Here is a 129,813-nt window from a genome sequence, read left to right on the forward strand (position 1 = left end):
CAAAACAATTTAGAGCAGGGGAACAATTGTTATCAGCCTCAAGCAAATGGTTATATTAGCCGGAATAGGTATTTCAGAGGAACGTCTAGGTCAACCCGTTCGAATTCAAGAGGACGCGGGGGTAACCGAAACGCAAATCCCCGTCCATTGTATCCAAACCCTTGTGAATACTGTGAATTAAGAAACCATGAATCAAATTCTTGTTTTTATAAACCAGAGGATTCTTTAAACTAAATAGGGGTACGAGTCAAGCGCCAACCCGATCTCGTACCGTTCAACATACAGAAACATTGGTAGAAAAAGACAGTTTACCTTATTTAAAGGCCACCCTTAACAATAAATCAATCGAGCTCATGATCGATACAGGTTCACAAATATCCATCTGTAGCAAGAGTATTGTACCGTCAGCTGCAAAAATAATTCATGCAAAACCGACAATAAAAGGTGTAACTGGATATCAGGTGAATTTATCTGAAATAGCGGTTTTACAACTGAGAATGGGTAAATTTAAATACTCTCACGCATTTAGAATAATTGAATCAAATAGCATGCCTTGCATTTTAGGAAATGATTTTTTAACAGCTCAGAAATGCAACATTTCATTAAAAGAAAAAACTATTTCCATCACAAATCTGGGACACATTCCACTTTGGAATATCAAAAAGAAATACTCGTCGCATACAGTGTCCAATGAAGTCATTAACAGAATTGCAATTAGATGTACAAAAGCCGTTATTTCAGAAAATATCACATTATGTCCGCGTACAAAGAACTACGTGCCAGTTTCGTTCCAACGAAACAATAAAAACGAGCCCGTATTACTGACCCCTTCTGTTGAAACACTGCCTACTCATGGTATTTGTGCACCTCACTGTACATTAAACCCCCAGTCAGGAATTTTACTTGTCATTAACCCAAGTGACGTGCCTGTTACTTTAAAAGCGGGTACACAGATAGGCGAAATCGCATCATGTAACATAGTAACAGATGTCACGGACATCATGAATTTTGACACTTTTCAGGCTAATCGTGACTTATTATTTACATGCACAAACAACGCAAATCCTTCACCGAGCCAGCTTAAGTTTGATCCCAAACTAATAGACGTAAATCCAGACCTATCACAGGAAGACAGGCAAAAAGTGTTAGACTTAGTGTACAATTATTCTGACATTATGTCATGGGAAGGTGACCCACCCAGTGTCACGAACGCTTACGAATATGACATCGAGTTAACGCACGACAAGCCCATTACAAGCAAACAGTATAGAATTCCTTTTAATTTGCAAGAAACAATGAAAGGTGAGATCGCGAAACTTGTCAAAGACGGTGTTCTGAGTGAGTCACAGGGTTCGAACTACAGACACCCCGTACTTTTAGTGAAAAAACGCGATAATTCTTACCGTTTTGTTTCCGATCTTCGTGCTTTTAATGTTGCGTTAAAACCCCTAGGCCTAACTCAGCCCACAACAGCGCAAATTTTAGCTGACATAGGCGGAAAAAAGTGGTATAGTGTGCTTGATTTACGTGCAACTTTCTTTCAGATACCACTCTCGCAACGTTCCAAGGAGTTAACAGCATTCTCTGTCGAAGGCATTGGTTCATTTCACTATAATCGGTTAATTATGGGAATGAAGACTTCATCTGCAGTAATGAATTTTCTCATGCACAAGGTACTATGTGAAATTCCAGCTTCAGAAGTATCATGTTACACATGATATTATTTGCAGTGCCGACACAATAACAGAAATGCTACACGTTCTGGAGAAGGTATTTCAGAAACTACGAGAAGCTAATCTCAAGTTAGGAACTAAGAAATGCAAATATTTGTATAACGAGGTCCCCATCTTGGGCCACCTTGTCTCTCAAAAGGGCACCCGAATATCGGACCACATTATCAAGGCTATCACAGACTTCCCCCAGCCGAAGTCGAAGAAGAATCTAAAAAGTTTCCTCGGGCTTATTAACTTCATACGGAAGTTCTTATCCGGTTTCCATGTCCCCGCGGAATGTTTATTTCGCTTGCTGAAAAAGAAGGTCAAGTTCCAATGGACCGAAACTCATCAAGAACCTTTTAATAAGTTAAAAACCATGATAACAACTGCGCCCGTTCTTAAAAGCTACGACTCACGGAAGAAAACGCTCGTATTCGTGGATGCTTCATACGTGGGCATCGCTGTGGCCCTCCTCCAGGAAGAAAAAGACGGTACGCGTTCTGTAATAGCATACTGTAGTCGCTGTCTTACAGACACCGAGAAGAAATATGATGTTTTCACACTCGAGATCACAGCAGCGCAATATGTACTAAAGACTTTTAGATATTTTCTCATAAACTCTAAATTCACGGTATTTACGGATAATCATGCCCTGTCTTATTTGAAAACAACCAAAGCTGAAAATTCGTTGCTAGCAAGGAAGGCCATTTTTTTTCAAGAGTTCGACTTCGATATTCAGCACATTTCGTCGGCTAATAATGCACTGGCCGACTGCTTAAGTCGCCAACCTGTAAATACGGCTAATCGCGACGATGAAGTTGATTCCGATAGCGAACACATGGCGCGCCAGGTATTTTCCATCCAAGCCCAGTCTTTTGACATGGCTACCGCACAAAGACAAGACCCCTACTTTGGCAACATAATTAAAATATTAGAAGACGACCCCTCAGCTAACCCTAAGTATGAAAAAATAGCGTATTCTTTCACTCTTGAGAACGGTCTGCTCCATAGGCTTACCAGATTTGCAAACGGTTACAAGAAACAGGTTTGCGTACCCAAAGCGAACCGTAAAGAAGTGTTCGAACTTGTGCACGCTAATCAGAACATGAACGCTCATCAGGGAGCAGATAAAACTTACGGGCACCTTGTATCTCGGTATTACATACCAGACATGAAACGCTTTGTGTATGACCAAGTGAGAAAGTGTGTGCCATGCCAAATAGCTAAGCGTCATCCTGGCGCTAGGCAACACACATTACAGCATTCCGAACCGGAAGAAGTTCCGTTCAAGAAGATTCATTTAGATGTTTGCGGCCCCCTTGCGTCAAATACTAAAGGTCACAAGTATTTTTTATCTGTAGTGGATAGTTGTACAAGATACGTCGTGGCGACCACCATTCCGAATCACGATGCCAAATCAATTGCTGACGCACTTTTTCATTGTGTTTTCCTCAGGTTTGGTCTCCCAGCTACGATCGTTCTTGATAAATCGTCTTCAAATACCTCAAATCTAATGCATGAGCTAGCTCAGTTAACTGGCATACAGCTAAAATACGTAAATACTGCGGCTCATTACACAAACGGCTTAGTGGAAGCATCCTTCAATTACCTTAAGAATATCATTAAGCCCTACGTTCTCACAACAAAAGGTAAATGGCAAGATTATTTGCAATCTGCCGTACAAGCTCACAACATAAGCTTCCACGACTCTGCCCGCCAAAGTGCATTTTATTTGTTACACGGGTTCGAACCACGTCTGCTGATAGACGCAGTCATCCCATCCCCCCCACAAGCAACGGCCCCTACAAATGAAAAACGGCTGGAACAGTTAAAAGACATTCGCAAGTTGGCTCACGACAATTTAAAGAAGCGCTTTCTACAGCAAAAGAAATATTCGGATAGTGTTACTCAACAAACCGAATATACGGTAGGACAAGATGTTTGGATCCTCGAATATACACCTGCCCGAAACACCCCCCGCGCTTTTGCCATCTACTATAAGTTTAGAGGTAAAATAGTAGAGAAAATGGACGCGAATTCTTACAAGGTTTCATTCAAAGATGGTCGAAATAGAGAAAAAGTCGATACGTTCTCAATAGCTAGACTAAAGCCTCGCTTTGAGGGCGATCTCTCTGACACAGACGAACAGACAGATCCCTCTCACAGTACTGCAGATTAAAAGAAAAGAAAAACTAATTTTTGTTGTGTACTCACCAGGCACATGCTCCAATGTCGCCCACCCCCCCCCCCCATACTCCTGCAAAACTCACTAAACACCCAATCACTGCACTAATTCTCCTTTCTCTTATCCATGGCTTTCCCATACGTTAACCACTGCATTTATTTTAATGTGAACAAATATTAGAAATAGCACAACAACTCCAGTGTTGCCAGATTGATTTTTTTTCTCACAAATCAGAATAACGAAACGGAAAGAATAGTAAACTTTTCCGAGCATAGCATGGCTACAAGAAACAGTAATTTTTACACGCGCACAAGACATAAAACCAACCACACAGAAAGCACGATGAATTGTTTCAAACTAGTGATTCACACGAATTAGTTGAAACAGCGTGCACGCGTATATGCTTACTCCACAGAATTCGTGTGTCCTTGGGAACCACGTATGGAAAATCATAGCATCAAGCAAACTCATCAATCCAATGAAAGTCAGCACTTCACTGTGTCAGTAGATTATGCTGACAGCCCAGAATTGCTGTGTGTATGACACAGTTTGGGCTGAAGAATACAACAAAGCTCACAAAGCATAAATAAAGAAGCGCATTCATGTTAGGAAGCCAGAATTGTTGGCTCAGGAATACTCGTTTCTTCTCGTTTCAAACTATTCTTTAGTAACAATAATAACAAATCAAAAGTGAGAAATAATAACATTAATATTAACAACACTAACATTTTGCACAAATGTCAATAATGCATAAACTTATGCTTTATTTTAATAAGTAAATCACTAATAAATAAATAAGAATGTAGCAGTGAACATTAATTATTCTGCAACGACACATCCCACTTTGCTAAACCTAATATTTCGTTCAATTACGTTACTTTTTATCCCAAAAAAGTTAATGCTCTCTCGCCCCATGTTCTCCTCCAATCCCCAAGTCATGTTGCGTCATATTTATCGATTGCCTTATTCGTTATTCTAACGCTCAGTATAATCCTCGTCTACTTGTATTACAAAATCAGAACTTGTAGAAAACCCATTCGAAAGGTTAACGACTACGAAATTCCAACTATAAGTGCTCCTTTGCCGTCGTTATCTCGCCCATTAGTACGACCTCCCCCTCCGCCCCAAACAATCTCTATGGCAGTCCCCACAAATCAAGCTTCCCCAATCCCATCAGTAGCTCCACAAATTCAAACCCTCAAAGTGAAACGCACCCCTCCCTCACAGTCTATCTACTCGCAAGAATATATTTCCCACACTCTCCTTCTATAATCACCCCAACTCTCGGCTAAGGGACAGACGTCATTCCATCCGGAAGCAGCCCAGAGGAGTACCAACATCTTCGACGCCAGGACTCTAACCTCCCCCGCCACGCTGTGTTTCAATCAGTGCATCGAAACAGAGCTACGTGTCGTCACCCTTGGCGACACACTTAAGTGCTCAAAACAAACTGTATAAAAGTGCTTCAAAACAAACAGTGTATTAGTGCTTCGATTCACAGTGTGCACACAACAAAAGAAAAGAGAAATCACAAGTCGTTATTTCTTGATGCAATTAAGCTCTAAACAATTATTTTAAGTTTAACGATTTCCACTTAAACAATTGACAGTATTCTAAACAAATAATACTGCAAAACTTATGTAAAAAATATTTTATTCATGGATTAGGGTATTAATAATAAGGTAAATACAACAAAAACAACAACACAAGTATTATCAGTGCCACAAGGTCAGGAACACTACTAGTACATGGACACTGCAATAACAAAAAAAAAACGAATTTCTTGGGTGTATGTCTATTTTCTTGCTTATGTACAAAAGAATGCATGGACACTGCAACGTAAGCAAGAATTTCTTGTGTGCATATCAACAGGTGAAGGTATAATCAATTATGTAATCCATCGGTCAACGGGAACCTTACCTCACAATATTATGTAACTTTTTTTTGGGGGGTCAAATAAACTAACCTCATATAATCTTTCTCAAGGTGATGGGTAACCACAAGCCTGTGGATACTCTACGAGCAGGGGAATGTGGAACGATTCAAGGGAGACTCTGTAAAAAAGGTAAAATCTCTCGCCAGACATCAGTGCTCGGTCAAGCGACAATTTACAACACAACATAGCATTCCACAAATAGCGGAAACACATGACGTCAGGAGACACGGCATTCTTCGATACTACCGGGTTCAAGCCCGCCATCGGCTGGCAAATACGGAAGTGCTGTCCAAGCAGCTAGGAAGTATTTGCCAGCAGCTTAAAAGACCTAAGCACCAGAATTCGACTCTCAGTCGTCTCAGTCGCGTCAGTCATCTCAGTCGTCTCAGTCGTGTCAGTCATCTCAGTCGGCTCAGAAGGCTCAGTCAAGTCTCAGAATTCAAGGACCTCCAGAAGAAACCCAGGCGAAGACCAGGTCTCAGCCCGGCTCGGGAAACCGAGACGAAGCTTTCCCCTAAGGCAACCGCAGTACATTCGCGAGTTGACTATCTTCGGCACCATGGCCTGCAATTTGTAGCCGTCGGTCAGACCATCGTCCCGGCGCCTTTGCTAGGGCCGATACTCCAAGACCAGCGTGTGCTTCGTCGCCAGCCACGGGCAAGAAGACCGTGGGCCGCCGAACTCAGGACTCCGTGCTCTGTCGCCTGACGTCCTCACTCAACCGCTTGGCCGAGAGGTAAGATGTACGTCGTCTACATCCCTTGACATCATTCCACTCCCTGCCAGAAGCCTGTCAGTGAGATTGTATGGGGACCATAAACGTAACCTAGCTCTACCATCTGACCCCTAAAGCGTTCACAGTAATGATCCCCGTAGTTTTAGTAATTGAAACCAGTGAACGCAACATGGTGGAGGTGCGGGGCAATGCGTATCTCTAACCATTGCCGTATTGACTTACCCAGGCGTCTTAAATGTATAGATTGTAGAGGATCCCCTCCCCACCAAAACAATTTAGAGCAGGGGAACAATTGTTATCAGCCTCAAGCAAATGGTTATATTAGCCGGAATAGGTATTTCAGAGGAACGTCTAGGTCAACCCGTTCGAATTCAAGAGGACGCGGGGGTAACCGAAACGCAAATCCCCGTCCATTGTATCCAAACCCTTGTGAATACTGTGAATTAAGAAACCATGAATCAAATTCTTGTTTTTATAAACCAGAGGATTCTTTAAACTAAATAGGGGTACGAGTCAAGCGCCAACCCGATCTCGTACCGTTCAACATACAGAAACATTGGTAGAAAAAGACAGTTTACCTTATTTAAAGGCCACCCTTAACAATAAATCAATCGAGCTCATGATCGATACAGGTTCACAAATATCCATCTGTAGCAAGAGTATTGTACCGTCAGCTGCAAAAATAATTCATGCAAAACCGACAATAAAAGGTGTAACTGGATATCAGGTGAATTTATCTGAAATAGCGGTTTTACAACTGAGAATGGGTAAATTTAAATACTCTCACGCATTTAGAATAATTGAATCAAATAGCATGCCTTGCATTTTAGGAAATGATTTTTTAACAGCTCAGAAATGCAACATTTCATTAAAAGAAAAAACTATTTCCATCACAAATCTGGGACACATTCCACTTTGGAATATCAAAAAGAAATACTCGTCGCATACAGTGTCCAATGAAGTCATTAACAGAATTGCAATTAGATGTACAAAAGCCGTTATTTCAGAAAATATCACATTATGTCCGCGTACAAAGAACTACGTGCCAGTTTCGTTCCAACGAAACAATAAAAACGAGCCCGTATTACTGACCCCTTCTGTTGAAACACTGCCTACTCATGGTATTTGTGCACCTCACTGTACATTAAACCCCCAGTCAGGAATTTTACTTGTCATTAACCCAAGTGACGTGCCTGTTACTTTAAAAGCGGGTACACAGATAGGCGAAATCGCATCATGTAACATAGTAACAGATGTCACGGACATCATGAATTTTGACACTTTTCAGGCTAATCGTGACTTATTATTTACATGCACAAACAACGCAAATCCTTCACCGAGCCAGCTTAAGTTTGATCCCAAACTAATAGACGTAAATCCAGACCTATCACAGGAAGACAGGCAAAAAGTGTTAGACTTAGTGTACAATTATTCTGACATTATGTCATGGGAAGGTGACCCACCCAGTGTCACGAACGCTTACGAATATGACATCGAGTTAACGCACGACAAGCCCATTACAAGCAAACAGTATAGAATTCCTTTTAATTTGCAAGAAACAATGAAAGGTGAGATCGCGAAACTTGTCAAAGACGGTGTTCTGAGTGAGTCACAGGGTTCGAACTACAGACACCCCGTACTTTTAGTGAAAAAACGCGATAATTCTTACCGTTTTGTTTCCGATCTTCGTGCTTTTAATGTTGCGTTAAAACCCCTAGGCCTAACTCAGCCCACAACAGCGCAAATTTTAGCTGACATAGGCGGAAAAAAGTGGTATAGTGTGCTTGATTTACGTGCAACTTTCTTTCAGATACCACTCTCGCAACGTTCCAAGGAGTTAACAGCATTCTCTGTCGAAGGCATTGGTTCATTTCACTATAATCGGTTAATTATGGGAATGAAGACTTCATCTGCAGTAATGAATTTTCTCATGCACAAGGTACTATGTGAAATTCCAGCTTCAGAAGTATCATGTTACACATGATATTATTTGCAGTGCCGACACAATAACAGAAATGCTACACGTTCTGGAGAAGGTATTTCAGAAACTACGAGAAGCTAATCTCAAGTTAGGAACTAAGAAATGCAAATATTTGTATAACGAGGTCCCCATCTTGGGCCACCTTGTCTCTCAAAAGGGCACCCGAATATCGGACCACATTATCAAGGCTATCACAGACTTCCCCCAGCCGAAGTCGAAGAAGAATCTAAAAAGTTTCCTCGGGCTTATTAACTTCATACGGAAGTTCTTATCCGGTTTCCATGTCCCCGCGGAATGTTTATTTCGCTTGCTGAAAAAGAAGGTCAAGTTCCAATGGACCGAAACTCATCAAGAACCTTTTAATAAGTTAAAAACCATGATAACAACTGCGCCCGTTCTTAAAAGCTACGACTCACGGAAGAAAACGCTCGTATTCGTGGATGCTTCATACGTGGGCATCGCTGTGGCCCTCCTCCAGGAAGAAAAAGACGGTACGCGTTCTGTAATAGCATACTGTAGTCGCTGTCTTACAGACACCGAGAAGAAATATGATGTTTTCACACTCGAGATCACAGCAGCGCAATATGTACTAAAGACTTTTAGATATTTTCTCATAAACTCTAAATTCACGGTATTTACGGATAATCATGCCCTGTCTTATTTGAAAACAACCAAAGCTGAAAATTCGTTGCTAGCAAGGAAGGCCATTTTTTTTCAAGAGTTCGACTTCGATATTCAGCACATTTCGTCGGCTAATAATGCACTGGCCGACTGCTTAAGTCGCCAACCTGTAAATACGGCTAATCGCGACGATGAAGTTGATTCCGATAGCGAACACATGGCGCGCCAGGTATTTTCCATCCAAGCCCAGTCTTTTGACATGGCTACCGCACAAAGACAAGACCCCTACTTTGGCAACATAATTAAAATATTAGAAGACGACCCCTCAGCTAACCCTAAGTATGAAAAAATAGCGTATTCTTTCACTCTTGAGAACGGTCTGCTCCATAGGCTTACCAGATTTGCAAACGGTTACAAGAAACAGGTTTGCGTACCCAAAGCGAACCGTAAAGAAGTGTTCGAACTTGTGCACGCTAATCAGAACATGAACGCTCATCAGGGAGCAGATAAAACTTACGGGCACCTTGTATCTCGGTATTACATACCAGACATGAAACGCTTTGTGTATGACCAAGTGAGAAAGTGTGTGCCATGCCAAATAGCTAAGCGTCATCCTGGCGCTAGGCAACACACATTACAGCATTCCGAACCGGAAGAAGTTCCGTTCAAGAAGATTCATTTAGATGTTTGCGGCCCCCTTGCGTCAAATACTAAAGGTCACAAGTATTTTTTATCTGTAGTGGATAGTTGTACAAGATACGTCGTGGCGACCACCATTCCGAATCACGATGCCAAATCAATTGCTGACGCACTTTTTCATTGTGTTTTCCTCAGGTTTGGTCTCCCAGCTACGATCGTTCTTGATAAATCGTCTTCAAATACCTCAAATCTAATGCATGAGCTAGCTCAGTTAACTGGCATACAGCTAAAATACGTAAATACTGCGGCTCATTACACAAACGGCTTAGTGGAAGCATCCTTCAATTACCTTAAGAATATCATTAAGCCCTACGTTCTCACAACAAAAGGTAAATGGCAAGATTATTTGCAATCTGCCGTACAAGCTCACAACATAAGCTTCCACGACTCTGCCCGCCAAAGTGCATTTTATTTGTTACACGGGTTCGAACCACGTCTGCTGATAGACGCAGTCATCCCATCCCCCCCACAAGCAACGGCCCCTACAAATGAAAAACGGCTGGAACAGTTAAAAGACATTCGCAAGTTGGCTCACGACAATTTAAAGAAGCGCTTTCTACAGCAAAAGAAATATTCGGATAGTGTTACTCAACAAACCGAATATACGGTAGGACAAGATGTTTGGATCCTCGAATATACACCTGCCCGAAACACCCCCCGCGCTTTTGCCATCTACTATAAGTTTAGAGGTAAAATAGTAGAGAAAATGGACGCGAATTCTTACAAGGTTTCATTCAAAGATGGTCGAAATAGAGAAAAAGTCGATACGTTCTCAATAGCTAGACTAAAGCCTCGCTTTGAGGGCGATCTCTCTGACACAGACGAACAGACAGATCCCTCTCACAGTACTGCAGATTAAAAGAAAAGAAAAACTAATTTTTGTTGTGTACTCACCAGGCACATGCTCCAATGTCGCCCACCCCCCCCCCCCCATACTCCTGCAAAACTCACTAAACACCCAATCACTGCACTAATTCTCCTTTCTCTTATCCATGGCTTTCCCATACGTTAACCACTGCATTTATTTTAATGTGAACAAATATTAGAAATAGCACAACAACTCCAGTGTTGCCAGATTGATTTTTTTTCTCACAAATCAGAATAACGAAACGGAAAGAATAGTAAACTTTTCCGAGCATAGCATGGCTACAAGAAACAGTAATTTTTACACGCGCACAAGACATAAAACCAACCACACAGAAAGCACGATGAATTGTTTCAAACTAGTGATTCACACGAATTAGTTGAAACAGCGTGCACGCGTATATGCTTACTCCACAGAATTCGTGTGTCCTTGGGAACCACGTATGGAAAATCATAGCATCAAGCAAACTCATCAATCCAATGAAAGTCAGCACTTCACTGTGTCAGTAGATTATGCTGACAGCCCAGAATTGCTGTGTGTATGACACAGTTTGGGCTGAAGAATACAACAAAGCTCACAAAGCATAAATAAAGAAGCGCATTCATGTTAGGAAGCCAGAATTGTTGGCTCAGGAATACTCGTTTCTTCTCGTTTCAAACTATTCTTTAGTAACAATAATAACAAATCAAAAGTGAGAAATAATAACATTAATATTAACAACACTAACATTTTGCACAAATGTCAATAATGCATAAACTTATGCTTTATTTTAATAAGTAAATCACTAATAAATAAATAAGAATGTAGCAGTGAACATTAATTATTCTGCAACGACACATCCCACTTTGCTAAACCTAATATTTCGTTCAATTACGTTACTTTTTATCCCAAAAAAGTTAATGCTCTCTCGCCCCATGTTCTCCTCCAATCCCCAAGTCATGTTGCGTCATATTTATCGATTGCCTTATTCGTTATTCTAACGCTCAGTATAATCCTCGTCTACTTGTATTACAAAATCAGAACTTGTAGAAAACCCATTCGAAAGGTTAACGACTACGAAATTCCAACTATAAGTGCTCCTTTGCCGTCGTTATCTCGCCCATTAGTACGACCTCCCCCTCCGCCCCAAACAATCTCTATGGCAGTCCCCACAAATCAAGCTTCCCCAATCCCATCAGTAGCTCCACAAATTCAAACCCTCAAAGTGAAACGCACCCCTCCCTCACAGTCTATCTACTCGCAAGAATATATTTCCCACACTCTCCTTCTATAATCACCCCAACTCTCGGCTAAGGGACAGACGTCATTCCATCCGGAAGCAGCCCAGAGGAGTACCAACATCTTCGACGCCAGGACTCTAACCTCCCCCGCCACGCTGTGTTTCAATCAGTGCATCGAAACAGAGCTACGTGTCGTCACCCTTGGCGACACACTTAAGTGCTCAAAACAAACTGTATAAAAGTGCTTCAAAACAAACAGTGTATTAGTGCTTCGATTCACAGTGTGCACACAACAAAAGAAAAGAGAAATCACAAGTCGTTATTTCTTGATGCAATTAAGCTCTAAACAATTATTTTAAGTTTAACGATTTCCACTTAAACAATTGACAGTATTCTAAACAAATAATACTGCAAAACTTATGTAAAAAATATTTTATTCATGGATTAGGGTATTAATAATAAGGTAAATACAACAAAAACAACAACACAAGTATTATCAGTGCCACAAGGTCAGGAACACTACTAGTACATGGACACTGCAATAACAAAAAAAAAAACGAATTTCTTGGGTGTATGTCTATTTTCTTGCTTATGTACAAAAGAATGCATGGACACTGCAACGTAAGCAAGAATTTCTTGTGTGCATATCAACAGGTGAAGGTATAATCAATTATGTAATCCATCGGTCAACGGGAACCTTACCTCACAATATTATGTAACTTTTTTTTGGGGGGTCAAATAAACTAACCTCATATAATCTTTCTCAAGGTGATGGGTAACCACAAGCCTGTGGATACTCTACGAGCAGGGGAATGTGGAACGATTCAAGGGAGACTCTGTAAAAAAGGTAAAATCTCTCGCCAGACATCAGTGCTCGGTCAAGCGACAATTTACAACACAACATAGCATTCCACAAATAGCGGAAACACATGACGTCAGGAGACACGGCATTCTTCGATACTACCGGGTTCAAGCCCGCCATCGGCTGGCAAATACGGAAGTGCTGTCCAAGCAGATAGGAAGTATTTGCCAGCAGCTTAAAAGACCTAAGCACCAGAATTCGACTCTCAGTCGTCTCAGTCGCGTCAGTCGTCTCAGTCAAGTCTCAGAATTCAAGGACCTCCAGAAGAAACCCAGGCGAAGACCAGGTCTCAGCCCGGCTCGGGAAACCGAGACGAAGCTTTCCCCTAAGGCAACCGCAGTACATTCGCGAGTTGACTATCTTCGGCACCATGGCCTGCAATTTGTAGCCGTCGGTCAGACCATCGTCCGGGCGCCTTTGCTAGGGCCGATACTCCAAGACCAGCGTGTGCTTCGTCGCCAGCCACGGGCAAGAAGACCGTGGGCCGCCGAACTCAGGACTCCGTGCTCTGTCGCCTGACGTCCTCACTCAACCGCTTGGCCGAGAGGTAAGATGTACGTCGTCTACATCCCTTGACATCATTCCACTCCCTGCCAGAAGCCTGTCAGTGAGATTGTATGGGGACCATAAACGTAACCTAGCTCTACCATCTGACCCCTAAAGCGTTCACAGTAACGATCCCCGTAGTTTTAGTAATTGAAACCAGTGAACGCAACAATATATATATATATATATATATATATATATATATCTTGCGTAAGCTAAGTCTGCTAGGGAAAGGGGTTATAATCCTCAACCGCCTCGATCACCACCACTTTCAGCACTAACTTGCCTGGTGGTAACCTATCCATTCTGATTCACTTGAAGACCACAACCAAGAGAAATGCAAACGCTATCACCAGATACAACATATCGAAAATACTACGTTTGGTCCAAAATAATATCCCCACCCAAAAGTTTTATTGAAAGCACATGAGAATAAAAACTAACCTAATTTAACCAATAATTTTGAAGTTTACTAATAGAGAACTACCTATACTGTGTCTTGGCAATCCGTGGAGCAAGACCATGTGGTAGTGAAGGGGAGAAAGCGAGTGGGCAGAGCAAAGCAGTGCGCGCTGATGCAAACGGATGGTAGCTGCAGCCGCATTTTCCCCTCCATGCCCTCGCTTCCACTCCCATGCGTTAATTGGTTGAGTCAGTACTTGTTCAGATGCATGTACACATGCAAGAACTTTACTCTGGGTTGTTGAAATAAAATTGTTTAGCAGAAATAAAAGGAAGCACAACCATCTATAACATTGTCATCAAACATATACGTAATTACAATTCAATTCTTGTGTATGTATGATGTAATTCACGTCGATTATCTGTGTGAAAGGATGTCAATAATAGGCATTCTTATCTACACTCACCAGTTAATTGATACTTGTTTCTAAAATAAATAATATTGGCGTTCCTATGACACTGAAACAGATTTAAGTTGAAATATATGAAGAAATAAATAAATATTGCAAGTGGGGATATTTGTTTTGGACCAAACTGTATAAGAACATACAAGATAAATAGAAACAAAAGACACTCAAGTAGATGACAGCAGAGACGTCACGTGGCAAACATCTGCAACAAGATAACAGGATCATTCTCCTCGAGTCAAAAAAACAGGGTACAATGGTTGCCGATCAATGTTGTGTTGTTTCAAAATGCTTTTCGCTCCGAGAAAAATGGTTTCGAAAGTTTTGGAGCCATGTTGAGGATAAAGAAGAATTATGGAAAGCACTCTGACCTATTTTTTTGGCGGAGGAAGTAGGCATAACGCACATGTATTAGTCTTCCTGAAATATGACTCTCTACCCTTCCTAAACCCGAAGGTTTATGGTTGCAGCAACACAAGCCTTCCATCTGTCCCTATCCTGAGCAAGATCAATCCAATCTTTTCCATCCTGACCCATTTCCTTTAAGTCCATCTCAACGTTATCCATCCATCTTCGTCTTGGCCTTCCTACAGGTCTCTTACCATCAAGTTTCCCAACAAGAATCCTGTAAACTCTTACTTTATGTTCCTCTTTTACTGAACGCGTTGTAGTAGTAGCAGTTTTCAATTAGCTACTGTTATTAGTAGGAAGTCCTCCTCCGTAGCTGAGCGGGTTAAGGCGTTCACTCGTCTTGAGATCGTTCGCTGCGGGACGGCGTAGGTCGGAATTTATTCGGCCTACGTATAGGGCCGGTGGCAACCCACCATCGTGAGGAAATTGGGAAGCTCCGAGTGAGTGAGCGTAATCCGGTCACGGAGACCTACTATAACGGCTGGGGATACGTCGGGCTGACCCCCCGACTATTCCAATACTGGTTGAAGATCTCCACGCTTAGAGGTGACGAAGGAAAGAGTGGGAGGGAGACCGGCAGTCGGTAGGTATGCCCAGGCCCTTCATGGGCTGTTGCGCGACGGATTATTATTATTAGTAGGAAAATGCACTATTAAGGAGGCCCGTATGACTCGTAGATTTTTTTTTTTTATGCACCGGTCTCGAGTAGTGGATCACGAATACCGGGTGTCTACAAAAGGACTTCGGGATTTCACAAGAAATTTGACAGTGCTTGGAAGTAACTACTTACAAGTAAACAGTTACTTTTTGAGGAATTCTTACTGTAACTATAGAGCCTTAAAAGTCAGCATGGGTTAAATGGAGCGCGGCGTTGCCAGATCAACAAACGGAGTCGCATCGAATCGATGTTAATCGCTAATGATTCCGACAAATTTACTTCCTTAATATCGTATAGGAAATCATCAAAATCTATGTATTTGATGCATTTTGGAAAAAAAAAAAACTTCCTACGAACCGGGGCACCTGTCTGCAACTGAATTGTAACCTTGGTGGCGCGCAATGCATTTGAAACGCGAGACAGCCCGCATAAACAAACTACGATTGCGGAATAAATAACGGTGCTGTGGCGTAACAATGCATTCTAAAAATAACTTCAAACAATGGTCAACACTTTTCTCGCTAGGTCTGCACCTGTATAGCGACAAACCGAAAAGTTTCTCGCTAACCAACATTTTCGTGTTACGTTCTGATGATTTATACAAAATATCCAATATATACATATACATATATATATATATATATATATATATATATATATATATATATATATATATATATATATATATATATATATACACAGGGTGTCATTTTAATGGCCCCCACGGACCACAGATTTGTATAGAGGACATCAAAACAAACAACTTTTCTCGGTAACATTTCTCTCGTTGGTGCGTCGATTCGACGATACAACCATTCAAAAAAGACCGTTTTGCCGCCTGGATGCTAGCAACCCAACACAACATTTGATCATATCTGTGACGTCATTTCCTGCGGCGAAAAAACGCACGGCAGGATTGCAAGGAACACACAAATTTTTGTGAAAATTGACAAACTACCAACCACACGATTAGGTGTAATACGAATCGAGAAACGCGTCCATTAGACCGAACATCATAACCTTCCAGCCAGCAGTCATCTCAGGGGAAGGAGGAAGTGAACCAACGATATGAGAAATGGTAAAAACGTATTCAGAATTAAGTGTCAATATTGGATTTTGTCTCAGCCTACATGTCAAATATCGTTGCAAGGTTGATATCTACTGCTTTGGGTCGAGATGCCTTGTGGTATTTATGTGCTGATAACGGAAGTATCCGAGGTTCACTTTGTTACATTTCGGCTAAAACACGTACAACCACAGTAACAATCTAATTATGAATCAGTAGCGAATATACTGCCCTGTTCACAGTTGCAAACTATTACATGTGTATCCGGTGCATAGATAAACAATGTCGTCGAAGAGCTTGTATTACTGCTACTTATATCCCTGTATTATTAACCATTCTTGCCACTTGCCTCATAATGCCCTGAATATACATTATATTATTTGTTGCTTACCTTTGGAATTTTAAGTTCTTTCATTTCTGTTTTGTCATTTGTTCAGTGTGTCACACACAACTAGTATCAGATGGACGAAGTGGATAGACTAAATTGTAGAAGCCAACTTGGTAACTAGAATTGCAAATATTTGACATGTAAGCTGAGACAAAAATTCGATATGACCACTTCCACTTGAATTCTATTTTCTTTCTACCATTTTTCGTATCGTTTGTTTAGTTCCTGTTAGGCTAAATAACATGTTTTCTCGTTTTCTTTTACGGTACATAATGGGTCTGATTGTAGCTATGTCATTTTTCACAGAATATGAGTGTTCCTGGCAACCTTGGAACGCATCGCTTCATGACGGGATATGACGTCACAAATGCAATCAAATGTTGTGTGTGTTTGCCAGCATTCAGGCGGCAAAACGGGCTTTTTTGAACGACTGTAGCGCCGAAATGATGCACCAACGAAAAAAATGTTACTGAGAAATGTTGTTTGTTTTGATGCCCTCTATACGTTTCCGTGATCCGTGGGCGGCATTAAAATGACACCCTGTATATATATATATATACACACACACACACAGCGTGATTCTAAAGGTAGGGTACAAACGAAAACCACAGATACCTCCCATGAAATAGAGACGAAAGTGCCCCTTCCACTTTGCCGAGAGATGCCTCCGTGAGGAGCTAGACAACGCCGAAAACGTGTGAAAATGAACTTCACACCGCTGTACAGCCAGTACCAGTGAAGATAGAAAGGCGGAACAAAAGAAGTCAAAAGGAACACCAAAGTCGCCCATCCGAAAAACACCAGGCGGCAGCTGCGCAACGCATGCGCATGGGGTTCCACAAAGGAAATGGGAGTGTCCCGCAAGACAAGTGAAGTGAAAGGGTAGCGATCGACAACGGTAGGGACAAAAGAAGCAATGAAGCATGAAAGAGCAATTGCACAGCGGGAAACAAACACCATGACTGAAACAGTGCAGTCGAGAAAAGTAGTGCGGGGTTGCAGAACCACGGGAGAACGACGTAGGGCGAAGAAACACACCGAGAATGCAAGCAAAGTGGTCCGTGACACTCGACAGGCAACAGACGCGTACATGGTTCGGGGCAGAAATGGCGGAGCTGGCGGTGCAGCGCATGGGGAGTCCCCAAATACAGTGGGGAGACAGCGCAGCAAGAACAAAGCACGGTGCAACAAAAGAGAAAGAGGACCGGACGGGGAATGGTACCTGCCAAGGAGACAACAAATGCGGGACGAGGGATTCCCCGTAACAGCACCGAGAGGATGTCACACAGAGGTCGTGCGCCAGTAGGACAAACACAGCAACTACGGGCACAGGAGGTTATTGTCAATGAAAGGTGCACGTACAGATAGGACCACGTACCCCGTACAGACGTTGTTACAAACGTCGTGATGGGGCCCAATCAGCCTCTTAGAAATGAAGCCGGAGGCACATCGCTGCTTGGGAGGGGGCGAAAGGCTGCTGGAGTGTCGTACGGATCTCACCACTCCGTACGGTGGACGACACTAATGGACGTGGTCGGAAAGTGTCCAGCCCGATCACCTGGTCCACCGTCCCCAGACCTGACGCGGCTGCTTGCTTCCGAGCCCAACCCCAGCCGAACAACTCGAGTCCCTCCTCGGCCGCAGCCTTCCGTGACCTCACACCACCACAGCCGCACACTGTCGCGTGGGTGTGAGACCGGGCCGAGCGAGGCTGGACAGACAAACTGCATGGGACAGCCGTGGAATGAAGCTACGTGGGGGTATGCACGGCTGTTCAATTGCTGGGTCACCCCACATTGGTGTACACAAACACCACACGATCGTACGTAGTGCTCTCCGTCGACTCGAGCAAGACGAACGAGGTACGTGTTGTGGGTGAATGGGGCAAGAATGAAGGACGCCACATGTGTTCCACGATGACAAGCTCCCAGAGAACATAGCCCCATCTGACGGAAGTGGTCAGGTAGTGAAGAGCATAGGCATGGGTGGCTCGGGAACGTCAGCTGATTGTACCACAGCGCCGTGCGGACGTATGGGCTGATTGGAAGTGCAGCGTCAGGGAGCGCGTCAGTGAAAGAGCCGGTGCGGTGGTGGTGTGCTTGATGTACGACAGTTGAGTACGTTGTTTCGAAGCCGTTGTGACCAGTGTGTGTGTGTGTGTGCCACCTGTGCACTGGAGTACAGTATTCCATAATTGACACTGTCCTCACCGTACCATGGAACGCTACACATTTGTAGAACTGAGGGACATGTATTTTGTCTACGGCCTTGCAGATGGCAATGTTCGAGCAACTCCACGCCTGTATCGCGAACGGTATCCGGACAGGCGACACCCCGACAGCAGGTTGTTTTCGAACGTGCAGCGTACCCTTGGTGAATCGGTTGTGTTACGTGCAGGCCATTAAGTCGTCACCCAAGACATGTGCGCACCGCGGCGGTCGAGGAGGACGTATTTGATCGCGTGGACGACACACCGTCTACTAGCACCCGTAGCGTTGCACGTGCAGTGGGAGTATTACAGTGTGGCGTGTCCTTCATGATGATCTGCTGTATCCCTATCATCCACAGCGAGTCCACGCGTTGCTGGCTGGGGATTACCCACAACGTGTGGAATTCTGTCAACGACTGTTGCAGTTTTGTACCGACGATCCCCGTTTTTTGCGCCATGTGCTTTTCACGGACGAGGCATCATTCACCCGTGAGGGCATCTTCAATTGCCAAAACAGCCATGGGTGGGATTATGAAAATCCACATGCAGCAGTCGAGGTGCACCATCAGACCCAGTTTGCAGTAACTATCTGGGCAGGTATCATCGATGAACAGATTATCGGTCCATACCTGCTGCCACCACGTTTAAATGGCCGCCTCTATCGCACCTTTCTTGCATCAGTCCTTCCAGAGCTGCTAGAAGATGTACCCCTCAACGTGCGACATCGCATGTGGTTTCAATTGGATGGAGCGCCTGCACATTTTGATGGCACAGTGCGAACCCTTTTGCACCGTACCTACCCACAGCGCTGGATCGGCAGAGCGGGCACCGTCCCCTGGCCCGCCCGTTCGCCTGACCTCACACCAATGGATTTCTTCTTGTGGGGCCATGTGAAAACACTCGTCTACGAGACCCCGGTGCCTGACCAGGAAACATTGGTAGCGCGGATACTTGCAAAATCGGTCGAGGTGTGTACCATGCCAGGGATTTTTGACAGGGTTCGCCAGAATTTCCTGCGATGCTGCAATGCGGTGGTCGTCAATTTGAGCAACTTTTGTAACAACGTCAGTCCGGGGCACGACTACGAACTACGTACTATTCCTACCTGTAAGTGCACCTTTGCGTGGCAATAAACCTCCTGTGGCCGTAGTTGCTGTGTTTGTCCTGCTGGCGCACGACCTCTGTGTGACATCCCCTCGGTGCTGCTACGGGGAATCCCTCGTCCCGCATTTGTTGTCTCCTTGGCAGGTACCATTCCCCGTCCGGTCCTCTTTCTCTTTTGTTGCACCGTGCTTTGTTCTTGCTGCGGTGTCTCCCCACTGTGTTTGGGGACTCCCCATGCGCTGCACCGCCAGCGCCGCCATTTCTGCCCCGAACCATGTACGCGTCTGTTGCCTGTCGAGTGTCACGGACCACTTTTGTCACGTACACAAACTGCGTTGCTTTTCTTTGAAATAAGAATGCGTGCTTTTTGTGAATGTCCCTTTATCAATTACATCATATCATAACTCATCGTCGCGTTCAGCCAAATGCGACGCTAAATAACAAAACTAAAATCAAACGAAGTCAGCATACACTTGTAGATAACATGAAGAAACATACGTTGGTAGATTTTCTTCAGTTAGTAAATGTCGAAATGCAGCTCTCCATACATACAAGCCATACCATATCTCTTCCCACGTGGGCACCAATTTGTCGGCAGTAGTGGTCGCTATGGTTACAGCTATACTTTCTTGTAGTAGACGACGTTACTTACGAATCTTCTCAGGGTACAGTCACCTGCAATAAAAGTGGGACAACTAGATCCTGAAATATCCGCTTCTCTATGAGGCGTTATGCGTGTTGCCTAACTACGGCGATAAGTGGACTTTAATAGCAAATTTTCAATGGAAACTTTATTTTTATTGCCTGTAACTGTACACCAAGCTCTTAATGTATCCCACGTAAAAACCAAGGGGGTGTTATGTTAAGTCTTCGTGGTGGCCATTAGACGACCCTTCTCTTCAAATGAGAAGAAACTTTGGAAAAGAAACAAATTAGGAAATTGTTTAGGATATTGAAAAATAAACCAAACCAATGAATAATATTCCTAACTCTGGAACAAGGCCGCACATAGCGTCACAGAAGAGGATGGAATCGAGTGGGCAGTGCGAAGAACACTCTGCTTCGAAGGCTGGTAACTGCTGTCGTTTCCCCCTCCACGCAATCACGTTCCCCCTTGTGTTTTCATTGGTGGAGCCGTCTCACGTCACTTCTTGCGCAGACTCTTTTTCGTTTGCCTGCACCAGAGACAGTTGGGAAGGGGTGTAATATCATTTCTGCAATAGCAATGCTTGGTGCACACAAAATTCATCCATGTCTCGCCAGGAGCGCTAGTATCTGTTGGTTGAGCTTGGTGGAATGCTCTCGTAGTTCACGAAATCGTCACTAGAGGCGCTGGCGGTGCTGATCTAAACCGAAGATCGGGTATGATTCATCGCACGTAACTCAAACATCTTTCCGATCAAGCGCCGTATTTCGTCTTCTGACTCAAGGGCGGAATGATTTCGTGTCATATGTCCTCCCAGTCATGCCATAACGCCCATAAAGTATTTAATTGCGACAGCTGTCTACTGAAAGTTACTTTTTTTAAGCTTTAATTGACACTTTATCTGCCTCCCCACACTAAACAGGGGTGTCCATCACACCCAAGGCCGTGGACACCCTCAATAAATCATAATCCCCCCTTTCAAAATTGTTTGGATGAAAACGTAATAATTACTTTTTATTTGACTTTTAAAATGTCGACTTTTTTTATTTGTTCAAATGTTAGAAATAGTTTATATCAAGGTCAATGTCTTATCATGTCGGGTTTTGTATATTATAAGAACCTTCAGAGTATTCAACCACGTTATCCACTGTTCGATAGGGCATGGCATGCATACCCAGTGCTTCCTGTAGCTCTGGATTGCATGAGAACTGCTGTTTTAACGTACGAACGTTGCTCCTGCTTCATGACCTCCATTTTCGAACTCTGTCACTCACCGACTGAACTTGGGTGCGTGCTTATTACCCCACCTTTGTTCACATACAACATCTGGTGGCTTCTTTCCAAAGTACATTCCATACACTTTCAAAATTAGATCTTAAGATTTTTAGTGTTGGGTAATTAATTCCATGTCAAATCATCCAGAATTTTGTAAAAATGTCACCAACCAACCCCGATTTTCATTAAATTCGGTATACTTATAGAACTTTTGATGCTGATTACAAAAATGATAACGTTTTTGAGATTGGTCAAGGGGTTCAGAAGTTACGCGCTTTTTAAAATTTCCGCCTCCACTTTGAATGACACGCATTAGGTTATAAATGATCGTATCTTCCCTCAGGGTTGACGCAGAACCTTCAAGTTTGTTTTCTTTTGTTCAGAAGAATGTAAGCTTTCATTTCAATAAGGCCTCAGATGAGTGTATCAATAATCATGTATTTTTATGTATAGTTTCATGTATTTTTTTAGAAAAAGAAATGACTAACTTCAAGAGCAAATTTCGTGCAATGCCCCCCCTTCAATTTCTCCCCAATTTTATATGTAGGTAGCTCAGAGTGTGTACTAATGCCTGATGGAAAAATTGGGATGGGGGCGGTTCAGAGACAGGGTTTTACATTTTTCTGCATTTTACATTCAAACTTGGTGGTCCAACATAGCAAATTTCTAACAAATTTTCCTCGGTTTTATTTTTTCCTGCATTTTATTTTTTTTAGCTTGGTCCCCTGAATATCGTAAAATCGAAGTTCCACTGTATCTAAGTTGGTTTCAACCGTCTTCATTTTTCTAAAATTTAGTCATCAGTATAGTGTACCAAATTTTAGCAAATTTATCTTCGAGAACATTCTTTTTGTGCATTTTATCTCAATATGAAACTTCCTTTTTTGGCTACTCTTCACGAGGATACATAATTTGAAGTAAGAAGTAATAATACCCATTTGTGCTGATTGAAGTTTTTCCAAATGGAGCTTTTTTGCTAGATACCACAGAAAATCTCCTTGTGAAGGGGTGAGTAGAGAGGCAGCACTTTGTTCCTACGCGTCAGCAAAAATGTGATGCGACTGGTGTTTTGTTACATCTGGTCGTAGCGGGCCACGAGTGGTTTTATTGTTGAGTCAGCAGAACGTGTCTGATCACGTTGAAGATATCGGAAGCGGTGGGGGGGAGGGGGTCAATGGATTTGTCACGTTGTTTCTTGATGTATGCTAACCTAACACGTGCATATGTTTGTGTGTGTGTTTGTGTGTGTGTGTGTGTGTGGAGGAAATGCGCGCGCAACCATTGCGTATGATGGAAAGACATGAAGAAATGATTTAAAGATGGCGCCGAAGGTGCTGTACCCCCCGAAAGCTTAGCGGTTAAGGTTATTGCTCTGTAAAACAAGAGGCGTCGAGGGTTCGATTCCTGGTAGAGTCAATATTGATTGATTGATAGATTGAGTTAGTTTTTTTTAAGTCCGTTTTATGCACGGCAAAACTAATCAGGATTGGAGCTACAGTTGAAAAGTGGTGATTCGGACCACTATGTGCCTCCACCGAGTATCGAACCTGGGACCCTTTGATTACAAGGCGACGATGTCAATATTGAATGGTCTCGATTAGCCTGTGTGTAAATAAAGGCAACAAAATGGTTGAGTTCGAAAATCGAGTTGGGTTAGTGGTTAATGTTGTCACCTGGCAATGAAGAGGTCGCGGGTTCGATTCTCTAGGTAGTTAAATTAGGCCAATTGTTTAGTCCCGCCATTATAGGTCCCCGATTAGTCCATCTGTGCATAAATAGTGTTTGAATAAAATCAATATGGCGGCCTTGGGTTAGTGGTTATTGTTGTCGCCTGGTAATGAAGAGGTCGCGGGTTCGATTTTCTAGGTAGTGAAATGAGGCCAATTGTTTTGTCCAGCCATTATAGGTCCCGATTAGTCCATCTGTGCATAAATAGTATTTCAATAAAATCAAAATGGCGGCCGCGTTTTGTGTTTAGCGGCGGCGACGACGGCGGCGACCGGGGCGCGGGGCGGGGCGGGGCGGCGCGGGGGGTGTTTTTTTATTCCGCGAGATGTTTTAACCAAGTGGTTGAGGGTTCGACTCCCAATGTTGGTGAAAATGGGATATTCAATTGTATTTGTTTAAAAGTTCCGATTAGCTTTTTGTGCACAAAGAGAAAATGAACTAATTGGAAATAGGATGTTTATGCTGTAATGAAAAGGTCCCCGGGTTTGATTCACAATGTCAAATTGGCTGATAATGATGTTGTTTTTAAAATAAAATAAAAAGAAGTGTGAATAAATCAGAATCTGTTGTTTTGCCGTGTGGGTCCCCAGTAACGATTATCTTAAATGCATAAAGAGTAGGTAAAATAAGCAAGATGGCCGTCACTATTGTTTTGTGATCAAAGAGGAGTCACAGGTTCGATTCAATCAAAGGAGGCAACATTCTATGTTTCAATTCCATGTAAAAGTCTAAAGTTATGTTTCGATTAACCTCAATGCATAAAGAGGAATTAAACAAAAACAAGCAAAATGGCGACAGATGTGATAAAAGAAAAATTGAATTAGTTTTTTTATAGTGACAAGAAAAAATAGCGAATCACTGTTAGAAATAGAATGAAAATAAAGATACTTGCCTTTGCGTGTCCAGCGCTGTGCAGAAAAGCTCTCATGCTTTATCTCCGACAAGTCCACAATACACAATTTTTTTTATTGTATAGTTAATTATTAATGTTGTTATTAACACAGATTCTTACCAGTGTGAAGAAAAGCTCTCATGCTTTATCTCCGACAAGTCCACAATACACACTTTTTCATTATATAGTTAATTATTATTGTTGTTATTAACACCGATTTTTACCAGTGTGAAGAAAAGCTCTCATGCTTTATCTTCGACAAGTCCACAATACACATTTTTTCATTATATAGTTAATTATTAATGTTGTTATTAACGATTGTTACCAGTAAAAATATAAACCATGAGGATTTTTAAAGGGGTGATAAATGAAAAAAAAAGCCAAGACATATATTTTATCCCTGTTTATTACCAATACTTACAAAATTCAAAAGAGCCGCACACACACACATACGTATGTAAAATGTTTATATTGTGTCACCAGTTTATCAGCATGTTATTTAACAAGTTTTTATTCTTCAAGTTTGTTCACTCACCCACATAAGGAATTGTGTCACTATCATATCCATTTTCTGCTGCAACCACTGAATTAAAATGTTTCACTATTTTTTCCACAAGCATGTTCTCGCAAAAAAGAAACACTTCTTTGGAAAGTCTTTTTCCGTCGATGTTTTGTATAGACAAAGGCTCAGGTTTTGTACATCCATGTAGATGGGAAAGCACAAACTTCTCCTTATTACATGCATGGACAGGGGAAATATCTGTGCAACCGAAACATTGTTCGCGAAGGTCGAGAATGCAAGATTCCACACAGTTTCCAAAATATGATTTCAGATACGGCGACACTGTTTCACACATAACTTTCGCATGCTCGATGCACACAAATATCTTCATAAAGTTCCGCCACGAACTTTCTGCGATGAACACTATCTCCAGGGAACCGTAAGCTGGTTTTTTCCTTATAATGATCTGACGACGATTGTACAGTGTGGTTATCAGCAATTCATGTTGCTCACTTAGTGGGTAGGAAACACGAGGCTGCTCACCTGGAATAGCGATGTAATTGTCGATTACTGGAAACAATTCCTGAAGAGCGTGCCACTCCTGCAACTGTAGTTCAACACCGGCCGCCCCGCTTCTGTGTAGCCTGACCACAGGTTGGAAATCCAGATGAGAGGAAAGTCCGATTGAGATAACCTTTGTTTTCGAAGCATTCAAATAGTAGACGTGATCAAATAATATCGACTGGCGTATAAGACTAGTTACTTGTTTTTGTTCTTCAGGTAAATGCTGATCGCTCTCTTTCTGAAGAACCCCCTTGAAATTAGTGTACGGTTGAAATCTTTTTTTCAGCGGCATCGAAATAGAGGATTCCATGACTAAGAACTGCGAGATACTGCATGTCGCAGCGTGCAGATATACATTTGAAGAAATGCGTGGGTGTGTTTTTGAGACGCATGCGCGCGTAGCAAACCAAGCATGTGCTGGACAAAAAAGGTGGAGGGGGGCGGGGCGTTACAAAGATCAATGGTGAGAGAAAAATCAGCAGAATATCATAAACGTCATATTGAGGAAATATTGGATAACAAATATTAATTAATTTAATTAAGGCGAAGAGGGACAATTACGCACCAGGCATGCATTTATTCCAATATCGTCGGAATGAGCAATGCTACTAAAAAGATCTCCGCCAGAAATGAAGAGTATGAATTTCTCCCCATGTGGCAAGTGGAAGCGGTTTCCTAAGTTGATTATTAAGCCTTATACGATTTTTGAAAAATATGATGAATTAGTATTTACCGAATCCCATGTATTCCTTATGGAACATCAACTTCAACTTCAAGTTACGGCTCATCAAATGGGAGTTTCGACTTTTCCTACTGCTATGACATAGTTCTACGTGTCCTTTTTCCGTCCATGTACTTTTCTACGTCATCGGATGTTTGATATTCCAGAGAGAACGAATAAAATAATGGTCCCATAAGCCTAGTGCATTTCTCCTTGCCTCCTAAGGCCATCCTGGCAGTGTTGCCAAACCTGATGTGCATAATAGAGCTAAATTTCACCATTAATATAGCTAAAGAGGACTTTCAAGGAGCTAGATTAACGAAGGCTGCATAAAATGCCTACTAGGTTAATTTTAGTTGTCATAGGGGTAGGGGTGCTGCTATTACCGTTAGCTTTAAAGTGATGGCAATTTATTCTTTCTGGGCCTCCCCCATGGCGCAGTGGTAGCGTCATTGCCTTGTAATCAAGGGGTCCCTGGTTCGATACCCGTTGGAGGCACAAGTGGTTCGGATCCCACTTTAAACTGTAGGTCCAATCCCGATTAGCCTTACTGTGCATAAAGTGGACTTAAAACACCAACTCAAACTCAATTTATTCTTTCTTAGTTTTCACCGCCTAGATTTGGCGGCATCACCCATCTCAATAATCCAATGATGTTAATATAAAATCGAAAATAAAGGGTTCCCGGATAACAAAATTGTCATCTTCATCTTAGCCACAGCGCTATATATAAAAATACATGGGGAGGAAAGAAAAGGTGGGTGACGCAGCCTGTAGCTATACGAATATCACGTCACGTGCAAAATGTACACTCATGGCAAAAGTTGGTATTTTTTGGCCGGAGCCAGCGGTGGCATCGTAGTGGGGCAGAGGGCGGGTGCCACAGTTCACAGTCAAACGAGTGCACGAAAGAGCCAGATTTGGCTCCAAAAGAGCGAAGTTGGCAACAGTGATCAGCAGCTGCCCCAGCGAGAAAGACCAAGGGGAAATTGTCCCTCCTCGCCTTAAAGCATCAACCGCATTGTCGATCTGAAATTAGGTTTATAGACAGGGGGCAAAATGGAAAATATCGACGATGTTCTAGTATTGGATTGTTTCTGTATTTCCATCGGTATAATCCTCCACCACATTTGAGGCATACTGTTTTATCCTCTTTTTGAATGTAAAATAATCCTGCTTCGGACAGAGCTTCTACAAACGGGAATTCTTTTGATTGCCATTTTCTGAAAGAGGACAATCTAGCATTGAAAGATCCCATCTCTGGATATTGCGTCATTGTTCTGTAAAGACACAAAACAAGATAAAGATTATAAGTAAGCTGTTGTAAACTGTAACGCTACAAAATTATTAATATACTATTAGGACTATATGTAACTTGTATAAAATTTCAAACAGTATTTACTGTCAATATTTTCTAGTATACGTACCGAGTATTATAAATTTAATTTACGAGTCAGCAAATAAGTTGTTATAATATTGTCGTTTTTTATCGGTACTGGGAATAAAATTTGAAATTTATGCATGGGTTTACCAGAGGCTCTATGGAATAAATACAGAAAACAGTAATGCCCACAGTACACAGACCCGTAACTTTGTATCTGATGAGTGTTGTACGTATAGAATTTAGAGTTACTTTCCAAAAATCGCAAATGGTTATGCACATGTGGATGTTTTCCGTAACTATCAAAAAATTCCCCCCGGGAGTTACTGTCTATGTAAATTGCTACCCAGTGCTTCCCGGGGCTATCTGTGGGGTCTGTATTTACAATCAACGCTGCTGGTAGTTCCACATGTACAGGTAATTCATTAGCTGCGAAAACCCCAACATGATGATTGTCAAAGGCTCTATTTGATATTAACCCGTGAAGCAAATTTAAAGTCGACAGCATTGCTGGACACTAAATAGTAATATTGTGCAACTCACCTTTTTATACTTCAAAGTAGACGGTACACGTCACAGTAGATTCCAGAACCAATTTGATCTGGACCACCAAGCTGTTTATCGTTGTTGAAACAATGGAGAGCTATCTAACACAACGCTGATGCTCGAAATATGTAGGCGGGGTTTACAAACGCGCATGCGTACAGTGGTAATGCTACCTGGCATTTGTTGTGCTGTTGTAAAGTGAATTTTGTACTATAAGAAAATTGTTTGTATGTATGTGTGTGTGTGTGTGTATATATATATATATATATATATACAGACACGCACACATTTATTTATTGATGAAGTATATATATATATATATAATACAATACAATATAATATATATATATGTAATTTGAAGATACAACATATCAGTAAAATCTAACAACTAGAAAAATATTCATAACATTCGACTTTTATATTATATGTAATTTAAAACATTCTTCACAGTTTGAGAAATGGAGTGCTTGTGGAAACACCCGTTCTCTGCAATATTGGCTGGTCCATCAGGATGCGGAAAGACATATTTTGTGAAGCATTTTCTCCAGTGTTTACCCCAAATGGTAAATGTAAAATTCAACAATATTTTGGTGTGCTACGGGGAATGGCAATCTGCATACAATGATTTCCCTGGTTTTGTACAATTTCGGGAAGGAATGCCTAATATTGACCAATTTGTGCCAAATTCTGGACCTCATCTTATTATTATCGATGATCAGATGAGGGAATGCGATCAAAGAATCACAGATTTATTCACAAAAGGGGTGTCATCATCGTGATATGAGTCTTTTCTTTATCACTCAAAATCTATTCCATCGGGAAAAAGGGAATAGAGATATATCTTTAAATAGTCATTATATTGTATGCTTCAAAAATCCAAGGGACATAGCCCAAATTAATTATTTATCTAGACAAGTATACCCGGAGAATCCAAATTTTATAAAAGATGCATATTACAATGCCACCGCTGAACCCCATGGATATTTGCTCTTTGATTTGAAGCAGAACACTCCGGAAGAAGTACGTTTTCGGTCGCGGATATTTCCCGACGATGATATCAATTATGTATATATTCCTACAAAAAAAGCAAGCATAATCACTAGTCGTTTATTCTGTCATCATGGCTCCAAGAGTGAAACACGCTAAAGTGCTACAAGTTTTGTCGGATGCTAAACCAGCTCTTCGCACAGCGATATTACAAGCTGCTGATTCTTCCTTAGTTAATTCAATCTGTGAGTGTTGTTACAATGTTCTAAAAGGGAATGTTCCTCTTTCAACACCTCAGAAAACAAGATTGAGCCGGTACAAGAAGGTGATACGTAATCTCTCTACCAAAGGACACTCTACAAAGCAGAATAAACAGATACTAGTGCAACATGGAGGATTTCTACCTGCTTTATTAGCCCCTTTAATAGGAGGTGTGTTATCAAGTTTATTTAAGTGAAAAAAAATCTGAACATGGAGCATGCCAAAAAAATGGTTATAATACCTCAAGAATTTATGGAGAACATAAGACATCCTGTTATGTCTGCACCGTCTACATCCTTATCGCAATTGGATCAGGATATGCAAGTAATTTTGAATCTCAAAGGTCTTTCGGATGATGAAAAATGGAATCGTTACAGCATTGTGCTCCAAAAATTTCTGTTTATTACTCGAAAACAAAGAGAACCTGTGTCGCTACCGATTACAGAATCTACTGAGAAGTTGACTGATATGAAAGAAAAAATTCTAGCTGCTACACCTAGCATGTATCGTAGAAACGCCGAACTGTTGTATGAACGTCTTTTACATAATAGTAATATTGATTGGGATAAATATGGGGCAGTTTTTATTAACAATAATAAAATTGAAGGCTCAAATATTGTCGATCTAGTATCGGATATAATTCGACCACGAAAAACAAGCAATCCTGTTGGGTGGCAACTGTTCAATAGAGCTCTGGCGTTATCTAATATTCCTCAAGAATATATTGGAAACCCCCGGAGACAGGAGTTTATTCAACAGATTGTTTTTGGCAACCCCGGACGCCATATTCCGCTGTCCGGAGCTAACCAAGAGGAGGCACAAGAATTAACAGAAGCAGAAGAAGAAGAAGAAGAAGAAGAAAAAGAACCAATTTCTTTTGTATCATCATTTCCAGGGCACAAACGTAAACGTACTGTTCCAGTTTGGTCAAGATACAAACCATGAGCGAAAAAATATTAGAGAATATCTGGTACAATTTATCTCATCCAGCATCCTATTCTACAGCTTCAACACTATGGAAAGCTGTAAAAAATTCATACCATTGTCAACAATCAAACATTGGTTGACAAAGCAAACTGCATACACTTTGCATAGACCTGTAAAGCGTCGATTTCCGAGAAACTTTTATTTTGTGCATAATATTGATGACCAATGGCAGGCTGACTTGAATGACATGCAGAGTTTGCGGAATCACATCAAAGGGTACAGATATATACTCACAGTTATCGATATTTTTAGTAGGCATGCTTGGGCTGTCCCTGTAAAAAATAAAACTGGTGGATGTATAAAAAAGGCTTTCCAGCAAATTTTCAAACAAAGCAAAAGAAAACCTTTGAAATTACAAACTGACAAAGGGCGTGAGTTTACCAACAGTATTGTGCAGGAATATCTAAAAAACAAAATGTAATTTATTTTACAACAAAGAATCCTGATATTAAAGCTAGTATTGTTGAAAGATTCAACAGAACTTTAAAGGAACGCATGTGGAAGTATTTTACTAAGCAAAGAACAAGCTGCTATGTTAATGTACTCCCAAAGCTTTTGAAAGCTTATAATCATAAAATTCACTCGAGTATTAAAATGGCACCAGCAGATGTTACTCCTGAGAAGTATGGCACAATATGTATGACAAAAAACTCAAATCTGATTCATCTCCACTATTGTCATTGAAGATGCCATTCAAAATAGGAGATACAGTGAGAATAACAAAAACCAAAAAACGCTTTGACAAAGGTTACATGGAAAATTGGACAAGAGAAATATTTGTGGTGGAACGTATTTTGAAAATAAATCCTCAAGTGTATGAATTAAAAGATCTACAAGGACATAAAATCGATGGAACATTTTATACGGAAGAGTTGCAACTGGTCCGCTTACCGGATATGCATGAAATTGATAAAATCCTTGCGACCAAAGGTAAAGGAGCCAGTAAAAAGTTGTTAGTTCATTGGAAAGGTTACTCCAGATTATTTGACAGTTGGATTAGCGCATCGTTCTTGGAGTCAAACAGAGAGAGAGAGAGGCATAAATTTTTGTAGGTATTCTCATCAGTGGTACAAATAACCTTCATAACACATCATGAGAAAAGCAAACGCTTTCTACCTTACTTTGCCTAGTAACAGTTCCATGAAATATTTCCCAAGTAATACTCTAACTAATTACACCACAAAGCTTCAGAACCGTGTGGAGTTGGACACCAACAAATGGGAGATGGCTTTGGTAGAAGTGCATTATCCTTATTCAATACTAAACATTACAAGATTTAACAACTATATTCAATATAAATCTATGGATGATGTCAAATGGAACGAACTTCGAATATCCGAAGGCTATTACGCATCTATAAACAGCATTGTTGCAGAAATCAATAAATATTCTGAAACATTAAATTTTAGTCTCCGAAATCATCCTGCGTACAAACATGTGACTGTTGATATATCTACTAAGCAGAGAAACATAAATGTACAATTGTCACCTCAACTGGCACGGATATTAGGTTTTAAACCGACCGATGATCTATCAGAAGTAAAAATTGGACGCTCGCCTCCAAATGTTGTGAGAGAGATTCCTTCCCAGATGTATATTTACACAGATATTGTGGAATCACATATGGTGGGGGATGCTATCGCCCCTCTATTACGTATTATAAACATTAATCCTATGGAACATACTTTTGGAAGTGATGGTGTGCAAATTTTCGATTCACCACATTACATCCCAGTGCAGAAACATAATTTCGAACAAATAGAAATTGACTTAAGGGACAGCACTGGTGCACACATCCCATTCTCCTTCGGACTAGTGTGTTTGAAACTTCATTTTAGATGTTGTGGTGAAAAGCTGTGATTATGAATGACCCATATTTTCAATAGTACCATCAACAAGCTGGATCTGGTGTGGGTAACATATATTACGGTGCTGCCTATCAGAAAGGACATGGCATTGGAAGTTTCCTTGGAGGACTTTTTCGCTCAAGTTTGCCTCTTATCAAGAAAGGAGCGAAAGCTGTAGGGAAAGAAATGTTAAAAACAGGGGTAAATGTGTTAGGTGATGTTGTAGACAAAACACCCCTAAAACAGTCACTACAATCCAGAATTTCGGATGCCAGATCAAATCTTAAAAGAAAAGGTGAAACAAAGCTAAAGGAAATGATTGGTTCAGGTTATCAGGGGCATAAACATTTCAAAAGGAATCACTCTGCTTCGGGACAGCGAACTGGAAGGACCGCTCAGAGAAAGAAGAGATCCAGTGCCAATACAAACACCAAGAAAACAACCAAACGCAACCGTAAAAAAATTCAAATAACATCAGATATTTTTGATTAGATATGGCGCTAATTAGGGAGAAATCATGTGAGTGTTTTAAAAGTGAATTGGATATTTTCTCGGTAAAACCTACTCAGACAAGCATCTTCGAACACCACACCATCGGATACAAACCTGTTAGTTCTCTGGCAGATAATGCTCCCACCGAGTTTGTAATACCTGGACATGGTGATGATTATATGGATTTAGCACATACAATGTTGAATATAGATGCCAGAATTGTAAAAGCGAATGGTCAGTTATTGCTACCCACAGATAAAACAATTGGGCCTGTCAATGATTTTCTCAATGCAATGTTCAGCGAAGTACAAATCTACTTAAATAACAAACTCATCTCGTTTCCATCTCACATGCACCCATACAGGTCTTATTTTGAAAAAGCACTGAACTATGACATATCTGCAAAATCATCTCATCTCCAAAGTGCATTGTGGTACAAGGATACAGCAGGCGCTTTTGATAACGTTTCGGAAGACAACAAAGGCTTTACAAAACGTAACCAACTAACAAAACAGAGTAAAACATTTGATATGTTTGGTTACTTGCATTCTGATATTTTCAATCAAGAGAAATTTTTGATCAATGGAGTGGAAATGCGAATAAAACTGATTCCTTCGAAAAACACTTTCTGCTTGATGGGAGTAGATGACAGTGAAGGCAAAGTGGAAATTCTGGATGCTACACTATATGTGAGAAAAGTATCGGTCAGTTCATCCATCAAACTTAGTCACAATCGCATACTGCAAAAACATACAGCAAAATACCCTCTAACAAGAGTACAACTTAAAGCTGTAACTATTCCAAAAGATATTGTTTCAAAAACAATTGACAATGTGATACTTGGACGTCTTTCGAAACGATTAGTTGTGGGGTTTGTTACCAACGATGCATTCAACGGCACTCAGTCTACAAACCCATTCAATTTTCAACATTTCAATTACAACTTCTTTACTTTATATGTTGATGGAGTCCAAATTCCCGGCAAACCACTTCAACCAGACTTTGAAAACAACAAGTACATAACAGCATATCACACATTATTCTCTGGAACAGGGATACACTATATGGATGAAGGAAACAATATATCGCGTGAGGAATACCCCCAGGGATACGCATTACTTTTTTTCGATATAACACCAGACGCAGCTGCAAGTGCCATATCCCACTACAGTCTTCAACGGCAAGGGGCTGTTAGCTTGGAAGTCCACTTCAAATTGGCTTTGGAATCTACTGTGACTTGTGTTATCTACTCTGAATTTGACACTCTCATGGAAATTAATAATCAAAGAGATATTCATCTGGATTAATTGTATAACAAGGTGAGTTGCACAATATTACTATTTAGTGTCCAGCAATGCTGTCGACTTTAAATTTGCTTCACGGGTTAATATCAAATAGAGCCTTTGACAATCATCATGTTGGGGTTTTCGCAGCTAATGAATTACCTGTACATGTGGAACTACCAGCAGCGTTGATTGTAAATACAGACCCCACAGATAGCCCCGGGAAGCACTGGGTAGCAATTTACATAGACAGTAACTCCCGGGGGGAATTTTTTGATAGTTACGGAAAACATCCACATGTGCATAACCATTTGCGATTTTTGGAAAGTAACTCTAAATTCTATACGTACAACACTCATCAGATACAAAGTTACGGGTCTGTGTACTGTGGGCATTACTGTTTTCTGTATTTATTCCATAGAGCCTCTGGTAAACCCATGCATAAATTTCAAATTTTATTCCCAGTACCGATAAAAAACGACAATATTATAACAACTTATTTGCTGACTCGTAAATTAAATTTATAATACTCGGTACGTATACTAGAAAATATTGACAGTAAATACTGTTTGAAATTTTATACAAGTTACATATAGTCCTAATAGTATATTAATAATTTTGTAGCGTTACAGTTTATAACAGCTTACTTATAATCTTTATCTTGTTTTGTGTCTTTACAGAACAATGACGCAATATCCAGAGATGGGATCTTTCAATGCTAGATTGTCCTCTTTCAGAAAATGGCAATCAAAAGAATTCCCGTTTGTAGAAGCTCTGTCCGAAGCAGGATTATTTTACATTCAAAAAGAGGATAAAACAGTATGCCTCAAATGTGGTGGAGGATTATACCGATGGAAATACAGAAACAATCCAATACTAGAACATCGTCGATATTTTCCATTTTGCCCCCTGTCTATAAACCTAATTTCAGATCGACAATGCGGTTGATGCTTTAATTAAATTAATTAATATTTGTTATCCAATATTTCCTCAATATGACGTTTATGATATTCTGCTGATTTTTCTCTCACCATTGATCTTTGTAACGCCCCGCCCCCCTCCACCTTTTTTGTCCAGCACATGCTTGGTTTGCTACGCGCGCATGCGTCTCAAAAACACACCCACGCATTTCTTCAAATGTATATCTGCACGCTGCGACATGCAGTATCTCGCAGTTCTTAGTCATGGAATCCTCTATTTCGATGCCGCTGAAAAAAAGATTTCAACCGTACACTAATTTCAAGGGGGTTCTTCAGAAAGAGAGCGATCAGCATTTACCTGAAGAACAAAAACAAGTAACTAGTCTTATACGCCAGTCGATATTATTTGATCACGTCTACTATTTGAATGCTTCGAAAACAAAGGTTATCTCAATCGGACTTTCCTCTCATCTGGATTTCCAACCTGTGGTCAGGCTACACAGAAGCGGGGCGGCCGGTGTTGAACTACAGTTGCAGGAGTGGCACGCTCTTCAGGAATTGTTTCCAGTAATCGACAATTACATCGCTATTCCAGGTGAGCAGCCTCGTGTTTCCTACCCACTAAGTGAGCAACATGAATTGCTGATAACCACACTGTACAATCGTCGTCAGATCATTATAAGGAAAAAACCAGCTTACGGTTCCCTGGAGATAGTGTTCATCGCAGAAAGTTCGTGGCGGAACTTTATGAAGATATTTGTGTGCATCGAGCATGCGAAAGTTATGTGTGAAACAGTGTCGCCGTATCTGAAATCATATTTTGGAAACTGTGTGGAATCTTGCATTCTCGACCTTCGCGAACAATGTTTCGGTTGCACAGATATTTCCCCTGTCCATGCATGTAATAAGGAGAAGTTTGTGCTTTCCCATCTACATGGATGTACAAAACCTGAGCCTTTGTCTATACAAAACATCGACGGAAAAAGACTTTCCAAAGAAGTGTTTCTTTTTTGCGAGAACATGCTTGTGGAAAAAATAGTGAAACATTTTAATTCAGTGGTTGCAGCAGAAAATGGATATGATAGTGACACAATTCCTTATGTGGGTGAGTGAACAAACTTGAAGAATAAAAACTTGTTAAATAACATGCTGATAAACTGGTGACACAATATAAACATTTTACATACGTATGTGTGTGTGTGCGGCTCTTTTGAATTTTGTAAGTATTGGTAATAAACAGGGATAAAATATATGTCTTGGCTTTTTTTTTCATTTATCACCCCTTTAAAAATCCTCATGGTTTATATTTTTACTGGTAACAATCGTTAATAACAACATTAATAATTAACTATATAATGAAAAAATGTGTATTGTGGACTTGTCGAAGATAAAGCATGAGAGCTTTTCTTCACACTGGTAAAAATCGGTGTTAATAACAACAATAATAATTAACTATATAATGAAAAAGTGTGTATTGTGGACTTGTCGGAGATAAAGCATGAGAGCTTTTCTTCACACTGGTAAGAATCTGTGTTAATAACAACATTAATAATTAACTATACAATAAAAAAAATTGTGTATTGTGGACTTGTCGGAGATAAAGCATGAGAGCTTTTCTGCACAGCGCTGGACACGCAAAGGCAAGTATCTTTATTTTCATTCTATTTCTAACAGTGATTCGCTATTTTTTCTTGTCACTATAAAAAAACTAATTCAATTTTTCTTTTATCACATCTGTCGCCATTTTGCTTGTTTTTGTTTAATTCCTCTTTATGCATTGAGGTTAATCGAAACATAACTTTAGACTTTTACATGGAATTGAAACATAGAATGTTGCCTCCTTTGATTGAATCGAACCTGTGACTCCTCTTTGATCACAAAACAATAGTGACGGCCATCTTGCTTATTTTACCTACTCTTTATGCATTTAAGATAATCGTTACTGGGGACCCACACGGCAAAACAACAGATTCTGATTTATTCACACTTCTTTTTATTTTATTTTAAAAACAACATCATTATCAGCCAATTTGACATTGTGAATCAAACCCGGGGACCTTTTCATTACAGCATAAACATCCTATTTCCAATTAGTTCATTTTCTCTTTGTGCACAAAAAGCTAATCGGAACTTTTAAACAAATACAATTGAATATCCCATTTTCACCAACATTGGGAGTCGAACCCTCAACCACTTGGTTAAAACATCTCGCGGAATAAAAAAACACCCCCCGCGCCGCCCCGCCCCGCCCCGCGCCCCGGTCGCCGCCGTCGTCGCCGCCGCTAAACACAAAACGCGGCCGCCATTTTGATTTTATTGAAATACTATTTATGCACAGATGGACTAATCGGGACCTATAATGGCTGGACAAAACAATTGGCCTCATTTCACTACCTAGAAAATCGAACCCGCGACCTCTTCATTACCAGGCGACAACAATAACCACTAACCCAAGGCCGCCATATTGATTTTATTCAAACACTATTTATGCACAGATGGACTAATCGGGGACCTATAATGGCGGGACTAAACAATTGGCCTAATTTAACTACCTAGAGAATCGAACCCGCGACCTCTTCATTGCCAGGTGACAACATTAACCACTAACCCAACTCGATTTTCGAACTCAACCATTTTGTTGCCTTTATTTACACACAGGCTAATCGAGACCATTCAATATTGACATCGTCGCCTTGTAATCAAAGGGTCCCAGGTTCGATACTCGGTGGAGGCACATAGTGGTCCGAATCACCACTTTTCAACTGTAGCTCCAATCCTGATTAGTTTTGCCGTGCATAAAACGGACTTAAAAAAAACTAACTCAATCTATCAATCAATCAATATTGACTCTACCAGGAATCGAACCCTCGACGCCTCTTGTTTTACAGAGCAATAACCTTAACCGCTAAGCTTTCGGGGGGTACAGCACCTTCGGCGCCATCTTTAAATCATTTCTTCATGTCTTTCCATCATACGCAATGGTTGCGCGCGCATTTCCTCCACACACACACACACACACACACAAACATATGCACGTGTTAGGTTAGCATACATCAAGAAACAACGTGACAAATCCATTGACCCCCTCCCCCCACCGCTTCCGATGTCTTCAACGTGATCAGACACGTTCTGCTGACTCAACAATAAAACCACTCGTGGCCCGCTACGACCGGATGTAACATAACACCAGTCGCATCAAATTTTTGCTGACGCGTAGGAACAAAGTGCTGCCTCTCTACTGGGTGGTTGGAACAGTTAAAATACTTGTATAGACTTCTACAGTACCATGTAACAAGTGCGGCAATGATGTACCAATTCCATAGAGATAGTATTTAAGGCATAAATTTCTTATTAATCACGTAAAGTGAAATGACAATGTGTCAAGGTATTTACTTACAGGTTATTTACAGTGTTCGGTAAGTTACTTTTTACAAGTAACCAAGTAACTTAAAATGCAACTCAGTTACTGGTACTTTGAAAGTAACTGTAAGTTACTTTACAGTTAATGAAAAAGTAACTTACAGATAATGATAATTAATTTGTGTAAGAATTACACACAATCAATGATCATGAAGACTTGCGTGCTTTACTTATGTTTCAGGTAGGCCTACATAATGTGTCTTCAAAGATTTGCATTATTACTGCAAATAAATAATGGAATACAGAGTCAGCTTTGATTGAACGATTTTAATTAAGAAATAATTTGGATGCTGACCATGGTATTTTGAATGTGATGTCATTGATTCCACCTATTTCTTTCTCCTCCATTTCAAGTTCAACAAGACCCAAAGATCCACTCCCTCGGCAATGACTTTTCTGTAGCTCGAAAACCACATTCCAAATGAACGCAGCAGTCCACTAAAAACACTGAAGTTTTCATATACAATTATAAATAAATTGCAGTAAAGCGTTGATGTTCTAAATTTAGCTTCCTTGTCAGCAATTCCAAGAAAATCCTCTCGCGTAGCATCCAGAGAACGCACATTTTTTTATAGTTAAGAACAGAGTTGTTAAATTTAGCTCTTTTTCTATTGCAAAAAGTAACACAGTTACAATTGTAAACGTTACAGTTATTTACTTCTAAAAGTAGCTAGTTCCAGTTAGAATTTCTAAATAAAAAGTAACTATTACTTGTAACTAGTTGCTTCAAAACACTAGTTGTTTAACAGTCAGTGCAAATTTAGTAGGTGCTGATGAAATATGTTTTGTATAACTGTATGGTTTGACAGTTGTGAAGAAGTGAATTTCCGAATTTCAACTCTAAACACTTATGTAGTAGCATCCGTGTGCGACTCAAACTTGTTTATAGAATTGTTTCAGAAATCCACGTGAAAAAAGATGCAGCAATAAAATTATTTAATCTACTTGGTCCATCACCTTCCTACTATTGGCCAAACAATATTGTGTGTCCAGTGTACATTAACAGCACAAATTGAAGGACATATGTAATTAGTGAAGTCAAAATACTCCAGTGTATTCGAAATGTTCAAAATAACCATCTAAAATGTGAACGTCACAATTTATAGTACATGAAATTTTGGCAATCCATAGAGTACAATATTATTAGGTACTACCTTCATGGGCGTAAATTGGGAACTATCTTTGGTTGAGAGAATCACAAAGTGTTCAATCCCATTAAAATAGTGTCCATGATTTTTTGCTAAATACATTTGAAAATTCACAATTATTACTCTTTATTTGTTTGTTCCTCAACTGCCAGGAGGTTCACAAAATAGGCTACGTATATTTAACTTGTAAATTTTAATTCATGTATAAATTTTGGACGAGGCAAATGGTTCCCTCTGTCCCGCCAGGTTACGCCTATGCTTACCTTCACACATGGTGAATAGAAATTTTGATTATTATAACTTAAAACATATTGTACTTCAGGCTTTCTGCTAAATACATAAGCATTTTTAATAAGATTAACTTTTTATGTCATTTGATGCAAATGATTTTTTTATCAGCCTGTCTCTGAACCGCCCATCCCAATTTTTCCATCAGGCATTAGTACACACTATGAGCTACCTACATATAAAATTGGGGAGAAATTGAAGGGGGGGCATTGCACGAAATTTGCTCTTGAAGTTAGTCATTTATTTTTCTAAAAAAAATACATGAAACTATACATAAAAATACATGATTATTGATACACTCATCTGAAACCTTGTTTAAATGAAAGCTTACATTCTTCTGAACAAAAGAAAACAAACTTGAAGGTTCTGCGTCAACCCTGAGGGAAGATACGATCATTTATAACCTAATGCGTGTCATTCAAAGTGGAGCCGGAAGTGGCGTATACGGAAATTTTAAAAAGCGCGTAACTTCTGAACCCCTTGACCAATCTCAAAAAAGTTATCATTTTTGTAATCAGCATTAACATTTCTATAAGTATACCGAATTTCCATCAAAATAGGGGTTGGTTGGTGACATGGAATGACCCTGTGTCCCCTGTTTGCGAGAAAAAAAAATGGTTGCCATGACATATGACTTATCCCACGTATTATAATCTGACATGGGATTGGAAGGATGTTAGAATGTAGGTTAGGGATTGATGTCCTGATATTATCAGGAAATAAGAAACAAATGTACATTAGGAGCAACGTTTAGATAATACAAATCTACAATTATTATGGACAAAGAATGATGCACCAACGACCTCGTAATCTGTAAAGAGAACAAAAAATTGACGAAGTGCGTTTATATTCTCTGACCGAGGCATTGCAGTAGATTATAAGAAGGGTGCTTTTTGATCATCCTGTCTTTTAAGGACCCTTGAAATTTTTCTTCACATCAAAAGTCTTATGATTTTGACTTCAAAATGCAGTGTACTGTTTCCGAACATATTAGGTTGCAACTGATAAGCAATGTTAAATCGACGCTGTTCTTGACACAACAAACACATTAGATCTTTAATGGAGCAACTGTTAGACCATTCATGAAAACAGTCTTGAGAAACTGTAATTACTAGTACCAAAAAACTTTACATATTTAAAACGATTTACGTTAACGATTAAATAACGATATAGACAACAATTTTGATCACTGAATGAAATAGGAACTCGTTAGAAAAGTTTCATTCCTAGGCAGATCATATCCCAATGACCTTTCTTATATACGGGAATCTTTTCCTCAGCAGAAAGTACATTGCTGTCGTCATCAGAAGCTTCGAAGCCACAAGCAGCCAATATAGCCTGTAAAAAAGAAGACGGCCATTATTTTTAATATTTTTTTTAATATTCTTAGTATTATATTTAACTGAATAATAAAGAAATGAGCAGTTCCTTTAAAAATAAAGTAGTATAATGCATCTTGGCGGGTGAAGAGACCATTACATTCAATTTAATAAAATCAGGATGTGAAACGTGTGCTTTGGGAGACAACATTTTATTGTTCCTACCATTGTTCGGAAAGTAACATTTCAAAAAGTAACTCAGTACTTTAAAAGAAACTGAAAGTTACTTCTACAATCACTTTCTGCTGGAAATTTTCTTATGCAATCAATGTTCATTAATTGTAATTATACAGGGTGACTGGTAATTAGATGTATTCCCTGAAAGGGGTTAAAGTAGAGACAATTTGCAATAAATTTGACCATATGATACCCCGTCCGAAAATTAGTAGTTTTCGAGATAATCGAGTTTCTATTGTTTTTTCTAAAAATGACAATTTTCCACATAAAAAGATGAATTGAGAAAAAACTGCTCATTGTATGGAACTTATTTCAGCGTTTTCTGATAGCTAACAAATAAGTGGTTCGTTGAAAAAAAAGTTTTTCCCAAATAACAATCACATGTAAGTAACGGGTGGGTCTAAACTTACAAGTGATGATAAAAAAATGCACTCTTAGTTTACTTGGCAACGTATCAATAACAAAAATGGTATGACACGAATCGTATAAATTACGTAAATTACTTCCTTGTGACATCTGCTATCCAGCAAGGTACAAATGTTGCTAACATTCACATTTGTGTACAAGAAATAATACTTCATTCATCTTCATGTGAATGGAATCAATGAACAATACAATTAAAGAACATTACATGTCTTGCTCAAAGTGGGCACCTCTGTTACGAATGCAGGCACGCAGGTATTTACGGACATTTGTTCTCTTAACTCGTGATGTGATGGTGTTCTTGGTGTGTTGACCAGCTGTTAAGATCCTCTCCCTGAGCTCTTCTTGCGAGTTTACCGGTGTCTTGTCATGTGGCTCCAAATGTAAAAGTCGCAAGGCTTCAAATCGGGGGATCGACCCGGCCAGGAAATCGGACCGCCTCGGCCAATCCATTTCTTTCGGTAATTTTCATCCAGCCACTGTCGCACGCCCAAGCAGAAGTATGGATGGGCGTCATCAACAATAATTTCATCGAGCCATTTTTCCTGCCCCAAATCTTAAATGGCATCACTTATGAACATTTTTTGAGGAACGGGATGGCAATGTTGTTGGAGGATGTGCCTCTAGCTATAAGACGTGACATGATTTATCATCATGATGACTGCCCAGCTCGATCCCCCTATCGATTTGACGCCTTGCGACTTTTACATTTGGAGCCACATGACAAGACACCGGTAAACTCGCAAGAAGAGCTCAGGGAGAGGATCTTAACAGCTGGTCAACACATCAAGGACACCATCACATCACGAGTTAAGAGAACAAATGTCCGTAAATACCTGCGTGCCTGCATTCGTAACAGAGGTGCCCACTTTGAGCAAGACATGTAATGTTCTTTAATTGTATTGTTCATTGATTCCATTCACATGAAGATGAATGAAGTATTATTTCTTGTACACAAATGTGAATGTTAGCAACATTTGTACCTTGCTGGATAGCAGATGTCACAAGGAAGTAATTTACGTAATTTGTACGCTTCGTGTCATACCATTTTTGTTATTAATACGTTGCCAAGTAAACTAAGAGTGCATTTTTTTATCATCACTTGTAAGTTTAGATCCACCCGTTACTTACATGTGATTGTTATTTGGGAAAAACTTTTTTTTCAATGAACCACTTATTTGTTAGCTATCAGAAAACGCTGAAATAAGTTCCATACAATGAGCAGTTTTTTCTCAATTCATCTTTTTATGTGGAAAATTGTCATTTTTTAAAAAAACAATTGAAACTCGATTATCTCGAAAACTACTAATTTTCGGACGGGGTATCATATGGTCAAATTTATTGCAAATTGTCTCTACTTTAACCCCTTTCAGGGAATACATCTAATTACCAGTCACCCTGTATATTTATTTATCTATTTTATCTAAAGTTTCAGATACAGTATCTACTGAATGACCATTTTATACTAAAACAGTAACAGCAGCAAAACAAACAACAATAATAACAAAACAATAGAGTACAAGATGACATAGAACATATTAATAGTTACACATATTGTCGGAAACTGTAGGCAGGTTATTGTATGAGCGAGAAAGCCTGTAGAAAAGAGGGAGGGCCTTGTGGTGAAAGAGCTGCGGGTTGGCCGTGTGGGGACACGTAGATGAAATTGATTGATCAGAAATTCGGATTGAATTTTACCATTGACTATTTCATGCAAAATTTAATGTCTGCTAATTCGTGACGAGTGTATGATGGTTGGGTATTCAATACAGACATAATTATTGTTTTATGTATGTGATTCGGAGAAGATATTCCATGACGAGGAAGAATTTGAGGACAGAATCAATCCGGGAGAGATTAGTCTTCGAAGCCTTGAGGGGAGCAGTATTCAACAATAGAAGAGATAAGGGATTTGAAAAATATGCTATTGAATGATTGGTTTTGGATTGAAGTGAATCTGTACAGAAGACCGAGAAGACGCATCAGAATATGCAAACAAACCCTGAAAACTAAATATGCTGACCAAGGCAGAAATTTATTTTATTATAAAACATAAACTAAACGTAACGTTTCAACCTTCTAGCAAGGTCTTCTTCAGACTCTGCACCAAGTACAAATGTAACAAGGTACAAAACAGGACGATATATATACACAAACATTACTCCCCTCCAGACTATTAGAAAGTTGTTCTAGAACATTCTAGCAGGTGGTTTTCCTTGTCAACTGTACTTTCACCTAAAATGTTTGTGTATATATATATCGTCCTGTTTTGTACCTTGTTACATTTGTGCTTCGTGCAGAGTCTGAAGAAGACCTTGCTAGAAGGTTGAAACGTTACGTTTAGTTTATGTTTTATAATAAAATATATTTCTGCCTTGGTCAGCATATTGAGTTTTTCATATCATGGAAACAAGGCTTAATGGTGTTATAAACAAACCCTACATCTTTAAATATGTACTCAATCATAGCCTGTGCCCGAAAGGTACACCCAACGGCGAAAGAAACAGTAGGCGAATTGTCCACCACCATTTTCATTCGGTCTGTATTACACAATGTGATGACAATGAATTGAAATAATGACAACAATAAGCAGAGAACAATGCCTGCTTCGAACCAACATACTTTCATTCCTTAAAACAACACAGGATGTAGAATAAAAAAGTAATGAAAATAGCGGAGGGCAATTTACGTACCATTATCTTTGCCGTTGACTGTACAAAGTGCAGACTTGAAGTACAGTCTTGCCGGAAGTGACGTCACCTAGAGCAGTTCGAAAGCACCAAGTACACGAGCGATCGAGACCACAGCTAGGAGCACGGATAGTTGCAGGCTTGATCATGTGACTTCTGCACTCGTTGTTCATTTGTTTGAAATCACGGAGGTAGAAAACCAGCAACACAGATTAAATATACGTTATAGGCCAGCAAGTTGTTGGTTGAAGTTCTTCTAATGTGTTGAAATGCATGTGTAAGAACATTTGCAAATGCTATGTGATTTCTATGGTGAAAAACAAGTGTTTAAAGCGCGGGGAAAACAACGTGTCCTCAGTTTTATTTACTGATCGTAAATTTTTGGGATCATTTTCGGAGTATGTTCGCTTCAAACCTTTCGGACACGGCCATAGAACTACTACCTACCTCCTGATGCGCCTCGTAGCTTCAATTCTGTCTTTGTCCGTTTCTTTCAGTATGTACTTGAGGACGCCTCCCATGTAGATATCGAAGTATACCTTCCAGTCTAGGCGGGAAAGATCAAAGTCGAACAATTCTTTGTCACTCGGCCTCAGCATCCTACTCAGCCTCGTAACATTCTCACTTCTGAAGTCCCATTCGTTTGTGGTGAAAAAGCTTAACAGGTCCACTTCTCTCTGGATTCTCTTCTGAAGTTTCACCATTCTGAAAGGGAAATGAAATTGTAGACAAAAGGTCATATGACACTCGTGAATAGCTGTATGTATCCATAGAACTCTTCAAATCAAAGATCGAAATGGTCGGGTAGAATACGTGTATCAATGATATAAGAGGGGAGCGTGAAAAGTTTTGAGCCTCACAGGGAAGGGGTTTCTCGTTATGATTAGAGCCCGGAAGTTTGGCAAAATGCCTCTTTTTATCTACTGGATATATTGAAATTTTTTTTCTCCGGATATACGTTTTTTATGTTGTTTCGAATGTTTTAGAAGCTTTTTCATTTTGCCTATTTGGGACCCCACTGCCTATTTTTAATTATAATGCCTTTTTTTACCTTTTTCAATGAAATTGGACCATTTTATTTAAAAAAAAAGTGTGTATATAAATTATTTTTCTCCCAAAAAACGTTGTTGGCATTTATTTATTATGTGATAATTTTTGCCTTATTTAAGTAATATTGAACTCACGCATGTTTCAACATTGCTGAAGGAGAAAAGTGTGAGAAAAAAGTATTTCATGCTGAGTTAGGATATTACCTTTCGGTTAACATTTCCTTGTGCATGATTGACTGCTGAAAACCTATTGCAGAACATCTGCACAATTACATCAACTCGTCCAGCATCCGTGTCAGGACGTTATTGACAAGAAACAGCACTAATGCCCAACCAAGGACCTTTGCATGGATTCCAAAATCAAGTTCTCTATCTTTAGTTTAGTTCTGCACTTTGGAGGGAAAGGATCGTGTAGTTGTCATCATGCCGAAATTTAGTGTGCCATTAAGTGGTAAGTTACATGGTTACGTGCGTGAATTTGGTGAAAATTGAAATGCTCTTCCCAATGTAGGTTTTAACATTTTGCCAGAAATTATAGATAAAAGTAAGCGACTTCCAAATGTGCCTTTTTTCGGATTATTTTGCCTTTTTTTTCATTTTTAGTGCCTATTTTCCACATTATAAATGCCTTTTTGCCTGCCTATTTTAACGAAAATAAATGCATGAACTTCCGGGCTCTAGTAATGATTTTCTTCATAATCACATAATCTCTATAATCGTCCCCCAGATCAATGCACTTATGCATTCTGTGCTGCAAGTTGTTTACAGTCATCTCGTAGAATGATTTGTCCCGAGTCTCACACCTCTGAATGACCGCCTTCGTCCGTGTGGAAGTGACGTCCACGCAGTGAATTCTTCATGGCAGGGAAAAGATGAAAATGTGACAGGGGCAAGTCAGGGGAATAAGGTGGATGGGGAAGAGCGGTGAAGCCACACTCGACCAAAGCAGTGAGGCCTTTCCGACAGAGGTACCGAATCGCGGCCCCGTCGGCCACTCTCTTCTCTAACACTTCATTAATTTTCAACCTGACAAAAAATAGAAGAAAACATGTGAATTTCATAAAAGTTCTCAAACCTTACATCCTCCATTCTACCTAGGGAAGGGAAAAAGAAAATCTTTGAAAAGAGTTGCAATATGAAAAGATGATATGCTGGTATGTGATATCAGAAAGAGCTAAGAAGTGACAAAGTGTGAATCAACAGTCATAAACAGAATCTTTCCATACACACACACACACACACACAGTATATGTGCGTGTGTATATAATATACCGTATATACAGGGTGGAACCGAACTCTACCGACAAACTTTCACAGGTTGTTCAGAGATGTTGGCTGAGTGTTCTGGTATGAGAAACCCATGGTCCCGGTCATGGGCGTAACTTGGGACTTAAATTTAGGGGGGTTAGGTACGAACTTGAGGCGAAACGTTTGGGGGGCAGAGTCGAAAAATTTTTCATCCCATAAAAATAGTGGCCAGGATTATTTGCTAAATGACTGTTACATTTTTAAAATCATAAATATTATTATTTATTACTTAGCTCCTCAGGTCTTAGGTTGTTATCAAACGTATCCTTAACTTATAAATTTTAACAAACCTGAAAATTTTGGGGAGGCAAGTGCCGCCAAGTTACGCCTATGGTCCCGGCACCTTGTTACAGTTAATTGTATTAGTTTCCTTCTTCATTCAAACTCTACTACCTTTGTGTATGTCTTCTTGTGGGGTCATGTGAAGAGCTTAGCGTACGACACTCCAGTCGACACTCCCATGGATCTGGTTGCTAGGATTATCGGAGTCGCTGAAGATGTGCGTCAATGTCCTCGGATACTAGAGCGTGTGCGACAGTCCATGCTGCGTCTCTGAACAGTTTGTCGTGATCATGGCGGTCGACATTTTGAACAGCTGCTTTAAAGAAAGAGTACTTATTGAAGAGTACACAGTGTACTGTACTGTACGTACAGTACAGTTATTTAACAAACAAGCAGGAGTTTTGCCCTTGGTTTGTTTCTTTACTAATGTAATTGTCTGTATTGTTGGTATTGGTATTCATGATAGTACAGAAGGTGCTGAGTAGTTGATTAATTTTTCTTTGTAATCTATCAGAACCAGTGGCGTATACTCAGTCCAAGACTGGGCTATCTCACTATGTCACGTAGTCCTAGGCTATGAATATAAATAAATTTACCAACCCCTAAGAAATCAGGTTGCCAACTCATAAGAAATCAGTTTGCCAACTCATAAGAAATCAGGTTGCCAACTCATAGGAAATCAGGTTGCAAACTCATAAGAAATCAGGTTGCCAACTCATAGGAAATCAGGTTGCAAACTCATAAGTAATCAGGTTGCCAAATCATAAGAAATCAGGTTGCCAACTCATAAGAAATCAGGTTGCCAACTCATAAGAAATCAGGTTGCCAACTCATAAGAAATCAGGTTGCCAACTCATAAGAAATCAGGTTGCCAACTCATAGGAAATCAGGTTGCCAACTCATAGGAAATCAGGTTGCCAACTCATAGGAAATCAGGTTGCCAACTCATAAGAAATCAGGTTGCCAACTCATAAGAAATCAGGTTGCCAACTCATAGGAAATCAGGTTGCCAACTCATAGGAAATCAGGTTGCCAACTCATAAGAAATCAGGTTGCCAACTCCAGAATTAGCATCATCATCTCTCTGATATGAATAATATTATTTACAATTTCTGATCGATTTCTCTCCTGTATTTGACTTTCTAGACTCCAGGCTTCTCAGATAGCCTAGCTAGCCTAGAATATAGGCTCCTGACAGAACCCATCTATCACGGTCCAAAGGACATAATACAAGCATAACACATCAACATTATATTACTCTGCAATAAGGTACCGGGGACCATGGGCAGTGGCGTCCGGTGGAATATATCCTTGGGTGTTCACAGCCAGCCTAAAATCAGAGAAAATTTACCCCCTCCCCTCCCCCAGACCGAGGGGGCTAGAGACACACAGAGAACGCAATTATTGGTCACCATCGCAGAGAAGAGAACAGTGAACCTAAGTGACATTTGTTAATAGAGCATATAAAAGACGAAATTTCAGCCAAGAATCGAATCTAAGATTTATTTTTTTGTTTCTTCCAGTGCCTTTGCCAAATGTCGAAGAAAAGCAACATAAAAGTACGAATATAACAGTGTTTTATCGAGGATACGAAGCTAAGGCCTTGTATTTGTAGCGCATTGTGTATACACTCTGCCGAGTGCTTAGCGAAAATACATTTACAAAATACAGCCCAATTTTAATTTACTGCGAATTATTATGTCTGCTTAACACCCCCCCTTTTTCTGTCGCTCCTGAAGACTCCCTCAAAAACATGGAAAAATTACATTGTATAAATTATTTGGCAAATTTGGTTCGGATCCCACTTTAAACTGTAGGTCCAGTCCCGATTAGCCTCCTTGTACATAAAGTGGACTTAAAACAACAAATCAACGAATCAATCTTTTGCAAATTTGAATTATTGAAATTCCTTACTTTTCATCTCCCCGAACTCCGTGGCAGAGTGGTTAGCACAGCGTCCTACAACGCAAGAGGTCCAGGGTTCGAATCTCAGCCAGGGCATGGATATTCCTTGTCAATGTCCCTTCATCAGTTTCATCATGTCATACTCATCATCATCTTCGCGATTAGTCAAAAGTGGCAGAAAAGCGAAGTAAAGTAAACAATTACTTTTCTCTACATCTTAGTTTTAGAAATTCCTTTTCTTGCTTCTAAGAATTAAGCCCAGCCCTCATTTTAGCTAATCATGATACCGTCAAATATGTGATTTTTTTTTTTAAATAGCTATTTGTAATTTCACAGCAGCTTTCCTATATTTCATTCGAAAGTCTACGGTAATGCTCAAATTTCATGATGAGAATTGCAACTCGCATTGCTTAAAAGTTATTGTTTTAAAGCTTATCTGTAGGAGTTTATAACAATTATAATTTCTTTTCCAAAATATGTAACTGCTAATTTTCCATACTAGTTTTACATGTGTACCAAGATAAATATTATGTTTTGCTAGCAGTGTCTTAGTCTTCTTTCGTTTTGACTCATCTACATTATCTAAAGAACTCAATATGCTGACCAAGGCAGTATTTTATTATAAAACATAAACTAAACGTAACGTTTCAACCTTCTAGCAAAGGTCTTCTTCAGACTCTGCACCAGGCACAAATGTAACAAGGTACAAAAACAGGACGATATATATACACAAACATTACTTCCCTCCAGACTATTAGAAAGTTGATCTGGAACATTCCAGCAGGTGGCTTTACCTTGGTGAAAGTACAGTTGATATATTCTGAGTGCTTTTTTTATTCCTTTCTTCGCTTCCGGAACACTCAATATGGCGGGCACATCTTGACTCATGTTGTGGGTATACAGTGTTTCAACCTTCTGCACCGAAAAATACCTACCATCGTGTTCGTCACCGGTGGAAATTATACATTATGCACGGGTAGCTGACGGATAGCCCCACGAACCATTTCCGATAAGGTTATGTTAGGTTTGGTTACGTTAGGCAAGCATAGTAAAAAATAAGGGGTGTTGAAACACTGACAGGGGCTTACGTCATCAAACGTACGCAGCATCCGGTTATCGTAAGGCAAGCAAATGAAAGCAATGGCATTTGTTCGTCGGTGAGATATTTCTCTTGAAAAATACATGACTTTCCGGTCAAATATATTCCACGATGAAATAAAATACGTCGATGAACGTTGTAAACCTTGGAGAAACTCATTTCCGTAAGTACAGTTTCTTGTGTAAAATTGAAGAAATGTGTGTCCGATGTATGAAACTGTTACCCTCTAAAAACTCTAAAAAAAGAACACTAGAGTACTCACGCGTTGTAAAAAGTACAACAGAGACACATTCACTACTTCATTCTTCTGTTGCAACTAAACGAGTGACTAATACAACCACATATTTAGCGGTAACTATGAGGAAGGACCAACAAACGAATACGTTGGTGGAATCCATTGTTGGTGACCAAGGTTTTCATTTTACTTTTAAAAATTATACATTGTTATACTTTTTACAACAGTTCGAGTGCCGGAAGGTTGGAGAAGTTTCACATCCAATATATATATAGCCCCAATCCCACCACTCACTCACTCACTGACATAAATGTTCTCCATGAAGGAAGCCCCGGAGGCGAAAAACGCCCGATTACGACCCCCCATGAAATCGTCCCAAAAGGGCGAGAAAATTCAAAAATCTCTCAATCGGCCCTTCCTTAAGGGTGAAAATGCCCTTTTCTCACGTCCTTAGCAACCGTTGCCACGGACATTTCTTTTGCACACATTGTTTCCTTCAATTCTTAATTGTCCAGCTACATTATATTTCTCACAGATCAATAGCACACAGATGAATGAACTCATGACTTTGAAAAGGTGCCTCAAACAAGGCTGACATCTACATAATAAGGAGTTTCAGCCCAGATACAATTACGTTATACTCAATGCGTAAATATCTACATCGTGCTTGTTTTAACTAAATGTTTAGGGGGTATAATGACATGCAATTCCTTAGAGCTTGCCGTGCCTGTTGTTGTCCATGGAAACGGACGTTGCTAGGGAACTTAAAGAAAGTTTATTTTCACCCATAAAACTACTGTAAGGGAATTATGCTAGACTTTTCGAATTTCAAAATACGAGAATCAGAATTTATTACAGAGGCAAGGTAGGGATTTGAGGGGAATGACGGAAAACAGTTATTATCCAATTAAATTAAAAAATGTGAAAATAACAAAATACGTAAATATTGCATTTTCGAAGATGGAGGGACAACGTTGAGATGGACCTAAGGGAAATCGGTAGGGATGGAAAAGAGTATATAGAACTTGCTCAAGATAGGGAAAGATGGAAGACCTGTGTTGCTGCAGCCATGAACCTTCGGGTTTAAGAAGGCTAGGGAGTTAGTTAGTTATTCAATTCGTTTATGCACAACATCCAACTACTTATCTTGAAACGGTTATTACTTACTCAGTTCATTATTAAGAAAATAGACAATAATAGTTTGAATATTTGTACCTTATTTGAGCCCATATACACATAAAGTTACTTTCCAAACTTTTCAAATTAGCGAACTTGTACACATGTTCCCCATCATCCAATACAACATGCAGACATTTTCAAAATCATTAAGATCATTGAGGAACCCCATCTATAACCATGACTGCGATCACAACGTGGCCGAAGGTCACGCATGCGAGCGTACAAGACGTGGCCAAAGGCCACGTCGAAAGTACGCGAGTCATGTATATAATGCTCAATTTGAAGCAATATTTTTTTGTGATATTTTAGACATCTCGATGGTATAACTTACTCATTTAACGACTCACCGGTTTGAGACACAGCCTGAAATTTGTTTCTTGTCGATCATTCTCATTGTTGCAATTAGCAAAAAGTGGCAGAAAACCGACGTAAAATGAGAAAAATACAATTACATATGACAATCTTTAATTAACTAAATACGTTGGACAGAACATACAACAGCACCCACGTACGGACAACGAAGTTAGTAATAAAGATTTTTATACAGCGTTTATTGATACGTTGTAGGTTTAAATGTACCTTCTACAAAGTAGACTGAGTGCAGGGGAGGAAATGGTCACAAGGAGGTGGGGAAGCGGGACTGAAATTAATATCCGTCTCACGATGAACCTACACTAGTAAAAGAAAAGTTGATGATACAGGAATTCAAGGACGTCAAACAGCCGGGAAATAATTGTCATTTTCAAATGCGGGACAGTTGACGTCCCTGAAAAGATTGTCAGTGTTCCTAGAACTACTTAAATAAGGCCAGCTTTAGACAGAAGCATTTCCATTATCATTTTTGCTAGCACAAATACTTCCAAAAAATCGTGTAGCATTTCTTATGGCACTACCTTAAGCAGAAGCATTTCATGTAACATTCTGGTTAGCATTTGCGATTGCGAAGCGAAGCGTGCAGAGAACGTTAGAGATAAAATATACAGCACGAAAGCCACAAATGAAACTACTAATTTATTCTTACATGCGTATACTGTATACGCTATAAAATATGTATTTAAGCAGTACCATTGATTTGAACCTAATATGTTTTCATAGGATGTGTTATTCCTCTCGGTTGAAGAGTTATCGACTCTTAAACATGTGAAGTGATGAATTGTTTACATCTCACTCGGCCGCCATTACAACTGCACTCGTGACCTAGAGCTCGCTTCTGATTGGTTATGCTGCGGAAATAGGGCGGGAGTTCTATCCTTGAGAAATGCCATGGTATCTGAAATGCCATAAGAGTTTTCACTTTACACGGTAGAATTTTGGTCATGGCATAAATGTTATGCTTTTGTCTACAGCGGGCCGAAGGAAATCTCTTAAAATTTCTGCAACTTTGTTGAACAGGAACTATGAAAATAGATTACCTTCTTTGTTTCCTGAGCCACACTGCCACTAAGTCCATTATGTAGGCGGGAATCATCTGGTACAGGTATACGTCTACCCAGTACATTAGAACACTTTTGCGGTACTTCGGATTAGCAGGGAAAAAGACTCCCGACCTTATTGGATTATTAACTATATAATTATATCCGAGTTCGGATACATTGTTCCACGATAAGGCGGTGGCAGTGCCGCAAGCGAAGTTATAAAACTCACAGGAATCATCTGTTGATCTGAAAGACGTAACCAGGAAATCAAAATATTTATAATGAATGATTAAAGATACTGTACAAATAATTCAACTCAGCTTGTCATGGTAAACACCGTTTCCTTTTGAATTTCGTTAACGGTGAAATATTTTAGATCTTCACCCGGAGAAAATACAAGTACAGTAAAACCTCATTAATGAGGACCCCGATAAGCCGGACTTCGCTTAATCCGGACAGGCAAAAGGCCAAAAAAAAGCAGAATGCAAGGTTTTAAATGTGGCTAGAAGTCAACAAGAGAACTTCCCAAAGAAAAGGCAGACAACCACTGATGAAATTCTGTTTCCCGCAGACTTTGTACTGTACTGGTTGCTATAAACGGAGTTTTAATGCACTTTCTACTGTTCTTTTAGGTTATATCAGTTAATCCGGACTTTCGTTAAACCGGTCAACTTATCCCCCCTATTAGTCCGGATTAACGAGGTTTTACTGTAATAACAACATGAAATCTTATGGGATGTGTTCCTCAAATGTCCTTGAGCGTATCCTGAAAATTCCTAAATTTTCCACTTCAGAAAAATTGTCCATTTTGAGAAACGTAAGCCATGTTGGATTTTAACTATATATTACCTTTATCGAACATGCAACTGAACATTGACAATTGGTGCCTATAAGCCTTCCTTACATATGTGATAATATTATTAGAATTTATTTTGCGATAATCAGTACTTTTTTCTCAAGATTCAGTCATTTTCTCATGAGTTCCAAATAAAATGAAAATACAATCCGTATGTGAGTAAAATGTATAAATTGGAATTATCATGTCAAAAACATATATAATTAATTTCCCAATTCATTTTGGTCATACCAATATGATATGGAAATTTTCTCAACTGACATTAAAAGTTTCTAATATAGCTATATTTCTAACATGTTTGGCACAATCTAGTTGTACGTTCTGAAGTGAAAGAAAGTAATAATTCTTTTCGCACAATTGACGCATGCGTCACTTCAGATCCAAGAAATGTAACATAAGCTTAGTTCAGAGCTCTCGTGTAAAATAAATACTTATCCTAGACATTAGAATGTAGAAACGCTCATGAATGTCGTCGCAGAAGAAGCTGTCCTTTTTCCCACAATTAACGCATGCGCAGCATGCACAGCATGCGTTCACGAGACGCCTCTGGTTACAGCAGATTCGATAGAGCTTCTTGCGATGCTATCTTGTTTGCATCGACGCTGGGGGCAGCCATTTTGAACAATTACTGTAACGTTTTCGTTATAGAGTGTTACGATACACTGTAGTAACTTACTTACCTTTGAGTTCCTCTTTTCCAACCGGCAGCAATTAAGCAATTGACGGCCATGTCGACTGGCACGAAATCGACCCTGAGTTCTGAATGGCATAAAACAGTGTGTATCAAACCCATCCAGCAGCCAATAATCAACCCCGTCGGGCCACTGGCGTTCTGGATCCAACCTCTCATTGGTTCACGAAATGTTCCTAAAACTGAAAATAATAATAATAATAATAATAAATTTTAAAAATATTAAAAAAAACATTAGCGTTTTCTACGATGGCTAGTTGGTGAAATACGAGGGACGTTCCGAAAGTAAGTTTTGTCATTTTTTTCACAGGGAAGCTTTATTACAAACAGAAGAATACAATGTCATAACAAAATACAATCTTTTGGCTATTTTTCCACATAGTCGCCACCGACGTTGATACATTTGTCGTACCATGAAATTAATTTCAAGAAACTCTCCTGGTAAAAATCGGTGCCCAGCGATTTAAGGAAGTTCTTCACAGCCTGTTGCACCTCTTCGTTGCTTCCGAAGTGACGTCCCGATAGTGCTGACTTCGACGCAGGAAAAAAGGTGGAAGTTTGATGGGGCAAGATCGGGGCTGTAGGCCGGATGATTCAAGCTCTCCCATGTCGGTCTGCTGCTTATCTCTATTCTTCCGCACTCTGCGCATGCACCATCGCTCCTCTGCACTCGCTCATCCCATCGTGAATTCAGGAAAGATTGTCTTTTGTTATGGCAATGTGTTTTCTCACTTTGTAATACAGCTTCCGTGTGAAAAAAAATGATGAGACTTACTTTCGGAATGTCCCTCGTATTACACAGTTTCATTCAACATTAGTTTCAATAGTATATACGTAGATAAGGGTGGTAGAAATCTTAATTTGAAATAATTTGGGAGTATTTAATAATTTGGATCCAATGTGAGTCGAAATTCTACTTCAAGAGTCGATTTTCAATCTCTAAAATTTGGTCACCAACAAGAGAGAAAGAGAGAGAGAGAGAGAGAGAGAGAGAGAGACTTAGAACGGATTTTTTTTTTGCGATTTGTTATAGTCCGTCTTTTGAATGTGCTTTTCCAAAAAATAATACATCTCATTTCAATCGTGGCAAAAAAAAGATGAGCCAGTTTCAACTTTCATCTTTACAGACTACTGTAATTTTTATTATTAGTCATAAAAGCCTCCGCTATTAAATATGTATACTTTCTAAGTTCACTGGAAGAAAATATATGTATTTGAATCCTGGTGTGACAGTTATGTCTTCCCCCCTCTGTAAAATTGCATTGTCTTCGCTAGTTGTACAAGGTTCGTTCAAGGTTGATCAAGACTTTCGTGCGTATAATATTAATGAATCAATGTAGCGCTGCATTACTTCGGCAGAACAGACCATGATTCCTTGCGAGTAACCAAGATCCTTTGCGACGCATTTTGCGCATACGCAGTAGTGTAAACAAAGATGGCGGCAAGTAGTGTATCTGTTGCTGTGGAGCAGAGGTGTATAATGAAATTTCTCGTAAAGGAAAAGGTGAAACCTGCTGAAATTTGGCGTAGGCTGCGAGCACAGTATGGTGAACAAACACTGTCATGCGAAAGAGTGTACGAATGGTATCAACAGTTCAATGAAGGGCGGGATTTGGTAGCATGGTGCTTCGTTTGGTCTCCGGAGTGTGATTAGGGTCTGCCGTCTGCCGGTAAGATTTTGGGAACTGTCTTCTGGGACATGAAACGTATTATCTATGTGGATTGTTTGGAGACGGGTGCCACAATTAATACCCAGTATTACTCAACATGCTTCACGGTGCTGTACGTGGGGCCGTTCGGAAGAAAAGACCTGGAATGTTGTCGAAACATGTCATTCTTTCCATGACAATGCCAGGCCTCACACGACCCATTTGACTCAAACTACACTGGCCAACTTGCACTGGGAGGTTTTACCACACGGTCCAGATTTAGCCCCCAGTGATTTCCACTTGTTTGGGGCTCTTAAAGAGCATTTGGGCGGGACGCACTTGAGGCAGATGAGGAACTCAAGAACGCTGTCCTGCAGTGGTTACGACACCAACTTACTTCTTTCTACGCCAAAGGCATCACGGAACTTCTACAACGATGGCAACGGTGTTTGGATGTTCAGGGGGGATACTGTAAAAAAAAACTGACATAGATTGGTGCTTCTATGTATATACGAGGTCTGTCTAGAAATAAAAGTCTTGGTCAACCTTGAACGACCCTTGTACACTAACCGTGAGTTGAAAAGCAAACAACCTCGACGTTCTGGTGTCCAAAGTGCTTTAACCCTTAATCAACTCACTTAAGTAGGACAAGACATGTAATCTTAACAACTTTCCTTCCAGTAAAAACAAGAAGTCACACAGTAAAAGCCAATTTGTTTGTGTAAAATTTGCACATATAATACCAAAGTTAAGACACAGAAAGTTGTCTCATTCTTGGTGCCACGTTGAGAAGTCTCGATTTTCACAAGAACGTCACGGTCCCTGTACAGTGGAATCCATGAGTATTACCGCGCACATTGTCCATGACTATTTGCATTAATTTTTCTGTTACATCCTATGTGTTTTTAAGCGATGGATTTTTATGTGTGCCGGTGCAGATGTTGTCAACAGCTTGTTTTGAGCTTTCTTTTAATTCTTGAAACTCTTATTGGGTCACGAACATGGTGATGGACAATTTACACGGTAATACTCACAGATCCCACTGTACCATCCCTAATACAAAGCATCATTGAGCAAAACATTGAGTTTATTGGATTATGTCAAGCATTGCAAAAACACGTACCTATGGAGGGTCTGAACACAGCAATGGGCAAAACACTGGAATACTCCTGTAAAATGCTTTCTGCCATCGCCTTAGAGTAAACATACGTGTTTGGCTTTCCCTGTATTAGCCTGTAAATATGAGGTATCAAATTATTACGAAACATGATGAAATTTACGATAAGAAAATATCACACGTTTTTATGTTAATATATGTGAATTGGATAATAATAATACGATACCAATTGATACTTTGCAGCACAAGTTTCAAAATACAGTTTCATCTTTTAATTATTTTATGCATTTCTTGAGATTTCAATCGCACACACACAACAACAATGTGCATTTACAGAAAATATTTTAAAATCATATCAAATCACTTCACTCATCTAGAAAAATATATCTTGACTGTTTGGTTTGTACTAGTACAACCAACAGGAATTTGTTTCGAGGTTATTTTGGAATGGAGGCTAAGGTCTCTCTTCACGTTCTTTACATGGTCCAAAAATTACTTGAAAGTTTAATATTATCAAGTTGCCTGCCCACGACATAATACTATGTTTTCAAATTACATCCAAGCAGGCATCCAACTATCAATGTATAAGACAAATTTAAACAAAGAAAAATTCAGTATAGTACCACTTGGTGTACTGCACCATCAGGACTCATGAACAATGTGTGGCTCATATAATTATGTCTGTATAAATTGAGTCCCTAGTCCATGACCCACATCCATGCCATTATTATTAATACTATTATAATATTACATCACAGTCCAAAGCCATTGTATGGTGCACGTGTAAATCTGCAATATTTCTACAATTATCTGCAATGTATATTAACCTTTAACATATTGTTACATTTATGATAATTTAATTTGATATACATTGAGTGCAGTCTGAAAGTTATGCGAAGTATTCTGCAAGACAAATAAGTACAATGATATACATATGTAGAAATATATTGTTGTGTGCTGTTTTTAAATTTAGAGAATTGAAATTTCCCTAAAACAATAAATGTATTGCTTCTTCGTATTGAAAACAATACAAACACGACAATTCCGACCCATGAGGTTCATATGTAATTTGCTTTGTGTGCATATAGTCGCACCTTATATCCCATGAGCCACAATTGAACCCAACCGCTATATACCCTACAGCATGTAGAAAAATACGTTACATTTAAACTATATGTGGGTCATGTACTTCTGAGAACAGACGTCTGCGAACAACATGATGGGTCTATAGACAGGCAACGTGTATATAACTTGGTTGTGCATATGGTGGTATATAAGCCAAGGGCCAGGAAAATATCAGCGCCACTAAATATACAAGAGAAAGTCAGTAAATATGTCACAGACAGGTTTTTGAGTAACAGATGAAGACGTAGTTTAGTATCGAACATGGCAATTCGGCAACATACTCGAGGAATTTTCTGTGCAACCGAAGAAGAACACGGCTTGGTTCGTTTCTGTTGGCAGAGATATCTTCTAAAGGTTGTTGGGGGGGGGGGGGGATCATTCTTAATGTTTACTGTCAGAAGTGTTCGTCACATAAATTAGTACACATTTGAGTTGATAAATTCTCTCAAGTTGCTTATAAGGTAGAGCGGGTCATTCCGTTGAGTTGGTACCAGATGTGCGGAGAGTGGAAAGTGTGATTCAATCTGACAGGCAGGTTAATATTAACATCGCTGCAACTGAAATTGTATTTTTTAAGGGCGCGAACCTCCTGAAAGAGCCCCTTCCACCCGCATACATTGAGGAATAGGCGCTTGATGCCCCCTTGCCTATAAATACATACCAGGGCGTAAGTTTTCTCCGTTTTTTTGTGCTCAATTTATTTAACTATTAGTTACAATATAATCCAATAATACAGTGCGTTCGTTTTGGCTCTGGGCCGAGATAGCGCGTGAACAACTTTGAATAACTCTCATAACACAGGTTAGTACTCGGTATGCAATAGAAATATAATCATCTACGTGCGTAAATAAGCGCGACGTTACGGGACGAAAATGCCGGCATCTGCGTCATGTCACGCGCTATCTCGGCCAAAACGAACGCACTGCATTATTGTATTACATTGTATTATGCAATATGTAATACAATGATATAATATGAAAACATAATACAATCTAGCCTACATGGTATAATATGTTAGGATTGCATAATTACTATTTGTTCTGGCATTCAAAAGTCAAAACAGACCTTTTTGGAAATTTAGATGTTCCACATGTTCTGGTATCTGGATAAGAATAATAAACCTAATATGCCCTTAAATATACCCCAGCCTCCATCATCAGAAAATATTTGGAATAGACCTTTATTGAAATTGTGAAGTTAAATTAGTTACTATTTTATATTATCATTTTAATATGAGTGTTTCACTTATTATTATTTATGAGTTGGTTAAAAATTTTGCTTAGTGTAAGTTAACATTTTGGCTAAGTTTTTAAACACGGTGTTTATTACACCCCCCCCACACACACACACACATATATATATATATATATATATATTGCTTTGTTGTCATAAATAGTTTTTGTTTGAGGAAATAGTGTTTTGTGTAATTAGCGAGTGTATTTGTCTAAAACTGAATTAATATTATTATAATATTTCTAAATTGTGGTTTGTTATATTGTAATGTTCTGTGTGTTTCACACTTGCATTGTGTTTATATATTACACGAATGTCTATATTTATTGTGTGTGTGTGCTATTGATATGGAAATATTCGAGTTCGTAAAATGTACTCACAATGGGTGCCAAGGTGAAGAAAAGGTTGAGAAGGGACTTTTTGGTATTCGCGGCACTGGTAAAGCGATGGGATAAATGCATCAATAATGGAGGGGATTGTCTAAAAGATAAGGGGATTGCTTTTTAAGTTTGCATTTGTTTTAGTGATTCTTTACGTAATCACTTGTGACTTATTTACTGACTTCTCAGTGTACGTTTGCACTCTTAATTGTAGTTATACTCCTAGAGACAAGTTTCTCATAACTTACGTCGGTGTCAATTCATTCACTCGGTCATCGCTCAAGGGATCCAGACATTTCATTACAGCTTTGTAGTTGCTTTCGGACGGGTAAAAACACTCCTGAATCAGCATGTGCTCGCAATGGGCGTAGGCAGTGGATACGTAGACGAATGCCTAAGGAAGAAACAAAGAAGTAGATAACTGTGCTTTGATGTACTCACGTCAGTGGCGTCTGGTTGCCTGGTTCACACTGATGGGTGAACACCTCAGCGTCACTTACCCCGTCTGAGATTTCTGGATAGAATTAGTGTAATTCGAAAGGTGAAATTGTTGCTATATTTTTTCACAAGGTAAATATTGATTTCTGTGACTTACAGGCAGTAAGTTACAGCAATTATTATTATTATTATTTTGCAGTAGTCTTCGGCACGTAAAACCATGGACCAGAGGTACCATGAAGGACTGTAGATTAAGCGGTCTCTGATTGATATCTGTGCATTGTGAAAAAGTGCAAAAAGGAAAGGAACTGTTAATCAACAAAGTGATAGATGTTTATTGAAAGGAAGCAATGCGAATCCAATTTCTGTCTAAATAGTAGACCCGAGTCTGAACTTGTATACAATGCCAAAATTCAATTTGAATTTTATGATTTGTAAAGTAGTAGTAGTAATAATAATAATAACAAAATTAATAGCAATAATAATAACAATAATAAAATTTTCTATGATCTGTCCCCTCCCCCTGAGAAAAAATCCTGCGGGCACACTTATTTGTGCACTACCTGTCCCGACGAAGTACAATGTTTTGGAAGGGACAATAATATCGCCAGTGCCCGACCCTGTGGTCGAGTGGTTAGCACATCGCGCTGCGACGCCAAGGGTCCCGGGTTCGAATCCCGGTCGGGCTTGGTTGTTTGTGAATGTCCATTCATCAATTTCATCATTTCATCACTCATCCCCATCTTCGCAAATTAGCCAAGAGGCACAAAACGCGAAGTAAAATAAACTAAATCAATCAATCAATCAAATATCGCCAGTATTATGTGTAACTGCGATGTTTTACTTTAGTTATGTAGACATCTTTTCCACAGACAACCTAAGTTTAATGGCACATAAGGATTCAGCGTACATCTATTTTTTTCCATTCTTAATGTATTTATTCAATTTAGTCATTATCACAGGGATCCTCGAAACCCCAATGAAATACAACTAGTTGTGACCAGGAAATTTACAAGAAAAAAAGTATTTCAAATCAGTGACATACATGAGCAGTAGCGGTGATTGGGTGCCAAACATGGGGTAACGAGGTGACAATTTACTTTCTCTCGGTAGACAAAGCGTAGCACTATGAGGTCAAAGGGTGGCGGTAAAGAGGGTGCAACTGCCCCCTAAACGCCGCCATTTTGCATGAGTTACGAGGGTCACTATTTATATTTTGAGCCTTGGCAACACTGATTGAAGTTAGGCGCGATTTGACGTTTGCACGGAATCGTCTGGCATTATTGACCATAACGTACTTCAAATGTTTTGTCAATAGCTTCATTTGTGTTGTGTATGTTGCCTTGGAGATTGCGCGACAACAATAAAATGGAATTAACTCGTGAACATTTTTGTGCGATGATTTTTTACGATTTTCGACGTGGATTATCAAGACAAGAGTGCATCGATCAACTTACTTCCACATTTGGCGATAAAGCCCCATCCTTTGCCACTGTGAAACGCTGGTACAACGAATTTAATCGTGGCCGCCATTCCCTCACCGACGAGATTCGCGAAGGTCGTCCAAAATCAGTTGATGTTCAAGAAAACATTGATCCTGTGCAAAACCTAATACTGCAAGATCGTCATGTGACATACTGTGAGATTGAGGCAACCATAGGCATTAGTTCCACCAGCATATACAGGGTGGGCCAAAAGTCAGGTGACAGCATTGTCATAGGAAAGGCTGGTGTGTTGGAGGTACACTTTGGCTACATATGATGTTTGGGGGGGAGGGGCAAATCCAAGGAAACATGTGACAACCCCGGCCGCCATCTTGGAATCCGCCATCTTGAACGAAACTTAGGTTTCTTAAATGGAACCATAGGGATGTGGCATATCATTTCCAATTGTTTTTTCGTCAGGAGTTCAATGCCGCAAACAGTTTTGTCCTAACTTGAACTTTTTCCTAATTATGGCCTGTTTTATCTTTGTAAGTATCACCGACTAAATAATGGTGCTGACGACCGAAGAACGTGTGTAGATCATCCTCATGTGTGGAAATCGGAGCTCGCGTGTGGTGGCCACAGAGTTTAATGCATTGCACCCCGATAGGGAGCCCATTTCCCACAATGGTGTGGCCAAACTCATCAGCAGATTCCGAAAGACGGGATCTGTGGCCGATAAAGCACGCAGTGGTCGCCCTAAAACGTCAACAGATGAGGCAACCACTGTCGCTGTCCTCGCATCCTTCTCCAAAAGCCCCCAACGTAGCACCAGACGTATCGTCCTTGAATCTGGAGTTAGCCGAACGTCCATACGGAGGATACTTGCCGTTAACAAGTGGCACCCATACAAAATTCAGATGCACCAGCATCTGACAGAGGGCGATCCTGACCGTCGGGTACAGTTTGCCGAATGGGCAACGGAGGAACTGCAGACCAACCCGGAACTCCCCTTGCAGGTGTTGTTCTCCGATGAGGCACTTTTTTACGTAAACGGAGAAGTGAACAAACAAAACCACCGTTACTGTAGTGACAACAACCCTCACTGGATTGATGAATCGCGGATGGTTGGTTCCGAGAAGGTTATGGTATGGTGTGGTATTTTTGGCACGAGGATCATTGGCCCATTTTTCATCTACGGCACGCTGAACACCGACCACTACCAACGACTGCTGGATGAGGAGATTTTTCCGTCGGTTTTGTCGGAGGACGGTTCATACCCAACGTTTTTCCAGCAGGATGGAGCCCCTCCCTACTACGGACATTGTGTACGGGACTACCTGGACCAGCAGTTCCCTGGGAAGTGGATCGGGCGTCGGGAACCGGTAGAATGACCACCACGGTAACCGGACCTCACGCCTCTCGACTTCTACCTGTGGGACCACCTCAAGGCCATGGTTTACGCCGTGAAAATCCAGAATTTTCAGCATCTGGTGAAGCGGATTGTGAATGCTTGTGCTGCTGTGCGTCCGGAGACATTGCTGGCTGTGCATGAGGACTGGAAGAGGCGTGTGGCACAAACCATTGTGCACGAGGGTGGTCATTTCGAGCATGTGTTGTGAGGAGACACAAAGAGGGAAAGACAGGACATAATTAGGAAAAGGTTCACGATAAGACAAAACTGTTTGCGGCACTGAACTCCTGACGAAAAAACAATTGGAAATCATATGTCACATGCCTATGGTTCCATTTAAGAAACCTAAGTTGCAATCAAGATGGCGGATTCCAAGATGGCGCCCGGGGTGGTCACATGTGTCCTTGGCTTTGCCCCACCCCTCAAACATCACACGTGGCCAAAGTGGACCTCCAACACACCAGCCTTTCCTATGACAATGCTGTCAACTGACTTTTGGCCCACCCTGTATAAAATATTACATGATCATTTAGCTGTGAGAAAGGTATGTTCTCGTTGGATCCCACACAATTTGACAAAAACTCAAAAAGACGCTCGCGTCAATTGGTGCAAACAAATGCTCAATAAATACAATCGTGCTGCTTCAAAAGACATACAGTATATAAGATTGTAACAGGTGACGAATCATGGATATATGCATATGAGCCGGAACGTAAACAGCAGTCGACTGTATGGGTGTTTCAAGATGAACCCAATCCAACAAAAGTGGTTCGCGCTCGAAGCACATCGAAACAAATGGTCGCCTGTTTTTTTTGGGAAAACTGGTCATGTGGCAACTGTGCCTTTAGAGGAACGTAGAAAGGTCAACTCTGAATGGTACGCAAGAATTTGTTTGCCAGAGGTCTTCGGTCAAATACGGAAAACAAACAAACGCCGTCGGATCATTCTTCATCAAGATAATGCCAGCTGTCACACATCTCGTCTAACAACCGACTTTATGAACAGTCAAAAAATCGAATTGTTGGGTCATCCGCCGTACAGTCCTGATTTGGCACCCAATGACTTCTTCTTGTTCCCGAATGTCAAGAATAAATTGCGTGGACAACGATTTTCGTCGGCGGAAGACGCCGTTGATGCGTTCAAAAACCATATTATGGAGGTGTCTCAAGAAGATTGGAAAAACTGCTTTGACAAATGGTTCGAACGAATGCAAAAGTGTATTGACCATAAAGGAGAATGCTTCGAAAAACAATAAAGCAGTTTTCAATGCCAAATTCCTGTTTTTTCATTGTTAGGCTCAAAATATAAATAGTGACCCTCGTACAAATGAATACGTGCAGCGAATAAGGAATTGAATTTACTGGTCCATGGCAAATAGGAGTTGAAAAAAATCAGATCTTGGTATCCCCTCAATACATTCGCAGAGTTGCTCATCATTGATATGAACAAGGGCGTCCCCAGATATTTTCTCGGGGGGGGCAAAGCAATAGAAACTGTGGCTTTGTCATAGTTTGACACCCTGTATACATATATATATATATATATATATATATATATATATATATATATATATATATATATATATATATATATATCTACAGGATGTTTCGTAAATTCGTTTACAACGCTTGGGAGGTGATTGTACGAGTGAAAATGAGGGGGAAAGTTCATGTAACGAAATTCCGGAAACGGCTTTGTTGCCGAGTTATTCACGTTTGAAAACGTGGGAAAATGATTTTCCGAAAGTGAATAATGGCAAAACGGGTGAAGAGAAGTCTTCGGTGTTGGGCGGTCCACTAATAAATTGGGTTCGCTCTTGTCAAGAAATCACGCGGCAGTGTTATGCAATGTCGGCGCAAGGGATTCCCCAAAGGACGCGAACGAAGATGTTGACGGGAGGGGGGTGGGGGTGCGTTCTGCGTGAGCTGGTATCGAAAAAATTAGCATGTGTTTATTTATTTTTATTTACTTATTTATTTACGACTTTGTTTACATGGCGAAGTTAAGGCATTAATGCCTTCTCTTCCACTTAACCATTAATTACAGGGATAATTTTTTTCTTTGCAGTAAATTGTATACAATTAAAAAATTAAAAAAGATAAATGAAAAATAAAATAATGAAAGAAAAGTAAAGTAGTGAAAGTAAAATGAAACTAAAAATGAAAGCAATACAGTTTGAATACGAGCAGTCAAGCCCTGGATTAACCATTAATTACGTACATTGCTCATTATTTTTACTAACACAATGAAAAAATGTAGCTTAGAAGAAATTAAAAATAAAAGCAATACAGTTTCTACATGCACACACACACACACAAACACACATTCACACACAAGTACCTACATAGAAAGCATATTTCGTGGGCTAAATGTATAACGTATTTCTTTCTGGGAATTTAATCTAGGTCCAATTGTTTAGCATGTATAATTTTAATTGTCTTTTGAATGTTACAATTGAGGAGGAGGCTTGGATTTCGGGGGGCAGTCTGTTCCAGTGTCCTGCAGAAGTAACGGTAAACGAATTGGCGTAGAAGTTAGATCTGTGGATAGGGATGGATAACAGAGATTTTTCACGTGATCTGGTGTTGCGGGAGTGAAAGTCCGAAAGATATTGAAACCGCCCGGAAAGGTATTTTGGATCTTTTATTTCTAGGGCTTTGTACAGTAGGACAAGGTTGTGGTAAATCCGTTTATCACTTAATTTCAGCCACTCGACCTTCGCATAATACGGTGTCAAATGTTCTGAATATTTTATGTCGAAAACGAAGCGGACACAGGCGTTCTGGATTCGCTGAAGGCGTTTAGCTTGCTCGCAATTAACGTCCGAGTAAACAGTGTCACAGTAATCAATAATAGGGAAAACAAGAGATTGGACAAGTTTGGTTTTTATACGTTCGGGGAGGAAGTTTTTAAGCCGGTAAAGAGAGTGTAGTGCACCGAAAGCTCTTTTACGCACGGAGTTTACGTGTTCTCTCCAGGTAAGATTATTGTTTAGCGTAATTCCCAGATTTTTAACCGTGGTAGAGAGAGGCAAGTGTTTATCGTTGACCGTAAGATTAGGGAGATTTAATTCGTCAATTCTGTTCAGAATCTTTGCGGAGCCTACGAGCATACACTGGGTTTTGGTCGGGTTGACGTGCAAGCCGTGGTCTACAGACCACTTGTTGATTTTTTTCAGGTCGTTGTTTACACGTTCGGTTGCGTTCAATATTTCTTGAGGAGGGAAAGAAAAGTATAATTGAAAGTCGTCGGCGTAGATGTGATACCTACAGTGATTAAGCACCGACGGGAGGTCGTTAATATACAGTGTAAACAGGAGGGGGCCCAGTACGGTGCCTTGAGGGACGCCACAGGGGATGCTTTTCCAGGATGATCTTCGATGTTATATGATACGTGAATTAAATCATGATAGGAAATCCCAGGTACCGGAATTTGGCCGTGGCTCGTTACGCGATTTTCGTCCGAGACCAGAATGACGTCAAGCCAGGAGTCTGAAGTGGCCGTGTGGTGGGTTGGGTTTAGGTGACAGATTGTAAGATTTAAGGCCGAGAACGTATCGCGGAATTGCATAGCCTCCTCTTTGGTGGTACACAGGTCGACATTCATGTCTCCCAAAACAATTGCGTGAGAATATTTTGGTAGAAATGTTGCGATATCGTTTTCGAAGTTTTCGAGGCGAGTGGTAGGTGGTCGATAGACTACGGCAAGGAGGAGTTTCTGTTGACAGACGGTAGTTTCCATAATTATATATTCGGAAGATCGGTCGTAGTCGCCGGGTGATTCCGAAAGGATTTTGGCAGGAATATCTTCGCGTAGATAAATTGCCACTCCCCCGCCCCTCTTCCCGATCATGTCTCTTCTGAACAGACGAAAACCTGGAAGGTGCACCAGTTCACTCGAAAGGCTCTCCTTCAGCCACGTTTCCGACACGAGCAGAGCATGCACGTGTTTGTTTATTTCGGCAATATTTTGGACTTCAAGGAGATGCGCGAGAATGCTTAATGCATTGACGTGGATGACGTTGAGACTGCCCGAGGGGAGGTTCAGCTGCGGCCCAGAAGGTGGGTCGCCCATTTGTGGCACCGGGGTTGGGGAGCGAAGGTCGTTGTCGCTTGCTGGGGAAATGCAGTTATTTCTTAATTGACTGAAAAATGCCGACGTCGGTGTTGCCGGGAGGTTGCCGGCGGGCAAACAGTTTGAGGGGTTGGTAAGCGAGTTTACGGTCTGCCGCTGGAAGGGGGTAGGGGCGAGGTTAATGGCAACTGAAGAGGAGGGGGGCAGGTTTTCAAGTTCTACAGAGGCACCAATGGCACCAAAAATCAAAGAACATTTCCTGAGCGAAGGGCACCATGACGTCAAAACAAAAAAAAATGGACTGTCATAGGTTGCATACCCTGAAGGGCAGATGGGTGTCCGTGTGATCTGACGTTAAGTACCATATTTTCCGCTAGGGGCGCCAACAGTGTAGGTTTCCTCATGAAGGAGCGCACGTGTCTGTGCCATTCGTGCTTCAGGTGCTGTGACAGCAGCAGGTTGTTAAACATTCACGGTTGAATGGAAAGACGTGAGGTTCTTGGACAGTAGTGTTGGGCAAACATTTGACCTAGTGAGTGTTAACGGCCATAAACACTTGTAGCCGGTGTAAGGGATGGCTGCATACACGTCCCAAGAGCTGGCGGACATGCATCTGATTTATGGGGAGGCTGGAGCTAATAGCCGTGCTGCAAGGCGTCTGTTTGGGGCACGTTTTCCAAATATGGTGTTACCATCGCACACCTTATTTCAAACTGTAGACACTCGACTTCGGGAAACAGCATCAGTGTTGCCACCTCGTCGAGAAGTTGGACGACCGCGAAGTGTGCGAACACGACGGTTTGTGGAAGATGTGCTAATTGCAGTGATGGATTATCCAGACACCAGTACGCGCGCACTAGCCCACGAACGAAACACCTCCCATGTGAATGTGTGGCGAGTCCTGGCAGAAGAGGGGATGCACCCGTACAAATTGAAGAAAGTGCAAGACCTTTTACCTCGGGACTTTGGCCCACGTGAGGACTTCTGCCAATGGTTTGTTCATCAGATTGAAACAATCCCCAATTTTCTGAATACGGTACTATGGACTGATGAGGCTATCTTCACGAAAACTGGTGTGTTCAATAGTAAAAACAGTCATGTGTGGGAACATGAAAATCCACATGCACTGCTAGTGGCACATCATCAGCACAGATTTGCAGTGAATGTGTGGTGCGGGATACTGCATGACCATTTGATTGGACCGTACATTCTCCCTGTTCGCCTATGTGGACCCACTTATCAAGCATTTCTCAGTGAGGTTTTGCCTGCACTACTAGAGGACGTGCCCTTGGCACTGAGACAAAGACTGTGGTTTCAACATGACGGTGCACCCCCACATTTCGATCGGAATGTGTGCCATTTCCTCAATACCGTATTCCACAACCAGTTAATTGGCAGGGGAGGGCCTGTGCCATGGCCACCTAGATCGCCTGATATTACGCCCCTGGATTTCTTCCTCTGGGGGAGAGATGAAACGCCTCGTTTACGAAACACCAGTCGTGTCAGCCGAGGACCTCGTTGCCCGTATCAATGTAGCTGTCAGCATCGATAGCAGAAACGCCGGGGTTGTTGGTTCGCACTAGACAATCCTTGATTCGCCGTTGTCGCCTCTGCTTGGAAGTACATGGTGGACACTTTGAAAACCTTCACATCTCCATTAAGCATACTGTGTGCCCTTCATGGTATAGTGCTGGTCCCCAAAGAAACCTCACTTTACTTCAAAGAAAGTTCCGAAAGATCAGTTTTCCCCCTTACAACAATATATCAGGTCCACGTGGAGTCCAATAAATCCTCCCCTGAAACCTTTCCCACCAATAGCGTTCGTCCAAGAGATGACAGCTCTCATCAAGTCCACGTGGACTAAATGAGATGTTGCTAATTCAGTTTCATAGAGATTTTTGAACACGAGGTTGCGGTTCTCTATCTTTGTTAGGTTGTGTTATTGTGTTTTGCTATTTTTCTATGCAATATGAAGACCTTGGGAGTAAAACGTCACAGTGAATGAATGGATGTCTAAACTCTGCAGGTAAAAGTGACAACAGCGCTTTGCCGAAAAACAGGTGGTGCCTCGAAACCAGATACGGTTCCGGTCAGCTTCCTCTGGGGTTATGTCAAAGATGCCGAACTGCTGCTACGTTCAGGACTTGGGGTATATGCAACCTATGACAGTTCATTTTTTTTCGTTTTTACGTCATGGTGCCCTTCGCTCAAGGAAATTTTCTTTGTTTTTCGGTGCCATTCAACACATGCCAATTTTCGTCGATACCAGCTCACGCAGAACGCACACCAACCCCACTCCCGTCAACATCTTCGTTCGCGTCCTTTGGGGAATCCCTTGCGCCGACATTGCACAACATTGCCGCGTGATTTTTTGACAAGAGCGTACCCAATTTCTTAGTGGACCGCCCAACACCGACGACTTGTCTCCACCCGTTTTGCCATTATTTAATTCGGAAAATCATTTTCCCACGTTTCAAACGTAAATATCTCGGAAACAAAGCCGTTTCCGGAATTTCCTTACATGAACTTTCCACCTTATTTTCACTCGTACAATCACCTCCCAAGCGTTGTAAACGAACTTACGAAACACCCTGTATATATTGTGTATGTATGTATGTATATATATATATATATATATATATATATATATATATATATATATATATATCGTCGATGTTTTCACGAACTGGCGAATTTGTCAACTCCCCTGCATCACGAACCGGCGAATGTGCAAAATATTGATTTTGAGAAAAACGAAGTTGAAAGTAGCCAATTTTGCGTTACTTGCGAATCATTGAAAAAAATATTCAAGCTAAACTATATTTTGAGATAACAATAAATGCTGTGTGAGAAGGTAGTTCACATGAGAAAGAACACCGTAGAAAGAATTTTAATGAACAATAAATGAACAAAGGATTTCATTGAATCTATTCGTCAGTTCGTGAAAACAAAAAAAATATTTTTCGAATATTTTTTAGCTTGATTCGTCATTGTAATTTTCACTAAAACTGCGAATTCTACAGTTCAAGGCTAAAACTTTCAACTTATTTATTGGATATTTATACAGAGTTAAATATTAGGCAAATCCTTAATGCACTAATCATAACATACACCATAACAGTTTAATACGTAACAGTGAGAAACAGAGAAATTCACACAATACTAGACGTGCCCGCAAATAAATTTCAAGACTAATAAAATTCAGGAAGTAAAATGTAAGGAACAAAATAGTAATACATTGACCAACACTAGTCTGTTATCAAATACAAAGTTAATAGACGCAAAATGGTTGTACAATTAGTGAGGTAATCTGACATAAAAGTCTTTATAATCAGGCTGAGAAATTACTGATATTTCTCCTTGACATAATGACAGCAAGTCCTGGTATTTTTTCATAGTCCGTTTTGGCTTTGAAGTAAAAGCCCTTGGTGGTAAATTGTCCTCTTTAGCACTGCGTGGATTAGGAAGTGATATACTTGAGTGTGTGTTTAGGTTATGCGATGCTTTTATAAATATATTGGGACAACCATTGCGCACTTGGATTTGCATGACTTTTGTCCAGTCCACGGGTTGACCCTCATTTGTTGTTCTAACTTTTAGGATACGTAGGTACTGCGAATATTGTTTCCAATCTAAGACGTCTTTAGTATGCAACTCTTGAACAGCATATGGTTGTTTCTTTCTTGCCATCCTGATTACCGGGATGAGTTGGGCAGGGATGAAGATATCTTCACTCCGTCGAAGTGCGTTTTCAATTGTACTGTGAATAGCATCACCTTCACTTTGTCCGTGACTCGTTTCGAAGAAGAAAACATGTATGGTGTTGATGTTTTGTGCTTCATTGTTTAAAAAAATAAACGAACATAGAAGGCAGGATACTGTTTTTGTTCTGAGATGCACATCCATCGGCGAAGAACGATACCTGTTTTATACCTTGTTCATCTTTCATCAGCAGAAACTTCTGACCTCTTTTCGCTAATCCTTCGTGCCAAACGTAGCAATGACCGCTTTTACTAGCTAATTCATAAATTGTAAAATTGTAGGCTGATATTTGTTTTTGTAATGCAGTTCAGTTCGTTTGCTCTGTGGTAGATTTCTGACTTGCTCCATGTCAAAGCAAGCAGCCACGAACTCCTGTGGATTTTTAATTTGCACCTTTAATTTCCCTCACCTTCTGTTTTTTCTGTACGTGCCTGTTATATTTTTTAATCAAGTCAGAATGATTAGATAAACAATTAGCTGATTTCAATGAGTTGTACGTCTTACACAAACCACAAAGATCTTTTTTGGAGAAAGAAATTTTACATTTTTTCTTACTTTTAACTTTTCGGAAACCCTTCGCTTTACTGGAGTAACATCCTCCTTTTGAGAACCATCTACTTTAAATCTGTGTGGCTTGATCCCGGAGGGTTGTTGTTCTCTTGTACACTAACACGTCTGTTGTGCTCGGCGCAATCCAATATGAAGTGATTGTAACAAACCAAATCCTGACACGTTACGCATGCAGAAAATGTTTCTTCTTCACCATACAGCGTGAACATTCCTCGGTGAGGAATGTACGGACGATTCATTATCACTGGAAGATATAAGAAAATCAGGATCCTTGTCCTCATCATCCGCTAACGTTTCTGAAGAACTGTCAACGTCACTAACTACTGCACTCGAGTCATTGATCACACCACCTGAGCTCTTGTTTGGCACTGACAGAGGAAGTTCATCACCTGTATCACCACTTTCAGAATCTTCTTCCATCCCGATCACAACACCTTCATAATAAATTTTCTTAGGATCCCACCACATTTTTACTTTCGCTCCATATTGCAACTTCTTCATTCCATGAAGGAGTGTAAGTTCTTGGCTTCTGACGATGTTAGTACTGCCATCAGTCCACTTCACAAGCACGTCCTTATTCATATGTTCTGAATAATTACACAACGAGCCACACCACTAGAAGGCAATTCTTCAAAATAATATCAAAGAAATATGGCATTTCTTTTATAAACCATTCGAAATAATTTAGTTGCGAGAAGTAAACCAGATGATTGCCAATTTCACTGAAAGTCTCAAAATGTAGACTGTACACTGTTCCAATAGAAACACAAACAACTGTGCCTTACATGTTTTCTGATATCTTACAAATGGGTTATATTTCTTATGAAAAAAATGAAATATAAAACGTTTTATTACAGCGGCATCTCTTAGGCAAAATGTAGTCGAACTGACACATTCTGAATGCATTGTAAAATGATATCATGTTTTTCTCCACGAAGCGGCGAATTTCATATTCGTCGGTTCGTGAAATTATCACAATACTAGTTTTCATATTCGTCAAAACGTTGTCCATCTTTATCTCCTAAGCAATATTTAATAGAAACTTGAAACTTTGTGAGAGCAAAGTACAAGTTGTTCCAACATATACAGCGTCAAAAACTCAAAATGTCAAATTTCCACATTCGCCGGTTCGTGATGCAGGGGAGTTGACATATTCGCCAGTTCGTGAAAACATCGACGATATATATATATATATACAGGGTGTTTCAAAAGTAATAGCGCAAACTAACACAGGTGAAAGTACACGATAATAGAAGCCAAAAAGTCTCAGTAAACATGCTAATAATGTGTGCGAATGTGTGGGTACAAGATGGCTTGTAATGTTTGATTGCAACGCCACCTCTCGGAAATGTTCTGTTTGATTACAACGCCACATCTCGGAAATGTTCTGTTTTGTAATCAAAGAGCAAACGTTGACCGCGCAAGGAGTAAAGCACTCGGTGTTTTCAAAAGGCAATCAGAGCCGGCATATATGCGCACAATTTGCATAACTGCATACTTAACATATTAATTCATGTAGGACATGAAGCTGTAAGCTGTTTTTATAGTTAGATAGTGTAAAATAGACTGTAAACTTAAATGTAACCTTACTTCAAATAATCATAATGACAATAATAATAGCTGTTGTAATTTACGGTCCGTAAGTCACATAAAACAATATTTTGTAATCAAATATCGCTACAATTTTACCATTCGAATTACATTAACTCTTTCCAGAAATCTCAGGACGGGCAAGTGCCCCTCCTGGCACCCACTGCGGACGCCTTTCGTGTACGTTGCTAAACTTACCTTTAGGTTCCGCATGCACTTCGCCAACTCCAGCAATTCCTTTGTTCCTCTGACGTTTACCTCCAACGCTCTCTTCAAATTTTCATTGAACCTCACCGTGGCGGCCGAGTGGAAAACAACGGACACCTTTTCTGCCAACAATCGTCGATCGTCTTCGCTTATGCCAAGTCCGATAGCACCGATGTCTCCGTTCATGGGCACTATCTTCTCCAAGGCCTTTGGGTTCCTTTCCCTCAACTTCTGAAACAACTGCAGAAACAATATGAAAATTAACTTGAAGTTGTGAATGGTGCGATATTTTCAAATCAGATAGTACTTGACACTGAAGCATTACATGTAACTTTTTGGTTAGCTCTTGCGATTACAATGTATAATACAGCACGAAAGGCACGTCGAGTTATACCATCTATGGCGAGAGCATGGTGTTTGCAATTGAAACAACTAAAATATTCTTCCATACGTGTACTAAGCTAAGCGTCAAGTCAACTTTGCAGCATGTTTTCGCATATGTAGATCCAAACGTGCGCACAGAATATAGTTCCACTGAGACGGGTTCTATTCCGACATAACTGCATACTTGCAACAAAACAGTTATTTAATTTGTACAATACAGACAAAATAATACATCCATTAGCAGGTATGTACTTGATCGATTGCAATCACTGTGCAGACGAACTAGGATCCGCAGATTCGCCAACTGGGGTTTGTATTGCGCTGAAGAATCGCTGAAGATCAAGAGCGAGTCGAGCAAGACTGAATACGTTGCAGAGCGCGTGAAATCCGCGATACCAATGTTGCACATCCCACTATTTTAACCCTATGTATATTGTGATTGATTAATAATGGTGCTATACAGCGGCGAGAATGGCTGAATCGAGGTCTCCTGTTCAGCGCGCGGTTTTACCCGAGTGGTATTTTGGGCTTCATCCGAAGGGAAAAGCTCTTCAAATCAAGCAAGTTGTTTTAAATGCATAATCCTCCTTACGACAACATGATCAAAGTAAAACAGGGCGTGAGGTGATTTGCCGTCAATGCGCGCACGAACTGTATCACGGGTGCTGAATGATTTGCGGTTTAAGTTTAGGAAGAGGACACGATTGTTCGTTGTTTGACGACAACTCCGCGGTATTAAAAGATATCGCCGTGATAAAAAACATGTTTATTATTTGGACGATACATGCTTTAACTTGGAGGGGGCGGGGGGGGGGGGCGTACATTGAACCAAACATTGAAGGACACCACCGTGCAAAACCACCGCCAGGGCTGAAGAAACCGACGAGAAAAGAAGAGAGGAAGGGGGAGGCTTATTGTTTCATCCACTGGCGGCAATGACGTCTTTGTTGAAGGTGCATATTTACTGTTCCGTGCAAAGAAAGGGTGATTATCAGCAAGAAATGGACAGACCAAGATTTGAATCCTGGTTTAGTGAAGTGATTCATAAATTGAAACCCAAGTAATAGCAGCAGACAATGCACCTGATTGTCACCAATAACAAATCATGCTTCTTTTTTTTTCTGGTATAACTTGAAGTGCGTGTGTCTTACAGTGACGGATGTATTGCGAACGAAGCAACGAAGTTTTTCATAAATGTACTTTTTTCTAAACCAAAAACAATAATTTGTCATTAAATTCAAGAGGGGCCTATCGTTGTTTTCTTTTATCTTTGTTTATTTTTCTTTCTGCGTGCTCGAAATATACACACACGCTCTCATGTTTAGAAGTTATTTCGCATTTATTAAGTAATAACACATTTATTAAATAATCTATACGCAGAGTACTTCTAAAATTTTATGTTTCAGGAGACAAAAAGAAGCAAAAATACATTCTGCTTGACATGCATGAGGGTTTTGATGTATTGTACGGTTGGCAATACTGTGAATTTTCTCGGTGTCTGCGATGTAAGCAGCTCGGCGGTTGAGGCAAGACTGGCACGGAACATTCTGAGCTCAGTTCTCGAGCGGATTGATACATAAAACCTGCTGCAGACTTAGCTTGACGCTTGGCTTATATACATTATAAAGTATGTACATAAGCAGCGCAATTGATTTGTACCTAAAACCATTTAATACGAAACGTTATTCCCCTCGGTTGAATAGTTATCGGCTTTTAAAAATGTGAAGTGATGCATTGCTTACATCTCACGGGGCCGCCATTCCAGCTGCTCGTGACCTAGAGGTCGCTTCTGATTTGTTATGCTGCGAAAAATGCTACGGAAATTGGAGCTATCCTGTCGTTGAGAAATGTCATGAAATATGCCTGCCGTGACATCTGAAAATGTAAGATTTTTCACTATACACAGTAGCATTTTGGTCAGGGCATAAATGTTAAGAAAAATGATTTCGTCTAAAGCGGACCTAATTGTGAAGTCTCAACAGATAACTTTTTCAGAACGCTTCTTAATGTTTCTAGATTTTTGCTGGAATACAACCCACACGCCAACTGAATAATGAATTGTAACTTGGAAAGTTAATTGAAATGTAGTAACCGAATTACCTTTGTGTACACTAACAGGAAGTCCACATGTGGTCACTTACCTCACACGGGACTCTTGGATGCCGTAGTGGTAAAGACTTCGCCTTGCAGTCAAGAGTTTCCGGGTTCGATACCCGGTGGAGCCACATAAGTTGTTCGGATCCCACTTTAAATCAGGGTTGATAAAGGTGAAGGAATTTTAAATAAATTCAATTCCGGTCCAGGAGAGAAAATCAGCAAGCGTAAATGGGTTCTGGACCGTAAAGAACCTTTTTATCTCTAAAGTATTTCAATTCGGTCCAGGAACCTTTTTACCAGATCAATTTAAATTCGGTCCAGGGACCTTTTTTCAATTAAACAATACGCAACTAGGACAGAATCTAAATTGTGCGAGAAAAAAAAGTTCCGATCCAGCGGAACCCAATAGAACCTATTATAATTTATGGATTCCTGTACTTTTAACAACACTGCTTTAAACTGTATGTCAAGTCCCGATTAGCCTATCTGTGCATAAAGCGGAATTAAAACAAAAGCTCAATCAATCAAACTTACCTCACAGTCTTTTATTTCCCTCAGGCGCTCGTGAATAGGTTGTCCTTGCTTTGTCCTTACGATTGCGTAGACGCATTCGAGTCCTGGACAAGCCCTCAGGAGCTTTTCCACAAGGACTTTTCCCAGGAAGCCAGTCATCCCGGTCACCAAAACGCTTCGACCATCGTAGAATTCGGGGATGCTTGTAGTTCCATTTTCCATAACTTTTTTCTTAGGCCTGAAGATGAAAAAAAAACAGCTACGTTAACATTAGTTGAAATAAATGTTTTTTTTCATTAAGAGCGCTCGAACTTTGAAATGAAATAAAACAAATTGTGTAAGTGATATCACCATGCTTGTACTTTTATTTTGAAGCCAATTTTATGACATTATGTTTTAAAAATTATATCAGTCAAATGGCCGCACAAAAGTGGCTCAATTTCACCAATGACGCGAGTTATGTTGGCCTAGATTGGATGGGATGGATCTGAGAAACGTGTGGTTGCAACAGGACGTCATACTGCACGCGATACATTGACTTTGTTGCATGAGAAGTTCGAAGGCTTCCTTATATCACGAGGTGGCGACATCAGCTGGCCTCCCAGATCCTGTGATTTAACGCCATTAGATTTTTTTGTGGGGCTACGTGAAATGTAGGGTCTATGCCGAGAAACCACAAAGGATTGCCGCCCTCAAGGCCCACAAAACTCGCGTCATTGGTGAAACTGAGTCACTTTTGTGCGAGAATGTAATCAAAAATTGGATCTCCAGTATTCGTATCACCCAGCGGAGACGCAGCGGCCATTTGGCTGATATAGTCTTTAAAACATAATGTCATCAAATTGGCTTCAAAATAAAAGTACAAGTATGGTGATATCACTTACACAATTCGTTTTATTTCATTTCAAAGTTCGAGCGCTCTTTATGAAAAACCCTTTAGTTGTGTGTCGAAGCAGAACACTTCCTCTAAACGCACGGCCATGAATTGCGCTGGTGCCATGTATGGGAAAAGCAAAGCGAGAGAGGGACAAAAGACCCTGGTTCCCGCGCACTGTGTGGCAACGTCAACCGGGTTGCGTTGCCGAGTTCCTCAGACCGACCTCTCTCCGGGGCACTTTTGTGTCATCCCTGACCTTTCGATCAAATACTGTCAGTTTGTATCACAAGGATTACAAAGACCAACTCTACAACGAGATCTTTCATTCTCTTAAACCTCCGAACGCACGGGGTTGTGTTCCGACGTGGCAACAGCGCGAACTTCCGCCACCCGCCTAATTTCATGGCCCTGCGTTTAGTTGGTATTTCTCATCAATGAACTACACAGGATTTTCCGACGGGAGAAAGACTGAAATTGGAGTCTTGTATTTATAGAATAAGCTGGAAGGATTTCCAAATACATACGGATAAAATTGGTTCCTAGAAAGATAGATAACAGACGTGAGAGGACTCAATGCATTGACTAGGGGTAAAATTTTGAAAATCTTGACATTCAATTGTAACAGAGGTTATGTAAAAATTGTGCTATTAGTTCAAATGACATTACTACCCCTGCACAGTGGTCCAAGTGACTGCAAAACCTGGCCAAAATTTCAAAATGGAATTGCGAAAGTAGGTTTCGTACCCTTATAATTGAGAATAAGGTGCGGTGTTGTTTTGCACGACTTTGATTTCGTGTTTGTTCGCACGGTTTCTTATCTCATGGCAATCAGGGTGTTGTTTGGCACGACTTTGATTTCGTGTTTGTTCGCACGGTTTCTTATCTCATGGCAATCAGGGTGTTGTTTTGCACGACTTTGATTTCGTGTTTGTTCGCACGGTTTCTTATCTCATCGCAATCAGGGTGTTGTTTGGCACGGCTGCACCAGGCGAACAGAAAGCATAGAGGAATTAGAGATGAATGGAAGATATTCGCCGCCAGATCAGGATGTGTTCATCTCTGTTGTTGATACCTAGGGAAAGTATTAGTGATGGATGGCTGATCGTTATGGAAGATGGTCCAACGGGAGAGAAAATTGATCTGTTTATCGATTAGTACAACAATGGCTAGAAAACCCAAACATTCCGTTAGAGACATGGAACTACTACGATCAGAGACACAGAACCAACAATGTGATCTTAAAATCTGTTTGACAAGTTTGTGCTACGTGCAAAAGTTATGTTAGTGTTTCTTATAAGATTTGTTCTTCTTGGAACAATACATTGAAAAGAAAATATAAATAAATCTGTTTTTAACATTCAATTTTGTTATTTATTTTTCTAAGTCGTTTTCCTTTCCAAATTGTATAACAGTGTTCATTAATGCTTTGCATCGAAGGGCTTATTAGTGTCTTTATTTCGTTTTCGTTTGTGGTTATTTTCATTCTACATTTATTTTGATTTTCATTCGATTAATCTCTAATTCCTCTATGCTTTCTGTTCGCCTGGTGCAGCCGTGCGAAACAACACCCTGATTGCGATGAGACAAGAAACCGTCCGAACAAACACGAAATCAAAGTCGTGCGAAACAACACGCAATCGAGAGAAAAAGGTCCCTTCTATTGAAAACTACCTGATGTTACACAATAAGTGTCACCCTCAGTTGGCTAGCAACGCTTGAAGTGTGGGTATGATGTCATCTTGTTTAGTTTCTTGCAGAAAGAACTTTTCCACGTAGTTAGTTTTGTGTCTTTATAAACATTTATCGGATGCCAATTGCGGTGTGAAACTTATTTTTGTTAGTTCTAAACTTTAATTATAAGGAGATACTATTGTCATCTGGTTTAATCAAGTATTAAATTGATAACGTGCCGGAACTCAAGTTAGTGCAAAAAGCCACAGATTTCTTCTTTTTCGATACTTCTCGTCGAGTTACAAAACGACTCAAACAAGCTCAACCATCTTATGTTAGAATTATGTTTCTAGTTTCAGGGCCCATAAGTAGTTTTTGCAGATTCCAGATTCTTCTTAAGTTGGGATTAGTGTTGCCCACGAGACGAGACTTTGGCCTGTCTCGTCTCGGGGAGTCTCGTGGAAATGCTGTCTCGTCTCGAAAATATTCGTTTGTCTTATGACACATGGTCAATCTCGTCTCGTCTCGAATTTTTAAAAGCCTGTCCCGTCTCGTCTCGTGGGCAACACTAGTTGGGATGGACATCCGGGCAATTTCAATGTAAGCTGAGGCCAAGGAAGAGGGATTTCAAGACCCAGACATTTTCTTCACATCCCTTAAGATACACTATGACTCAGTAACAGTTACACATTTAAAAAAGTAACTCAGTAACATTTACTCATTTAAAAAAGGAACTCAGTAACAGTTACTCGTTTAAAAAAGTAGCTCAGTAACAGTTACTCATTTGAAAAAAGTAACTCAGTAACAGTTACTCATTTGAAAAAGTAACTCAGTAACAGTTACTCATTTAAAAAAAGTAACTCAGTAACATTTACTCATTTAAAAAAGGAACTCAGTAACAGTTACTCGTTTAAAAAAGTAGCTCAGTAACATTTACTCATTTAAAAAAGTAACTCAGTAACAGTTACTCGTTTAAAAAAGTAGCTCAGTAACAGTTACTCATTTAAAAAAAGTAACTCAGTAACATTTACTCATTTGAAAAAGTAACTCAGTAACAGTTACTCATTTAAAAAAGTAACTCAGTAACATTTACTCATTTAAAAAAGGAACTCAGTAACAGTTACTCATTTAAAAATTAACTCAGTAACAGTTACTCGTTTAAAAAAGTAGCTCAGTAACAGTTACTCATTTGAAAAAGTAACTCAGTAACAGTTACTCGTTTAAAAAAGTAACTCAGTAACAGTTACTCATTTTAAAAAAGTAACTCAGTAACATTTACTCATTTAAAAAGGAACTCAGTAACAGTTACTCGTTTAAAAAAGTAGCTCAGTAACATTTACTCATTTAAAAAAGTAACTCAGTAACAGTTACTCGTTTAAAAAAGTAACTCAGTAACATTTACTCATTTAAAAAAGTAACTCAGTAACAGTTACTCGTTTAAAAAAGTAACTCAGTAACATTTACTCATTTAAAAAAGTAACTCAGTAACAGTTACTCATTTAAAAAAGTAAGTCAGTAACATTTACTCATTTAAAAAAGTAACTCAGTAACATTTACTCATTAAAAAAGTAACTCAGTAACAGTTACTCGTTTAAAAAAGTAACTCAGTAACAGTTACTCGTTTAAAAAAGTAGCTCAGTAACAGTTACTCATTTGAAAAAGTAACTCAGTAACAGTTACTCATTTGAAAAAGTAACTCAGTAACAGTTACTGGTACTTGTAAATTAACTGTGTTACATTTACAGTTACTGTCTGCTGGAAATCAAATTGCACACAATCAACGATCATTAACTCTAATAAAATAAATATGTGAATACTTTAATTTATGTTTCTGGTTCATTCGTATTTTTATAATATTACAAGAAATAAAAAAGATAGAAAACGCAGTTATGTATTTCCTTCTGTGCCTTCTAATTTGGAAAGTCGTTCGTGTGTTGAGCACGGTACTTTCCACAGTGTGACATAGATTTCACTTGCACGTGTTTTCTTCTCGTCCACCAAGCCCACACAAGATCCACGTCCTCAACAATGACTTATTTCTAGCTTGACTTCCATGATCCACATGAATACAGCAACCCACATACAAACACTGAAGTCTGCGCGCGAAATTAAAAATGACGAATTGCAACAAAACGTGGATGTTCGTACTTTGGCATGCGACTTGGCGATTCCACGAAAAACCTTTCACCTCAGCCTGAAACGTATCTAGAAATATGTTTCTGAAGGGTCCTAACCAAATGTCTCAAAATAATAATAAAGTTTAAACAAAAATAATTTTTATATTAAATTAATTAAAATAGTATTAATTAAAATATTCAAATTATAATTAATATTATAGTTTTTACATGAATAGGTAAAACGACGGTGTAAGAATAGTGACAAAACAGCAGGTATTCATTACGTAGCTTACGTTACTGAAGGTCGGCACAATTTGTACAAAGAAACTTGCCCTGGCAAGGACATTAATGTCGAATAGATAAAAATTGAATATTTATTAAATATAAAAAGAAGGTTGTTAGATCCGTTGACGAAAACTAAAGTTCCTGATGATATTTTATGAATATTACGTTATAAGTAGGGCCTGAGACTTTATGTAATAACTATTTTTTCATTTGGCTTCGGATCTAATATTGAGGTGAGATCTTTACATATCCGATGAAAATCAGCCGAAATAGACAAACTTGACAAAGCATATTTTGACATATTTACCAATTTCGCGTTTTTACAACATATTTCTTCAATTTTGTTGTAATAAGACATATTTCTGTATAATTTCGTAATTCTCTCGCACATAATCGGTTATTTCATAATTTTTTCTTCGTAGCTTTAGCACAACGGATAGTTCATATTGTAAGAAGGAATGAAACACCCTCCCTTGCCCGGGAAAACAAATGCTACCACTACCTAGATAGAGACGGCAAAATCTCCCTCGGACAAGCGAAATAGCGTTACGGTCCAGGTTAAGTTCGTGTGTAGGAACCGGTGACCAACAGTGCATAGTAATAAGCCATATCGAATAAAAACAAAGACATATGTACTTCCAAATTACCACCTCTTTACCTGTAGCCGGGAAGCGGCTAGCTGCATACCTGAAAATCACGGGTAGCGACATGCATACGAAAATGATATAGCCCAAAATTAACATGAAAATAAAAAGTATATTCTATTCATAACCAACAAAAATGGAATTATTACAGGTCCCCACACTTGCACTCTCACATTCTCTCTCAGATTCGATCCTCGTGGGGTCATCGACACAAGAAATTATACATGACATGTACAGGTTTTATGACGACAAGCCCTAATTATTGCATTCTCAATTAATTTTATCTTACTTTTTTGCCTAATCAGGTCATTTGTGATTTTGCTCCAGTGCTACTTAAATCCTAGCCAGCCCTTACTTAAGTTCACCTTTTGTTTTTTAAAAAAGAAACTAGTCGGCGCGGTGACCATACATTACTTGACCAGTATAAACAAAGGCGTCTCAACGGCAATTACATTCACGTGGGCGGACGTTTTCCTTTTACAAGACCTCACGTGGTTCAAACATAATAAATAACCTCCGTTGAGTGACGCAAACATGTACTCTCTAGCAGGCGGGACTTAAACACTTCGCCGCGACGAGCAATTCACATTACCAGGCAAATACTTTAACAAATAATCACATATGCGACCGGACATAGCTAGCAGCGACACAGCGCTGACACATAAAAATGAACAAACCTCAAGTAGAATATGCAATTAAGCGGGCGGCGCTTTACTCTAATAGTACGCACTTTAAACAAATACAAAGGAGCACAAACAACAATAAATTTAAGACCAAAAAAAAAAATATCACAAGGAATACGAAAAATTGACCTGAGACGAATAGATTACAAATGACAAGCGCGACGGGAGTTTGGTATGAAGTTCGAGTTGAGTGGGCGTTTTCAAAATGTCGACGAATTTCAAGGGCGTTCTCTAAATCAATCGGGCCGTCACGTGTTAAGGTTCACACAGATGAATACTTTACCATCTCTCAGCTTCCGAGGTGCATCCCGGCGTCGTTATGAGCGATTGAAAACACATAGTATCCACGCGAAAGGTTTCCTGGGTCGTGACGATGAAGATGCAAAACGGGTTCAAACACCGAGTTCCCCGGCTCCTCTTCCTCTCGGGATCGGTGGATCTCCGTGGTATGGCGCGGTTCGGTCGTCGCATCTGAGCGGTCGTCGTCGGCGTCGTCGGGGCGTCAACATCTCTCTCTACATCTCTCTGTCGCGGCTGGTAGGCGTCGTCGGCGTCGTCGGGGCGTCAACATCTCTCTCTACGTCTCTCTGTCGCGGCTGGTAAGCGTCGTCGGGGCGTCAACGGGCTATCAATAGGGCGGCGTTCGACGTTCTCTCTCTCTCTCCATGGCGGCGGATAGGCATCATCGGCGTAGTTTCTTCTGACGTCGGGCGAATCGACGTAACGCCCTCATCTCCTTTCTTCCTCTAGCCCGCCATAGTTTCCGGTGTTCCTTGTTTCTCAAAAATTATAAATGGCGTAAGGTAATCACGGAAACACGGTTTCGCTTCAACTTCGCCCAGCGGTTGAGGTAGGCGCACTCGTGTAGACTTACTGCCTATCACACACACTGGTGTTCGCACAACACAACAAAGTCCACTGTACACGAAAGGTAGCACAAAGGTGCTCTCGTTCCAAGAATCGCGGCAAAACTGTATATGGAGAGGTAGCACGGAGCTCCTCTCGCTACAAGGATCGCGGTAAGACTGTGTGTCGAAAAACCATGTCCTTCGTTTTATTTAGATTTTGAAAAACGACGCTAGGCGATCGTTGAAGCGACGCTTCCGAAGAGGTCAGTCCACTTTGCTCTATTGTCTCCAAACTAGGACGTACCGTGTCCGAAGTTGACTTGCGCGGATTAAGCTTCCGCCTGGCTGTCGCCCATAGCTCAATTGCAATCGCTGTCCACAAACTGATCAATTAGAACCGATTTGACCTGGCGTCCGTAATTGTCGCTTGATCGTGACGAAACTCCACACATCCGTCCTTGCACACATGCCGCTGCGCTGGTATAAGTTTCACATGAATCTGACCGTTGGAAACCGAGATATTTAAATGTTTGTCATTACGGTCGAATTTCCTAAGCTTTAAACGCATAGCGTGACCCTTCAGGTGCTTACCCTTAACACAAGCGAATCTCTCGTTCCTCCCGTCGGCTTGGCAAAAATCAAATATGTAATCTTACAAATTAAAACACTTAACACTTTGAATCAACACGTCTTTTTACCGCTACATACATGAATAATAATGATAATAATAATGACGGTAAATCTGACTGTCACAATATTGTCGATGGCAGGATATGGAAATTGCGGAGGAAGAAAGGTGCCGTCTTTTCTTAGTACAGAACAATAATACCCCACTGTCTTTTATCCCGCCGACAATTGACAGCCATACAAACATTATCGAGGCAAAATGTTCTCTCTCATTGTTGCACGGGAAGTAAAGAAGTTTCGTTCTCATTTCTTTGCCTTTTTCGCTTTTCACAAAAATCAGTCAAAAGTAAAAATAACATTCGGTACATTACAGCCTCTACTCTACTCTATCGGGTATGGGAGAAATTCGAGAGTACTGTTGTGCATAATTTTGGCTTTACTGGGAATATTTCTGTATTTTTCTGACATATTTGTAATTTTTCATGACATATTTTCCAATTTATATGACATAATTACATACATATTTTACAGTTTTATACGACATAAAGTCCAGGGCCCTAGTTATAAGTAGTAATAAATCTTGCATAAATCTACTTTGCCACTGTCATTCAAAGTAGTATGATTACCATATAATCCTTGCCTTACAATACGTTTGACGGAAATAAATAAACAGCGATTAAAGAATAAGTATATTTTCATTATTTAATTTTTTTAATTAGTAAGTCTTTCGGGGGGGGGGGTCCGGACCCCCTGAACCCCCTAAATACGTCGTTGACCTTAGCATCCAGAGACCACACATAGTTGGAAACAGAGTTACAAATATTAAAGTATTTTCTGTGATTTAATTTTCGTAAAGTAACTCTTTATAACGTTACTTCTGTTGGATAAAAGTAACTATGTTACTAAGAGCATTTCCTGACATGAGTCTCGTAGCGAATGTCAGGGAATGCTCTATTACCACTACTTGCATTTAAAACTACAGTTAGAATTCTTAAGGAAAGTAACAGTTACTTCCAAGCACTGACCTCAGCACACACCTTTGTCGAAAGCAGAGACTTCTTCGAGACTTTTAGTTCAATGATATCCGAAATCCAGTGTTGCTTCCTTGACGAACATTTATATTCATAACTAATGACTGATGTCACTTTTGCCACGTAAAACTCAGTGATTACGTCATGACCATAACCACGGGACAAAGAAATGGTAGCAACGAGGGTGTTAACAGATAGAAGATACAAGTAGGCTATCACGATGAATACATAATAACCTTGAAATCAAGTCAACGGACCGGAAAAGCGGAAGAGTGAAAACTAAAATGGAGATCTACACACTCACCAGCAAAAAAATCCAGAAATGCTCGATTCCTTGAAAGGCGCTCTGTGCCTTGCCTCACTCTAGGTATCCAACTCTTATTGTCGGTGACTGTACATCAGCATTTTCAAAAACTCAATATGCTGACCAAGGTAGAAGTTATTTTATTTTAAAACATAAACTAAACGATACGTTTCAACCTTCTAGCAAAGTCTTCTTCAGACTCTGTACCAAATACAAATGAAATAAGGTACAAAACAGGTACACATGTAAATCACTCCCCTTCAGAACTAACTAACTCTGTAGCCTTCTTAAACCCGAAGGTTCATGCAAGAACACAGCAACACAGGCCTTCCATCTGTCCCTATCTTGAGCAAGATCTATATACTCTTTTCCATCCCGACCGATTTCCTTTAGGTCCAACTAAACGTTGTCCCTCCATCTTCGACTTGCCTTCCTGCAGGTCTCTTACCATCAGGTTTCCCAACAAGAATCTCGTAAACTCCTCTTTCCTCTCCCATTCGTGCCACATGGCCTGCCCACCTAAGTCTTCTATATATAATCATTCTAATAATATCTGGACATGAATACAAATTATGTAGTTCTAAATTATGTAACCGTCTCCACTCACCTGCCTCCTCATCCCTTTTAGGTCCAAATATTTTCCTAAGGATCTTATTTTCAAATACTCTCAATTTATGTTCCTCTTTTAATTCTCCAGACACAAGATTATTAGAAAGCGGCTTATCTGGAACATTCCTTTCCAGGTGTTCCAGCAGTTGGTCTTCTCCTGTCAACAGTTGTTTCACCTGACAGGCGATTTAGATAAACATTTCCTTTCATCTGGAACGTGGTTGGACTCCTTATGTCACCACCTACTGGAACACCTGGAAAACAATGTTCCAGATAAACAACTTTCTAATAATCTTGTGTCTGGAGGGGTGTGATTTTTGTGTGTACCTGTTTTTTGTACCTGATCGCTTGATCGGTTAGTTCGTATGAACTTTCCAGCCTGATCAATACCAGTGCGTAGTTAGAGATCTGTTAGTTCATTTGAACTCTCGAGCCTAATTACTGCCTATTTTTGTGGGAGCAGGAAAAGGTTTATTATCCATTTTGCCTTGACTCATCTCACTCAACAGGTCGCTAGGTGCCGTGGCTTGCCGCGAGTTGATAGCTTCGTGGAGATAAGGCCTTGCTCGAAAAAGGTTTATTATCCGGCCAGTGAGTTCTGTGTTGACTCTTCGAAGACTCTTGGTCGAGCTCTGCTCCCGCAAATAGCCCAGCATTGTAAGCACACGGGTGCTTAGGGATACAAGATAACGAGCACATTGAAAGGTAATGGAATTGTCAATCTAAAAGTGTCTGTGACTGTATAAGCGCCCATTCACGGACGACCGGATGAACTTCACCACGGAGAGCATTGAAAAGCATATGGTGGTGCAGTACTTCAAAATATAAGTTTTTACATTGGACAAATTCAAAGAATTGTATTCATTGCACTCTAATAGTAACGTTTGTATACAAATTCCATCATAAAGTTATTATTAAATAATAATTTTGCCTATTAATTTATTATAAACACTAAAAGTTCTAAAATGGAGTTTATAAAGTCCTAAATCCCTCCTTTTTAGCACCTAAAAATCCCTTCCCTACTCTGTTACATTAGTGGACAGAAACTCTTGAATGCTGAACCATTCAACTGTCCTAGTTTCGAACACATTTCCTTCACAGATATGAAAGGAATTTGTTTCTTTAAAACTGTTCAATATCGTGCAAGATACTCTTCCCGCTTACACGTTGCCAGTCGCCTGATAGCAACATTGTCTCAACATGCAAACGTAACATTCTCTGCTCGCTACGTAATCTCCCAACTGACCGCACAAGACCATGACATTTGGCAGCCAAGGTCGACACCGCCTCCTACAGGGATCCATCCCTTCCTTCCTGGGGAGTCGCAAGAGACGAATTGCCCCTGGGCAATGAAGGAATCGCTCTGCTGCGCTTGGCTTGCAAGACAGTTACCGGCCTGCGTTGACTTTCAGCCGCACTGGGAGTGCAACACACTTCCTATTCGGCAGTGACCCAGACATGCGCTCGCTCTTATCAGTTGCGTAATCTATACTGCAAATAGTGAAGCAGCGCACACGAGCAGATTCAGAAGTTGTTATTCAAAGAAGAGATCGTGCTTGTTTCGTCAACTTCCCAGTTTGATCCATTACAAAGGTAAAGTGTGAATTTTAGAGGCACATATATTTGTTTTAACTTTGTGTTAGAACGTAAGTGGATACTTGCACGGGATACCAGCTCCGGAATTAGCAGTGTGGGGATATTTTGTGTCCGATGGCGCAAGTTTGATTTGGGAGAGATACGTATAAACTTCAACCTCCATGTGCGTGTGTACATAAATACATGGGCGTCCGGAAGGGGGGCAAGGGGGGCCGTGGCCCCCCTGGAAAACGAAAGTCAACCAAAAATTATGTATTTCACACATACAATTTCATTTTAGCCATAATAATATGTGTTAATTACTGCATTAACACCATACATTCAAATTTAAGCAATGTTTTTTTTAGGGAACTACACTCTTTTGGGGGAAAATGTGACTTGTTTCCCCCCCTGGGAAAAAATACCTTCCTTGCCCCTCCCTGGAAAAAATCCTGTGGACGTCCATGCATATATATATATATATATATATATATATATATATATATATATAACATTGAAAGTAAAATTTGCGTAAGCTTCCACTGCCAATTAAAGAACCAATATTCACATAGTTTTGAATTTTATAATTTTTAAAAATGTTATGGATATTTTTCCACGATAGTTTTGGACACGTTTCCAAAATATGTATAATTTCGGAAGATATAAAACCCTGGATCTCACTTCATTATTTTGCACTCCTTTTAAAAAAGTTTTCTTCTTCCTCATAACGTTTCTGAGAGTTACTGTGAACTAACTAGCACCACACAGACTAAGGTGGTGATTTTTTTAATAGGGTGATAATGCAGACAAAATGAACTTTTTGCATTTAGCTAGTAAAAACGAGTTTTTTTAAACGCATCCTATTTTCTGTCAACATTATTTCAGGGAGGTTACAATGAATCCCTGTACCCCCCCCCCCAACATCGTTGCTTCACTGTGTTTGTCACCAGGTGGATTAAGACCTATGCCGTACTATTGACCCTATTTACCTTGCTAGAAAGTGGAAAGTTTTGCATTATTTAGGAAGGTTATGTTGTTCTGGAGCGAATTTACAATACCGGACCACTCCCCCATTTTTGTAATATTTCGCATACCCACTAATTGAGGTCTCCTAATCACGAATTTGAAGTTAAAATTTGCAAAATAAGCTAATTTGAGTGGTCCGCGATCGACACAATTGCTCATTATTTACTGGAAAATTTTGTGTTTCCAATACTTAAAAAAACGAAATATACATTCCTGATATTACAACGACCCCAAATTTTAACTGTTTGCCTAACCTAACCTAACCTTACCGTGAATGGTTCGTGGGGCTATCCGTCAATGGTTTGTGGGGTTACCCATGTATGGTTTTACGACCCCAAATTTTAACTATGTTTGCTTAACCTAACCTAACCTTACCGAGAATGGTCAGTGCGGTTTTCCGTGAATGGTTTTGCGCTAATTGTGATTACGAACCGATAAAAAATCTTATTTTCGTAGCACTTTAACGGCAAACGATCACCATCGAAAACGCCATTTGCGTATCCTGAAATTTTACGATCGATGCATTGTTGCCAAACTTACCTGTAATCATATCATTAAACATGTTCTTCTACACACATCGTGATTGTCACTTTCGTCGTCTTTGTCATCCTCGACGCATTTCTGTGTTGGATCGTAGAGCTTACCGGCTAGGCGAAAGAATTCTAAGGTACGGTCCGATTCTGTAACAATCTGTACAACATTAACAACTTTTTTTACTGTTCTCTTCCGCCATTCTTACACGATCTATGCTCTCCAAGTATGAAATCAACAGTGTGGCAACGCTGTAGACAGCGTAACTAATTGCGAACGTCAATTGTTCATATCAACAAATATGGCTCCCATACTTGTATACGGAGAATCATTGCGAGAATTGAAAATCTTATTTTACAACTTCTGCACGTTAATGAACAATTTCTTCACCTCACCCAAACATGTTAACTTGTTGTGAGTATAAGACGTATGCATAGAAATTACAGAAGGGTCCGGTATTGTAAATTCTTGCCGTTGTTTTTTTTAACGTTTTCCGTTTTTTTTTTAAGCTCGTGGAGATGTGTTAAAGTGAAGTAATGTGGTTTTATGTGGTGTTCGCGCTCTGGAACAAATTTCATTTTATACAAAACATCGAAGTATCGATCAAAGAAAAGCACGTGTTTTCCGCTTTTATGTGCACACAACCTGTTCTTACGAATAAGGGAGTGTTATAGTGATGCTCTCTGTTTTCTTCTCTTTATTTCATTTTCTCTACTTCCTTCTGTCTTTCTTCCTTTCCTTTTCTCTTTCCTTCCATCACTCTCTTTCTTTCCTTCTCTCTCTCTCTCTTTTTGTTTCTTTCTATCTCATGTTTCTCTCTATTTTCTTTTCTTTCCTTCTCTTTCAGTTTCCTTCTATCTCTTGTTTCTCTCTGTATTTTCTTATTTCCTTCCCACTCTTTCTGCTTCCTTCTATCTCTTGTTTCTCTATTTTCTTCTTTCTTTCCTTCTCTTTCTGTTTCCTTCTATCTCTTTTGTTTCTCTATTTTTCTTTCTTTCCTCCTCTTTCTGTTTCCTTCTATCTCTTGTTTCTCTCTCTATCTATTTTCTTCTTCCTTTCCTTCTCTTTCTGTTTCCTTCTATCTCTTGTTTCTCTCTCTATTTTCTTCTTTCTTTCTTTCTCTTTCTGCTTCCTTCTATCTATTTTCTTTCTCTCTCTCTCTCTATATATATATATATTTCCATCTTTCTTTCCTTCTCTTTGTTTCCTTATGTATACATCTCTCTCTTTTTCCATTTTCTTTCCTTTCCTCTCCTTTATCTCTTTCTTTCTCGCTGTTTCCTTTTCTCTCTTTCATTGTTTCCTTGTACAGGGTGTCTCAAAAGTAATGGCGCAAACTGACACAGGTGAAAGTACATGATAATAGAAGCAAAAACGTCTCGGTAAACATGGATCTGCAAAGGAGCCGTTTAGGAGATAATCGCGAATGTGTGATTATGAGCCGCCACTGTAATCACTGTATATATATATATATATATATCTGTTTCCTTCTCTTTCCTTCTCTCTCTCTCTCTCTCTCTCTTTTACTCTTTCTGTTTCCATCCGAATGTCTTTCATTTTCTGTTCTTCCTTCCGTATCAACGAACGAACTTTACGGTTCGTTACGCTTCTTTCTCTCTCATTTTATTTAATTCTATCGCTATTTTTCATTCTCTTTCTCTCTCTCTCTCTCATTCTCTCTCAGCCAGCTCGTTTAAAATAATTTTCCCTTTATTCAAGTATATCACTCAAGCTGAAGGCCAACAATGCTGCTGCTTCTCGTCATTGTTGTGATCGGCCTCCTAATGTACTGGAGTACTAGAAAGCCTCATGGATTCCCTCCAGGTAAGACGAAATGATTTTTCTTTTCCCAGTTTGCGGATTCAGGATTCGCTTGCAGAATGTAATGATGATTATTCCATAAGTGAAATTTATCATTCCAAAAATCATGAATTATATATATATATATATATATATATATATATATAAATATATATAGGTTACATTGGCATTTGCTTCGTTATCATTCTGGGTGAGACTACCATAGGGTTTCCAGATCTCAACATGAATATATATATATATATATATATATATATATATATATATATATACTGTATATATAATTGTATTGTAAGCAAGGAATATCATATATTTCTGAACACATCATCCTTCTCAGTGTTGCCATCCTCTCAACACATGAAAACTGTACACGCATGTCAAATGGAGCGTTTTTTCGTCTCCTGTACTTTAAGCTTGTACAATTTTCTCATTGGAAAATAACTACGTTGTGCACTAAATTGTTTGTTGTTATTTGTTTATTGAGAGTTGCGGCATTGTGTTTGTGTGCAAAATAGTCAATATTTTTTTAGTATTTGGAATTATTATTATTATTATTATTACGGATTTGCATTCAACTTCATTATTCACATTTTTTAAAGTTACTGTGTATTTCCGAGCCACAACACCAAATCAGAACTTTCTCTCCAAAGTTGGTATCATTGCTAATTATTTTTTGATATATCCTAATTTATCTTCAGGGTAATTTCTCCAGTGGTTTATCATATTCACTCCTGAAGATGTAGCCGTGGTACTTTTGAAAGGTCGGACACGTCTTTTCATAGCCATATCCTTTAATTCCCAGCTTGTCATGTTAAAATAAGGGGGGCAGGGGAGGCCCGCCTCCGCCCGCATACATTCGAGGGTATGCGCTTAAGTCCTGGTGCCTTTAAATAAATCAGGACGTCCGTCAGTTGTCTGAATTAGTCGGTTCTCCCCGCCTTTTTATTTTCATATTTATCTATTTATTATAATATACAAATATATACAGTACTGGCCAAAAGAGTGTCAACTTCGTGTTTTTTTCGGATACCTCTTGCCAGTGTTATCCGATGAGGATGAACGTCTCATAATATGTTATTGAGGATGTTTCTGATGCTCAACGCATGTACTTTGATCGAAGTGTACCATTTTCACCATAATATTGAGGAATTTAGAAAAACCGCCAAAAAATTACTATTGTACCTATCCATGCTGGTTAATGATTGTAACAATGTATTCCAGACATTGTCCAATTTGTGTTCATCACGACACATATCTATGTGTTCAGAGTATGGGTGCTCGTCGTGGATGCACCAATCTGTCTCCGGACATGCAGAAAGGCATTGCTAACGGACGAGCACAAGGGCGAACACTGCAGGAACTGGCAACACAGTTTGGAATCACTAGAAGTGCAGTATCGAAATTTCTGAGGCGGTGGAAGCAACAGGGAGGTGTTGTGAAGGAATCCCATATAGGACGACCCAGGATCACGTCGAGACACTTCGACAGGACCATCCTCCGCATCAGCAGAAGCAACCCCATACTGACGTCAGCCGACATTCCTCGGGAGCTATCATTCCCAACCACCCCGTCGCCACCTGAAAGGACCATCAGACGTCGTCTCCAAGCGGCTGGTCTGAATGGACGTAGGCCTGTAAAGAAACCGCTGATTTCGGCGAAGAATAAGAAGGCCAGACTTGCATGGGCAAAAGCTCATCTGGCGTGGATCAGGAGAGAATAGAAAGATGTGGTCTGGAGTGATGAATCAAAGTATTGCCTCTTTGGAACAGAAGGAATAGTATGGATTAGACGCCCTGTCGGCCAGAGATTTGATCCCAAGTTTCAACTTCCCACAGTCAAGCATGGAGGGTGATCTGTGATGGTGTGGGGTGCATCACTGTCAATGGTGACAGCCCACTACGCCGAATCAATGGTATTATGGACCGTTTCCAGTACGAGGACATACTGGAAAACACAATGAGACCATTTGCTCTCCAAACCCTTGGCCGTAACTTCACCCTCCAAAAAGACGACGACCCAAAACACACCTCCAAGCACATCAGCAACTGGTTCCGCCGTCGTCGCGTTAATGTTCTCGAGTGGCCCAGCCAATCCCCGGATCTCAATCCAATTGAGCACATGTGGAAGGAGTTGGAGCGTCGTCTGGCAGGGAAGAGAGCACCGAATGTTGATGAGAAGTTTGCTCAGTTGGAGGAGGAATGGAAGAAGATACCAGTTTCTTTTATCCACAACCTCATCGACTCCATGCCGCGTCGTTGCCAAGCCGCTATTGACGCCAAAGGCTTTGCCACGAAGTACTAGATGCTGTTTGTTAGTTTTGTGTTCATCAACACCAGTTTTGACCTTTCCCGGTGAACTGAAGTACAATATGTCTTTATGGTCGATGGTGTGTGTTTTTTTCTATTTAAATCAATTTGTTCTTTTGTAGACCATTTCACAGTTTGCCGAACCACTCGGTTATCAGTCGAATGTAATCCATTTGAAGATGTTTTGGTGCAAATATTGTGTAATTCTCACAATAAATACCTCAGTTACAGCAAAAAAAAGTTGACACTCTTTTGGCCAGTACTGTATATATAATACACAATATAATGGTGATAGAAGTAGAATCAAGTGTAGAACCATTATGGTGCCCAGAACAGACCTTGTTCGTGAGTTTATTAATCTTAATTTATTGAGATTAAAATAAAGACGTATGGATTTGTATTGTTATTACGCATCTATTTTAAATTCAATGATATATTTTAATGCTTTGTTATTAATTTTTTGATAAATATTCTTGGGTCCAGAACAGTTGTTTAGTCTCAATGACGTTTGGAGTGTTGAGGTGAGTCTATGTTAGAAGGGGATGAGGTGGTATTATGGGACGGTTGGGTAGATTAGCATGCCCGGACGCTCTGCACTCGCTCTGGATTCCAGAGCTTGGAATAGATAAAGTATTTCATTTCTGGGATCGTAGTTAAGGGGTAATGGAGACTTAATTTCCCTGTATATTGTTTCATGAATTATGAGTATAAGTTTCTCTTTTTTATATACAAGGTGTTTCCTTACTCCTTGTGGGGATCAAAAGGCTCGCCGTTGGCACATGCGGGTACAAAAGTAACCCGTGTGTCAAGTTTTAATTAATTCTTTTTCTTTCAGGTCCAAAATGGTGGCCAGTGCTCGGATGCGCCTTGGAAGTGAGGTCAGCCATACAGGAGTGTGGATATTTCCACGCGATGTTCTCTCATTTCTCGAAGCAGTACGGGAACGTGTACGGCATCAAGATGGGCGAGATGATTTGTGCTGTTGTGAACGGGCCCGAAGCTGCGAAGGAAGTTCTTGGGAAGGAAGAGTTTGACGGACGCCCTGCGACATTCACAAACATATTCCGAAACATGGGCGAGAAAAGAGGTAAGGTATCAATTTCTATTTATGATTCTTAGTGATACATTTGCTAATGGTCCTTCTAATTCTGATTCTTGATGCTATATTTGCTAATGGTCATTCTATTCCTGACTCTTAGTGATACATTTGCTATTGGTCCTCCTATTCCTCATTTTTGATGCTATATTTGCTAATGGTCCTATTCATCATTCTTGATGCTATATTTGCTAATGGTCATTCTATTCCTGATTCTTAGTGATACATTTGCTAATGGTCCTTCTAATCCTGATTCTTGATGCTAAATTTGCTAATGGTCATTATATTCCTGATTCTTAGTGATACATTTGCTAATGGTCCTTCTAATCCTGATTCTCGATGCTATATTTGCTAATGGTCATTTATTCCTGATTCTTAATGATACATTTGCTAATGGTTCTTCTATTCCTATTTGCTAATGGCCCTTCTATTCTTCATTCTTGATGCTATATTTGCTAATGGTCATTCTATTCCTGATTCTTAGTGATATATTTGCTAATGGTCCTTGTAATCCTGATTCTTGATGATATATTTGCTAATGGTCATTCTATTCCTGATTCGTAGTGATACATTTGCTAATAGTCCTTCTATTCCTATTTGCTAATGGCCCTTCTATTCTTCATTCTTGATGCTATATTTGCTAATGGTCATTCTATTCATGATTCTTAGTGATATATTTGCTAATGGTCCTTGTAATCCTGATTCTTGATGCTATATTTGCTAATGGTCATTCTATTCCTGATTCTTAGTGATACATTTGCTAATGGTCTTTCTATTCCTATTTGCTAATGGCCCTTCTATTCTTCATTCTTGATGCTATATTTGCTAATGGTCCTTCTATTCCTGATTCCTAGTGATAAATTTGCTAATGGTCCTTCTATTCTTCATTCTTGATGCTATATTTGCTAATGGTCCTTCTATTCCTGATTCCTAGTGATACATTTGCTAATGGTCCTTCTATTTATCGTTCTTGATGCTATATTTGCTAATGGTCCTTCTATTCCTGATTCTTAGTAATACATTTGCTAATGGTCCTTCTTTTCCTCATTCTTGAAGCTATATTTGCTAATGGTCATTCTATTCCTGATTCTTAGTGATACATTTGCTAATGGTCATTATATTCCTGATTCTTAGTGATACATTTTCTAATGGTCCTCCTATTCCTCATTCTTGAAGCTGTATTTCCCAATGGACCTATTCCTCATTGTTGATGCTATATTTGCTAATGGTCATTCTATTCCTGATTCTTTGTGATACATTTACTAATGGTCCTTCTTTCACCATTCTTGATGCTACATTTGCTAACGGTCCTTCTTTCATCATTCTTGATGCTAGATTTGCTAATGGTCCTTCTATTCCTGATTCCTAGTCATAAATTTGCTAATGGTCCTTCTATTCCTCATTCTTGATGCTATATTTTATAATGGTTCTTCTATTCCTGATTGCTATTGATAAATTTGCTAATGGTCCTTCTATTCCTCATTCTTGATGCTATATTTGCTAATGGTCCTTCTATTCCTGATTCCTAGTGATACATTTGCTAATGGTCCTTCTATTTATCGTTCTTGATGCTATATTTGCTAATGGTCGTTCTATTCCTGATTCTTAGTAATACATTTACTAATGGTCCTTCTTTTCCTCATTCTTGAAGCTATATATGCTAATGGTCTTTCTATTCCTGATTCCTAGTGAAACATTTGCTAATGGTTCTTCTATTCCTCATTCTTGATGCTATATTTGCTAATGGTCATTCTATTCCTGATTCTTAGTGATACATTTGCTAATGGTCCTCCTATTCCTCATTCTTGAAGCTATATTTGCTAATGGACCTATTCCTCATTCTTGATGCTATATTTGCTAATGTTCATTCTATTCCTGATTCTTTGTGATACATTTGCTAATGGTTCTTCTAATCCTGATTCTTGATGCTATATTTGCTAATGGTCATTCTGTTCCTGATTCTTAGTGATACATTTGCTAATGGTCCTTCTATTCCTCATTCTTGATGCTATATTTCATAATGGCCCTTCTTTCATCATTCTTGATGCTATATTTGCTAATGGTCCTTCTATTCCTGATTCCTAGTTATAAATTTGCTAATGCGCCTTCTATTCCTCATTCTTGATGCTATATTTGCTAATGGTCCTGCTATTCCTGATTCCTAGTGATAAATTTGCTAATGGTCCTTCTATTCCTCATTCTTGATGCTATATTTGCTAATGGTCCTTCTATTCCTGATTCCTAGTGATACATTTGCTAATGGTTCTTCTATTCCTCATTCTTGATGCTATATTTGCTAATGGTCCTTCTATTCATGATTCCTAGTGATACATTTGCTAATGGTCCTTCTATTCCTGATTCCTAGTGATACATTTGCTAATGGTCCTTCTTTCATCATTCTTGATGCTTTATTTGCTAATGGTCCTTCTATTCCTGATTCCTAGTGATAAATTTGCTAATGGTCCTTCTATTCTTCATTCGTGATGCTATATTTGCTAATGGTCCTTTTATTCCTGCTACTTAGTAATACATTTGCTAATGGTCCTTCTATTCCTGATTCCTAGTGATACATTTGCTAATGGTCCTTCGTTCATCATTCTTGATGCTATATTTGCTAATGGTCCTTCTATTCCTGCTACTTAGTAATACATTTGCTAATGGTCCTTCTATTCCTCATTCGTGATGCTATATTTGCTAATGGTCCTTCTATTCCTGCTACTTAGTAATACATTTGCTAATGGTCCTTCTATTCCTGATTCCTAGTGATACATTTGCTAATGGTCCTTCTTTCATCATTCTTGATGCTATATTTGCTAATGGTCCTTCTATTCCTCATTCTTGAAGCTATATTTGCTAATGGTCCTTCTATTCCTGATTCTTAGTGACACATTTGCAAATGGTCTTTCTATTCCTGATTCTTATTGATACATTTGCAAATGGTTTTGCTCTTCCTGATTCTTTAAGTTTCATTTGATATTTATGTTCAGGACACGTGTGTTCAATTGGGTGGTATGCTTATTTTCTTCACCGATTGCTATATTTAGACCAGTGATGCGTAGTAGACTGTACGTCTACATGCGTTGTCTACATGTAATTTACGCGTATATTACATTAGGTTATAGTTTACACCGTTTATGTAGATAATGTAAAGTACAGGCTGTTGTGAAAAGAAACTGATATTTTTCAACCATGGTGTTCTTACTGAGCTAAAAGGAATCCTATTTATACTAGGAAGATATGCTCATATTCTATAAAATGTAGGAAAGAAACACGTGTGAGGTGTGTATCAAAGGAAGCGTTTTTTCCATAAAACACTAAAATATTTCCTTTGTTGCTTTTGCTACTCGACGAAAAATTGTTAGTAATCGTAGAAAAGAGTTCTTCAAAACTTCAACAATAGGTGCATTGGTTAATTGTTTACTTTTACATTGTATATGCATGGAATGTAGACTACTGTTGAAAAGATTGTCGGGCTATCGACCAGGTGAGTTGTGGAAAGGGTTCCATGCTTTCGAGAGCTAACGTCACTCTCATCTTCAGGGTATAAGTGCACTGTTGAGCACAAGGTGGATTGAATTAAATCTGGTGATATTTTGAAGAAAAGCTCTGATTTAATCACTTTAAATAAATAATTTATAGAATAATGTACATAAGGCTTTCCTAGATATCAGAATCACTTTTGAAGTACATTAATCTCGTGATTATTTAATAGTGTTTATTAGGCTCTAAGAAAGGAAACAAAATATATGTACTGATGGGTTGAAGCTCATACTAAACTAAATGTAATACGTGAACTGTAAACACACTTAAATCATCATGATTTAAAATGCAATAATTCTTATAGGCAAAAATAGCAATCATTTTGTGTAGAAAAATAAAGAAAATACTAATCATGTTAAACCATAAATAGTTTCATTATTATTAAACTGATATTTTGCAAAGTATCATTTAAAAAATTGCCAAAATTCAGATACAAAGACTTTATAGGATACAGCCAGAATGTTTTATTTTCACTGGAAGAAAATTTACTGAAACAAACATTTCCATAGTAGGTTCATATATGTAGTTTCAAAAACAGAAAAATGTCTATTTTAATCAAACTGTTCAAATATTTTGCAGAGGCATTTTCTAGAAAAAGCCTTTCTATAATGTCATGCCGATTAATGTAGCCTCAATTGTTTTGACTCGTTTGTTGTGGTTTCCTTCCGAAAATCCTCGAATAATCCAGGAGCGTGAAATCCATCCATCGCTAAGAACTACTGTGTGGTGTGGGTTTTGGCAGGTGGAGTGTGATCTTACACCCTGTCATTTTATTCTTATGGGGGTTTGTGAAATCACAGGTGTACGCCAACAAACCACGAACCCTTTTGGAACTCAAGGCAGAAATCCTACGGGTATTTGGAGGCATCGGGACAGACATCTGCGAGAGGGTTATCAATAATTTTGTGGAGCGTATAAATGCATGCAGACTCAGTAGGGGTGGACATATGCCTGACATTGTCTTTCATATGTAAATGGGAGATGTTACTGCTTACATATATGTGAAATATAACTATTTTCATGATATTTTTCCGATTTTTATTTTATTTTTTAATTCGGCGTCCTATACGGAACACCTATATATGTGTGTAGTACCAAAAACCACACCAGCAATTTTAAGCGTGTTTTTAAAATAAAATCCAAAAAATCTGATTTAAATTAAAAAAAAATATCAAAAAAGGTTTCCTTTTTATCCACCCTGGTTGAGAGTGAACCCGATGTATATGTGTTTGATTATAAAAGCTGGCTCTTTTGGTGGAGTCAATCCATTCCCAGTTCATCGGAAACACAGGGAAAGACATTTCCAGGTTGATGTGTCAACGTGCTCAAGTTCCCAGCGTCTAGAGTGGGGTGTGTACCCTTTCCCTTACCAGCGCCATGCTGGTGCGTCTCAGTTCACGAGGGTTGAAGTTCAGCAATGTACTTCTACACGCTGAAGATGAGTGACGTAAGCTCTCGAAAGCTTAGAATCCTTTTCGCAATTCACCCTGTCGATAGCCCGAGAGAATATTTTCATAATTTGTCGCCAGCAAAATTTCAAGACTTACTGCAGACTATATGTGGGTTTCATGTGACGTCAGGATGCGTACAGCAGCCATGTTTGTGGCCAGTTTTGTTTGTCGTGTGAAAGGAAATATCGTCATATAACGTGAGCTTCTGCACCGATGTATCATCGTGAACAAGGTTCAAATAGCCGGTTGAATTCCGTATGCTTACAATAGGGCCTTTCCCATGGCCCTAATCAAGGGGTCCCGAGATCGATACCCGGTGGAGGCACATACTGGTTCGGATTCTACTTTAAACTGTAGGTCCAGTCCCGATTAGCCTTACTGTGTGTACTTAAAGCACCAAATTATAACCATATGCAAGGTGTACGAGTGAAAAGAAAGAAATGTTTAGTTACTTTGCCAACAGTTGGCTTTAATTTGGAAAAAGGGGTGTGAATTCCGGAGGTCAGAGAAAAGGAAGCCTCGTGTGGAAACTTCACTTCCCACTGATTAGCAGAGGTTAAAACACGTTAAGTTGAGTTCTCTTTGAGTGTTGAAAGGGGTCATCTCGGAATAGAACAGAGTACAGGGAGTAGTTGTTTTGTTTTTTATATAGTGTATTTAGTTGGGATTTTTAGTTAAAGCACTGCACACTTTTTTCTATTCAGAGATATGTCTTTTGGGGGGGAATTAATATTAAAAGAAAATTACTATAATCTCTTTTTGGTTAAATAACGTTTAAGGAAGTCTAAATTATATAAAGATTTAATTTGATAATTTGATTTTCTTTATTATTTATTGTATTTATATTGGGGGTTTATACTCTTATAATCATTATTTATGTAGTCTCAAGCCCTTCAGGCATTTTGTTGTTAAATAAACCTCTATACTATCAACCCTTTTATGTATAATTCCTCTAAACCTACAATTTTACGGCTTAAGTCTTCCACTGCCATATCTTTATATTTCTGCCAGGTTAATATACAGACTTCAGTTGCAAGACTTGTGTCCTAATGAAGGGCAATATTTCTTAGTGAATAATTGTAAAGGAAATGCAATAAGAAGCTGGTCATACCCTGTACTAGATGAAGCCTGGGCAACTCAACCTTTTTGTGGAGGAGCGCTCTCGTATGCACGCGTATAACTCGGAGCGAACAGGGTTACTGTCGCATTATGGATACTCAACAATTAAAAATAGACACATAAAAACGAGTTGCATAAAAATTTAGCTTATTCAGTTCTGCGTTAAGCTATGGCAACCATTGTGACACATTGTTACAGCCACTTATGAACCCTTTCTATTCTTTAGGTGTTATACTAACGGATGGCCATCTGTGGCAAGAGCAGAGACGATTCAGCCTGAGGAACCTTCGCGACTTCGGTTTCGGCAAACAAAAGATGGAGGAACTGATTATGAACGAGGTTCTGCAGACTTTGGAGACGTTGAAGAAGTCTGCGAAGAGCGCAGAGAAGTCCGCCGTGCAGATGGACCGCTTCTTCAACATCCCCGTCCTGAGCAGCCTGTGGGCGATGAGCGTTGGACAGACGCTGGAGCATGACGATCCCAGGCTGATCAAGCTCATGGAGCTGCTGGACGAGTTCTTCAGGAAGTTCGACATGTCCGGGAGCATCCTGAACTTTATGCCCGTCCTGAGGTTCGTAGCTCCGGAGATGACAGGCTACAACGCTCTAAAGTCCTGCAGGAATCGACTCTGGGAGTATTTCCAGGTATGGTTCTTCGATTTAGCTTCGAGATAATATCGAGAGTAAGAACACCAGAGTCGACCTTTGGGAGGGACAACTTGGGTAATCGTCGCATCAGATAAAATACGAGTTTATATAACGCCGATTCTTCCAATTAAGTAACTAATCTGATTTCTTCTGACTTCGTGGATTTTTTAACATACTTAAAAACAACCAGAATTACTGAAATCATATTTTAAAAAAGAACTTATAAAAATCAAATATTTCATTCAAAAACAATATGCACTATTCTAGTAATTATAGAATGAAATCATGAAGTGAAGATATTATTTTATGTGAAAACATGTAAATTACTACAACGTCAACTTCAATGAAAAGAAGACAAAAAGATAGAATTATGATAGATAAAGTCATTGGATACGATTAAAAATGCCAATTTGATAGGTAGATTAATAGTTTGTAATTACAGCAAACCCTCGTTAACACGAATCGTGTTAAAAAAAATTGTTAACCCGGGGACTCAAATATTATTGTTGCAATACAGTTCTTTCTACACATTAACCTTTACAATACGTATTATGTATGTCATCATAGAAAACAGTACTACAGTAATTAACTTTTTTTAAAATGTACTCGCAGATCATTTTCTGGTGAAAAACAGTTTAGTATGTGTTGTGATGACACAGATTCCCAGGATGCGGTGATAGCTTTTATTGTATCAAGCACACTCCTGCTTGGGGTTTCAGTTTTCTACGTTTTAAAGAATAGAAAAACACATCTGAACACATTGTTGATCTGAATCTGTTGGTTAAAATACTGTATAAGTTGAATGTTGACAAGATGATAAAGAGATTGTTGAGTGATTTCTTACATACCTAGCAGAGGAACGACAGAGGAACAACAGAAAAAGATTATGAAAAACTTGGAAGTTGGTGTTAAATGAGATCTAAAGACGCACTGGACTAAAAAATAGTTCGTAATTCGTGGTAACCGAAATTCGCGTTAACAGATAAAACTTTCTATAAGGTATAATACATCCCTGCCGGTCCAACATTTTGTTCATGTTGACCGAGTGTTCGTCTTAAGCGAGTTTGTGTTAACGAGGGTTTACTGTAATTGTAATGAACTTTACTCCATGGCACATTGGAAATGAAAAAAAAAGCTAAATTTAGAAACATTTATCAGCCTCCCACAATTCCTAGTTTTAACAAAATGTTCTTATTCTTGATCTTAGGTAATAGAACTAAATGTGTAAAAATTGTTTATTAATTTTAACAATATTTATATTGGGATTATATTGGACAGACAATGAAACAAAAAGTTTGATTTTTGAAATCTATGAAAAATTTTGGTTAAAGTCCCCGCCTATACATTCGCATTATCTCGAAAACTGCTCGTTTGCGGACCCATGTTTACTGAGACTTTTTTGCTTCTATTATCGTGTACTTTCAAATGTGTGAGTTTGCGCTATTACTTATGATACACCCTGTATTGCATGCCCCGGGCCCCTCAACCAATTGGCCTGGCTCTGAAGAACTTCAGTTTCTCGAGAGCCCTAGAAGGTATCCTCAAAGAGAAACTCGTTAAGACAAGTTATTCGCCTTGATGTCTTCTGTACACTGTGAAAGTTAGGCGCTGTCGTGCTGTGATACCCTGTATATAGTATACATACATTTTTCAAATCGTTTAAGACCGTTTACACACATGACAACACAAAAAGATAACTTCCGTGAATGTGACCGAAATACACACATGCAGCTTGTGTTGTTTCGGTGAGAAAAGTTGCACCTATTTCTGAAGGTTCCTTTCCAAGTGGCACATGTCGTTTCGGTCTGTAAGCTCCCTAATTTGTCGCAACTAAGGAAATCAAGGTAAGAACGGCAATATATAATAAATATTTTCTCTACAACTTAACAAAGTTATTAACTCGTCACTGATAGCCGTAAGTGGAAGACAAGCTACGTCAAATAACAAAATTTAAATCTGGAAATTCTATTTTCAAGCAAAGATTAAATAGGAGTTTTAAAAAACTGCCCAATTTTGTTGTTACAAGTGCCGTGCAACAGTATACACCAAGGCTTGCATCACATTTCTTACAACATGGAAAAGCCATATTCCAGATGTGGCAGACCGTTTGTGGTATTTTTATTGTCCTTAAATTTTGTGAAGTAATAACATCTCCATAGACACTATGCGTGGCAAAGAAACCACATCTAACTAAATTAGTTGCGCTATCTGCCAGAAAATATTAACTATTTACGAGTATTCGCTGAGTGTCATGGTGTTACAACTTCACGAGATTGGCATAGTGACAACGTTGTCGCCTTGTAATCAAGTGGTCCCGGGTTAGATACCCGGCGGAGGTTATAGTGGGGTGGATCCCACTGTAGGCTCAGTCCCGAGTAACTTATCTGTGCATGAAAGTGGACGTAAAACACAACTTAAACAAATAAACGAGACTAGAAGTCTTTAGTGTAGCCTAAGTCTGATTTAAGTCTGATTTCAGTCAGATTTCAAGCCTTATATTATACAGGGTGTATCAAAAGTCCCATTACCCCCCCCCCTTTGAATTGTAGACAAACCTGCAAAATGTTATTTTAACAGCATGCGTATGATGAGAGGATGGTATACCATTAAATCAGACCAATGACCACCATTTACTCCAGAGGATCTGTGTGCATGGTATTATTCGCCTCCAGGTGCAATGTGAAATCCTCCGTAACATAAGATGTCAGATCTGGATTTCAGGTGGCCATTTTAAGAGAATACCTCAATGATGTGTTCAGAGACAAATGGATTGGACGAGGATCGCCAAATTTACCAGCACCTCTAAAATGGCCACCCCGAAGTCCAGATCTGACATCTTGTGATAATGCGCTATGGGGACACATCAAACAGAAAGTCGCCCATAATCGTTATCAGACAACTGGGGAACTTCAAGAAGCTGTTCGCAGTGCGTTTGCTTCCCTCACGCCAGCCATGTTACGGAGGATTTCACATCGCACGTGGAGGCGAATAATACTGTGCCATGAAAATGGCGGTGTGCACACAGATCCTGTGGAGTAAATGGTGGTCATTGGTCTGATTTAATGGTATACCATCCTCTCATCATACGCATGCTGTTAAAATAACATTTTGCAGGTTTGTCTACAATTCAAAGGGGGATAATGGGACTTTTGGTACACCCTGTACAACCCCACAAATTCCAATAGTTGTCTCTCTGGACTTTGGTGAGAGCAGTTCTCGCACCTACGAGGAGACCCATGATTGTGAAGACAATCTTGGAGCTCTCCAAAGCAGTTTGTGGGCTCGAAAGCCGGACAACGGCGGCGATGGAACTCAAATTGATCGATGGTCGAGAGCGTTGAGTGATAGTCACAATCTTTCCGACACGGTCGCAGGTTCGAGACCCGGATGTCCCTCCGTCAATTTCATATCACCCTCATCGTTGAGAATATCCAAAATCGAAAAAAAAGCAACGCTAATTAAAATTGAAATACAACAGACTTTCCACCATGGAATATAAAAATTACACATTTACATTACTGAAATAATGAATCGTTCATTTTGTCAAAATATCTCTCCCCTAAACATTCCCAACTTCGCTATTCTATCTGTTTGAAGCAACCCTGTAACTGAAGTTGATTTGTTGTTTCAAGTCTACTTTATGCACAGTAAGGCTAATCGGGACTGGATATATATTTTAAAGTGGAATCCGAACCACTATGTGCCTCCGCCGGGTATCGGACCCCTTGATTACAAGCCGACGACGCTACCACTGCGCCATCGAAGAGACCCCCCGGACCATGGAGGTATAATACCTATACAGGGTGTCTCATAAGTAATAGCGCAAACTGACACAGGTGAAATTACACGATAATAGAAGCAAAAAAAGTATCAGTAAACATTGGTCCGTAAACGAGCAGTATTCGAGATAATCGCGAATGTGTGATTACAAGGCGCCACTGAATTTATTGTTTGTATACGTTGTCCTAGTTGATAAAATGCTAACAATACAGTAAGAAAAGTCATTGGAGATCTCATTGTTAGACTGTTTACTGATTGTATCCATCCTGTTTGATTACAACGCCACCTCTCGGAAATATTCTGTTTTGTAAACAAAGAGCAAACCTCGGAACTCGCAAGGAGTAAAGCACTCGGTGTTTACAAAATGCAATCAGTGACGGCTTCTAACCACATATTCGCACACATCATTAGCATTTTACCAACACTAGGACGCCGTTCGCAAACAATGAAGTCAGTGGCGGCTTGTAATCACACATTCGCGATTATCTAGAAAACGGCTCGTTTGCGGACCAATTTTTACTGAGACTTTTTTGCTTCTATTATCATGTACTTTCACCTTTGTCAGTTTGCGCTATTACTTTTGAGACACCCTGTATATATAGTATTTTCCAAATTTACAATTAACACTATATTGTTGATTAGCTTAAAATTTTTAATTATTACTATATCATGTTCTGGAACGTGATTCAACCTAAAATTTAATAGATTTTCAATATAACTTTTTAGTTCCTATAATTTTTTTACTTCAATATTTAAATTTCTCATTAGTTGTTAATAAATTCTTGTTGCAAACACATAATTACAATTGACTGTCAAAATACTTTGTTCTCTAAGTTGTGGCCTACCCAAATCTTTGAAATCCATCCAGTGGTACCCCAACAGCAGGAAGAATGGTTTCGTCACTGTTCTTATCGTGTCTCTCTTCCCCCAAATTTATCGTGTATTTTTACCTGCTAGAAATCTCTGCGCTACGGCAGTTGTAGAAGTTGCCATTGAAAATTTGCTATTAAAATCCACTTATCGCCTTAGGGTTAGGCAACACACATAACGTCTTGCAGGGAAACGAGTATTTCAAAATGTAAGTGTCCCATTTTTATTGTCGGTGAGCGTACATTTTAATATTCAGATCGATGAAATGATAAGACATTCTTGGCTTTCAGTGAAGATTAACAGACTAGGAAATATTGAAGTTAACTTATCTTGTTACAGGACCTTGTAAATGACCACAAAGCCACGTACAGCGACAGTTATGCCCGGGATCTGACGGATGTTTTCCTGCAGCAGATGAAAGAAGATGAGGGCAAGGAAACTACATTTACAGGTAAAGTAAGATTCAGCATCTTTACAATTAAAAAGAAGACGAATAACACCTGAATACAGGCTCCAAAAAAGTTGTACGTGGTACGAAACGGCTGAACACTATTGCAAGAAGCTGCTGTCATTTTATAAATGTTTTCAGTATTTCAAAATGCAGATTTCTTTTATTCCATTTTACATTTTGTTGCGTTTCTTATTTAAACACTGGACTGATTATATACACTATTTAATGTACACTGACACTGAACTACATTGGAATGGAGTCGACCACCGTGTAGCAATGTCTCTCGCTGTTCTCTCGTGCAGTGCGGGTATTTCCCGATAAGTACCATGCCCTGCACAGTCTCCGAAGAAGAGAGTCTGCACTGTCCTGCCACTTAGTGGCGACAAATATAATGAATACTTAAAATATACAAATTTTCACACATTTATAACTCAAATAATAATACATACACTAATCTATCCCAAACACATTTTTTTACAATAAATAAGACTCCACAAATAATGTTAGACTCCTCAGTGCCCGTGCATGTTGAGTGTTCGATTCACGAACTCGCTACTGCGTTCGAGTCCCTGCTTGGGGACATATACAGGGTGTCTCATAAGTAATAGCGCAAACTGACAGAGGTGAAAGTACACGATAATAGAAGCAAAAAAGTTTCAGTAAACATGGGTCTGCAAACGAGCCGTTTTCGAGATAAGCGCGAATGTGTGATTACAAGCCGCCACTGACTTCATTGTTTGTAAACGTCGTTCTAGTTGGTAAAATGCTAATAAGGTGTGCAAATGTGTGGTTACAAGCCGTCATTAATTGCAGTTTGTAAACCTTGCGCGTTCCGAGGTTTGCTCTTTGTTTAAAAAACAGAACATTTCCGAGAGGTGGCGTTGTAATCAAACACGATGACGTGTACAAACACTGAAGTCAGTGACGGCTTCTACCCCCACTATCGCACACATTATTAGCATTTTACCAACTAGGACGACTCGTTTGCAGACCCATGTTTACTCAGACTTTTTTGCTTCTATTATCGTATACTTTCACCTGTATCAGTTTGCGCTATTACTTTTGAGACACCCTGTATTCCCATTGGTCAAGTTACATGTGACAGTGGGGCCCAATTAGTTGGCGCGTTTGGTGGATTTCATATTTAAGTCGGTAAATAACATATTGAAAAAATAAGTAAGGAAGCAGGATGATAATGGATTTGAGAGATTTTTTGTGTTAACTTAGAACTCAAGTGTTCAGTGTTTTGGAAAAAATGTATATTTATTTGTATCATCTGCATATCATCCCATCACCATTCATTCGTCGTAATTGAAATACCGACGGAAAGCAAGAGCTTTCAAGCACAGGTACTGAGCAACGATGACAATCTGAAGATTGTTTCCTTGTTAAAATCCTTTATGGTAACTATTATCATGTTCTATTAAATCAAATAAATCAAGAATCGTGGATTTTCATACTTTTTCTACACAAGTGAGCAGGCACGTAGCCAGGGGAGCTTGGGGAGTTACCCCACACCAGAAATCCTACAAATGTTTTGTTGGACATAATGCATATTGATTGAGTTGGTGGTTTAAGTCCACTTTCTGCACAGTAAGGCTAATTGGGACTGGACCTTCAGTTTAAAGTTGGATCCGAATTACAAGGCGACGACGCTGCCATCGGGGAGGCGTGTCACATAATGGATATATATTGGTGATTAATTTTACGTCTTTAGCATGATTATTAAACATATTTTATAATAAGTTGTAATGTACTGAGACATTCATCTTCAGGGCTTCGCCCCCCACCCTAAGTTTTCGCCTTTAGATGGCGGCTGCTGATAAGGGATGAGCCCCCTCCCCCCGAAATAAAGTTCTGGCTACGGGCCTCCACGAGTGTAAAGTTGTTTAGTCAGAAATGCAGTAAATAAATTCCATTCAAAATATACTTTAACTTACATATTTTTCTCACACTTTTATAGCTTGTTACTTTTCCTTCTTTGTTTATTCTTTGTTTCTTCTGTTCTTAGTTTTCTCCTCTGTCTAAAATTTGTAATATATACATATACATATATCGGTGGCGTACCCAGGATTTTCGAAAGGGAGGGGTTATGTACACTTTTTCTGGTAGTCAGCCGTCATTTGGCCTTGTTTTTCTACGTTTTGACGTTCTTTTTATTAGGAATACTTGACCAAAGGGGGGGGGGTTATAACCCCCACCAACCCCCCCTTGGGCACGCCACTGACATATATGTAATTTTTTGTATTTGTGTAACTTGTGTATTTGTATAACTTTTTGTATTCGTATCTATCTAAGGTTTTGTGTAATAATCACTATGTGTTTGTATTTACGTATTTGTATTTATGTAAATGATATTTGTATATAGCAAATTGTAATGCCTATTGTAATTGGAGCATTCGCTCTGTCATAGGCGACTGGTTAATAAATAAATAAATATCAAAATATGAGAACATCGGATTTATATGGCACATCACATTGCATGACAAGATGAAACAACGAGAACATACATAGCAAGACAGCAATGTCTAGCGTAGTTTCGTTAAATGATTTTCAAAGGTAGTTTTACTCTAATGAGCAGATCTATATTTGTACATCTCGGTAGCATAATTGATTGCATATTGTAACATCTTTCAGCAAAGCAATGTGTTAATAGGCTCTCCAACACCTTCTCGAACGTATCGTTTCAGAGTATCAACTCCTGGCCCTATTGATGGATTTGTTCATGGCCGGTTCCGAGACGACAAGCAACACTTTAAACTTCGCGATCCTTTACATGATGCTCAATCCAGAAATTCAGAGGAAGGTTCAGGAAGAATTGGACATGGTGATTGGCAGGAATCGGTTCCCCACATTGGAGGACAGGAAAAAGTGAGTAGAATTTGATTACCAGGGAATAGATATAATCAGGAGCGTATATTCTAGGCTAGCTAGGCCAGGGGTTTCCAACTGGCGGCCCCCGCTGCCTTTTTCTGCCGCCCGCGAAGCCAGTTTGCAAAATATATTAATTTTATTTCTTTTTATTAAAATACGTTCTTTTTTTACTGAAGGAACGGATGCTCTGTGAAGAGAGACAATATCACAGGTAGAATTGATTTTGCAGTCAATAATGATAATCAGAAGAATCTAAAGTGACGTAACTTTCTCTTCACACCATGCATTCCATCCCTTTGCTATGTGGAATGAACTCGCCTGCTTCCGCGAAGGCTTCACTCTTTGTGTTCAGAAACAAACTGCAGAGAGGCGCTATAGAGATCTGTTTTACTACGCACGAAGTACGAAGAGATTTCCAGTGTCCCAACTCGGATTGTACTGTGACTGATTGTTAAAGTTTGTGCAAATATCGAAATGAGCGATATCTCCAAAAAACGTAAGATTGAAAATTAAAATAGCTTCTCTCAAACTTGAATTGCGTGATTTGCAAGGCGATGTGTTCCTTCAAACTAGGCAAGAAAAGGAGCCAGAGTTTTTCAAATACCTTTCAAAAGAACGCTTTCCAAACCTTCGTAGTTTTGAGCAAAGAATGACATCGATGTTCGGCAGATCATACACGTGTGAAAGTGTTTTTTCTTCAATGAAGTTCATCAAGAACCGCTACAGAAGCAGACTGGCAGATTCTTCACTGCTTCACCTTCCGAGACTTTCAAATACAGAAATTCAAATACAACTTTAATAAAAGAAGCAGATCGACCTCAATTTTCACATTGAACACTTACTATGAAAGATTCTTATTTGTATGGTGTGTTTTTAATTTCTTTCAATTCATCAATAAGTATTGGGTTTTTGTGAAATAAATTGTAATTATACAATTTTGATTTGTAATTCCATTGTTTTATTGCCTCATTTTAGAAATTTAGGTCATGCGAAAGTACTACATTTTCAGTTCAGTACTTACAATTTTTGTAATTTTTAATCCCCACCCCCCCAAAAAAATGCCTCCCTATGAACTGCTGGATATAATTTTGGACCTCGGACCTTTTGAAGTTGGAAACCACTGAGCTAGGCTATCTGCGAAGCCTGAAGTCTATAGAATAAAATTCAGGAGAAACATTGATCAGAAATTCTAAATATTATTATTCATATCGGTGAGATGATGATGCTGATTCTGGAATTGGCAACCTGATTTCTAATGAGTTGGCAACCTGATTTCTAATGAGTTGGCAACCTGATTTCTAATGAGTTGGCAACCTGAATTCTTATGAGTTGGCAACCTGATTTCTTATGAGTTGGCAACCTGATTTCTTATGAGTTGGCAACCTGATTTCTTATGAGTTGGTAACCTGATTTCCTATGAGTTGGCAACCTGAATTCTTATGAGTTGGCAACCTGAATTCTTATGAGTTGGCAACCTGAATTCTTATGAGTTGGCAACCTGAATTCTTATGAGTTGGCAACCTGAATTCTTATGAGTTGGCAACCTGAATTCTTATGAGTTGGCAACCTGATTTCTTAGGAATTGGTAAATTTATTTATTCATAGCCTAGGACCACGTGACATAGTGAGATAGCCCAAATCTTGGGACTCAGTATACGCCACTGATTTATATGTACAGTACATATCTTCATAAAATGCTAAAATCAATGTTATTGTGTATTGTCTTTGGCAATCGTCGTATGTAAGCTCCAAAGATGCTGTTTTTATTATCATTATTTTTTTACATATATTGGATCTTAGCCCATATTTTAGTTATTTTTACATATAATGTCCATATTTTCAAACATTTTCCGGTATATATTCCATTCTCATCCTAATCCTTGTGTAAAATACCAGAGGTTTACAATTCGTCTGTATTTCGTTCGTTTTGTTCTCTGTTTATTTTAAATCTTGACAATAGACAATGCATTTGTCATTGAAACATTCTTGTCAACAAGAGAGCCCTTCCCACATGACCTATGACGAACTGGGCATAGCTTGGTAGAGCACCATGTGCCCATCACGGACCACCATTAATGCAATCTCAAGCTATCGCGCGTAATTCCTTGCATATTTTTAATATACTCCCATTCCTTCATGTGAAATTGAACGCAGTATCAGTCATTACAAATCTGTCTTCAGGGACAATAGGAGATTCACGATTCAGAACTTAAAAAGAATATTTGGTAATCCATTATTTGTGTTTGGATTTTGCATTACAGTTAATGTCATGTAAGGGTAATATATTTTATTCGTCTAGGTGCGCAGTTAATTTAATGAAAATTATCATTTCTGATAATTGTAAATCCACATTTAATTTAATATTTTGATTAAAATAACTAACTTATTTACATATCTTACGCTTTTTTAACACACATAAATTCATTCCCTGTTGATTATAATTGCCATCTGAATTGGCATCTGAAAGCGAATACGATGATTCTGTATATTGCTTACGTGTCCCGACAGAACGTAACAGCGATAAAACGTACCACTTGGGTTTTCGCGACGAAACGTGCCACTCAGATAAACACACCTACCTTCAAAATATTTACTTCGCAACAAAACGTACCACTTCAAGGAAAACGCTAGAACTTAAAATCAAAAGAGAATAAAGTGGTTAGTGGCTCGTCGAGTGATCACGTTTGTGGAGTCCCGAATGATGCTCATTTAGATGTGAAGAAGCGTATGCAAGAGGCGAAGAAAAGGGTTCGAGAGGAAGACACGCCAATTACCAAGATTTACAAGGATACTCTAGGCAACCTATACGACAAAGGTTAGGTTAGGTTAGGTTAAAACTGACATAAGTAAAACGAAAATCGAAAAAAGACGAAAAGATAAAACAAAAGAAAAAATGTGGACGACAGCTGAACCACAGCTGATTTTAAACACGCCAAAATAGCTATATATGCATTGTATAGTAATTTTGCCAGTCCAAAGCGTGGATAAAGTGTGATGGAAATCTGCAAAACCATCAAGTGGTACGTTTTGTCGCATCGCAAATATTTTTAGACTCATTAGAAAACCCTTCGCAGGTAGCCGCCCAGGTGGTAGGTACGTTTTGCCGGTGGTACGTTTGGTCGCGTATTCATTGCTTACGATGCTTGAATGTTGCTTGCCACAAAGTTTACGTTTCGGCCTATTTTGGTGATATCATAGTGGCAAATTTGTAACTGGGACACCAAAATTCACTCTGCAGATCGTGTCTGACCCTGCACACCAGTAAGGAGCCTGATAAGTGTCACATGGTAAGGCGCGCTTTACATGGAAGCATTTTTTTAAAAACATTTTTGCTAGCATAACTGCTATGTAAATGCTTCCAAAAATCTTGAAGCAGGTGGTAGTACTTTACACGGAAGCATTTCTTGTAACATTCTAGTTTGCAACACGAACGGTGGATCGAGTAACACCATCTATGGTGAGTGCATGGTGTTCACAATTGGAACAACTAAAATATTCTTTCATGCGTGTACTGTATACGTTATAAAGTATGTATTTAAGCCGCGCCATTGCTTTGTACCTAATACCTTTTTCTCGGAAACGTTATTCCTCTCGGTTGAATAGTTATCGGCTTTTAAAAATGTGAAGTGATACATTGTTTACATCTCACGCGGCCACCATTACATGTGCACTCTTGACTTAGAGGTCGCTTCTGATTGGTTACGCTACGAAAAATGATTCGGACCGAGCCTATCCTTGAGAAATGCCATGAAATAAGCCATGGCGTCAGGAATACCATGAGATTTTTCACTTTACACGGTAGCATTTTGGTCATGGCGTAAAAGTTAAGAAAATGCTAAGGAAAATACTTTCGTCTAAGGCGGGCTTAAGTCTGCATAGACTAAGGTGCGTCTCACGTGATTTAACTTAGTAGTAGCGATTAGCCAATAGATGCAGAAAACTGACATAAGTATGTCGGTAGGAAAATAGTGAATGCGAAAATAATTAAATATGCAAGTGAAATTGTGTCGTTCTAGCAGCAAATTAATCTAGAACATTTCTCACCTAAAGAATGCTTTCGAGTGACCCTGTGTTTTCTTTTCCAGCCTGCCTTACGTGGATGCTGTCATAATGGAAATTCAAAGAATGGGCAGCGTCGTTCCGATAGCTGTACCCCACTGTGCTTTGAGGGACGGCGTCATCCAGGGATACAGGATACCAAAGGTTGGTACAGGTGACCCAAATCGGAGGAGACAATGGTTCCTTTTTCTTTTCTTTTAATAAAATTGGTTGATAACCGAAAGTTCAACTCTTTCAGAATTATAATATAGTCCGTCTGCCTTCAGCGTGGACGTCGACGCGAGTGCGCATGCGCTGACGAGATTTGGACGAGTCCATGGGGAAAATATGGATGGAACGGATAAAGGAAACGGGTTTTTTGAAACAACAACGAAGGAAAAAGGAAAGCAAGAGGGAAATAAAGAGAGAAGAAAAAAGAAGGAAGGAAAGAAAATGGGAAAGAGGGAGAGAAAGCAATAGGCAAAATAAAGAGAGAAGGAAAGAAAGAGGGAAAGGAAGAAAGAAAGAAGGAAAGAAAGAGGGTAAGAGGGAAAGAAAGAAGGAAGGAAAGAAAGAAAAAGGAAGGAAAGAAAGAGAGTAAGAGGGAAAGGAAGAAGGAAAGAAAAAAAAGAAAGAAGGAAAGAAAGAGGGTAAGAGGGAAAGAAAGAAGGAAGGAAAGAAAGAAAAAAGGAAGGAAAGAAAGAGGGTAAGAGGGAAAGAAAGAGGGAAAGGAAGAAGGAAAGCAAGCAAGAAAGAAGGAAAGCAAGAAAGAAAGAAGGAAAGAAAGAGGGTAAGAGGGAAAGAAAGAAGGAAGGAAAGAAAGAAAAAGGAAGGAAAGAAAGAGGGTAAGAGGGAAAGAAAGAGGGAAAGGAAGAAGGAAAGCAAGAAAGAAAGAAGGAAAGAAAGAGGGTAAGAGGGAAAGAAAGAAGGAAGGAAAGAAAGAAAAAGGAAGGAAAGAAAGAGGGTAAGAGGGAAAGAAAGAGGGAAAGGAAGAAGGAAAGAAAGAAAGAAGGAAAGAAAGAGGGTAAGAGGGAAAGAAAGAAGGAAGGAAAGAAAGAAAAAAGGAAGGAAAGAAAGAGGGAAAGGAAGAAGGAAAGAAAGAAGGAAAGAAAGAGGGTAAGAGGGAAAGAAAGAAGGAAGGAAAGAAAGAAAAAAGGAAGGAAAGAAAGAGGGTAAGAGGGAAAGAAAGAAAGAAAGAAGGAAAGAAAGAGGGTAAGAGGGAAAGAAAGAAGGAAGGAAAGAAAGAAAAAGGAAGGAAAGAAAAGGAAAGAAAGAGAGTAAGAGGGAAAGGGGAAGAAGGAAAGAACTCAAGAAAAAACGAGAAGAAAACAAAGGAGGAAAGGAAAGAAAGAGGGTAAGAGAGAAAGGAAGGAAGGAAATGAAAAGGGAAAGAGGTAAAGAAAGAAAGGGAAAGAAGGAATTGAAGAAAAAGAAAGAAGGAAGGAAAAAGAAAGAAAGAAGGAGAGAAAGTGAATCAGCATTGAAGTTTCACACATAGGTAGTACGAGTTATAACAGCCATGGCAAAACACAAACACAACAAAGCAATCGAGAAATAAACCAAACAACGGAACACATACAACAAAATTGTTCTGAAAGCTACAGCGTTGTTTCGTGCCTGTGTCTACTTGCAGTCTGTCTCGGTAATCTGTGGAGCAAGACAATGCATAACTGTAGAAAAGAGGAGGAAGCGAGTGGTCGAAGCAAAGCAGTCTGCGGTGCTGCAATGGCTGGTAGCTGCAGCCGCGTTTTCCCCTCCATGCACTCACTTCTCCTCTCACAGGTGAAAGCCAACCAAACAACCCAAGCAGGCAAGACTGTTCAATGGAGTGCACCTCCCCTATCGTGTATAGCTTCGTCCTCTTAATGTATACTATGTCCAAAGAGTCTGTGGAGAAATGCCGAACACAACAGTAGAGAAGGGGAGGAATATATTTGGAGGAGCAAAGCAATTCGCGCTGCTGCTAACATCTGGTAGCTGAAGTCGCGTTGACCCCTTCATGCAATCCCCATCGAATCACTACTTGCACTTGCTTTCGTTCCCTTGCTCCACGATTCCCAAGACGGGGTAGTCACTTTTCCGTGGTCGAAGAGTAATGCAGCAGAGCTTGCAACACTGGTGTTCCTTTCCATCCAAGGACACATGCAACTCAATCTCTCTCCTCACCGCAACACTTCCTTGTCACAAGAAGCGCAGGCGAGACACGAAACACTTCCATAAAGATTTGTATGCACATTTCATACATTCTTCAATCGTAACGATGAGGATGAATAATGATTACATAAATATTAGGGAAGACACACTCACATAGAAAAGAAACACACTGGTGCCCAGGTCGGGACTCGAACAAGATTCATTGGTGGCGAGATCAACCAATCACCGACGTCTGAGGCTAGTTTGCAACAATAACGAAATTAATACCTGACTCACTTTCGTTTGCTGAGAAACTCAAATCTATGAACGATCCTTTGGAGTTGTGTATTTTACTACTCCTAGCATTCACGCCTCGTATTCATTCGTCTTCAGACATGGCATGAAAAAATCTAACTTTATATGAAAGTCACGTGGACTGTTATCTTCACTGTAAACTACAGGAAGAACTTCGTGAAGCATCACTGAACTGAAAGAAACCAGAAGTGCACGAGGCTTCTCTCATCTATCATTCTTTTTTTTTACCGCCAGCATACAAAATTACCAAATTGCACTATACTTTCATTTTAAACCTGTAAACACCTGTGTTTTCATTGTTATCGTCCAGATTGTACTTCTCAGTTTGAATTTTAATTGGATCACCGTAAACAAAATGAACGCTTAACCGTAAGAAAGGGTATAATGTTCCACCAATAAGTAATGGGTGCAAGTTCCGTCACTACGATAAAGACATTTGGACATCTAAAATTTCCGATATTTTACCAATAACTTAGATAACTTTTGGTAGTTTTTAACGCTCAATTCTAATTCCCATAGCACATTATCAGCAAGTGTTTGTTGATTTAAGTTTAGAAAAATATTCTATAGGAGAAGCAAAACCATGAGGTCTAGTTGGTTAGGTTAGATTAGATTTAGCATACATCCTATTTACCAGTTATACGGGCCACTTCAATAACCCAGAAAATGAACAAAACTAATTTTGGGCAAAATTGAACCTGTATCCATTTTCACCCAGAAGATATACCGTGATGATTGAGATATTATATTATTTATTACATTCTGATGGTGTAGGGAAACAGTGAAACTTTTGCAGCGGATATGTATTGTAGTTGTAATGACATAAAATATTTCTGTTCTTCTATGACTGTGGAAAATGTGTATTGTTATAAATGTGCGTTACTTCAAGCAAAATGTAGTCAGCGCTCACTTTCATTCACTTGTATCTTACTAAACAGTAATTTTGCCTGTAATATTATATGGATGCGAACCTTGGCCCTTTACATGCAACGAGGAACATAAATTGAGAGTATTTGAAAATAAGATCCTTAGGAAAATATTTGGGCCTAAAAGGGATGAGGAGACAGGTGAGTGGAGAGGGTTACATAATTTAGAAGTACATAATTTGTATTCATGTCCAGATATTATTAGAATAATTAAATCAAGAAGATTTAGGTGGGCAGGCCATCTGGCACGAATGGGAGAGGAAAGAAGATTTTACAGGATTCTTGTTGGGAAGCCTGATGGTAAGAGACCAGTAGGAAGACCAACACGAAGATGGAGGGATAACGTTGAGATGAACCTAAAGGAAATCGGTAGGGATGGAAAGGATTATATAGATCTTGCTCAGGATAGGGACAGATGGAAGGCCTGTGATGCTGCAGCCATGAACCTTCGGGTTTAAGAAGGCTAGAGAAAGACCCCAGTTCATAGCAAAACAGAAGGTGAATGGGAAATTGGTACCACTGAATTTTGATTCAAAGACAATTACCTTGTAACGCTTGCTTTTAAACTTTTACTATGATGTATACCTTTCCTTTTCTTTCAATCAGAGGAGTGTGCCCGACTGCACGTGATGAGTTTTATGCGTACTCCGTTCCTGCCACATTGTTATAATTTATTTGTTCATGTTATTGTTCCTAAGATACGTCCAAAATTAGAATATCTTAGCTGGATTGTTTCTTGTAATGCTTTTTGCAGTGCTAGTGAGAGGAACAAATGAAGGGAACGTTATGTATTTTCAGGACACAATTATTTTGGTAAACCTTCAGAATGTACACATGGACAAGAAGCACTGGAAGGACCCTGAGGTATTCAGACCAGAGCGGTTTCTTAACGACTCAAAGCAGTTGGTTCCGGACGAATTTCTCATTCCATTTGGCGCTTGTAAGTAAAGCATATGTTTTTGTCTTGGATTTCGTATAACCAGATACTTCAATTCTAAATTAAACACAATCCTAATTGACGATGGTAACCTATAACTTAAGTCATTTGTTAGTTTACCACCTAAATACACATTTTTTTGGTTAGTAACTTACGAGAAAAAATATTTTTTTCGAAACAAACTTGACATTAAATTACGTTGTTAAAATTACAAGCAAATTACTTGTGTCCACAGGTTTCAAGCACGAACTCAGTGCTGCCACCTAGTGGATGGTTCGAAATTATGAATATGTGCATTGAAATACTTCCTTTCGAAAACTTGAAACTAGCACTATTTTATATAATACTTTCATAAAACGAAAAAGAATATATAAAATTCAAATTACAAGAGATGCAGTCTCTTGATTGTGCATATTAAATGTAACAAGGCTGAGCGACCTACACACACTCTCAAAAAAATTGGAATTTTGTTACGTTACGCATTAGGTGATAGGCACAGCCTTGGAATGCAACAACACATGGTATCTGTCTACTGGACGTTAATTCTTGTGTTTTTGTCGACACCGTGCCTATTGCCTAATATAACAATATTCCAAACTTTTTGTGACGAGTGTATTTTGAAACGACGTTTCTTCCTCGTACTGTTAAACATAAACAATTTCAATAATTGTCAGCAAATCCATACTATAGGTAGAAGTGTAGATTTCAACAGTTGTGGAAGATGTGTGTGCAGTAGCTAGATTGTGAAACATCTACGATGTTATAATATCTTTGAATATAGATGATCAATTGTTTTGTTTTGTTGATTTGGTTGTCAAGCATAGAGTTATGTAATATTTGGAGTTATGGATCAAATTATTATTTTGTATAAAATCGAACCCACATGAGTTATTATAATACCGTGGTTGGTAACGCAGCAATTTGGCGACGAGGATGGGATTCAAGGACAGATTCTGGAACCGTTCGATGTGGACAAAGGTAACTTGATTCGTATTTGGAACGGTTTGAACAGATTTGTGTCGCTAATAGTATTACAAAGGAAAAGCAAATTAGTAATTTCTTCTTCAAAGCACTTTTCAGGTTTTGGATCCACATCTAGGCTAAGGAAGAAAAAATAAGTATTTTGGAATTTTTCACGAATTGAAAAAATCGTTGCAGAAATCTTTGAATTCATCCTCGCATCAGTAGTTATGTAGTGTCGCCATGTATTAGAGGGGATCCCAGGTTCGATTCCAGTGGAAACACATTGCACAGTGGTTCGGATTCCACTTACACTATAGATCCAGTCTCGATTAGCCTATCTGAGCATAAAGTAGACTTAATACAAACTGGTCACGTCCAGTTCGATGCACATTTTGACACTAGGTGTATTTCAGTGTCAGGCTGGTGCAAGGAAATGATGTTCAACCAAGTAGAGGGATAGCGGTGTTCAAGGTCAGAAGATTCAACAAATGCCTGTGTGCTGCTTTAAACGTTCATTTGATTAGCACACATCACGTGACCACACATTACACCGCTCCAGAATGTAGTGCAAATGGCGCAGACACCAAATACACTAGTTGACTCCAAATCAATGAAATAGACGAGTCTCTGTTGCACTGTGTAATCAACTATGGAGTGTCTCAACCTTAAAAGTCAGTATGGAAGTAAATGGAGTACTTCCCTCTCTCTCTAATACATAAGCTTTGCCAATAGCTCTGTCCTTCTCTACCACCGCTGCGTTGCGAGATGTTGCAAAATTTACAAAATGTAAAAGTCAAAAATTTCAAACAGTGGAATCATTATCCTGTAGAGTTTTTTATGCTCTATTTACTGACGGCATTATATAACCTGTCATAAATTCATGTGATCTGAATTTTTCATAATTATGCAATTTTGCAAGACGCTTAATTTTTTCTAGTAAATACTTCAAAAGCCATAAATATCAAACCGCTTGAGCAACTTCACCAGTTTTTTTTTTCTACGGGATCTATGATGTTTGTAGATATGATATTCTTCGCCTGAGTGAATTAATTTGCTTACGAGGAGAGAGATATATATACACATTGGATATTTTGTATAAATCATCAGACCGTAACACGAAAAAGTTGGTTAGAAAGAAACTTTTCGGTTTGTCGCGATACACATGCAGACCAAGCGAGAAAAGTGTTGACCATTGTTTGAAGTTATTTTTAGAATGCATTGTTACTCCACAGCACCGTTATTTATTCCGCAAGCGTAGTTTGTGTATGCGGGCTGTCTCGCGTATCAAATTCATTGCGCGCCACCGAGGTTACAATTCAGTTGCAGGCAGATGCCCCGGTTCGTAGGAAGTGCAGTGTGCTTTATTTTCCGTAAAAAAATGTTTATTTGTTTTTGCATTTATTTAATTCGGTTTATGTAAAGAATACAACATTCAACGAAGGAAGTAACAATAGTTGCGTCGTGTATTACACATATAATGCAAATGTAAAATGGTAAATAGTTACGTCGAAATGTAAACATTTACATGCAAATCTTGAGGTAACTATGTTCTTTTTTTCCAAAATTCATCAAATACATAGATTTTGATGATTTCCTATACGATATTAAGGAAGTAAATTTGTCGCAATCATTAGCGATTAACAGCGACTCGATGCGACTCCGTTTGTTGATCTGGCAACGCCGCGCTCCATTTAACCCATACTGACTTTTAAGGTTGAGACGCTCTATAGACGCGTGTGAGTGCAGAATGAGTCGAAAAGTGCAGCGAACTGGACGGGTCTATTCTTTGTGCATCTCTCCAAGGACTGTCACGTGTCTGTTCCTTGCAGATCGCAGACGGTGCATGGGGGAGACACTGGCCAGGAACAGCCTGTTCCTCTTCTTTTCAACCATCATGCAAAGCTTCAGTTTCTCGTACCCGAAGGCGTCCGCACCACCCACGACTGACCCTCAGGACGGAATAACACTGTCTCCGAAGCCCTTCAAGGCCATCGTGTTGGAAAGGGCTTGATTTCTCCAACAGTCTCAAGGTAATATGTGCTTAAATGTGTGATGCAAGTGGAAGTCTGCACATTTAGGAGAAATTCTGCACCTGATACATGACAATAAAAAAATTATTCCCGACGAAAATCGCCAGAAAGGCATTTGAGTAGTGAGTAAAAGTTCTGCCTGCCTCATGTGGATGACGATCTATTTATCAGTCATTCAAACAAATAAAGAAATATGTGTAGATTTTTATGTAGTTTATGAATAAAGAAGTTTTCTTATATTCTAGAAAACGTTTTTATCTGACGTGTATCATTTGTTATTTATGTGCAAACACCCTTCAGCCGTCATCCTTCTATCGTGTATGTGTTCCATTGACCATGATATTTGAATTCTATTACCATGTGTGTGGATTCCTAAATGCACTGTGATATTGAGGTGGGATGGGATAGAGTATCAAAACCCATCCCCGTGGCGTAGTGGTTAGCACAGCGGAATACAACTGCAGGGGTCCAGGGTTGAACAATGGTGCGTTCCTAAATTGCATCATCACTCATTCTCATCTTTGCGATTAGCCAGAAGTGACAGAAAGGGGAATTAAAATAAACAAAATCAATCGATATAGTATTGGCAGAGGCATACACGCATACTCGTGTGCGTGCGTGTGTATGTATATACTTACATGCATAATACTACACTCATATATATGTATGTATGTAGAAGTGTGTTGTAGTCAATTTTATTTTGACTACAGTAGTCAGTCAGTACGTATCATCTCTTGGGAGAATTTTTAGGTGACCTCCATATTCTGCAAAGTTGACGTAATGAAGACCAAAACCACTAGATTGTGGTAGTTGTACGTTTATTCTCTGTGTATTGATACTACTTTAAACTCATGTAAAATGAATCAATTTTACACAATACTAATATGTATAGGACATAAAGCTGTTTTTTAGTTATAGAATTGGTACTGAGTAAATTGTAAGTTTAACTGTAATCCTACTGCGAATAATAAATAATAATAACAGTGCAAAGAGTGGCTAGAAAAAACAAAATTTCGTAATCAAAATACTTGTAGCTTGAAAAGTTTGTTCTTATGATGCAACACGCAAGAGAGAGATCAATTTGTATATGCAACACGCAACCTCGTTCAAGGCAATCTTCTCACATTTGCCTTCTCTTAGTGTGTTGCATGAACACTCCTCTCCACCAGGAAGTTACACGTAAAAACTTCTCTTGTTTGCCTTGGCGAAATCTTGTCTATTAATCAACACCTAAATATTTGTAACAAAGGAGTACAAAGTTTGTGTGAAGGTTGGCACATTTATAATATAGCTGCAAGTGATGGTTATGCAAGTAGAACCTGGTATAATAGATATGCATCATTCTAATATCCTAGAAACCGGTCTAAAGTGTTTTAATTCTCTCCCTTATTGTGGCTATATCGTCAATATTACCATAATATTTTGAACACACATACAGGGTGGTTACAAAGTGGGCGTACCCCCCTTTATTTTCGAGACTACGATGGTAATGGTTGAATGATTGTTGTGGACACATACCTGATGATTTATGAATCCGGACCATCGGTATGGAGACCCTCATTTTAGCCGAATTATGCGCCATGTGTGTGTTATAATATATATTATATAATATATATAATATATTATTGTAAAAATTACTTTCAGTATGTACAATGTAAAATATATAATATAACAGGTGGCGCAAAAGTCATCATCCTATTTGAACTGACCTTTTATTTTGACATCTTGTTGTTTATATCAGCAGTGTTTTATCAGTTAAACAGAAGATACTCACGAAATTTATTGTGTGCGAAAATGAATAAGTATACCCCACAAGAATGTGGAAAAATTGTGACAATTTCGCGTAACACTCTTGCGGACAGAGTAATATCCCGTTTTGGTGATTTGCCATGGCCGGCCAGGTCCCCCGATTTAACCGCTCCAGATTTTTTCCTTTGGGGATATTTGAAGTCATTGTTTATGTGAATAAGCCAGAGACGTTACAGCACTAAAGGACAATATTCAGCTTGAAATTGAAAACATTTCCCCGCAGATTTCCAACACCATGGAAAACGCCATAAAAAGAGCCCAAATTTGCATCAATTCGAATGGTGGTCATTTATTGGATGTTATCTTTAAAAATTGAGGACATAAAACTTACAAGTATCAATAAAAGTTTAACACAAAAAAAAACCTACTTTGTTTAATATAAGAGCCAAGCTATAGGCTAAGATAATGAGGTGATTACTTTTGCACCACCTTGCATATTAGGAACCCATAGATTTTAATGGGTTCCGTAAGAGGACCGGAATCTTTTTCTCGCACAATTTAAATTCGGTCCAGGTCGCGTATTGTTTCATTTCATTACGGAACTTTGACCCTATTTAAACTAATCCGGAAAAAAGGTTCCTGGACCGAATTGAAATACTTTACACATAAAAAGGTTCATTACGGTCCAGAACCCATTTACGCTTACTGATTTTCTCTCCTGGACCGGAATTGAATTTATTCAAACAACCCTGATATACATATAAAACTAATACAAAAAAACAGCGCTAAATTATCAAGGATTGCTATGACGTAAAACTGAAAACAATGATCATTAACTTAAGTATAAATGTATTAGAAATGAACACAATATCTACAATACACTCGAAATCCCTAGCTAGACATTACATTTTTGAAACAACTATACAATAATTATTGATCACAAATTATTGATATCAACTGAATTGTCGACGCAATCTTGCCGTTGTAGCAGCACATTTATGCACACCCATTGAAACTGGAAATGCTCCAAGGGTAATATTCAACTCTTAGAGAGTTAATTTAAATTGGAAATAAATATATATCGTCTCTATTATGACTATGAAAATATGTTGCATAGATTGAACCTCAGCTCATTATCACATAGGAGAACCAATCTTGAAATCAACTTTATAGATAATTTGAATAGCAAAATATCATGCCAATATTCTTATGAAATTGGGCCAACAAACCCCAGAATATGGTGTTCGAAATTATTGAGCAGTGACAGTAATGCATAAAAATAATGGGAAAAAATCATATATATAATAAATCAATATTATGTTACCAAGAAGAATTGAATGTGTACATGTTTTGTCTTGATTTTATGTTCTTTGACCTATTTCTTTAGGATTCAACTATTTTATTTTCATATTGTATTAAAAAATTAGAAGAGTTTTATTTGAGATTTTCAATTTTTTTAATTTATAAAAATTATGAATTACAGTCATGTTGGATTTTAATTAAAGCTAATTAAAAGCAGAAGAGAATTACACTAATTTGAGCTTTCTAGGAGAAATAGTTTTTGATCTACATGTGTTAAAAGATTTCAAAATGTTGTCAAATTTTCGGATTTTTTGTTTCTTGAAAAACAATAACTCAAAAACTAAGAACCCAAACATTTTGAAATTTTGTCAGTTTTTGTCAACATTGTAGATGATTTGAATAGCAAAATATCATGCCAATATTGTTATGAAATTGGACCAACAAACCCCAGAATATGGTGACTGCAAAGCCGACAGATAGGTTGAAGTCAAACAAACAGGAACTGTTATTTATCGAAAGATGCTGGAGTTTCCTTCCCCTCCCCTTTCTGGTTACATATTTTCGTTTCGATTTTAGGCTTAGACAAAGCACCTAGAAACTTGGCATCGATGGACAAGGAAGCTACTTATGTTCTTATGAAAGTATCAACTATAATCAGTTTGTGCCCTTACATTTACATATTCCACACAATAATTTGCGATGTGAAAAGTAATTAATAGTTGTCAAAATTTGTTTCTTAAATATGTACACGTTGCTGTGCTTTTTTGAGTTTATAAATTTGATAAAAATTTTAATTTAAACAACTTATGTCTTTAAAATTATGTTGAATATGTTAAAATAAAATAAATTTCTAGCAGAATTCTTCAAGTTGCTTGGATACTCGATTATTATTAATATTACATAATCTTTGATACTACATATTTAGCTAGTATCCTTTTGATAATACATATTTTATAAATTATTGTTACATAGTTATGTACATATTTTGTACTTTGATATTACATGAAAATCCGGGCTCTAATTATGAGTATATACAAATTTAATTTGAACAACTTATGTCTTTAAAATTATGTTGAATATGTTAAAATAAGATAAATATCTAGCAGAATTCTTCAAATTGCTTGGATACTCGATTTTTATTAATATTACATATTTTTCTACTACATATCCCTTTGATAATACATATTTTATCAATTATTGTTACATATTTATGTACATATTTTGTACTTTGATATTACATGAAAACCCGGGCTCTAATTATGGGTGTATGTGTAAAAGAGCTGTAGTTTGGAATTTTTCTGTATGCAGCACTATATATTTTATATATTGTTTGAAATATAAATAGAGAATGAGAAGAGAATGTGTGCAACGAACTCTATTACTTGCTTTTTCATTGTTTTGTAATTCAATGACACGATCCTCACACATACTGGAGATTATAATATGTTGCTATACACGCATGTGTAATGTCATAAACAGCTGGAATGATTGGAGCAGCAGAATCCGCCGGTGCTACACAGAGACCTTAAAATTAACGGTCAAAAGACAGGACATGTGGCACTAGCTGCGAGTTAACGTTATATGAAATCACTCGCCATGTTAATGAGCGTGCCTAATTGCTACATACGCCTAATCAGCGCTTCATCAATATTGCTAACTGTTGGAACGTCACATTGTGCTGCTACGGTTGTAATCACGATGTGCCTCATGGGTCAATGCACATCCTCTTTCGACGAAGCAAACAAGACCCTACGAAATCGAAAGACGAGTGGAACAGTCTTGGAATAGGTTCAACTGGGGAGTTGGCAAAGGTTTATTTCTTTCAAATAGTATTTATAGTGCGGAATATAGAGAATTCCAATGTACACTCACCTCAGTACTCCGGCAGATTGTTTCTTTATACAGCATATTTGCAGAAGATACAATTGAACATACAGGTGTATCAATATACGGAAGCGTTTGCGTCAAGCATTGTATATACAGGAGAAAAACCTCAAGAGGGTAGTGGTCGCCAATGATTCAGCGTCAGTCTTACACTCCCTGGGATCGACAACAGCTGATTACTATGTAGAATGTTACATTGTTAACATAAACATTTTGTATCACAAACTCAGGTTACAATTTATTTTGTCTGTACTCCTGGGCATACATCCAAAGAAGGAAACCACATAGCAGACGCATTAGCCAAGTACGCAGCTGAAGAATCAAGTCACCGATCGCTTCGGATTAAATTTTCTGCAAAAGCGCTAGAGTTGCATGCTAAAACAGAATTGTTGAAAAGTTGGCATAAACAATGGACAATTACAGGGAAGACTAAGGGGAAAAAAATACTATTCAATTCAACCACTTATACCTAAAGAACCTTGGTATCAAGACATTAACCTCTCAAGAAACTCTTTAACAAGCCTTCTTAGATGTCGGCTAAAGTACACCCTAGCCTCTAAAGACCTCTACACTAGGAAGATTGTTCAATCCGCAATCTGTCAGTGTGGTGCAACTGAAGGAACAACTGATCATATTATATTTGAACGTCGTCTTAATGTAACTACGTGTGAGTATTTCTTAAGAGATCTAAAAGAAGCAGGATACGCCTTGTCAACACTTTTGAGGAACCCGACTAAGAAAATAATATATGTACTTACCAACTATATTGTGAGAGAAAATATTATATATATATATATATATATATATATATATATATATATATATATGAGTACTGCATAGGACCACTTTCGCTCCCTCAAACTCGATCGAATCTCCCACACTCGAGCGTGATTCGCTCGAATATATAGAATATCAAATATCATTTCAATGTGACAATAATCGTACAAATATATATGCAAAATTCGTGCTGGTAGTTTCAGCCCATAATCATCTATTCATTTTCATATATTGCTATGTATTGGTAGGATAGACTAAATTACATTTTAACATGTTTACTTTAGTTTCAATTTCACTGCGTCTTTCATTTCACGAAGCATATTTAATGGCCCACTCAGTACCACAGACAAACGAGCGTATACCGATCGTTTGAATGTTCGAGCGTTTTTCGTTTGAGCGAAGAAACTGTCGATTCCGTAAGCCATCTAGCGTCATCTGTACGAACTATTAGACGATCGAGCAAAAAAAAAACCTCGATGCAGCACTCACGCTGTATAAAACACACCTTATTACTAACTTCGTTGTCCGTACAACACTTTTACCCATACACTCATAATCAAATGTCACAAGGTAAAAGAAGAAAAGAACCAATAAAATGAACATAATAATAAAATACAAAATGCTTGACAAGGACAAGATAGAGCCGTCGATGAGGTAACGTGAGGCTACTGTGTTCCCAGCAGATATCACAACAGGGAAGAGCAATGTTTTACTAAGTTTAGGAACGCGCGCAAGAGAATGGGGCTACATGGAGAGAGGGTAACGTGACTGCAGCGTTTGCGTTTCGCCCATTTCTACTTTGTACTTTAGATGCTCGAGACAGCCAGCACCTGAATTAGTCTATCATACTCACAAGTGGATAATTGTTTATTGTCGGGTCCGTATTCGATCCAAGTTGCGTATTGTTTAATTTCAATGCCGAACTTGGAACCTATTTAAATTGATCCTGGAAAAAAGGTTCCTGGACCGAATTTAAATTCATCCGGCAAAAAGGTCCCTGGACCTTATTTAAATACATTCAGAAAAAGGTTCCTGGACCGTATTAAAATTGATCGGAAAAAAATGTTCCTGGACCGAATTGAAATACTTTTCAGATAAAAAGGTTCTTTTCGGTCCAAAACCCATTTACGTTTGCTGATTTTCTGTCCTGGACCGGAATTGAATTTATTTAAAATTCATGGACCTTTAAGAACCCTGCCTCACACACGGGAAGAGACTCGGGCAGATTCCAAACGGAAGCGACAAGCGACGCATGCACGTTTCACAACGTAGCTCCATGACAGGCTGCACAAGCCTACGTTCGATTGGTGAGATCCTCAAGTAACAAGTGTTGCCTCTCGCTTCGGTCTAAAATATCCCTAAGTGTCGTTCTGTCTCTTGGTCATACCACCCTTGCGCACAGTCCACAATTCACTTCATTTTAAAACATCATTCATGGACAATGAGAGCTTATGCAACAAAAACTTGTTTCTGTTAACGGCACGTACAAAAATGAAGACTACATTTTGACTGCCACATCCTGAAAAGCTTCAAGGCCATTTCAAGAGGTCAGCACGGTCGTATAAGTTGCGTAACCGCATGAATTACATACAATCTTGCTCTGGGAGCCGATGGTGGGCGTAAAACAAATCGTGATTGGTCAGTTAACGCACGCGCACTGGCTATAATATGCACATCTGTGTGCAACTCTCTTGCAGTACGTAATTTAGGTTTGACTGTTTCAAGGTTAACAAATCTCGCACGACTAATGTACTCTTTATAAATATAGTCCCACTGCAGACAATGTTATCATTGGTGACATTCGTCTGACATTGCAGCAGACGTGTGTTTGGTTCCAAAAAAGCTCTCTGCGCGAATTTCTGTCCAGAACCATCGGCGTGCGCACAGGAGGTTTCCGGGGTGGATGTGTCCTCGAAGTACAAAAGCCGGCCCCCGTGGCGGAGTGCTTAGCACATCGCGCTGCGACGCTAGGAGCCCCGGATTCGAATCCCGGCCTGAGCATGGATGTTTGTGTGTCCATCAATTTCATCATATCATCACTCATCCCCATCTTTGCAAATTAGCCAAAAGTGGCACAAAAAGCGAAGTAAAATAAAGCAAAGCAATCCATCAAAGAATAAAAATGTAGGAACTACCAATGCAATAATGAAGATAGTAATATCCGTGTTTTTTTTTAACAAAAAGTAAGCAATGTCATTTAATTTAAGATGCCTCCCCCTCTCTATCTGTCTCTCGCCAAATTAATGCGATATTGTTTACTATAATAATCACATAGCAAATTATGATTCTTCACTCTATAAATCTCACAGATTATTAAATAATCAAATTATGAGGTAAATTGAAGTAATGTTACTAAGGAAACGTGGAAAAACTGAAGTTACAGATTTATTTAATGCTAACGTGATAAGTCATAACGAATACTTAGATACTACAATGTTAAAAATTACATGTTCATGTAACAAATAGTTTCGGTACAAAAGGAATAAGAAGTTAGGACAATTAGGCTAACATTGTCCAGATAGGCAATTGAAAGTCTCCCTTTTAGGCACCTCAAAATAAATCAGTCTGCGCACGCCTATACCCCGAATGGTTCGCGTGGTTTTCTAACTTTTCGTGCTACCACTACTTTACACCCTGATGTTATCTTAATCGCAGTGTTCTAATCTCCAAAGGTACTTTACTTGCAAATACTGTGAGCATTTGGTAAGCATACACTCCTTAATACACTATCAACTCAGGGGTGCAAGGGTAGGGTTTCGTCCGAGGACTACCATCCTAATAGTGTTTAATGAAGCTTTAAAACCTATTGTTCATTGCTTAGGTTTACAGTGCGATAAGGTCCATTGTTAGCGCCAGCCAGGACTGCGTGCCCTCTTTAATTGGCACCTTTATGAAAATAGAGGTGGGCCTGTCGTATAGCCTCGCACTCGGCATGCACGACAGGGGTTCGGTCATAAGTGACCCATGGATGCCATGCACCCGCACGGATATGATCGATGGATATTTTAAGTTATTTCTAGAATGTTTAAAATTCTAACAGCTCCATGGAATTACCGCACTCGGCCTTAAATTTTATAAAAAATTTAAAAAATTCAATTTGAAGCTTGCGCTTTGTCATTTGTAATGTGTTACACAGAATGCTTGATATAATTATGTACTTCAATTTTAGCAGCTGCCGCTTCGTTATTTGTCCTGTCTCTGCTTTGATGGCAGTTCCACATGCCAATTGAAACCTGTGATTTTCCAACCACTGGTGCACAAAGTAGTCGAAAAATTCAGTCAATTTTTTCATTTTCTTCTGCCTGGCTGTGGATATGAATCCACTTCCGTTGGCTTTAAGAATGCTAAGGCAGC

The 129,813-nt window shown here is 39.3% G+C and overlaps 2 protein-coding genes across 3 annotated transcripts; one reads left to right on the forward strand and one right to left on the reverse strand.

The window, feature by feature from the left end:
- Positions 1-41,083: 41,083 nt before the first annotated feature.
- Positions 41,084-85,460, reverse strand: LOC145981250 (putative fatty acyl-CoA reductase CG5065). The gene is made up of 9 exons (XM_083114401.1): positions 85,402-85,460; positions 76,646-76,862; positions 73,622-73,870; positions 60,400-60,545; positions 57,420-57,529; positions 54,637-54,829; positions 53,098-53,346; positions 45,076-45,333; positions 41,084-41,297 (listed from the first exon to the last, which is right to left on the reverse strand). The coding sequence occupies exons 2-9, from the start codon at positions 76,844-76,846 to the stop codon at positions 41,195-41,197; spliced, it is 1,509 nt and encodes a 502-aa protein (XP_082970527.1). The 5' UTR covers positions 76,847-76,862; positions 85,402-85,460; the 3' UTR covers positions 41,084-41,194.
- A 2,213-nt stretch (positions 85,461-87,673) lies between these two features.
- On the forward strand, positions 87,674-120,985 carry LOC145981593 (methyl farnesoate epoxidase-like). Of its 2 annotated transcripts, none has more exons than XM_083114955.1 (9): positions 87,674-87,913; positions 91,172-91,276; positions 94,412-94,663; positions 101,009-101,427; positions 106,420-106,531; positions 109,222-109,402; positions 113,491-113,608; positions 117,616-117,757; positions 120,547-120,985. In XM_083114955.1, the coding sequence occupies exons 2-9, from the start codon at positions 91,198-91,200 to the stop codon at positions 120,726-120,728; spliced, it is 1,485 nt and encodes a 494-aa protein (XP_082971081.1). In that variant the 5' UTR covers positions 87,674-87,913; positions 91,172-91,197; the 3' UTR covers positions 120,729-120,985. The 2 variants fall into 2 exon arrangements, with proteins under 2 accessions (XP_082971081.1, XP_082971082.1); XM_083114956.1 differs by having other exon boundaries at positions 106,420-106,510.
- Positions 120,986-129,813: the final 8,828 nt, after the last annotated feature.

Source organism: Lepisma saccharinum, chromosome 29 (genome assembly GCF_977018435.1).
Source record: "Lepisma saccharinum chromosome 29, izLepSacc3.1, whole genome shotgun sequence".
NCBI classification, from domain to species: domain Eukaryota; kingdom Metazoa; phylum Arthropoda; class Insecta; order Zygentoma; family Lepismatidae; genus Lepisma; species Lepisma saccharinum.

What these genes read in the sequence shown, in the direction of transcription:
- LOC145981250 (XM_083114401.1), bottom strand. Translation starts at nt 76,846, where the DNA reads ATGGAAAATGGAACTACAAGCATCCCCGAATTCTACGATGGTCGAAGC. An exon ending in AGTGCATGCGGAACCTAAAG is followed by an intron (nt 60,546 to 73,621) that starts GTAAGTTTAGCA and finishes TTTCTTCCTTAG; the next exon opens with GCATTCGTCTACGTATCCAC. An exon ending in TGGAAAAGAGGAACTCAAAG is followed by an intron (nt 53,347 to 54,636) that starts GTAAGTAAGTTA and finishes TACGTCTTTCAG; the next exon opens with ATCAACAGATGATTCCTGTG.
- LOC145981593 (XM_083114955.1), top strand. Translation starts at nt 91,198, where the DNA reads ATGCTGCTGCTTCTCGTCATTGTTGTGATCGGCCTCCTAATGTACTGG. An exon ending in GACTCTGGGAGTATTTCCAG is followed by an intron (nt 101,428 to 106,419) that starts GTATGGTTCTTC and finishes ATCTTGTTACAG; the next exon opens with GACCTTGTAAATGACCACAA. An exon ending in TCTCATTCCATTTGGCGCTT is followed by an intron (nt 117,758 to 120,546) that starts GTAAGTAAAGCA and finishes TGTTCCTTGCAG; the next exon opens with ATCGCAGACGGTGCATGGGG.